This window comes from Monodelphis domestica, chromosome 1 (genome assembly GCF_027887165.1).
Source record: "Monodelphis domestica isolate mMonDom1 chromosome 1, mMonDom1.pri, whole genome shotgun sequence".
Lineage (NCBI taxonomy): Eukaryota > Metazoa > Chordata > Mammalia > Didelphimorphia > Didelphidae > Monodelphis > Monodelphis domestica.
The window spans coordinates 538,301,751-538,445,929 of NC_077227.1; the positions used below are offsets into that span (position 1 = coordinate 538,301,751).

The 144,179-nt window shown below is 37.9% G+C and overlaps 1 protein-coding gene and 1 long non-coding RNA gene across 6 annotated transcripts; one reads left to right on the plus strand and one right to left on the minus strand.

The window, feature by feature from the left end:
- Nucleotides 1-54,900: 54,900 nt before the first annotated feature.
- Nucleotides 54,901-88,134, plus strand: YWHAQ (tyrosine 3-monooxygenase/tryptophan 5-monooxygenase activation protein theta). 4 transcript variants are annotated; one of them, XM_007476151.2, is made up of 6 exons: nt 54,901-55,451; nt 56,465-56,886; nt 81,737-81,860; nt 82,482-82,645; nt 83,328-83,423; nt 87,046-88,134. In XM_007476151.2, exons 2-6 carry the CDS (start codon nt 56,593-56,595, stop codon nt 87,103-87,105), a joined length of 738 nt encoding a protein of 245 aa, XP_007476213.1. In that variant the 5' UTR covers nt 54,901-55,451; nt 56,465-56,592; the 3' UTR covers nt 87,106-88,134. The 4 variants fall into 4 exon arrangements, with proteins under 4 accessions (XP_007476213.1, XP_056669294.1, XP_056669293.1 ...); XM_056813316.1 differs by having other exon boundaries at nt 55,444-55,535; XM_056813315.1 differs by lacking the exon at nt 54,901-55,451 and adding an exon at nt 55,586-56,198.
- Nucleotides 63,735-118,736, minus strand: LOC130456514 (uncharacterized). Of its 2 annotated transcripts, XR_008915500.1 has the most exons (4): nt 118,286-118,736; nt 84,005-84,104; nt 83,450-83,571; nt 63,735-63,840 (listed from the first exon to the last, which is right to left on the minus strand). It is a non-coding gene; the product is annotated as an uncharacterized LOC130456514 (long non-coding RNA). The 2 variants fall into 2 exon arrangements; XR_008915499.1 differs by lacking the exon at nt 118,286-118,736 and having other exon boundaries at nt 84,005-84,162.
- Between the last annotated feature and the right edge of the window lie 25,443 nt (nt 118,737-144,179).

Here is a 144,179-nt window from a genome sequence, read left to right on the forward strand (position 1 = left end):
TTGTTAGAATCATTTCCATTCTCTGTTCTTGACTTCAGTTTTCTTGTTTGTAAAATGAGAGGTTAGACTAAATGATCATTAAGATACTTACCATCTCTAGATCCTATAAATTTATGTATATATCTTATCTAAGGAGCATTATTAGCTTTTTGAAGGCACAAAACATATTTTACATATCTTTGTATCAATTTCAGGGTCTATAGCATACCTGTCACTGTTTACTATTTGTTGATGGGTGAAATGTCATCTATTTATTTATATATGGAGTTATAGGAGGCATGGGAGATTGGGAGGGAAATATCTTGACTTTGGAAGAATTACCTTTTGTACTAATTCCCTGTTATGCATTGGTTTTTTTGAAATTTTTATCTTTCTCATCCAAATGGAATGAGACAAAAAACAATAGAAAATAAGCATCATGTTAATGGGGTTAATGTTTGCTCTGCTGAACCTCTACCACTACCCAGCTACTTTTGCAAGTTGGGGATGCTCTGGTGAGATGTATCCTGTTACCCTAATTTGTCTTCCTTCTTCCTCTGTAGATACACTCTGGAGTCTTAGGTTCTCTGGATTTTCTCCTATTGTACGTTCGCTTGATTTTTTACCACTCACAGACCAGATCGTATGACCATTTGTCAGTGATCCTCATGGAAAGGATTCTTGCTCAGATTTGGGTTGGACTACATACCTCTGAGTTTCCTTCCAATGCCAAGATGCTGAGATGTCCTTCATAGAGCAGACTGGGAAAATTTCCATAATACCAGACCACAAGGTAGAGTATTTAGAGACAGTGAGAGCTTGCCCAACTCTTCCTGTCTGAGACAATTTAAAAAAAGAGGCATATGCATCCTCACTGAATAAATGTTCCAGGGTCCTATGAGCTAAATCAACCCAGGATTTAGAGCTGCAAGTTACCCAAAGCACTTTATAAATGTTTGTTGACTGACATCTAGTACAGTAATCTTTTACTAATGAGGAATGTAAAGTTCAGAGAAGTTAAATGACTTTTCAAAAATCACTTGAGTAGTAAGTTATAGAGTTAGGATTCCAAGGTAGGTCTTCTGAGCCCAAATCCTATCTCTTTCCAATATATTGGTTCCATTATCTTTGACCTGTTCAAAAATAATAAATGTGAAACCATTTATAGCAAAGCTGTTTTTGACTTCAAAGATTTCTGTGGAAAAACACAGAGAAGGATAACCAGCTGTTTTTCCTTCTCTGCTGATGAAAAGACAAGAAGGAAATGGGTTTGAGTTATAGCAGAAGGGATGGAGTGTGGAGATATAAGAAACAACTCCCTGAGAGTCAAGAGTTGTGAAACAGTGAAAGGAGCTGTCATGAGAGGCTGTAGAATCTCTCACCCAGCGTCATTAAAGGTTTTCCAGATGTTCTGAAGATCATCCACCTGGTAAGATTTAATTCAGGTCTGTGCTACATTTGGGGTCTTACAAGTCGGGCAACCTTGGGCAAATTACTTTCCCTCCCTGAATCTCCATTCCCACCACTGTAAAATGAAGGGGGTTAAACTGGATGATATTGAAGGTCCTGTGCATAAAATCTGAGATTTAATTATTCAGTACAGGTATAAGGTGATCCTTCCTGAACCAGTCCTTTTCTTTGATACTGAAAAGTCTTACCTTACTCAAGATAAATTATTGGAACTTTATTTCAATATTATTGGAACCTTATTTCTCAGGAACTGCAACTCATTAATATAAAATTTTAATTCACAAATTCTTAAAATATCACTACCACTTCTTGATATAGTATTCCCTTTTGACCCTCTCTTGTAATAAGTATTATGTGTAGTTAGCAATGAAAAATGGAGTTCAGAAAAAAACTAGGGGAAGATAGAGACAGACAGATATTATATATGATATAGATACTATATTATATATACTATCTAAATATGTTTACATATAACCTGTATAGATATAATAATTAAACATTTAGGAGCTAATGAGATAACTAAGAGAGATAATAGAGAGAAAAGAGAAAAGGATCCAGAACAGAGCTTTAGGGGACACCCACAATAATTGGATGTGACATGAAGATCCAGCAAAAAGGACTAAAAAGGAGCAGACAGACAGGGAGGAGGAAAATCAAAATGGAAGTATCATTAAAACCCAGACAGGAGAGAGTGTTCCAAAGGAGATGATCAATAGGATCAAATGCTGCAGAAAGATAAAGAAAATAAGGGCTAATAAAAGGGCATTTGATTAGGCAATTGTGAGAATCCTCAATTCCATTCAAATTTTGTCACTAGAGATATATCCAGTATAGGGACGTTATTCTAGGATAGTGTTTCTAAGTCTGGGTGCCTAGACTACAACTTCAAGCTACTTGGGAGACTCCCCCCCATTACCCCAGAGAATGGGGGGGGGTGTTCCCTTTGGGCAGCTGGACAGAAGGTAGGTCATGCAAAAAAAGGTCCTCCTACACAGGGAAGCAGGGGAATGGAGCAACTCCCCAAGTGCCAGCTCTACACAGGTGCCACCAATGCTGCTCTAGGATAACAACATGAGGGTAGGGATGGGGAGAGGCTACTTCTACTCCTATGGTACAGGGTAATAATATTCCAAAGATAGATTAGGTGTCCTCTGCCTAGCAATCCCTTCATGTAGGATCTGCAGAAGGGCTTCTGGGAGGAAACTTCTTCATCCCCAGAATGTCAGAACCCTGTTGAGAAGAGCCTAGTGTCCCAAAGTTCCAGTCATCATCATGTCCTTCCAATCCACCTTTCTCTACTAGTAAGACTAAATAGACTGTGGAATCATGCCCATACTCAATCTGGCCTGGAGAATTACCCTACAAGGACATTCAGACTCACCTACAAGAAGTCAGTGATTACTAGATCTGTATCCCAAAGAGATCAAAGGAAAAGAAACTATATGTATCAAAATATTTATAACTGCTCTTTTTGCAGTGGCAAAGAGTTGGAAATTGAGGGGATGCCCATCAATTGAGGAATGGCTGAACAAGTTATGGTATATGATGGCAATGGAATATGGTTGTGCCATAAGAAATGGTACACCGGATGGTTACAGAAAAAACCTGGAAAGATTTATTTATAATATACTGATACAAAGTGAAGTGAACAGAACCAGGAGAATATTGTACACAGTCAGAGCAATTCCATACAATGGTCAGTTATGAATGACATCTATTCTCAGCCATACAATGATCCAAGGCAATTCCAAAAGACTTATAATGAAAAACACTATCCACTTCCAGAGAAAGAACTGATATAGTCTAAATACAGATCAAAACTTACATTTTTAAAACTTTCTTTCTTTTTCTTCGTTTTTTTTTTGGCCTGTGTTTTTTTCTGAAACATGACTAATATGGAAATATGTTTTGCATGATTGTACATGTATAATCTATTTCTAACTACTTACTTTCTCAAGGAGGTGGGAAGGAAAAGTGGGAAAGAACTTGGAACTCAAAAAATATTTTAAATTAATGTTAAAAATATTCTTAAATTAATGTTTAAAATTGTTTTCCCAGGTACACACAACTGAATTTTTCCCAGATACCAGAATGCCCAATAATGGCACAATTTGTCACTGCCTTGCTATATGACTTGGTAATAAAGCACTTTCTTTCTCTGTGCTTCAATTTCCTCCTCAGGAAAATAAGGAGTTTAATTAGATGATCTCCAAAATACCTGCCTTCCTGCTCAGATAGTCTATGACTCCATGAGTTCTATTTCTCTGGCTTCATGTACAGCAAAGTATTCTGGTGAGAACTAATGAGATAATAAGCAAGATGTAAAAGGTGACTATTGAAGGAGAGGTACAAGGTGAACACTAAATACAAGTGTAAAGTTAAGTTCATACTTCCTCAAATATGTCGTTAAAGGAGGCTTTCATCCATGGACTAAAACACACTTTTATATGAGGCTTTTCCTAACACTGCCCTCCCCTACGAAACTCCTGCCAGTTGCTAGCACCACCCTCTTCCAAACTACTATGCATTTATTTGGTATGTGTGTGTGTGTGTATATATATATATGTGTGTGTGTGCGTATATATGTGCCTATATCTCTCTACATGTAGATATAATTGCATATGTACATGTATATATGATGTACACAGTCAAATCTCATTTTTCTCAACCAATATGTTCCAAGACCTTTCTGTAAGTTGAAAATTGTAAATCATTTATTTATTTATTTAATTTGTTATTTTTAAATTTAAATTTTATTTAATAAAAAAGTAAATCTAATAATTGTGTTTAATAAGTATTTCTTATTTGAACATTTTATGACTTTTCTTGGGCTTTATCCAACCTACCAAGCATCACTGCTCTTATAGTTTGGGGCCATTATTAATAACTAAATAATGTTAATGAAACAAAGGGAAACATTGTTCTGGTGTGGATATGACTTGTTAAAAATGAGAACTCAGGACAAAGACTGATGTGGGAGTTAATAATGACTCACACTAATGCTCTTCAGAGTAAGAGTGAGAATGATTGGGAGAACAATTGAGAGTCTGCCTAGCTTGGGGAAATTAGCACAGATTTAGTGTATAATTAAAAATGTTTATTTTACGTCCTTTTCTGCCTTTATTTTTCCAATTGCCAATCCCAAAAACCTGATTTTGCATGTGTTGACTTTGTGTGAAACAAGGTCCTACTGCATATTAATGTGTATATAGAGCATTTAATAAACATACAAACACATCCATCTTCCCAGAGAGAATCTAAACTCCTTGAGATCAGGAAGTATTTCTTTTTTATCTTGGTTCTCCACCCATCCCCCCAGTATCCATCATAATGTCTGGCACATAGTCAGTGCTTCTCCAATATTTATTCATTGGTCAATGATCCATGAATATCAATGAAACAAGAAGAGCTGAATTATGATGCCCATGCGAGTGGGGTCTGAACACACGTGACAAAACTTTGAAATTCCCAGAGTTTCTTTTTCACCCTCTTATCTCTTCTACTCCAACCTTTCCAAACAGATTTTTCTCTCTCCCTTCAGAAATTCATTCTTCTGCTCTCTCTTTATTAAACTCCCTACTTCCCCTGACATCAAGGGATACATATACCTACTCTCATAGGATCACCAAATTTTAAAATTGGAAACAACATTAGAGATCATTCCCCTTTTGGCAGTTGAGAAAACTGAGGCCCAGAGATGAAGTAAATTGTTTCAATCCAAACATCTAATAAGTAGAAGAGCCAATATTCAAATCCCAGTCTTATTATTTCATTATTCCCCACTGCCAAAATGAAATGCTTATCATAAAGAGGGTGATGTGGCACAATGGAAAGCCCCCATCATCTGGAATCAGAAAACCTACGTTCAAATCCTGGTTCTGACACTTTCTAGCTGTGTGAACTTGGGAAATAATTTCATCGCCCTGGGCCTCAGTGACCTCACCTGTAAAAAGAGAGGGCAATACTCAATGATTTCTAAGACTCCTTCCAACTCTCTCCGTGGTCCTATGACTCTGTGTTACAAGCTCCAAATTCTAACCCACTGAGCTAACATCACTAGGAAGTGCTTTGTAAGCTCTAAAGTGTTTTATAAAAGTGTAAGCTTTTAAAAAATACATTATTTAACTGACTTGTAAAATTCCCTGGAGCAAGAGAAGGATTAAAAAGAAAAAGGTATGCATTTTAACAGGGTTTAAAACCAAGTCATAAGGGAGGGAGGGAGGAGGGGAGGGAAAGAACATGAATCATGTAACCATGGAAAAATATTCTAAACTAATTAATTAAATTTTTAATTTCATTTCATTTTTAAAAAACCAAGTCATAGGATAATCACAGATTTAGAGTGGGAAAGAACTTCATTAGTCCAATGCCTCATTTTACCAAGAAAGAAACTAAAGTCTAGAGAAGGAAAAGACTTATCCAGTAACTCATCATTTTTCCCCTTTGGAAATCAGACTTCTTAAAGGTCTATATTAAGCCAGTTTCCACATTTATCATTTTCCTGTTTCTATATTATCTCATAAATATTAGCGAGTAACCAGAGCTTCTTCTTGTGTTAAGAACTATGGAAAGTATAGAAGTTGTATTCAATATGGCACCAGGCATCAAGGAGTTCTTGAGGAAACAAGATATACACGCAGAAAAGTAGTAAAAGACTTTACATGATTGCATGTTGAAATGTATAGGTCATCCTGTCAATGTTATGGGGGAGAAAACTAGAGTAGTCAGGAAAGACTTCATGAAAGAAGAAGGACTTTTCCTGGGCTTTCAAGGGTCTATTTAATTTGGCAACGTAAAAGGCAAAAGGAGAGCAGCTAGGTGAATAGAGTATTAGTATATAAAAGTCTCCTCCTTTGAGTTCAAATATGGCCTTAAACACTTACTAGCTGTGTGACCCTGGGCAAGTCACATAGCCCTGTGTGCCTCAGGTTCTTCACCTGTAAAATGAATGGAAGAAGGAAAGGAAAAAACAACACTCCACTATCTTTGCCAAAAAAAACCCAAACAAACCCAAATGGGATCATGAAGAGTCAGACACAACTGAAACGACTGAACAGCAATAAGGCAAAGAGACTCTAGAATACTCAGAAAATGGTTAATAATGTAGGCAATGGGCCTATTTTTTAATATTCACTCTCCTGCTTGATAGTAATGTGATCTTCAATTATTTCCCTTTTCTATTTCAGTTTTCTCTTCTGTAAAACAAAGAATTTGAACTAGATCATCTTTAAAATTCTTTCTAGCTCTAGATCCTGTGAGTCTTCAGCTAAAGGGATAAAAATTCCAATGGTGCAATTTTAGGCTTCAAGTAGCAGATGGGGAATAACTGAGGAAATTTGCCCAATATCACTGTATTAACAGCATCGAAGGGTCAGCTACCAACTCCTCCTCTGGATAAGACTAGCCCCAGGGGTCTGCCTGGATTTCCCTTGTGCTCCTCTCTTCCCTTTTTCCATTTTGAGGTGATGAGCCTCATCAACAACTATCCTGCTGAGCAAGACACACCTCTGATGAGCTTCTGTTTTTGAGTTTTTAAATGTTTGGCCACATGTAGAATTCTAAAAGAAAAATAAAACACCTCCCAGACATGACTCACACATCAAGACTGACAAAGTAAAATTGGCCACTGATGAGGAAGAATAATCCCAGAGCTACTTCCTAGGGCAAGGCCAAGATTCTAGGACATTCTTGACAACCAACACTGGGATGTAGACTACTTCAGTATATTAACAGGTTTGCAAAAGCTTTATAGATAAGTGTATGCAAGACAGGCTAATAGAAGAAGATTCACCTGCTTTTTAAAAAATTCAGCATACAAATTTAAAAGTTATGGTGGGGGGGCAGCTGCGTGGCTCAGTGGATTGAGAGTGAGTCCCAGAGATGGGGGGTTCTGGGTTCAAATTTGGCTTCAGACACTTCCGAGCTGTGTGACCCTGGGCAAGTCACTTAACCCCCATTGCCTAGCCCTTACCACTCTTCTGCCTTGGAACCAATACAAGTATTGATTCCAAGACAAAAAGTAAGGGTTTTTTAAAAAAACAAATAAATAAATAAATAAAAGTTACGGTAGAAGTAGGGCATAATGGAAAGTGCTTTGGATTTGGAATCAGAATACTTGGGTTCAAAACCTAACTTTACTATATGCTACCTGGGTGATTTAGGGCAAATCCCTAAATCTCATTTGGCCCTCCAGTGTTATGTCTATGATTGTATGGTAGGTCTCTCACCATTAGAAATCAGTGTTATACATAGTACCTCACCACTGCCTTTACCTTTCTCAGCAGAATACTGGACAGGGTTAGAACATTAGCCTGATACAGAGAAACATTTCTGATATTCTTAGAAATTTATGAACAATTCACATTTCTTCACTACTTTTGAGATATACTCAATACTTTTACACAAAAAAAAAAGATCAGTAGTGATAGTAGGATTATGCCCATTTTGCAGAGAAGGCATCTAAAAGTAAGAGATGGGAAGTGACTTGCACAAGGTCACACAGTGTAAAATTTAAAATTAAATCTCAAATAATAAAAATACTATATTTTATGAGGTTTATTGAAGATCATTAGAAATCAAGGAATAAAGAGGATACAAAATAAAAATTAAAACCATGTGCCCAGGGCTGGTTAGCCATTTTCAAATTTACCACCTTACCACCATCACCACTGATTGCTGCATCATGCCCAAAGAGGAGGAACAGGACTGCCCCCTGGATATTTATTCCCTGTCTACAGGAAATATGTAATGACAGGAAGTTAGTGGGCTCTCAGGAAATGTAGTTCTTTTTTAGGGTAACAGATTTTCATTTATACATTAGCAAATAAAAGTCTGAGTTGAGATGGGAAATCAGCTCCCACCTGACTCCAAGTCAACTATTCTTTTCATGATGCTTCTTCTAACTAATCAATCAAAAAGGAGTTATTGAATATCCACCACATGCATGACTTAAGGGGCCTTACAGAAGATCTAGTCCAACTCCACAAATGAAGCAACTGAGGCCCAGAAATATGAAACCAACAATGTGACATGGCAACAAAAAAGCCACAACACCATTTCAGGCTGCTTTAAGAGATATATGGTGTTCAGAACATGGGAGATTATAGTATATTTGTACCCTGCATTGGCCATACTGTTATTGGAGCACTGTGTTTTGTTCTGGGCATTTGTATTTTACTTATGTAATAATTAAAATGATGAGGCTGGCTTAATAACTTTATTAAATCAAAGTAATAGGAGTAGTAAAGAGAGGGAAAGGTAGGAGAGAGGTAGAGAGATACTTAGCTTTCTAATCTATTGGCCGCCATGATGGGCCTATGGCTAACCCCGGACAAGGGTTCCTTTTGCTCTCTATGATCCAGCCAGAAGACCCCAAAGACCATCTGGTCTCCCCTTATAAGCTCTTTTCTCTACCTACTAGCTCTCCCACATCACCTCTCAGGAACCAACCATACCCTCTTAATTTGCCTGGGCCACCCAAGGGGCAGTGCCTATGGGATCCCTTTCCTGTCTCCTTGGCTCCTTGGTTCTTTAACTTCCTTTCTCTAAGGGCTTATCTATACCTGAATTTACTCAGTGGTCTTTGACCTCCAGGTCCCTGGGAGATGACATTAAACAAAGGAGACACAATGGAGAGAGACATTTGCTTCTGACACTTTAGGACATCAACAAACTAGAGTATAATGAGGATGTCACATCAAAAGCCATAAGCCAACTTTTGGTGCAATTGGTAGAGCCAAGAGTCAAGAAGATTTATTTGAATCCTGCCTCAGATACTTACCTGCTGTGTGATCTTGGCTGAGTCACTTAACCTCAGTCTGACTCAGTTTCCTCAACTGTAAAATAAGGATAATAATAACACCTACCTCAGGCAATCAATAAATATTTGTTAAGTGCCCATTATGTGCCAGGATATAACTCTATCTACTCTGTCTACTGGGGATACAAAAAGAGTCAAAAGGCAGTCTCTGCCCTCAAGGTACTTACACTATAAGAAGGTTGTGAGAATCAAATGGGATATTTGTAAAGTGCTTGGTGTCATTCCTGGCACATAGAGGGTGCTACATAAATGCTTATTCCTTCCCTCTCTTCCCTCCACAGTAGGCCCCTGGTCTATTAGGTGGACTCCCTATGGAAGACAGAGATGAGAATCACACAGGATTAAGAAAGTATGAAATAACTGGGATCTGAACTACATCAAGGGACCCCCATCAGGAAGGGTATAAACCAGAGGATCATGGATGTAAAACTAGAAAGCACCTTATAGACTGATCATCTGTCCAAACCCTCATTTTACAAGTGAGGAAATTCAGGTCCAGAGAAGAGGAGAGGGGAAGAGTTGCAGGGGATATTAAAGTAGAAGGCGGTTGCAATATACACCAGAGACGGGAGTACCCACCTCAGAGAGATCAGAGGTCATAAGTTCATATCTTTAGAACTAGAAAAGACCTTAGAAATCATCTGGGTAAATCCCCCATTTTACAGATGAGGAAACTTGAGCCCAGGCAAGAGAGATGGCATAAACAGAGTCATATAAGTGGTAAGTAGCAGAGGTAGGATTTGAACCTGGGTCCTCTGACTCCAAAGCCAGGTCTCTCTTCACCCCTACTTTGAAGCAAGTGAGTATGAAAGTAAAGAACCACTTGCTGACAATTAGAGTATGTAATCATCAAATCATAGAGTTACAGAATCTGAGAGCAAAGGAATCTGAGATTACTTAATCCCAGAATTTTAGAGTTTAAAAGAATATTGAAAATTAATCCTTTAAAATCTTTAAAATGAATCCCCAAATCTATGAGAAAGAACACTGTTCACATTCAGAGGAAAAACTGTGGGAGTAGAAACACAGAAGAAAAACAACTGCTTGCTACATGATTGGGGATGGAGACTCTAAATGAACATCCGAGTGCAAACATCAACAACATGGAAATGGGTTCTGATCAAGGACACATGTAATACCCCATGGAATTGTATGTTGGCTATGAGAGGGGGGTCAGAGGAGGGTTAGCGAAAGAATATGATTCTTGTAACCAAGGAATAATGCTCTAAATTGACTAAATAAAATAAAAAAACAAAAACAAAAACAAAAATAAAAATAAAATGAATCCTCACAACAATCTCCCTGACAAATGATCATCCAGCCTCCATTTAAAGAAAGAACTACAGGGAAAAGGAGCCTACCATTTCCTAAGGCAGCCCATTCCATGTGGGGACCACTCTGAGTCTTAACAAGTTTTTTTTTATTCTTATATTAAACAAAAATTTGCCTTTATATACTCTGAGATTCCAAATTAACTGCTCTTTCCATAAAGCCTCCACACCAGCTACATGATTTAGGCAAGCCTCTGTGGAGCTTCAGCTTTCTCAGCTGCAAATGAAGATCACAATATCTACCTCAGAGGGTAGTTCTAAACAAAATGCTCTGCAAATTCTAAAGCATTATACAAACACAAGCTAGTATTTGTAAAGTCATCCTAGCTCATCTTGAGATTTCCTTGGGTTGTATAACACCTAGTACACTGGGGTCAGACCTGTGGTTCACTTTTATAGCTGGAAACCATTAGGAAACAGTTTTCTCTGGGCATAGGTTTTATCAAAATAGCAAAGATTGTGGGAAGTCTTATTTCTGAAATTAAAAAAAAAACTTGATCTGTAACATCAAGTTATTATTGGTTAAAGGGAAAGCTAAGAATCATAGAATTTTAAAACACAGACAGAAAAGAATAAAATATGAGAGCTGGACAGACCTCAGACCTCAGAAGGTAGAACATAGACTATCAAGAAGAGCCATTTAAACACAGACCATAAAATGACAGGCCTGGAATGATAACATGTATTTATATGTTATATATATTATATACACATATATATACTATATATGCCTTTCTGAGGGAGTTGCTATGATTTATCTCCAATTTAAAGATGAGAAAACTGAGGCTGAAAGAAATGTCTTTTCCAAGGCCATGAAGCAGGATTTGAATTCAGGTCTGCCCAACTCCAAATTCAACCCTTTCTATGTTGCACCATGGAACAAGAAGAAAATTTATTATGAAAATCTTTATTAAAGTTGATTGGTGATCATTTTTATAGATCCCCATGCTATATATAGTTCCTTTATTCAGTATAATCTTTTATTCATTCATTCATTTATTTATTGCACAAAAAAATTATGGACTTTAATATAATTTTTAAAGAATTATATACAGGTTCAACAAAGCAATAACAAATGTCTTTCTTTCTTTTAATATTTTTTTTCATATTCATAATTCATGTTGTCTCCTTTCCTCTTCCTTACCCCCTCCTGGGACTGACAAGCAATTCCACTGGGTTATACATATATTATCACTCGATACCTATTTCTATATTATTCATTTTTGTAACAGAGTAATCTTTTAAAATCAAAACCCCAAATCATATACATGCCATATAAACAAGTGATAAATCAAATGCTTTCTTCTGCATTTCTACTCCCACATTCTTTCTCTAAATGTAAATAGCATTCTTTCTCATAAGTCTCTAATTGTCCTGGATCACCACATTGCTATTAGTAGCAAAGTCCGTTACATTCGATCATTCCACAATGTTTCAGTTACTGTGTACAATGTTCTGGTTCTGCTTATTTCACTCTGCATCAGTTCAGGTAGTTCTTTCCAGTTCACATAGAAATCAAGCAGTTCATCATTCCTTATAGCACAATAGTATTCCATCACCATCAGATACCACAATTTGTTCAGGCATTCCCCAATCGAGGGACAACCCCTCATTGTCCAATTTTTTGCCACCACAAAAAAGTACAGCTATAAATATTTCTTTACAAACAGGACCTTTCCCATTTTTATAATCTTTTACTTTTAATTCAAACTTTTATTAAAATGGGCTGGTATTGAATTCCATTCTTGTGTAATATCTATCCCTTTACTCCTACCATCAACATTCCCAACATATCTTTGATAAATTGTATTCTAAGTGATGTCATAGGCAAGACTGTTTAAATTTAATTATCCATCCTCTTCAGACTGTGACACTGCTATGTAAATGTCTGTGTTCCTTTGGTGTGTATGAACTAGGACAGTGGGAATGTTTGGTTCTCTTGTCTTCTCTAGAGAAATTCTTATGCTTTATCTTGCCTTTTCATATATATTTTTATATTTATCTGAAAAGATGGATTTAGAATTTTTTAGATTAAGGATTGTGGAGCACATTTCCATCATTTTAGGATTGAGGTGGGTCAGATCAATAATGGAAGCAATGGTATAGCTCCAAGTGTTCCGTCACAGATGAAACTAGTAGTATTGACACCTCATCTAGAAGGTAGTGCTTAGAACTTAAATATTTACATCTACCATGAGACACCAGCAAACATTTTATATTTTAGTCACCTTGAGTTACAATTACTTGACTCTTTAAAACCTTAGTAATTGTGGCAATAATTATGCTATTCATTTATAGCAACTTTGACTCATTTTGCTCCTCCTTTTATTTGTTTTATTAGGGACTAATGTGGGAAGGACCAACTGATTTGTCACTATGCTTAGTTAGTTATAACTGTTCACATAACCTGCTGGTGGTATTCATGTGGGTACAGGATATCTTAATTCCAAACAGAGTATCAATACTGCCAAATCTGCATGTCCTCTGTGTGACTGATACAGCATTGATATTTCATTTTTAAGCATCAAAATGAAAGCAAAATATAGAACTTCAAAATACTGGTGTAGACAACCTAGTTGGGAACAACACTTAAAGTCTCCCCTCAACCACCCCCAGATGCATTTTACAACAGGGAATTTATTTTAATTTACAAATTAAAATGCAGATGAGAGCACATTTTAGTTTAGAACTAGGTGGGGAGCTATAGCAATAAACTTTTTCAACTATTTATCTTTTTGCAACAACAAAACTTGTAATACACTGTGCAGTAACAAATGTTGGCATCATTGTTTGCCTACAAATTAAAAAATTATTCTTCTAATTAGTCTCCATGATAATTAAATTTCTAAGATGTATCTGAACATCACCATTCAAAAGCTTGTTTGGGGGAATCGATAGTTATAGATGTAAATCTGTTAAACTGACAACAGACATAACTCATCATTCCCCAGAAACCCTTTTTTTATTTGAATATCTAACATTTTGCCTCCTCCTTTTTGTTTTTTTCTGTATATAAAAGTCTGGATCTGAGAGGGCTCACTGAATCCCAGTCCTTAGAGTTGGAACATTGGATTCAAATAGTAATGTGAAAAGGATAGGGAGGGTGAATTACAAAGATTCATAGAGCAGGATCAGATTACCAGGAACATAGGAATGGATTTCTGCCTCAACCAAACAGGATTCATATGGATATCAACTTAATTGGCTATTCCAGAGATGTTTTTCCTTATTTTTGATGACTGGAACCCTTAAGATACACAATGAAATTGTGTTTTGCATTTTTGGTGAAAGGGGCAAAGCATGAAAAATGTTCTAAACCCCTCCTGATTAGAGAAATTAAAATTAAAACAACTCTGAGGTACCACCTCACACCTAGCAGATTCACCAATATGACAGCAAAGGAAAGTGGGATGTGGCAAAATAGAGACGCTAATACACTGCTGGTGGAGTTGTGAATTGGTCCAACCATTCTGGAGGGCAATTTGGAATTACGCCCAAAGGGCTTTAAATGCCCTCTGATCCAGCCATACCACTGCTGGATTTGTACCCCAAAGAAATCATAAGGAAAAAGACTTGTATAAAAATATGTATAGCCACCTTCTTTGTGGTGGCAAAAAAATTGGAAATGGAAGGGGGGGGGTGTCCATTGATTGGGAAATGGCTGAATAAATTGTGGTATATGTTTGTGATGGAATACTATTGTGCTGAAAGAAATAATGAACTGGAGGAATTCCATGTGAACTAGAAAGACCTCCAGGAATTAATGCAGAGTGAGAGGAGCAGAACCAGGAGAACATTATTCATAGAGACTGATACATTATGGCACAATCGAATGTAATGGCCTTTTCTACTAGCAGCAATGCAATGATCCAGGATGATCCAGAGGAACTTATGAGAAAGAAAACTATGCACATCCAGAGAAAGAACTGTGGAACTAGAAATGTACCTCAATCACTTGGTACAATAGGGATATGATTTAGGGTTTTGATGTTAAAAGATCACGCTACTACAAATAAGAATAATATCAAAATATGTTTTGAACAATGATACATGTATAACCCAGTGGAACTGCTTGTCAGCTTTGGGAGGGGGGAGGAGAGAACGGGAAGGGGAGGATTATGAAATATGTAACCATGGAAAAATATTCTAAAATTTTTTTAATTAAAAAAAAAGAAAAAAGAAAAATTTTTTTAAAAGGACAACCTGGAGAAGTAACCGGGAACAGTCTCTTTGGAAGGATTCAGCATGGGCAGATGGTAAATATATATAAAAATAAGGGAAAAGGAGGGGTTTGTTTAAAGTAAAATAGTAAATCAGTAAGTCATTTTCTTAAATGAAAAAAAATCAGAGTTGAAGAATAAGTAGGTTTCTAATTGAATACTATCATTTTTCTTTGAATAATAAAGCATTCTAAAAAAAATATTAGAGCTAGAAAGGTCCTTAGTTATCATCTAGTCCAGCTCCCTACATTTTATGGAAGAGTACTGAATTTGCATAATATGTTTCATATGGGAACCTGATACCTGTGGCCAATGGTATATTGAGGCACTCTGGAACACTCCCTGGCACAAAGAGTTTGAGGATATTTTCTCAAAATCTATAATGAGGCCAAGACAGCTAGGTAACTCAGTGGCCAGGCCTGAACATGGAAGTTCCTAGGTTCAAATCTGATCTCAGACATTTCCCAGCTATGTCACCCTAGACAAGTCACTTAACCCCAAATTCCTAGCCCTTATCACTCTCCTGCCTTGGAAGTGATACTTAAAATCAATTATAAGACAAAAGGTAAGAGCTTTTTTTTAGATTATAGGGCTGGAAGACAAAGCCAAGATGGTGGATTAGGGACAATGACTCAAATGAACTCTCCTAACATTCCTTTTCAAACAATTTTAAAATAATGCTTCAAAGTCAGGATGAGGGAAAAAGACCTATTTCTACAAAAATATTTTTATCAGCTTTATTTGTAGTAACAAACATTGGAAATTGAGGGGATATCCATCAATTGGGAAATGGCTTAACAAGTTGTATAAGTTGGGTATATGGTTGTAATGAACTAGTATTGTGCTATAAAAAATGATGAGCAGAATGATTTCAGAAAAATCTGGAAAAATTTACATGAACTGATATAAAGTGAATCATTTTGAATGTCAAATTTTCTACTCAACTCTGATCTTTTTTCTAAGGAATGCTAGAAAGTTCTCTATTTCATTAAATATTCACTTTCCCACTGAAGGATTACACTTGATTTTGCTGGGTAGGTTATTCATGGTTATAAACCTAGCTCCTTCACCTTCTAGTATAACAAATTCTAAGCCCTCTGTTCCTTTAATGTGAAAGTCATTAAATCTTATGTTATCCCAACTATGGCTCCATTATATTTGAATTGTTTCTTTCTGAGTGCATGAAGAATTTTCTCTTTAACCTGGGAACTATGGAATTTGACTATAACATTCCGGGGAACTATCATTTTGGAATCTTGTTCAGGAGGTGATCAATGATTCTTTATATTCTATTTTACCCACTGGAACTAAGATATCAGAGTAGTTTTCCTTGATAATTTTTAAAAATATAATATTTAGGCTCTTTCTTTGATCATGGTTTTATGTAGTTTGATAACTCTTAAATTATTTCTCCTTCATCTATTTTCTAGGTTGATTGTTTTTCTGATAAGATATTAAACATGTTTTTCATGTTTAGTCTTGGCCTCAAAAAAAGGGTTCTTTCTTGAACTCTCTGGCCCTTTACATTCTTAAGCCATAATTGGATAAAAATCATTTGAAGTTTAGGTTTGCCTTGTAGCTAAGGTCTTCAAAAGGGAGAAAAAGAAATACTTAACACAAAAGACTCACCCTCTTTTGTTTTCAGTCAGTTCTAACTGAAAGACTTAGGTTGTCCTATTCTTTTTAATTCATAAGGCTTCTTCCAAGGCTAGACATGTCTCAAAATCACTGTTCTGTTTAGTCAATTGTTTAGGGAAGGAACACAAAACAGAAGAGGCTGTTAGAATCTTTTATTTTTTATTTTATTTTATTTATTTATTATATATATTATATATTTATTTTATTATTATCTTACCAAGTTCTATAAAGAAGCCTTTTGACAATTTGATTGGTATAGAATTAAAAGTGGAAATTAACTTTGGTAGAATTATCATTTTTACTAAATTGGCACCACCCAGAAATGAGCACTGAATATTCCTCCAACTATTTTAGTTGATCTTTATTTTATTTAAGGAGCACTTTGTCATTAAATCTATACAAATCTTTTGTGTTCTTTAGTAGATTGTTCCCCAGATACTCTATGAATTTTATGGTTATTTAGAATGGAATTTCCATTATTGCTCCTTGGATTTTGTTACTTTTACATAGAAATGCTATTGGTTTTTTGAAGATTTATCCTACAACCTGCAACTTTGCTGAAACTAGTGTCTCAATTAGTATTTTTGCTGATTTTTTTATTCTCCAAATAAAACATTATATTATCTGCAAACAAAGATGTTTATTACTTCTTTACCTATCTTTACAACTTTAATTTCTTTCTCTTATCTTAATGCTTTGGCTAACATTTCCAAAACTATATCCAAAAATAGTCAGGAGAATGAACATCCTGGCTTTACTCTTGTATTTCTTGGGAAAGTTCTAGTGTACTCTGTGAACTTTAGATTACTCCACCCTACTTAGCCTAACAAAATCAGGAATGTCTACACCCATACTTAAGGATTAAGTATCTAGGAGGATGGCCTGTGATAGACATGTGCTACCAAATGACAAATCAGAAACAGCTGACAGACCCCTGGGCTGTCCTAAGTCAAGCTTAAGTTACCATTGGTACAGGTGAGATGCAGGAAAGTTATGTAAAACTGTCTATATATTTTGCGTCACTTCCTCTCTCTGGCCTCTTTGGCAGCAGAGAGGTGGCTGGTGGCATCTGGCTGAGTGTCTTGGCATTTTGGCATGGCGGTAGCTATTGTCTGGTTTAACGGTGAGTTCCCCTTGATACCATACTGGAGGATGCCTAGTAAACTAGTTCAGGTGAGGCGTCTTCTCTGAGCTCTCCTGGAGTTTAGGCTGATTTTTCCTCCTTTACCTTCCAAACACTGTCCACTTAGAAGCCTCTAATCTTGTTCAGAAACCTTGTGGCAGAGGACTTTGAACTCCCCCTGGCACAGGCCAGGTAAGTGAAATCCTATACCCTTTCCCTCTCTCTTCTCCTTGATTTCTTCCCTCTATATTGATTAAACCACCATAGATTTCCAAATTGACTTGGGTATTTCATTTGGGATATCCCCTGGTGACCAAAAATCAAACTTAGATTAGGTCACAACCCTAAATTATCCTTACAACTCCTATTGTATATGATCCTTGCTTTTGTTTTTACATACTTTTTATGATGTTAAAAAGAAAAAGTTCCTTAGTTCTTTGTAGGGTTGGGTTTGGAGTTTGGGGTTTTTTTATCTGAAAAATATTCCACTCTGATTTAAATTTTTCTAATTAAAAATTAAAATATATATATATATATAACCAGTCACCAGCCCAAGACCACCAATCAAACTAGATCCAGAATAGATAACTAGATTCATGCATCACATAAACACATACATATAGATTTTAACATATACATATCTCTGTATATATGTGTGTGTTTGCATATGCATATGCATCTACATGTAACCCAAGCCCTGAAGCCCATTGGTATGGGGATCTCTCCTCATTACTGGAGATCAATGCTTTGTAACTGATTGAAGGAAAGGGTAGATTTGGCAAGATAGAAGGGAAATCTGTCAGATTCTTCAGGGCTCTTCAGTCTCTTTAGAGTCTTCTGGCTTCCATCTTTAAGACAGTTGACGGACATTAGCAACCTCACTGCAGATTGCCAAAGGGGGGGAAAAACAACTCTAAGAAGCCAACATGAGAGTATATATTCTCCATTATATGCCTATGTTCAGTTTGTTACACTGGAGACTTTGGGGTATTTCTCTTTGAGTGAGACCAGGAACTCTTCCTTTTGGTTGAGCTAAATTGCCTTGTTCTCAATGGGAAAGCTCTTTCAAGCTACATTACATTGTCTCACATACATCCACATTCTCATATATATACTTTCTCTAATTTCTGTTTTACTATTGACATGGATAAATTAATTTATTTACTATTTGCTATGTGTGATTATTGTGGAACTGGTATTTGGTGGGGAGTCAAGGCAAAAACAAAAGCCTCCCTTAGAGAATGGTGGAAGGAGGAGATGCTAGAGATGTATCTATGCTGGTCTTCCTACAAGCTACATATGATAACCCTCATGCTACAGGTGGGGGACATTAATATTGCCGCTATATGTTTGTATGCACACATAAAAACAAGAAACTGCAATTAGGAATTTAGCTTAAACCTAATAGTTGCATTCTTTAGACTAATAATATTTAAGGGAGCAGATAGACATAATTTTAACACGGTATCCCTTCTCTCTAAGGAGAGCAGAGGGGCCAGCTTTTGGCTTCAATCGCCTGCTTCCCTTCCTGCCAAAAACAAAAGCCTCCCTTGGAGAATGGTGGAGGAGGAGATGCTAGAGATGTATCTATGCTGGTCTTCCTACAAGCTACATGGGATACCCCTCATGCTACATGTGGGGGACATCGATGTTGCCTGTATATGTTTGCATGCACATATATATATAATACATTATATATAATGTGGTACCATGTATATGTAGAAATATATATATGTGGTATTTGTCCACATATATGCCATCTTATTGCAGATGTGCAAAATGAAATATTTGTGCAGTTTTATTTCTATTGGCATTTTATTTATGAACATATCCACTAGAGATTCAGCTCTTCACTGGCAGGGGCTATATCTTGACATCTTTGTATCTCTAGTAGCATTTAGTCCTCTCTAATGTCCTTGGTTTCCACCACCACCACGTTACCCCCAGCTTCCTGTTGTTATCATCAAGACAGTTTCCCTGCCAAACAGAGGAAGGCCCTGTGAAACAACATACTAAAAGACACAGAGGCCACAGAAGAAGAGTCAACGCCAAACAGTCCTTCCGATAAGGTTTCTGCTGCTGCATCTGAAAGAACACAGACCACCAGGTGTCTTGGGCTGTGTTGGGCAGCAGCCTTCTCTAAAAAAGAGCATGGGGCCACAGGAGCCAGCAGAGCAAAGAAAAGGAGGGGAACGAGAAGGACGGGCCTTTGCTGCCTCACCCACAATTGCTCAAAAGACTCTAGACCTTAACTTCTTGCCTTCAGCCGTTCCTTATGTTGTCATCATTTTTCTTCCCTACTCCTGACCCCCCCACATTATCTCAGAATCACAGGGGTTTAGAGCCGGAAGGAACCTTAGAGATCATCTAATCCAATCCCCTTGTTTTATACACAGGGAAACTGAGGGCCAGAGAGGAGAAGGTATATTTTCAATGTCACAAAGACATTAAATAAGTGTTCTTCAGAAACAACAATAACAACCGCCGAAAACTCATAGGAGAAGCCACAAATGAGCATAAGTGAATACACTGATTAAGCAAAGACCCAGATGTTTGACTGACTACAATGCTACAAACTCCTCTGGGATTACTCATTTTTTAAAAAAATGCTTTGCAAAACATGTTTTCAAGGCATGCCACTGTGTGCATGCAAATTTGAAACACATTATGTTATTCTACTCTAAATATAAATCAGAAACCCACTCGTCTTCCTAAAGGGTTAGGTTAATGTCTCAGAGGCATTTCCACTGTCTCTTATTTATTATACGTGTGATGTAAGAGTGGTTGGGGAAGCCACCCCTGCCTTAAGAGAGCTATGAAATTCCACCATTATAAATTCAATCCTTTGACTTTCAAAGACTTTTGGTTTTCAAGAATCCACTTTTAAAGATACAGGTGCTCCTGGGAGGAGAATTTTTCAGTTGTGTCCAACCTTTGTGATGCTTTTTGGGGTTTATTTGGCAAAGATACTGGAGTGGTTTACCATTTCTTTCTCCAGTTCATTTTACAAAAAGGGAAACTGAGTAAAACAGGGTTAAGGACTTGCTCACATTTACACAACTAATAAGTGTCCAGAAGTGATACTCCTCCATGAACACACCATATACTACTTATACTACATCCTCTATACTTACCATTTATACACATGTTACTTATATATGGTTTTTTCCAGTGCAAATATTCTGGTGTTTAATAAGTAATGAATTGTACTTGAAGCATTTACCACAGATGTCACATTTATGGGGTGTCCCTACTATGGAGTCTCCCTGACTTATCATAAAGCTTGAACTTGGACTAAAGCTTCCCCCAATTGTATTTTAAATGTATGTATGTATGTATCACACATATAATATATACATATATGTACATATACGCATTAGTATATATATATACAAGACATATATATATATAAAACTTGGTACTTGTTATTCATTCCAGAAAGCAGGTAAAGTGCCAAATGATAACATAAGGAACAGCTGAAGGCAAGAAGTTAGGGTTGAAAGTCTCTTGAGCAATTGTGGCTAAGACACTCTCTCCTTCTCTTCTTTGTTTGGCTCCTGTGGTCCAATGTTCTTTTTTAGAGAAAACTGCTACCCAACCAAATAAATTAAATTAATTTGGTCCAGATACCCAGAAAACTCGGAGTTTTTAAGGCATTATATGAATTAGTGGAGTTATAGTTTACCAAATAAAGATTAATAATGCATAGACATAAGTAAAAAATAATAATTAGATTAAAATAATTTTAATTTAGCTTTACCTGTATTGAGAGGGATTAAAGGCCTAAGGGGACGATGGGGAGGAGAAATGTCATTGTCTGGTAGAGGAATCTCTTTCCATAAAATCTTAGAGCAGTGATTGTGAACCATGGGTACCAAAGATGGCACGCAGCATACTCTCTGTGGGCATACTCACTGCCTGTTATTAGAAAGGCAGAGCTGCTTCCCTCCCCCCTCCACCATGCCTGATGACATTTTTCCACAACCCCCACCCCTCTGCCCTGCAGCCCAATGAGAATGCCCATGGGGTAAGATGGGCCTCTTACTGGAGGAGAGCAGAACATTCAGGCCACTCCCTCCCCTTCTTTACACTCCCTGAGGACATTCCTCACTTCACCCACCTCTCCTCCCAACAGCCCAGTGGGAGAGTTTCCTCCCTCCCCTGTGTGTGTATGGGGGTGGGGGATAGGGGGCAGGGCTTGCCCAGTACTCATGGGGAAGGCAGACATGGCATTCAGTCTGGGGGGATCAGGGCCTGGCACTCTATCTCTAAAAGGTTCACCATCACTGTCACTGTCTTAAAGCAACTGCCCTTCTAGAATTCTTTCTCTTTCTCTCTTCTGCCCCTTCTCACCAGTGAACCCTACCTGAGATTCACCAGGTATAAGCTTCACAAGGAACTTATCAAATGATATTTGTTTTTGTCAGCCTTTCAAAATTCTCTAAGGTGGTAAATGTCCTGATCATTTAACAAATTTACAATTCTGCTTATTAAAGTTTATCAGGGTGATATTTTTCAACAAAGTTTTGCACTTCCACCCATTTTGCACACATTTCTTTGTTTAATGAAGTGGGGACATCTTCCCTTCCTCACCTGAAGAAAACTCCCTGGCCAGGAGCTGTTGCTGCTCCCTTTGAAGTTCCTGCAACAGCTCCAGGTTGAGCTCTTCTTAATGCTCCTGAACTAATACATGATCCTTTGTTTTGGTTGCAGTGGGAATATTCTTCCCAAGATTGCATCACCAATAAGTTCTAGCAAGCGCATCGATTACCAAGCAAACATCAAATACCAGACAATTTTTTCTCCTCAAAATGTGTCAAAAACAAATTCAACAAGTTCAAGAACTATCAAATACTAAGGTTTGACTCTATCATCTATTTATCATCTGTCTATCTATCCATCCATCCATCTATATGTGTCTGTCTGTCTAATTGCCTATCTATCTATCTATCTGTCTGTCTGACTGACTGTCTATCTATCTATCTATCTATCTACACACATTCCTTATTAAATCTTTAGCTCCCTGTGAACAAGAACCATATCTTATCCAGTGCTACCACAAGGCCTGAAATGTAACCGGCTACCCTTCTCTGCCTATCCAGATTTTTCCATGCTAGCTAGTGTTGTAAAGGAGAAAGAAAATTCCTTGCACTTGGAGAACCTGGATTCGAATGATGGCTTTGCTAAGTTAGTTTAAGCTAGTTACTAGCTAAGTAATAACAATTGACCTTATACAGGGCTTTAAGCCTTGTAAAGAACATTTCATTTGATCTTACAACAGATCTGTGAGATAGGTGGTCATTCTTATCCTGAGTTTACAGATGTGGTAACTGAAGTTTAGAGAGGTTTAGTGATTTTCCCAGAGGCACTGGTAACTGAGGTAGAATTCAAACTCAGATCTCCCTGAAGTCAAGTCTAGTATTCTCTCCACTATATGACAATATTGCCCCTCGATTTTCTTTATACGGTTATCCTTTCCACATCACATCTTTCTCCATCAGGGTTTCAATATTTTGGGTCAACATTAAAAATTAAATGGGAATTTGGGCAGAGTTTAGCAGAAGCCATAAATGACACATGAAGGCCAGCAGAAGACACAGAAAAACTTAGAATTTAGAAACTCAGAAATGCTTGCTTAAATTATATGAAAGCACTGATATAACCTAAGTGAAACTATTTACCATGAGGGAAGAGAGGAGGGAGAGAATCTGAATTGTAAAATGTCAGAAAACAGTGGTCAAGAATTGTCTACGCGTAATTTAAAAAAATTCAATAAAAATACTTTTTAATTAAAAACTAAAAAAATTTAGTTAAAAATGAAAGAAATGCATAATTAACCCAAATTTTACAATAAGGTACTATAAACATCCTAGGGAAAGTAAAATTCAGACTTCTCTGATAGGGAGGGCCAAAAATGTTTATGCTGAATTTCCAAATCTTGGGGAGAGGGTGGATATACCCCTAAACCCTGGATAGAGTAGAAAGAAGAAAAGGGTCAATATCTTTCTTATCCTCAATCTCTACTCTTTCTCTATTGGGGGGGGGGGGTGGTGTCATTTTCCCTAGCTTTGTTGGTGGGAGCAAAATGTGGAAAGTCTGACCGGTGGTGAGGTGGGTAGACTTCTGAAAAGAAAATGCTGCTAACTTGTCCATCATAGCCTCTGCTTGGGGCTTCTCTAGGGTATAGGCTAGTCACCACACTTACAACTTGAAGCACAGAATAACCCTGCTTTCCTGAAACATATTCCAAAACCTCCAAACAAAATGGCAGCATGAAAGAAAGGACTCTGGTCTTATAGACTAAGGAGGTAGGCTTGAGTGCCAGGATGAGCATGTCCCTTCCCTGGGCCTCCATTTCTTCCTCTATAAAATAAAAGGACTGAGCTTGAGGATTTTTAGCAGCTGATCAGATGGGCCTTCAAGTTTCTCAAAGTAGTTCCTGCCCTCCTCCCAGAAGATCTCTTCTTTCTGTCTTGGTTTCCAAGCCTGGCATATTTGTCTGAAAATCACAAGCAAAATATGGGTGAGGCAGTAACAGGGGAGTGGAAGAGATTGTTAAATAAGTAATCCAGTAAATCATAGTAAATTGAATAAGCGCTCAACTGTTGCCCAAGAGTTCTCTCTTGTAACTCCAATATATACAGTTCACTTAGAGACTGCTGAGCCAGGTAGAGGAAGCTGGGTGGAGTAAGAAGAAAAGGTTTCCCTAAGGTACAGAGGTGTAGTAGGGAAAGGTGATACCCTCTCTCTCTCTCCTGGCATTTCCAGATCTGAAGCAGATGCTTCAGAGAATATGATAGAAAGAAAAATCCATTTGGAGTCAAGAAATCTTTGATCCTGGCTCCCCTACTTATTCTAGGTGTGACTTTGGTCAAGTCTCTTAAGCTTTCTGGGGTGCAGGGTTCTCAGCTCTAAAATAGGTAGGTGGTACACAAAATGATGCAAGGTGAGGTGAGCACAGCCAGAAGAACATTGTACATAATAACAGTAATATTTCTTGATGAACAACTATGACTAACCTAGTTATTCTCATCAGTGCAGTGATCTAAGACAATCCCAGAGACTCATGATGAAAAATGCCATCTGACCTTCAAGAAAGAATTGATGGGGTCTCAATGCCAACTAAAACATACTAACTTTTATTTTCCTTCTTTTTTTATTTGACATTTCTTCCACAAAATAATTAATATAGAATAAATGTTTTGTATGATTATATATGTAAACTTTATATCAAGGGGACAACTAGGTGGCTCAATGGAAGAGAACCTGGTCTAGAAATGGGAGGTCTTAGAATCAAATCTGACTTCAGAATCTTCCTAGCTATGTGGCACTGGATAAGTCACTTAACCATATTAAATTAAGCCTAGCCTTTACTGCTTTTCTGTCGTGGAACCAATACATAGTATTAATTCTTTTTTTTTTTAACTCTTACCTTCCTTCTTGGAGCCAATACACATTGGCTCCAAGGCAGAAGAGTGGTAAGGGCTAGGCAATGGGGGTCAAGTGACTTGCCCAGGGTCACACAGCTGGGAAGTGTCTGAGGCCAGATTTGAACCTAGGACCTCCCATCTTCAGGCCTGGCTCTCAATCCACTGAGCTACCCAGCTGCCCCCTTGTGTAACTCTTCTGCCAATACTTAGTATCAATTCCAAAAAAGAAGGAAAGGATAAAAAAAAAAGCTAATAAATGAGATCTGAATCAAGACCTTCTAGTTCTAAATCCAGGGCTCTTTTCACCACACCATATTTCTGGCATTCCATGAAAAAAGGTTTAGGCAGAAGGAGTAAATCAAGAAAGATTAAGGGGACCTGAAGAAAAGGATTCAAGAAGAATAACTCAAGAAGAAAGAAAAGAAGATAGCTGACTAAGAAAGGTCAGTAAAATAAATAAATAAAAAGCTAAATGAAACAAATTGGTGGGTAAAGCAAATTAGCAGATGGAATTAGTGGGTGGGGCAAGTAGGTGAAACCACTGAGGTCTGTGTGAGTAGTAAAAGGGGGGGGGAGTAAATTGTGGAATTATTATGACTAAGAAATGAAAGTTGGGTGTGGCTGTCAAGTTAATAAAAGGTTGCAGGTTGTAAAGACCTTAAGGAGATACTTGAGAGAGATATAAAAACCTACCAATTGTTTGTTTTTAAAGAACTAAAAAGTATGGAATGGGAATTTTGCAGCAACTTGCATTGTGTTGCATTTACATTTCTGCCACAACCAAGGGGATGCTGTCAACCTTAAAAACAAACAAACAAACAAAAAAACTACCAAAGCTGTTATAATAAAAGGGCTTTAATCATGATCAGAAAGATTGCAATCTAGGTTCCCCCACAGCCATTTGCACCACTGTATTGGGTTCCTCAATGATACAGAGCAGGGGATTAAATAGTGTTGGTAAAAGGGAGACAGCAGCTAATTTACTAGGGTTCCCCAAGGTTTAGGAGAGGCACAATAGCCAGAGGCTAATGTGGGTGGGAGTGAGCCTTCTTTTTTTCAAATTCTATTATCCTCTTATAAATTCAGTCCTCCAGGTAAGCAAGACCAATTCATAGTCAATTCAGTCATTATCCATCATCTTTTGAGTTCCTACTTCAGTTCCTCCATCCCCAGAAATCCATTCTAGGAAAATCAATAAAGGGATTATCGGATTATCTGAAAATGATGTCTTCAATGCCACCTAGATTCCAAGTGCAGGCTGATACACATTCCAGGAAAGATAGGTAAAAGGACTCAGAAAAAGCTTCTTTATAAATCTGGGGCAATTAGACTTTTTAAAAACCCTTATCTTGTCTCAGAAACAATACTGTTTATTGGTTCCAAGGCAGAAGAGCTGTAAGGGGTAGGTAATAGGGGTTAAGTGACTTGCCCCAGGGCACACAGCTAGGAAGCATCTGAGCTCAAATTTGAACCCAGGATATCCTGTCTCAGAGCCTGGCTCTCAATCCACTGAGCTATCTAGCTGACCCCTAGACTTTCTTTTAAAAAATAGAAATAGGATTCAGTGGGGGAGGGGAAAGAGGCTATGATGTAAAGGAGGGGAAATAACACGGTAGAGAAAGTTGAAAGGTAAAAAAGATCCCATATAATTATATATAAATAAATTGTATAAATATACATAAATAAATTAAATAAATAAAAAACAAATGAGAGGCTCTTCCTGAAGGAGAGTTAGATGCTCCCAAGGAGGAAACAGCTATTTGTCTTCCTAGAATGATCCATTAGATCCACAGAGATGTCCACAGAAGGGGCAAGATCATTGTGAGATTTAAAATGGTTGAGGTCTTAAACTGTAGTGATTAAAATAGTGGAAGATATAAATTGTGATAGATATAAGAGAGGGTGAGCAAATTTGACCGCAGAAATATGTTTCACTACAGTGTCTTGGGTTTTAAAATCAAATATACAGTGGTCGCCAGGGAAATATTCCCAATTATTCAAATACCCAAATCAATTGGGTTTTATAGAGATTTTTAATTAACAATACAATGAGTAATCAAAGAAGGAGAGAGAGAGTAAGAAAAGAATCAGTATGAAGGGCCTCAAAGCCAATATGGCCTAGACCTGAGTCTTAAAAGAGAAACCAGTCAGTTTTTTATAACTCACCATAAGATCTGTCTAAGTAAGGATTTCTAATGACACCAGGCCAGCAGCATCTCAGCTGCTTTCACCAGCTCCCTCCTCCATCTGAATGTTTCAGAATCAGTCTCCTCAGAATGAGTCTCTCCAGTCTGAATGTTTCAGAATGACTTTTCAGCTCTTCCCTGAGCTCTTGTTTTTAAGGGCAAAATCTTCTCTGTCACCTCCCCTAAGTCCTTACATCTACCAATCACTGTAGATGTTTCTAAAGGACCGCCCATTTTGAATTCACAGCTGAGTAGTTTTAATCTCTTTAGTAAGTCAGGAAAAAATGCTGCTGTGTCAACAAATTTCATTAAGAAAAAACCTCTGAATAAGTTATCACCCTTTTAGGTTTAAGTAGTTTACAAGTTGCCCCACCTTTATAGGTATTTAGTATTCCATTGTATCAATTCTAAAATAGTCATGACTCAAAGAACTTCCTGTCCTTTCCATAAGCATGGGTCAAAGTACTTTCATTGTTCAGCAAGGAGCCCTCTGTCCCAAAGCAGTCTTAAGTAGGGTGGAGTAGGGATATTTCCAAGGCAGGGAGCCTTCACATTCAAGTAGAATTCTCACTATCTGCTAGGGAATTCTTCCAAGTAGAAGATTCCCCAATGGGGAAATTTCCAACATTCATAAGTCTGAGAAATTTTGAGGTTTACATCATGCAGCAAGGATGAAAATAAGGGAAGAGTAGTGATAGTTGATGATTCCTTTTTCAGGTATACCAAGTCAGCGTTTTGTCAACCTGATAGCAACAGAGAGATCTGTTGATTTTCCTGGAGAGTATCAAAACATAACAGATAACTTCCAGACACTTATCAAGATAAATGACTATTACCCACTTCTCGTGAATCATGTGGACATAAGTGGTGTTACTAGAAGTTTTCAAAGATTGCAAAGTCTTAGAAAGGAAATTGGAGTCTATGATGCCAAGTGAAGGCAAGGAATAAAGAAGAGAGAAAATGATTTGGGATATAAGAGGGTAGATAATGGATGAGAATGGCATTTGGATGTCTAGATCATAGGTTAAAATATAGGAATGCTAGACTCCCAGTATATAAAGTATACCTAACAAATCCTGGGAAGAAAGTTTTTTGCCAAGTCAAAATAACTAAGGTTTTACCTCACCCTTGTGTTAACTGGAAAAAACACAGAACTATTAAATAGTGAAAATCACTCTTTAATCAAGGGCAAAAGGGGTTCAGCACTAGTAGGCCTCAGCAACAGAGCGTCGCACAGAGTCCGAGGATTGAACTTTGGCCACTCTGGTCACTGACCCCTGAGAAACTGCCAAAAGTAGGAAAATGACAATTCTGAAGATCCATCAAAGTTGGGGAGCTTAAATACCTTTCTAGATGACCTGGGGGCCTTAGGGTGAGAGGGACAGTTGATTGACTTTACAATGGTAAGTAAGAAAGGAAAATGAGGAGTTCCAGACAGGAATAACAGTGAGGGGCTGATGCCCTACAATGGACACAAAAGGGAAAGATGCAGCCCAGGGCTGGGCTGCCCAGATAATGGACCTTACCCTAGTGGGAGAAACCATTGGCTATTCCCACCTAAACTACCAGGAGGTTTATTGTCTGGTGAAGTGGACCTTCCCTCATGGGGAAAACTCTCCTGTGACAAGGTCAAAACCTGGGGTCTCTACCTCCCAACTAAATAAACTGGGGACTTCTAGATTTCCACGTTGACACTTGAAAAATTGGCAAAGATAGCAAAAGATCTGAATAGTTCATTTTGGAGAAGTCATGGGAAAATGGGAACATCAATGTATGGGTTGGTCCAGAAATTCTGGAAAACAATTTAGAATTATGCACAGGAAAATGCCTTAAAACCTTTGTTCCCCTTTGACTCAAAGATCCCAAAGATTTACCTCTAGGAGACCAATGATAAAAAGAATTCACATTTATTAAGTATTTGTTGTGTATTTTTCACTCTCCTGGCTGCAGAGGATACAAAGAAATGTCTACTAGGAATTTACATTCTCTTGGAGACAATTTAAATAGGTAAACACCAGGCATATGCAAATCGCAACAAAGAACTAGAAACAAAATACTCATTAACTAGCTATTTGAATAGAGGAAATTCAAACTTTTAGGAGGGGTTGGATTAATTGTTTTTGGAAACATCCCCTCTAAAATTATGAAATTCTTCCTCTAGTTACTGCCTTCACTGGGCCTTAATTTCCTTACCAGGAAGATAAGGGATTCCAGTAGGTGATCTTCTGCTCTGACGTCCTATGTTCAACAATCACTTCAATTCTGGCATTTCATAAGAAATGCCAATCCTGCCCCGCCTACCTCCACTTCCTTCCTTTATCTCTCTTAAGTATAAGCAGTCTGACTAGAGATGGAATGGCCCTAGGTTCAAATGTGGCCTCAGGCATTTCCTAGCTGTGTGACCCTAAGCAAGTCACTTAACCCACATTGCCTAGCCCTTACCACTCTTCTGCTGGGAACTGTTGACTGGAAAAAACCACAGAACTATTAAATAATGAAAAATCACTCTTTAATCAAGGGCAAAGGGGGTTCAGCGCTGCGTGCCACACACGCCTGCAGAGTCTGAACTCTGGCCGCCCTGATCACTGACCCCTGGGAATGCCAGCACGCTAGATGGACTCCAGGGAACAAAAGAACTTGGGGAACCTATATACCGTTTGGGGAGTCCAGGGGCAGGGAAAGATGATTGACATCACTATAGCTACAAAGGAAATGGGAGTGTTCAAACTACACTGACTGCATACAATCAAGCTTGGGAAAGAAATCGTAGCTAGAGGCTAGGGTGTAAGAGAAGGGGCTACAATGGATACTAAAGGATCTTCTAGGGAAAGGGTCCGATATAATAGGGGAGACTACCTAAAACAAAGAGGGTCCTTAGCATATGCTTATCTCACCCAACTAGGATTGTCATTCCCCTGAAGGTCTCTCATCTAAAACTGCCAGCCTGGGGAAAAGGAAACAAGGACACCTTTGGGGTCTCCAACCTAGAAGCTAGTCCTGAAACTTGGGGTTCACCAGATCCCACTAGGCCATGAGTTTGGGGTTCCTAGATTCCATGTTGACAGAACCAAAGCATAGAATTGATTCTAAGGTGGAAGATTAAAAAAAAGAATTAGCAGTCAGAGATCATCCTTAGGGAGAGCTCTAACCACAGCTGCAGCTCTTTTGATTTGGCCACATATTCAGGCCCAGAGCTCTGAAAATCTAGGCCCAGTTTTGTTTTGTTTTTTAATAGAGAATGGGGAGAAAGATATTGTTTTCTCGGTTAGTACTGAAAAACACCTGAGGCTCAAACACATATGTACCCATGACTCACCAATACCACTTCCACTCAGACACAAGGGACTGCCCTCCCCTAACAAGGCTGAGCTTTGGGAACTAGAAAGCAGCAATTGTCCTGGTAATGCTAATCAGGACACCTCTAGCTCTCCCACTCTGAGGCAGATGAAAGCAGGGAGACAGAAAAGGTCCTAAAGAGCCTTTAGGTTGTAGCTACAGACTTGATTATACTGACAGGAAGGAGTACAAAACAACTGAGTGAGACCTGATAGACTAGAATCACCAAATGTAAGACCTAGAAAGAGGTATACATTTTCCAAGGGGAGGAAAAGAAGCCTAGAAAGATCAAGTGATTTGTCTATAATCAATAGATAGTAGGTATCACAGCCAAGGTTTGGGCTGCAGTCTTTTGATTCCAAGTGAGAAGAGAAGGAAGGGCAGGACAGAGAAGGAGAGTACCTGAGAGGGAGAAAGGAAGGGCAGTGTAATTCCAGGTTTCTGGTGTTTCTGAGTGGCTTTCCATGTCTATCTGCATATGTGTTCCTAAGTAGTATAGGTGTGTTTCTGTGCATCCTTGATGATATGTAGTCAGTTAGGGAAGCCCTTCAGATCTGTCGATGTTGCAAGCTGCCCGAGATCTTAGATGCCGATGGAAAACACTGAAGGGCTGGGGGAGGATGACTGTCACCATAGTCAGATCTTTAACTGTTTTCTGTTGAACTTTTCTTTGAGAGATGGCCCAACCATGGAGCTGCACCTCTAGAGGAAGTGCCAGAGCTATTGCAAAGGATCCTTAAGTCCAAATGTGTGGCAGCTATCGTCATTTTGGCTCTTGCTCCAATAAAACCCACTAGGAGAACAAATTCAGTTCCAGGGAACACATTCCTTTCATTCTTCTCGAAAGACAGGTGGTAGATTGTAGATGCAGAGCATCACATTCAATACCTTATATGGTTGTTCTGTTGGTTAGTGTTGCTTGACTATTTTTCTTTGCTTTAAGGGAGAGTTAATTGGGGAAAGAGTATATTGGGTGTCATTAAAAATTTTTTTTACGTAAAGGAATCAATAAAACTTAAATATTCAGTGTAACAGCATGATAACAAAATGTGTTCTGTAGTGTGTGAATAAGCAGTGCTTCACATAGATCACTACCATTTTTGAGGTATATGTAAACACTGTTGTGATGAATAAAATACAAATTTATTTTAAAACGTCATTGAATTCATAGTAGCTTCTGTGTTATCACATGTTTCAGGCAATAGATACTAATAATACAATTACTATCACTTAAGGATCCAAGAAATTTTCTAACATTGAGAAAAGGTGCTCATACTCCAAAAGGCTGGTAACCATTGTCTGTGGGTGTGTCAATGGCAGAGGTCTCAGGACCCTGATAGCACTGTTCAAGATATGTTTCCCCCTTCAAGGCTGCCCTGGAAACTCATTTTAGCCTGATTTGACTTGGATACAAATGTGTATGTGGGAGGGGGTGGAGAGTCAGGGAGGGAAGGGACACATTGTGATTTGCTCCCCTAAGGACCACCCTGTGCATGCTACATTTGAGAAGCTTGGAGCAAGCTCCATCCTATCTTCCATCTAGTCAGGGATGTCTCCAGAACTCACTTCCAGGAGCCCTCCCCCTTTAATGGAAGTATAGTAAGTCAGGAAGCTGTTTCCAGAGCCTTGCTATCTGCCATTACTGAGGCAATTTACTAGTCAGTGTAGCATCACAGGATTTCCAAGCTGGAAGGGATCCTAGGACTCATCAATCAATCTAGTCAAACTGCCTCTTCCTTAGAGATAATAGGACCAAGCCAGAAAGGCTGAGTGACTTGCCCCACAACTGGTGACTGTGACTTGAACCCATATCTCCTGACTCCAAACTCTGTGTTCTTTCCAAATATATTCTGCTGAAGAGAAGAAGAAAAGTAGGTGTCTTGGAATTTCCCATCATTCATCTTGGGGAAAGCCAGTTAGCAGAATATTAGGCAGAATTCTAATCTCAAGCCTAAAATTTTTCAAAGTCTGAGCAAGAATATTTGGGAGGGGGGAGGAGGGGGGAGGAGGAGGAATCCAAATTCAACCCTATATCTCTATTTTTTTAAACCATTGCATTGGATGCCTTATCCCAGAGCAACAACATGAGGCAAGTAGCAATAACTGGAGACTACCACTCACAAATGGCCAAGGCAGACTTTGAAAATGGTCAAGAAAGTCAGTGAAAGTAGGAAACCCTTTCCTGGAGATTTGGTTGACATGAGGAAAGGAAGGGAGTTAATCCTGACAGTTTTGATCCAAGAATCAAGATTTATTATTATTATTAATAGGAATCAAGATTTAAATATATAGCCTACATCTAGAGCTAGAAGGGACCCTTAAAGCCAACTATTCCAACTCCTTCATTTTGCATATTAAAAAAAAAAAACTAACACTTGAGGAGGTTCAATGACTTGCCCAGGGTCACACAATAGAGAGTAGAAGAAGAATCTGAACTCTTTCCTCTTTACTACACCAGCAGTCTTTTCTAATGACAAAGAATGTCTCCAACAACTGATATCACTCCATTAGAAGGGAGATTTTTGACATTTCTCCTTGGACTTTGATTGGGAGCTGATTACCTCTGAAGAAAGATGAAAACAGTTCCTTCTTCTGGGTTTCCACCAGGATGCTGGGAGCATTGGAGTTGCTGATTTACATTTTCTTAAAATGACTCACAGTTCTCAGCAAGTAGTTTCTTCCCAAAGATCCATAGTTACCTAGGTCAGGGTGCCCCAGCTTTTTTGAAAAGAGTTGATTTTCACTTCCTCAAAGCCTTAAGATTAAGGAGCAGACCCCAGATTTGGAGTCAGAGGACTTGGGTTTGAATCCCAGCCCTGTCACATCCCCTTGTGTCACTTTGGGCTAGGTGCCTGCCCGCTCTGGGCCTCAGTTTTCTTATCTGTAAAATAACTGTCCCACACAAATGTTATGTGGATCAAATAAAATAATTTACATAATGTGTTTTGCAAGCATTCAGCTATTCCTAGAATAATTTCCTAACTAGTCTGCATTGAGTCTCTCTTTTAATATACCTGTCATTTGGTTTCTAGATTATCTTCCTGAAACACAAATCTGACTACAATACTTCTTTGTTCCAAAACTCTTAGTGGCTCCCCACTTCTTATAATGTAAACAAATATCTCTGGTACTAGCTTATCTCCCCAGATTTTTTCTCCCTACTCCCCTTCAAACATTCCATCCCCTAGCCAAATTGGACTAGTGTTGTTTTGCCCATCTTCTACTTGATACATTCTCAACTCAAAGGACATCCCACATTCCCTCCTTTCACATTCTCTCCTTTCAGAATTCTTTCATTCCTTAGGAGCCTAAATTGATAACCTAGAAGGGTTCATTTTACCCTTACAGGAAATTGAAGCTCAAAAACCTTACCTAAAGTCACAGTTTATTGAAAGGTAAAGGTATATAAGTAAGCAATATGAGGAATATGCATAAGTGAAAGACAAGGACACAGTGGGGTAAATACAAATATTGACACAGTAAATTCAAAACAACATATAAGGCAGATTGTGGGTAGAGAATGGAAAGGGCCCCAGAAAAAGCAGATGACCTAGAGAGCTTAAAGACAAGAGTCCTTGAAATGTAAAGAGGAAGGCATATAGGTACAACCTTCATTAGATTTTAAGTTCTTTGAAGATAGGGGCAGTTATTTTCATCTATGTACTTCCAGAATTGCATATTGGATCTTGTCCTATTGAGTACATATGTTGATATCCTGTCTATTTTCATTGGCAGCTCAGTGCTTGTATTATAATCTCAGTTAAAAGAATGAGTGGGTGTGTGACCCTGGGCAAGTCACTTGACCCCCAGTGCCTAGTCCTTACCACTCTTCTGCCTTGGAGCCAATACACAGTATTGACTCCAAGACAAAAGGTAAGGGTTAAAAAAAAAAAAGAATGAGTGGTATCACCCAAGAGGTATTAGTTTGTGAAACAAACATATCAGGTAGTATGATGGAATAAAGGCATAATGGCAAAGGAGAAGAAGTGTGTAGGAAGATAAGTGATGGTTCATGGGTCAAAATGGAGGCAGAATTAATTGATCCTCTTTGGTTTCTTCCCAATCCAAGATTCTGTGATTCTCGGAAAAGGAAAAAGAGAAAAAAGGAAAGAAAGTCTTTTGGGAAGAGGAAAGCATTCTCTTTTTTGATTTTCTGTTTTAATCAATGTTTTCTGATTTAGTTGTAAGAGACAGCCCAAGTATATATGTGTGTGTGTGTATATATATATATATATATATATATATATATATATATATATATGTTGCAGCCAAGAGGCTCACTCAGAAAATTCTAGGGGAGAAAATTCTAAAAGAGAAAATTATTTACAAGTTCAAATGAAATTATTGGAATAGAAAGTGTATCTGCGATGTTAGCTTGACATTGGTGCTATAATCCAGGTTATGCCTAGAACTTTGAAGAGAATAGTAGACAATTGACCCTCTCTGGTGCTTAGCAGTGTGAGTGTGAATACAGGTGAAGGAAGTAGCCTCAAAAAATGGGGTGCTACAATTATAATAGAAAGAATAACAGAAAAAAATAAAACAACCTTAGAAACTGCATGCTGGGTTACTCTAATGGCCAAGTTTGGACCTGAAGAAAAGACAGAAGAATCTATGTCCCTTCCTTCTTTGTAGGGGTGGAGACTATAGACATAAAACATTACATACTACGTTGTATTAAGACAGATCTGGTTAGGATATTGATTAGTTTTGTCAAACTGCTTTTTTATCTTTAGTTTTTATTCTTTTTTTTTCTAAGGAATAGTTATCTCTCTGGAATAAAGGAGGGAACAGAGGTGATGCAAAAACAAAAAAAATCAATAAAAATTATTTTAAGAACCATAGCAGCAGGAAAGTAGTTGAGAAAGGATATTTCTGATAAATGTCAACCTAAGACAGTGCCTTGCACTTAGTTGATAAGTCTGTTAATATCTGGAAAGAACAATTAGCAAATTCTTGAATTATCCTCTGCAAACAGACTATTATATCTAACAGTTTCTTTTTTTTAAAAGCCTTATCTTCCATCTTAGAATCAATACTGTATATTATTTCCAAGGCAGAAGAGCAATAAAGGCTAGGTATTGAGGGGTTAAGTGACTTGCCCAGTTATACAGCTAGCAAGTGTCAGAGATCAAATTTTAACCCAGAATGTCCTATCTCTAAGCCTGGCTCTCAATCCACTGAGGTACCACAGTTTATTTCTTCATTTCAGACTATTACTAGTCATTAATTAAAACTAAATGTCTTTGTATTTCACAAGTCAAAATTCCTGAATTACCCAAAGTCATTCCATAAAATTAGAAAAAGTCCAATGACCCCAAAAATACCTTTGAAGGAAAAAAAAATATGTTGTTGAGAAGAAAAAGCACTGAGATTGGAGTCTCTGACAAATCACTTCACTCTGGGCCTTTGTTTCCTCATATATAAAATGGTCCAAATGGATTGGACTAAATGATTTCTAAAGACCTCTTCAGCTATGAAATCCCAAGATACTAATATCTTTCCTTCCTCCCACCCCCCTTATTAATAAATTCCTCCATTAAAGTCTTCCTCTGATGTCTCACTTTGGAATGGAGTTAACCATTCTGAAATGGTTAACTCCATTCCAAATGGCTCTGAAAGAGTGTTTAGAGGATAAGAGCAACCAGGATGATAATGAGCCTTGAACTCATGTCATATGAGTATCAGTTGAAGGACTAGAGACATTTAGTATGAAGAAGACTGAGGGGACATGATAACTGTCTTTTAAGAATACGAAATATGAAAGGCTGTCATGGGGAAGAAGGATTTGATTTGTTCTTTTTATCCCCCAACGACAGAATTAGGGACAATGAGTGAGAATTGAAAAGAGTCAAATTTAAACTTGATATAAGGAAAAACTTGCTAATAATTAGAGCTGTCCCAAAGTTGAATGAGTTGCCTTAGGTGGGCTCCTCTTTCTCTGAGGTCTTCAGGAAGAGATGGGGATAACCACGTGTTTGCTACAGAATAGTGGGCATTCACTACCAGAATAGGTTAGACCAAAATGGTCCCTTCTAGTTCTCAAATTCTATGACTGTTTGAATGGAAAGTTCTACAGCACTCAAAAAGTTTCAGAAATTAATCTAGTACTAAACTATCTGTTTTCAGGCACAGCCTAAGTTCAGAAAGACTCTCCATTAAGTTACTTGCCAAGAGTAATGAATTTTGTCAGAGTAGCTCTCCTTGCATCTGTGTCAGTAAAGAGTAGCCACACCAGTGAAATTATAGATTCTTGAAATATTCCTGAGGAAGAGGGGAAGAGAAACCTGTGATTTGGTCAGTGGAAGAGTTAAGGAATTCTAAATGTGGAAACTCCCTCCACAGAGACAGACTGATAATTTTCCCATAACTTATGCTTTCATGGAGCTGAAAGGTTAAGTGATTTGACTCTGGTCATACAGAATATGCCAGAGAGGAGATTGAATCAAAGTTTTTTCAACTCCAAGACTAACCTTCTATCCACTGTGCCAGGTATTCTCTCTAGGGTATTCCTACAATCCTAAAGAGAAGAGTAGACAACGGACTCCCTGATGGCTCCAATAGTATAAGTGTGAATGTGAGTGTTGAGAATGCAAGTTAAAGAAGTAGTCTCAGATCAAGAATAATTATAGCCCTTCTCTGGACCTTAGTTTACAACTCTATTAAATGAAAGTCATAGGCTAGATGAGTTTCAAGGTCCTTTCCTACTTTTAATCCAATAACCCCCTCTCTGAGGCATATCATTCACTTTTGCTAGTCAATATATGGGATTTTATCATTTCTATAATTTTTCAAGACTTTCATTTCACACTAGGAAGCCTAAGCATGGTGCATAACTTAAACAAATAGACCCAGAGCCCTTGCTAATGCATTATAATAAGTTTATGAACTATCCTTCTTTTCAATTATTCTTTCCTAGGCAATCAGGCAGAGGGGAGAATAGCAGTCAGGGTAAAGCAATCTCCATGGCAAGCAAAGGGAAGAGGACTCAAAGACTGGGTTCAGGGATTCCTCTTATGGTCAGCAATTTTGTCATCATGATCTGGCCCAAACCAAAATATGCCAGGTTTGCTCCAAGTCCTTTGTCTCTCCACTAGGCTACGTTCCCTTTCCCCATTTTCTCTCCCATCTCAGATGGCTCTTTGAAGATTTCTCTATTCTCTTTTCTCAAAATGTGTTCTTAAGAAAAGATCACTAAACTCTTTCTACAAAGAACCATGAATTTTGAATTTGCAGACATAGGATTGAATTCTGAATCCATTACTTATTGTCATTTGTAAGAGGAACTACACTCATCTTGCTTGGCCCAAGAAGTAAGAACTAGAAATAATGTGTGGAAGGTACAAAGAGTTAGATTTAGACTTTGATGAAAAGAATAATTTCTTAATAATTAGTTATCCCAAAGGGAAAAGTTTCCTCAGTCTTCCTCTTCCTTTTCGCTTTGAGGGAGAAGATAAATGGGTTCAGTTTTGGCCATGTTGAGTTTGAGATATGTCTGGAACATCAAGGTTGAACTATTCAATAGGCATTGGTGGTGCTGGACTGAAGTTTGGGCTAAAGCCTAGGGCTTGCATAGAGAAATGGCAGCTATAAATATTTTTGTACAAGTAGGTCCTTTCCCCTAGTGAAAACTGTCTTTTTTTTTATTTAATTGATTAATTAAGAACATTTTTCCATGGTTATGTGGTTCATTTTCTTTCCCTCTCCTCCTCCCACTCCCTCCTATAGCCAAGGTGCAATTCCACTGGGTTTTACATGTGTCACTGATCAAGACCTATTTCCACATTATTGATATTTGCACTAGAGTGATCATTTAGAGTCTACATCCTCAATCATATCCCTAGTGAAAACCTTCTGAAAGATGAGGGAGACATGAGAATATTTGAAGACAGTAGGGAAGGAACCACTCAATAGGGAGAAATTGAGGATTTGGGGTAATGGATGGTAATTAAGATTATAATCTGTTGCAGAAGGTGGGAGTGGATAAAATCAAACTCACATAAAGAACAGTTGTCCTTGACAAGAAGGACTACCTCTGTCAGAAACTAAAGAAAAAGAGAAAAGAGTGGGAGATTATGCCTAGAGTCAGAAAGACTCCTCTTCCTGAATTGAATCTAGCCTCAGGCATGTACTAACTATATGACCTTGGGCAAGTCTCTTGACACCATTTGCCTCAGTTTACCCATCTGTAAAATGAGCTGGAGAAGGAAATGGCAAACCATTCCAGTATCTTTGCCTAGGAAACCCCAAATAGAGTACAAAGAATCAGACATGATTGAAAAACAATTCAACAACAAGACTTATTTATGTATAATTTGTAATCCACAAGTAGACTCTATGCTTATTAAGGGCAAGTATTATTTTGTTTTGAGCCTCATATTCCCAATTAGCCCAGTTTCTTACATGTAGTAGGTTAATAGCTGCTTATTGAAATGAATTGAATTGTGATCTTATGATAATTTGGTGGCCTCTGTGGTATAATACATAGAGGGCTGGGCCTGAAGTTAAGAACTCATCTTTCTGAATTCAAATCTGGCCTCAGATACTTACCAACTGTGTGATTTGGGGAAAATCATTTAACTCTGTTCGCCTCAGTTTCCTCATCTATAAAATGAGCTGGAGAAGTAAACAGCAAACCATTCTAGTATCTTTGCCAAGAAAAACCCAAATGGGGTCATGAAGGGTCCAACAGGACTGAAACAACTCAATGACAACAAAAGCTAAGAGAAGGAAGAGTGTTGCCCAAAAGGGGTGTGGGTTTGGGAGGGACCCTTCATAACTTCCACACTATTCCAGAGTGGTCCAATGGAAAGAGTGCTGGATTTGGAGTTAGAGGACCTGGGTTCAAATCTCTGTGACCCTGGGCAAATCACTTCACCACTAGATCATGATTTTTAAGGTTAGGTCTAACCCTCTGATCGCTTTGTAACCACAGAAACCTTAGACACCAGCTGGTGTCCTGAAATAGGCCTGTGGGATGGGTAAGAGTGGCATGATTTTAGAGAAGCTGCAAAGGTTCCCCTTCCCTCCCAATAAAATTTCCTCAACATCTGAAATTTTACCATTTTAGAGTCATTCTTTTAACTTGAGATTTTGTGGCCCTTTCAAATTGATCCCAACCTTACCTTCCCAAATTAGACTTAACATTTATTATCCGGCATGTGTATAGCATTGTGAGTTATCCTAGGATTACATTTAGCTAGATTCCTCATCTGTAAAATGGGAGTATGGCTCCAATCATACCCAAGAACCCTTTTATCTCTAATGACCTAGAAGTCTATAACTCACTTCCCACATCTGAAAAAGGAGAGAATTGTAACTAGAGTCTCTGCCAGGGCAACTAGGTGGCTCAGTGGATAGAGAGTCAGGCCTAGAGTTCAAATCCAGTCTCAGATACTGCCTAGCTGTGTGACCCTGGGAAAATCATTTAACCTCAATTGCCTACCCCTCACTGATCTTCTGCCTTGGAACTAATACTTAGTATTAATTCTAAAGCAGAAGGCAAGGATTTTATTTTATTTTTTTCTTAAACCCTTACCTTCCATCTTAGGATCAATACTGTGTATTGGTCCAAGGCAGAAGACTGGACAGGGCTAGGCAATGGGGGTCAAGTGACTTGCCCAGGGTCACACAGCTAGGAAGTGTCTGAGGCCATTTTGAACCCAGGACCTCTTATCTTCAGGCTGGGTTCTCTCTCCACTGAGCCACCCAGCTACCCCTAGGTAAGGATTTTAAAAACAACAACAACCTGTGACTATGCATCATTATATCAAAGAGAGGAAGGACCTGATCCCAAGAGAGTGCTAGCTGTTGTGGAGCTGCAGGGTGAGAAGGCAGCAGCTGTAGCCAATAGCCCCAAGGTGTGCACCAGCTTCTGCCCCATCCTGTAGGCAGAAGCCAGAAGAATTGGGATTTTCACTGCTGATGTTTAGAAACCAGCCCTTACCACACTGCCTCTGCAGAACTCTACAGGCTTCTACTAGGACGGAGAAGGAGACAGGTGGAACCTGATTGCAGCAGAGCAGTGCCAATGGAATCATCACATATTCCTGGGTGTCTTTCCTTTTGTTTCTATGGGAATGTTTGCCTTATGCTGTGAATAGTTCCCTGGAAGGCTGCCAAACTGCCCAAGGTCTTGGGCATAGAGCACGACAAAGGGATTTGGCTCTGGTGAATATGTGTAACAAGGTCAGCAAAACTGTATCCTTGACCGCACTTTCAGAGCCATTCCTTCCTTGTCCCTTTGGGCGGATCTGTACCAGAGCTTGAGGGATTCAGGCCATCCGTGGGATCCTGACGGAGTATCACTTGGGTGAATTATTATTCTCCCTAGATAGTATTCATAGCATTATTGTGTCTGAATATGTAAACTCATATTTCCCCAAAATAAAATGGGCAAGATGTATGTCCACGTTTCTGAAATAAAGCATTTTGAAGACCTGCTTCAATCCATCTCCATTTTTAGCTCTCCTTAAAAAAGCCCAACAGTTAATAGTCACTGATCAACCCACTTATCAGACACTACATGCATGTGCAGTTGATACAAATTAATTAAATGCATAGAATGCAAAGCAAATCGATGGCATTAACAGGGCCAGTGGAAATGCACGGGGGCGACTCCTGTGGAACCACGCACAGAAAATGTAATGCTGTGGTGCACATCTGGGAAGTAATCTGGACTCTTCAAAGTGTTATTTTCAAAGCTGGAATAAATAACTATCAAACCACTGACATCCTAACAAGCACAGGTTTCTATGGGAACACTTATAAATGCATCAGGTCTTAAAAGTGCCAGGTTTTTTTTTCCCCCCCAAACGGAATTAGGTTTGTGCATGTGTAATAAAGGTCTGATCCAGTAATCACAGGTTCTATTGATTTTCTGAATCTTAAAAGACAGCCTTGATTTCTTTGCCCTGTGAAGTACTTCCAGGCCTGCTTCACCTTCTAATGGGTAGGAAGTAAATTGCAGAGGGTTGTTGGGAAGCAAGTAATCTTTAAAGTACCCTAAGAATGTGAGCTGTTATAAGCAGTTGCATTCATAAAAGCATTCTTCATGGAGACAATATACAGCCCTTGCCTTCAGCACTGCCCCCCCCAACATTTGCCCCCCCCATATTCTAACCTAATTTCAGGGTATTTTGGGAGTGGGGGTCAGCATACATTCCATGTCATAAGCCTCTACCAATGTGTTTCTTTTACCTGGTAGCCAGAAAATATATTCGTTTAAAGCAAAATACATTTAATCAAACAGTATAACTAGATAAATGATGAGTAGATTATTCGTACAACCAGAATATACTTTCCCACCTATTATGAAACCACCTATGGAGCATTCATGGAGGAATACATGCATAGGAAACACGTGTTGATGAGTATAATGGGCCAGGGCTGGCTCAAATGGAACTGTTGGTCCAGGTTTGAAATTAGGATAAAATGAAGCAATAGTAGGCCATTCAATAGTTAATAAATAAAAGGGGGTTTACTTAGCCATAGCATAAAACAGATACCCAACAAAGATAGAGCACTTGTCTCAGATAGACAAGAAGCCTCTCATCTCTCCCATCTGATCAGCAGAGTAGGGAATGGTGATTTATGCAGCCATAGGACATCCTCTAAGTCTGAAAGACTCAGATTTGACATAGGGAAGCCTCTTTTATGACCTTAAGCAAAGATAATATTATATCAGTGTATCAACTCATTACCAGATCTCTGGGACAGCCTCTTTATTTTTTTAGGGTAAAAAAAAAAACACTAGCCCAACATATAGCAGGAGTCCCTGGTATTTATTCTCATATCTTATATCATGGTATATATTATGGTATCATAGCAAAAGGGCAACTCACACCTTCAACTTTACAGAACCAACAATGTCTTCTGATGGTTTCATCAAGAAAGTTGCTTTTTCCACCAAATTATTTCGTTTCCCCTGGACTGCTTTTTTCCTCTGGGTGTCTTCTTCATAATGCTATTCACTGGAGAGGATTTCTGCTGATGCCACAGTTATATATCATTACATTTTGGGCATGTGTTAACTGTGTATTTTCCCTACAATAAGCTTAATAGCCCCAGAAGTCATTTTCACCACTTTTGTGATGCGAGTCCTATCCAGCAATGCCCAGCCAGCTAAACAGAAAGGCCCTCATGTTTACAGGTATGGAACATTACATACCTTTTCAGATTCATTTGATGCATTGATTGATTTTGTTGGATTTTTTTCTCTTCATTTTTTAATTTATTTTTTCTTGAAAAAATATTAATTTCTTATTTAGATAACTTTCTAGAGGAAAATTGGAGGAGAAATACTGAGAGAAATTCTGGTGATTTTTAAAAAATATCCTTTGGTATTTAAAAATCTTTCTTTTGAATTTTGATCCTGCTGCTGTTCAGGCTTTCACAGTTTAAATTTTTATTTGAGTTAAGGCCTAAAATTCCTTTAAATCATACCTAGGTCTGGTATGAATTATTCTCAAATCATTTCTGAAACGTCACTTAAAATAAATTTTTAAAGAACTGGGTAGAATTGGCTGATGAGCTTCCTCTCAATAATTCCCAGTCCAATAATACCTCTGGTTGGTGATTTTTACCCTATTTCACTCCAACAACCAAAATTACTGTTCTTGTTACAAATAATACCTGTATTTTTTTTTAAACGCTTACCTACCACCTTAAAAACAATATTGTGTATTAGTTCTAAGACAGAAAACTGGTAAGGGCTAGGCAATGAGGGTTAAGTGACTTGCCCAGGGTCATACAGCTAGGAAGTGTTACGAGTTCATATTTGAACCCAGGACCTCCCATCTGAGTCTGGCTCTTAATCCACTGAGCTGACTAATGCTTCCCCCTCCCCCAGATAATACCTGTATTAACAAAGAAGATATATTTTTGAATTATCAGAACCTTCTTTTTTTTTTATTCAGTATATATATATATATATATTTTTTTTTTTAAACCCTTACCTTCCGTCTTGGAGTCAATACTGTGTATTGGCTTCAAGGCAGAAGAGTGGTAAGGGCTAGGCAATGGGGGTCAAGTGACTTGCCCAGGGTCACACAGCTGGGAAGTGTCTGAGGTCAGATTTGAACCTAGGACCTCCCATCTCTAGGCCTGGCTCTCAATACACTGAGCTACCCAGCTGCCCCCTCAGTATATATTTATTGAGCATCTAGTAAGCACAAGGGCCCAAGGTAGGTTACCAGAGAGCAAATAAATATATGAGGCATAGAGATTGGTTCCAGGATGTGAATTTTCTCTCCTTCATCCCCAAATCTCACTATTTTGAAAAATTCTTTTCCTGTAATATCCTGATTTCCTCCCTCTTCTCTAGGGGAGACTGCTTTAATTTTAAACCCTTTAAAGAGAACACTTTTGCCTCTCATTAGACATACCACCTCTTGAGATAAGTATACAAATAATTATGGCATAAGGAGGCTGAGATTCAGCAAACTGCTACTAGAAATGTGAAGACGGAGAAGTCAGTCTGTAAGGTGAGAGTTCAGGGAATATGGTGGCATTTGGGCTGGGTACTGAAGAAAAGGAGGAATTTATTTCAACAGACAGAAATGGGGAGTGGAAGGGGAAAGTCCAATCCCGACAAGAGAGGTGGTATAAATACAAGTGCAAAAATGGGGAAGGACAAGAACAAAAGCATCAAAATTAGCCCAGTTTGGCTGTGTAAAGGGAATAAGTATGAGATAAAGTTGACTGTATAGGCAGGATACATATTATAGACAGTCTTGATTGTCAAGGCCAGGAACTGATCATTTATTCAATTGATGATGGGAAAATGAAGAGAGGTGTGATGTGTTCTTAATGTTTGCATTAGGGAGATTACTCAAACAGGGTTTTGAAAGTTGGATTGAAGAAATATTATGACCAATTTGGGGGTTAATGAGAGGTGGTGGTGAGAGCTCGAACTAAAGAGCAAAAGCAACAAGGTGGTGCTGGATACAAGAGATATTGTGGAGGCAGAAACTATAGGAGTTGGCAGCTGATTGTATGTGGGTGGTAAAGGAGAAGAAAGAATCTCAGATGAATCTCAGGTTATGAGCCTGGGTGACTGGAAGGACAGTAGTGTCATCAGTCAACCAAAAAAAATGGAAAAGTCAAAAGGAGGTGCTCATAATCTTGGGAGTATGATAGAAGAGAATTTGTGGAATCTTTCTCTAAAGGACTTTTAAAATAAGATATTTTAAGGATAAGTAACATGAAAACAAAATATAGCAATAAAATTTTACATAAAAACAAAAAGAATATATAGTTTTTTGACTGAAATATTAAATAGTGACAGAGAACTAGGTAGGATATAATCTCAGTGTTTATTCTATTCCTATTTTTTTCCTATAAAAGCACAATAGATGTATCTGCTGCTTTTTGCCTTTGTGATTTCTTCTCAGAATATGCAATGAGCTAGAAGAAATCTTAAAAATCATCAGGTCCAAGCCTATTAGTGTGAACATGAGGAAACTGAGACCCAGAGAAATAAAGTCATTTGCCATGGTCACAAGGTAAAGAATTTATAAAAATAAAAATAGCACCTCATAGATATCAGTTTTAGACTTTAATAGAGCTACAAGGGAATGAAAAATGATAGCTCCACTGCTGAGGAAAGGAGAAAGGGACTAGGAAAGGCCTTGGAGAGTGAAAGGAGAACTTTCATGTCTCTTGTGAATCCTTTGCCTAAGATTGTCAGCTCTGATTTTTCTTGTAGGAGTGTAAGGGGCCTAATATTATAAAAGCCTCAATGAAAATCTTTTCATGCAAACCAAAAAAAAAAAGAAGAAATTAAAAAAAGAGACAGGCTCACTATTTGTCAAATTCTGTCAACAACTGGCAAGAGCACAGAGGCTTGTCCAGCTAGCATGGCCATGATGTTCCAATAACTTTACCTAATACAGAAACTGCTTTGAAGATCTCAGTAAAATCTTTGAGTTCTCCCAGTCATGAACACAAACTGCTCTGAGCAAATGGTCTTTTTTTTTTTAATGAAGCTGATCAAAAGCTAGTAATGAACAAGAATGACCCCAAGCTGAATCCCAGATCTTACTTTAATCATCACTAAAGCAGGGAGACCTGGCAGTCTTCATTACAAAGTCACTACTAAAAAGAGCGGTGAGCCAAGATGCTCATAGAGTATTGTTTAATAGTTATTTTTATATTTAGGTGAATTTTCTCTGTCCTCAGCATGGGAATTCAGAATGGCAAAAAAAAAAATGCAATGACAAGGTCAGACTAGATGACATTCTGTGTCCTATATTCCTGTGAGCCTCTCCGGAGGTTTCACTTTTTGTTATTTATCAATCAATCAATCAACTATTTATGAAACACTGAATGTCAGGCAAAAAGATCCAGCAGAATAGATGAATGTGAACAATTTGTTCCAATGGGCCATGAAGGCATGGGGAGCAGGTCCCGAGGAGTGCCCAGAGCTTAGTCAGACATTGAAGACCCTGGGGAGACAGGTAGGAGAATGTAGAAGTTATCTTGGGATATCAGAGGAGGCTCAGATGTCATCAAAATAGCATCATCACTTCTCAGTAGTGCCATCTTTTATCCAGAGGCTCCACAATGACTTCCACCATTTCATATGGCTGGACAGAATGAAAACATTGTGTCCAGGTTGGTGCCAAATTAGTTTGAGTTTTCATCATCATCATCCTCACTTCCGTCTTCCTGAATCTCTCCTTTCTAATCATAGATAAATGGAATATGAGGCACCAGCTGAACACAGGTGGCCACTCACTTTTCCGTCACAGACCTGGCAATAATCTTGGTGATTTGCACCGGAGCAAGCGGCAAAGACGATAGAGATGGAACAGGTGACCCGGTCCGAGCCAGTGGGGTCTGAGGCATCGGTTGGCATGACTGGAACAGGCTGAGGGCAGAGGGCAGCTGTTAACAGGAAGTACGGGAAGAGCAGCACTGGAATCCACCAGGGACAGAGCAGCCTCTGATGACCACAGGATGATAAGGGGCTGCATCCGTGGCCGTTGCCTGTTGTCTTGACTTTTATCTTGTCACCGGATCTCAATGACTCTGGAAAAGAATGAGGTTGCTGCCTCGGGACAATTCTGCCTCACTTATTCACTCAAGAGTCAAGCTATCTCCCCTCCAAAACAAAGGGTACACAGCTTCCATAAACATTATACCGATGCATAATAAAGAGATGGAAAATTATTTGGAAACTAGTCTACTGAACTATCCTGACTTCAGGCAGATTTGTCATGTATATATGTCTGGACTAATTCAGACTATAGTCAACAAATTTTTTGTAAACCCTTTCTTTCTGTCCTAGTGACAACTCTTAAGACAAAAGAAGGGTTAGGCAAAAGAGGTTAAGTGACTTGCCCAGGGTTTATCCAGCTAGGAAGAGTCTGAGGCCAGATTTGAACCCAGATCCTCCCCTACTCTAGGTGCTCTATCCACCTAGCTGCCCCCTAGAGTGAACAATTTGATTTAGTTGAAAAAGCATTGTATGTGCAATTAAAACACTAATAAATGGGAGCAGATGGGTAGCTCAGTGGATTGAGAGCCAGGCCTAGAGACGAGAAGTCCTAGGTTCAAATCTAGCCTCAGACACTTCCCAGCTGTGTGACCCTGGGCAAGTCACTTGACCCCCATTGCCTAGCCCTTACCACTCTTCTGCCTTGGAGCCAATACACAGTATTGACTCCAAGACGGAAGGCAAGGGTTTAAAAAAACAAAACAAAACTCTAATAAACAAGTTTCATCTTTGCCACTTAATGCTCTGGGAAAGTCATTTAACCTTTTAAGTCCTTACTTTCCTCTTGATCTAGAAAATGAATTGGTCAAGAAGCTCTCTAACGTTTCTCCCAGGATTGATTGCTATGATTCATAAGAGAGAGGGAAACAATAAGCAGTGGCAATATAATACTTTGGGAAGAACAATGTGTTGGATCAGATGACTTAGGTTCACGTTAATGCCTTGTATTTATGTAGCATTTATAGTTTAGGAAACACGATCATAAGCATTCTCATCCGATCCTCACAAGGAGGCCAGAAGACTAGGCATCATCCTCCCAATCTGGAGATAAACAGTTTAAAGGAAGTATTCTTCTGTCTCTATGTTTATTGGTGCTTACGCTACCCCATGATGTCCCAGCTCTGCCACTAACTAGCTACATGGCCTTGAGCAAGTCATTGGCTTTGGGCTTCAGCTTCCTCATTTAGAGAATAAGAGAACTGGACTAGAGGATGCTTTCCAGGTCTAATACCCTATGATTAGAAGGTGCTTACCCTGAGGCGTGTCAGCTGCTAAGTCCTCCTCCAGGACTTTGTCTAGCCAAGAGCAGGGACAACTTTCCCTGTAGATTTTATGAGATCCTCCCAACAACTCCGAGAGGTAAAGACTGTTATTATCTCCACAGAGGGCAAGCGTCTAGTCCAGCAGGGTCACACAGCTAAGAAGTGTCTGAGGCCAGAACTGAAAGCATCTCCCCGACTTCAGGCCCAGCGCTCTATCCACTATGCCACCCAGCTGCCTAATGAATGTGATAATCCTTGTAAAGCATTTGGCACATGGTTAGTGCTTAATAAATTTTTCTTAAGATAATAATTGTAAAATGCTTAGTACAATGCCTGGTATATAGTGGGGGATATGTAAATGCTAGCAATGATTAATGATGGTGATCCATTTTTTTTTCCTTTTCTAAGGCTTACCTTCTATCTTATCATCAATACTATGTATTGGTTCCAAGGCAGAAGAGTGGTAAAGGCTAGGCAATGGGGGTAAAGTGACTTGCCCAGGGTCACACAGCTGGGAAGTGTCTGAGGCCAGATAGTCCCTTTATTCTTAATCTAAAGCACTATTCCCCAGCAGCCATACCTAATCTTGACTCTAGATCCCTTGATTATATTTCCACACTGCAGACTTGTGTATCTACCAGTTTACCTTTGTTCTGTGATGTATATTGGTGAGTGTGTGTGTGTTTGTATTTAACTCTTTGAGAGCAATAAATTTTAATCATAAGAAATGATCAAAAAAAGATGTTGGTGATAAATATAGTAGGATTCTGAATGACCCCTCTATTCAGATGTCTGTGAATTAAATATATGCCATATGTGAGGAGAAAGAATGTTCTCTAGCTTGATCCCCATTTTGGAAAATGAATACTGTATAAGAATGTGTGCCAGTAATCTCCCAATGAGCAGAACTCCTTTTCTGCATATAGATTTAATGTAGCTACTCTGCTGATTGTGAGCTCCATCAAGTCTAATAACAAGGATTCCTGGGGCAGCCGTTATCTCTCACCCACATTTTCACACACCACGCCTTTATGTTACTGCTAAGGAGTCCAGGGTAGGAGGGAACACAAAAAGATAGAACAAGCAGACTGGGAGGGATTAGAAAACTTCTGTCCTTTCTTTGTTACATGCATCTAGTCGTCTTTCTCCAAATTATGACTGTGGACTTGGAACATGCTCATGGTCAGTATTATAGTACTGGCCTGCATGCTCCTTAAAGGCAAGAATGATGTCATTACTTTTCATGTCTCCCTTAGAGGGTGGCCCTGGTATGAAATAAGGGAATAATAAGTATTTACAGATTAATCAGTTATGTGGCATTAAAGACATTAATCTTTGGATCTTAGTTTTTTCATCTATGAAACGGAGGGTTGGATTATACAATTTAGAAGATAATTTATAACTCTAAATTTATGGTTCTATGATTTTTCTTTCTCTTTATTTCAACAAAGTTGTCCTAAGGCAATGATGGTGAACATTTTAGAGATGGAGTGCTGGGCCCCACCCCTGCCACACCCCCAGACTGATACCTTGCTCACCCTCTCACCCCTTACCCCCCCAGGTGAAGTGAGGAATGTCTTCAGCAAATGTAGAGAGGGGGAGGGGAGTGGCCTGAGTGCTCAGCTCCTCTCCAACTCTGCAGCTTGAGAGCTGCCCCTTTTACCCACTGTGTGCTCCCATTGGGCTTCTGGGCAAGGCATGGTGGAGAGGGGGAGGGGGAGCAGCTCTGCCCAAGATCCTCTACCTTTCTAGTAACAAACTGGGGTGGGGGAAGGAGGGGTGGCACATGTGCCCACAGAGAGTACTCTTTGGCACACATGCCATAGGTTCATCATCACTATCCTAGAGTAGTCTGAAATTTCTGGAGTCAAAGACTATTGGACCTAACAGAGTATTTTGTTTTTCATTTCTGTATGACAGGAGCTCCCAGAGTCTGTGAATTTATTTGGTTAAAAAAATATTTTTTATAACTCTTTTAACACAACTGGTTTACTTTGTAATCCTACGTATTTTATTTCATGCATTCAAAAATAAGAAAGTGTGTACAGATTACAACAGGCTACCAAAAAAGTCCATGACCTCCCCAAAAGTTTAGCTTGTTCATCACCTTTGACTTCTTGTGACCTGGGTAAATGAAGCAGTTATGATGTCCATTTTACAGATAAGAAAATTGAAACGGAGGTTAGTTAATTGGTAATATAGATCTGACCATCTAATGAGATGTTTGTAAAGTGCTTAGCATAATGTCTGGCACATAGTAGGTATTAAATAAATGTGTGTCCCTTTTCCTTTTCCTTGTCATTCCCACCACCTCCAATAATTTTTAGTGACTCCCTATTCCCTACAAGCTAAACTTTTAAATCTCTTTGGCCCCTCACAAGCTAGCCTTTTCCTTCCTTTCCAGGCTCCTGTACTTTAGCCCCCTCCACATATTCTGTGATCTAGTTATACTGATCTTCCTATTCTTTGCATGTAACATGCCATCTTCTGACTCAATTCTTTTTCATTGACTGTCCCCAGTGTTAGGAACCCTCTCTTTCTTCCCTTCTGCCTTTCAGTTTTTCTCAAGACTCAGCTCAGATTCTACCTTCTACCAGAGGCCCAATTGACCAATTTCTCAACCCCTCAACTCCTTCAGTGCCTTCTGTCTGAAATCATCTCTCACTGGCACTGTATATATACCCATATATGTAGACATGCATGTGTGTGTTTTAGCAAGTCACTTAATCTCCCTCTGCCTCAATTCTCTCATTTGTAAAGTATGGCTAATAATAGCACCTGCCTCCCAGGGTCTTTATGAGGATCAAATGAAATAATATTTGTAAAGCACTTAGCACAATATCTGGTACAGAGGAAATATATAAATGTTAGCTAACAGATAGTACACATCCATACCTATGCACCCATCTATATATGTGCATATCAGATACAGAATGTGTGTATGTAGTAGCAGTCTCTTGGTAACAGAAGAAGATGACGATTGTCTTTGTGCGTTTTCATCTATGATAGATGAGTGTGCACAAAGATACTTGTGCATGAAGGAGATTTAAGTGGAAAAGTCAATGCACAGAGACAGTCCCACTCTCTTGGCGTTGGAAGCCTGGGTCCAGTGGCACAAAAAGTCGTTACACCTGGAGACTTCCTCAGCTGCATTGGATGGCCGTGTTGTCTTTTGTGCTCCAACACGCCCTAAGCACTCCACAGTGCCTTGCTGCATCGCCATCTCAGCCATTGAACCTTCTTATTGTTTTCTTCTGTCTGTTTGGCCAAAGCAGTCTTCACATGCTGGGTGAGCAAAGCCCTGGTTCACCAGGGGTCAATGACCCGATGGCTACCCTCACAAGGTTTAGCCGGCCTGTCTGTATATATTCAATATAGGTATATATTTTGCATATATTTATATACACACATACTCTGACTATATATATATATGTGATAGCATATTTATATATATATATACTATCTATATATGTATATACAGGATAGATAGTATATGTATAGAGAGATTTTAAATGTGTTTATTTATTTAAATAATTTATAATATTTTCCCATGGTTACATGATGCATATTCTTCCCCCCCATAGCTGACATGGAATTCTACTGGGTTTTACATGTGTCATTGATCAAGACCCATTTTCATATTACTGATATTTGCACCAAAGTGATCGCTTGGAGTGTTCATTCCCAATCATATCCCCATCAACCCATGTCATCAAACAGTTGTTTTTCTTCTGCATTTCTACTTCCACAGTTCTTTCTCTTATATATATGTATATATATTTAGAGAATGAGAACATTATACACATATACACACACCCTATCTGTATATATATATAAGGTTGATCGTATACCCACTCACATAGCCATCTATATGTATATATAGGATAGTTAGTGTATGTATGTATATATATTTATAAGGAGAGTGAGCATATATATATACATATATCCTATATATAAGATTGATAGTATACCCACACACATAACCCATCTATATATGTATATATAGGATATATAGTATGTATATATACAAATATAGAAAGAGAGAGCATATATATACCTTATCTATCTATCAGGTTGATAGATAGTATACACACACATACACACAAACACACACATATATATAAGATAGACAAAACCTATATTTACAAGTTGTTTGCTTGTTGTCTTCCCCCATTAAAATGTGAACTACTCAATGGCAAAGAACACATTTTTGCCTTCCTTTTGATATCCAGAGCCTGGCATATAAGATATATTGATGATGATATATGGGGATTCTGAAGGAAAAATATTACTCAGATATTTGTGAATATCTTTTAAAAAACTAACTCTTTAGGCTTAAATCAGAATCCAAACTGCATAATTATGTGATGGATCCAGGCTTTCTGACACCAAATCCTCTGTTCTCTCCACTTTACATTCTCACTTTTCATAGAATAGAAACCAAGCCTCCTAACCTCCAGCCTTATGCCCTTTCCACTACAATACACTGCCTCCCTATGCTTTAAGCAGCAAGCCCTGCATCATGTATATACCTCTAGAGTCCTTTCAGGTTCTAAATTGGAGATCCTGTGGAGCCAGCACATCTACCATGACTGCCTCTGATACAGGTCCTAACACTTTAACAACCTCAGACACAAACCCAGTCTTTCAACATTTTTACTAATCCATTCTGGTTCTCATGTTTGCTTTGTTGAAATGTACTGGTTACACTAAAAGCATTTTATCTGACCTATCATGTCCCCTTCCACATACAAATTCTTTCCACTGGTCCTGTTATTCCCTTGTCCATACAACCATAAACACTTGTGTCTGAAGCCCTGCCCAAGGGATTCCAGGAATAACACCAGATCCTTATGCTAGGAAGGTCAGGACACTTTTACACAAAGATGTGCACTATCTCTCTCCAAATTCGGTCTCTGTTGCTTATCAAAATATCACACAATCTTTCCTAAATTAAATTCCTGCAACATTTCAGAGCACTTATTATAAGGATCAGTGTACCTTTAAAAGGGTCAGGGAGGGAGTGCTATGATTATTTCTGGAAAGGCTTTTCAACACATTCCCATCCCTTCCTGGATTCAGTTCTTCCATTCTAGAGATTCTCCAAATATGTTACATTCTGAATTGGCAATTTAAAGTTCCTTCCCATTCCTTGCCTTTCACTAACCCACTCATTAGGGAATTTCAGCTATCTAACAAAGGCATTTTCCAGTCCCTGCAACTAAAGCCACCTTGCTATGGAATGTTCCTCACATAGGAAGTGAAGGAAATATACAATTTTGTGTCTCCCCCCATTACATTGTGAGCTCCTTGTGGGCAGAGGGGCCCCTTTTTAATATTTGTGTTGTCAACATGGAAATCTACAAGTCCCCAGTTTATTTAGTAGGGAGGTAGAAACCCCAGGTTTTGACCTTGTCACAGGAGAGTTTTCCCCCTGAGGGAAGGTCCCACTTCACCAGACAATAAACATCCACTTCAGCTTTGGCTCAGTAGGTAACACATCAGTCTTGCAAGCTGAAGGTCCTGAGTTCAATCCTCAGAAGGAGGGTGTGATATATTGGGAAAGGCTTCTGAAGACAAAAGAGTTACTTGACTTTGGATGGGGTCCACCTCCCCCCTGAAGTGGGAGTGGATGTCTATTGTCTGGTGAAGTGGGACCTTCCCTCAGGGGGAAAACTCTCCTGTGACAAGGTCAAAACCTGGGGTTTCTACCTCCCAACTAAATAAACTGGGGATCTCTAGATTTCCACATTGACAGTGTCCTCAGCACACTTCTTAGCATAGTATCTGGCACAAGTAGACACTTAATAGATGTTTACTGGACTGAATTAGAAGAGTAAAGTAACCCTGACAGCCTCCACGGTCCTTCTAGGAGTGGGGGGTGCTGTGGGTGCTGTGAGATGGAGAAAGAGGTATGTCAATGTGATGAGGACAAAACTGGAAGGAACCTTAAACGTTAGCCATTCCAACCTTCTCATTTTAGACAGATAAACACACTGTGGTTTAGAGGGAGAAAGACTTGTTCGAGGTTACCTGTAGGTGGGTAATAGTAGAGTGAGAATTTAAATCTAAATTCTCTAATTCCTAGTCTAGTGCTCTTTCCACTACCCATAGGAGGTGATCAGAGGTGGTAACACAGAGAAGGCAGAGAGAGAAGGGGTGGGGCAGAAATGGAGGTGTAGCCTCTAGACTTCTATCTCAAAAATACTAACTGGAGAATAAAATACTGTATATAACCTGAGTTATAGTCTTGGTTATTTCTCTGAGTGTCAGTTTAACTTCTCTGCAAAACTAAGGAGAAGGGGTGGTGGAGGGGAAGGGGTTAGATGAAATACTCTCTAAAATCCTTTCCAATTCAAAATTCTCTGATTTGCAAGGTCCTGCTCAGGTGTGCTGGCAGAATTTAGAGGAGAGAAGACCTTCCACTTGATCTCCAACTTAGTGCCCTTTCAAACAACCAGTATTTATTTTCTTTATGCTGGCAAATGTTCTTGTTTCCCTATTAGAATGTAAAAACCTTGAGAGTAGAGATTGCTTCATTCTTTGTATCCCTGATGCCTATCAAGTGCCTGTATAGTTGCCGAGAAATAGATGCTTATTGATTGAAGGGACTTTAGGGAATCAGCTGTTCCAAACTCCCTCATTTTATGTGTGAAGAAACCAAGGCTTAAGCAGATTAGTGACCGGCCAAAGGTCACATAGAAAAAATCTATGATTTTTATTATTCTATCTTTTGAGATGAGACTGTCTGAAGGACCAAAGACAGATTCTTCTTTATCTGGGAGAGGGAGGGTTGAACTTTTCAAAGCTAGAGTTTATCCTATAAAACCTTATTTTAAGCCATTTCACTCAGGTTTTCCGTTAACTAATTGCCCTTCTAATAGGGATGCGATTATTTCTAATTCGCAGTCCTAATCGCTTTCTTAGGAGGGGCAACCGGAGCGAGGGCTGGGGAGCGGATTTAGCAGTTTTGAGCTCGGATAGCCTTTGTCAAGATTAAGGAAGGGTTGGCGGAAAGGAGCTTTGGCTACAAAGCCACCGATTATGTCATCTCATCCCAAAGCTGCGCAGTATAAGTCAAGCAGCAACTGCCCCAGGGCTAGCTAAAGCTGCAATAGGGCCAACACGACCCAATGCAGCAATTGCAATAGCAGCAGAAGCACACGCTACTCGCCCCGGGTAGAAGTCCCGAGAGACCTACTCTGTCTCGTGCCGCACCCAGGCAGGCTCAGAGAAAGGAGGGGATGGGGGTGGGGGTTGTAACGGCATCGCCATGGCAACAGTGACGTGATTTTACCCTGGATCTAATTGGAGGAAACCCCGTGGCCGAAGCCGCAGCCTACCGGCCAACCGAACTTGCAGGGCCTGACCCACCCTCATTCCCTCTACTCCTTCCCCACCCCACCCCATCCCGCCCACTCCCCCTATCACCACCACCACCCTCCTTCCGCGCGCTCCAGCCCCATTGGTCAGCAGCTTGAAGGGAGGTGGAACGGGCAGGCGGATGGCCTCGCCGCATTGGGCCGCCGCGGGCAGTGGGCTTGCCTCCGCAGCCGCCCGCCTCTCAGCGCTTGGGGGTAGGGTGAGACGGGGAGGCTCCTTCGCCAAAGCCTAAAGCGGATCAAAGTAGGGGCGATCGGAGGCGGTGAAGGTGAAGGTGAGAGCTCTGGTACTGGAGTGGCTGTCCAGGGCTGAGACTCTCAGCCAGGTTTTCCTCTGTGGGGATGAGTGGCTGAAACCGGTGTGGAGATCAGGGAGCACTCTCTGGGCCCCCTCCGGAGGGGAGGGGTGGGGGTGGGGTGCGGCACTAACCGCCACCGCATCCATTTTGTGCTTCCTGGAAGGAAGCCGAGGTTGAGGCGAGATCGGGGCCGGAACCGGGAACCCCGAGCCTACGGCGTGACCGGCCCTTTCCCGCCTCCCTGCGGGCGGGGCGGGGCGGCCCACCGGGCTCCGGTGTCAGGGAGGGTGGCCGCCGCCCCGGGCCCGTCCCCGTCTTCCCTCTCGTTCGCCCGCGCGTCCTCCCCCGCCTCCTCCCTCGGCCCGCCCTTTCCTCCTCCCGTTGCCGCCTTCTCCCCCCTTCCCCCTCCCCGCGTCTTCAATTCTGCTCCTCTAGCATTTGTTCGGGCCCCAGGCTTGGATACAAAGGCGGTCCTGCTCTCGTGAAGCTTCCCTTCTTCCCATCCGACGCTTCCCTCCCTCCCCCCCAGCTACGTTCTCTTTTTCCCCGCATTTGCTTTTCGAGGGAGGGGGCAGCCAGTCTGGTAGGTCCCGGGAGATTACGAAAGATAAAGGCGGGGCCTAGGATGTCGGGGGTTTCCCCGACTGGGCCCCCCTGAAGTCCTGGAGCTGTCTGGATGACCCCCGCCCCCATCACTCCCTTCCTCCAGCCGCTCCTCCCTAGGTGTTTGAGCTGTGGGTGTGGGCGGGGTGGGCTGGGAAGGGCGGTGCTTGGGTTACCGGCCTGGGAAGGGGGCTGGGAAAGCGCTTTGGAGACAAAAGGCGGCCCGACCGCCCCTGGTTTGGTGCCGGTGGTGTTGGGTGGGGTGGAGGACGTCTGGTCTGACTTGGTCGCCTCATTTTCATCCTCCACCCCCGCTCACCCTTGGCGTTGGTTTTCTCTTATATTTCAATCCTCTTTTCTTTTCCCTTCTCCCCCCCACCATTTAGACTTTCGAGGACTCTTAACTGATCTGAGTTTATTGTCTCCTGCCCCCACCTTTGGAGCTGCTTCTCCCTCTCCCCGAAGCCCTGCTGCTGCCGCCACCACCCCCACTCCTACCCGCAACCTGTCCACTATGGAGAAGACCGAGATGATCCAGAAGGCCAAGCTGGCTGAGCAGGCCGAGCGCTATGATGACATGGCCACCTGCATGAAGGCGGTGACCGAGCAGGGGGCCGAGCTCTCCAACGAGGAGCGCAACCTGCTCTCGGTGGCCTACAAGAACGTAGTCGGGGGGCGAAGGTCAGCTTGGAGGGTCATTTCCAGCATTGAGCAGAAAACCGACACCAGTGACAAGAAGATGCAGCTGGTCAAGGACTACCGGGAGAAAGTGGAGTGTGAACTAAGATCCATCTGCACCACTGTTCTGGTGAGTCCTGACTCCCTTACTTGATGGGGGAGGGGAGCTATGGTTAGAAGCTAGGTCTGATCTAAACGCCTGATTTCCCAGTCGCTGGAATGACAAAATATAGGTACCACCTTATAAAGGGAAGATGTAAACTACATTATTTGATGCTAAATAAAATTTTTTTGTTCGTGGATTTGGAATTTTTGCTAAGTGGCTTATATTTGTGGTTCCCTAACATATTTCAGTACTTTAGACTCAAATCGTTTTTTAACGAGCAAATCTTTTTATAGTATACTTTGTCATTGGTATGCATTACCGCTTGGTTTTTTATTTGAAATGAAATTTAATGTTTTAATATTAAAGTATTTCTTTGGAAAAGACTTAAATCATCTGGAGGAATTCCTTTTTGTGTCTTAAGGAATGCCCTGGTTTGGTAGAATCAAAGCCAAAAACATAATAAAAAATATAAGCAGAATTTGTTATTATTACAGGAACTATCAATAAAAACCCCACCACCCAAATAATAATAATTATTGGTTTACTAATGTAATGTAAAAGTCTAAAATTGGGCTTGAAGATAATCTTCAGAGGTAGAGGCCTTTCAAATATAGAAGTTTCTGGATTCTAGCTTGTTTTAGGATGCAAACAGATTTTTTTGATGGGGGAGAAGTTGGCTGTTATGTCCCATAAAAATGAGGTAATTGTGATGTAGAGTTTTTTATTTAACTATAGTAAGAATTGGCACAACTTTGAATTTTCAGATTGTTTACACTTTATTAAAGGAATTGATCTAAAATTTTGCTAATACATTTTTAAGAAGATTTTTTTAAGTTTTATAAAACTTAGATTTGAGTTTAACACACCTGGAAAAGACATTTAATGGCATGTAAACAAAGCAACTAATATATTTCATTTTGGACAGTTGAGTTCTAGAGTTTACTAACATTTTCCTCCTGTTGGCTTAGTTTGACTGTGATCTGCTAAAATGGAATCATTTCTGGCAAGCAGTAGGTAAGGGAAGCTTTCCAAGCTTTTAAAACTGTTCTGCCTTAGTAAGGGTGGATATGTGGGGTGGAGTGGGTGACTACCGTGATTCAGCCTTGTTACTGACAGATAACATTTTAGCTTTGTCATTGCATATATAGAATTTGACTCCTGATCAGTAAGGTATATTTTAAAGTTAAGACTTTGAAAAATAGAGAACATCTTTTCCCCTAAGATGTCTGCTAATTTGTGAGGCTAACTGATAAGCTATTTATCTTTTTGCACATTTGTTTTTGTGTTTCATTAATTTTGGTTTACATTTTTATTAACTTAAATATGATATATGTATATCTGCATACATATATGTTTGTGTGTATATATGTGAATATGCATTTTCTAAGCAATATTTGGGATGTACCTCGAGTGCATCCACTAGTGGATGTTTAAAAAATAGGTTTGGGCATCACCTGAGTACTTAAAGAAATGCTTTGATGTATAGCAATGGATTTGGAGTTGGAGAATATTGGGGTTCACATTTTAGCTGTCTTTTACTAGCTGTGTGACTTTAATCAAATCATTTCACCTTGGTTGGGCCTCCATCCTAAACTATAAAATGAAAGCATTGAACTAGATGGTTAATCTCTGACACTTAGGCATTTTAAATAATTGTTGATTGAGATTCCTTCTGGTTCTAAATCTATGAACGACTCTTTGAAGAGAGAGCACATTTCTACCACTTTCTTACAATGACCTCAGCTCACACAGAATGTTGGGGCTGTGTTCTTGAGGAAATTTTCCGAGATAGGTTAATGTTCTGTGTAGCTCTTGAAATTTGATACTTAGAGTTGTGGGTAAATGGCTGAGCAAAAAAACTGGACTTGGAGTCAAAAACCTTGGGCTTTGATTGGCAGCTAAGAGTTACTCTTGACTTTAGACAAATCATTTTGCCTTTGTGAGTCCGGGTCTCTTCATTTGTAAATTGAGGGTGATATGCATGATGTGTCACTGGAGTTTTTTGAGAAAAACTTTGATTAGCGCTAATTTTTTTTTTTTTTGAGGAATTGTGATTCATCAAGAATAGAATCAGGTTGTGCTTATATTCCTTAATTATGCTTGTTAGATTACTATGATTTGAGGTGACCTTTAAAGGAGAGGCAAGTGTCTTAAATTAGCTTTGTAGGGTAATACAACTGTATGGACCCAGTTCTGGAGAGAAGGCCTGGAGTTCAAAGGTAGAGTATTATATAACCAGGGGGTCTGGAGAAGTTTTAAGCTGAGACAAGAAAACCCATAATGAGTTATAATATCTAGACTTTTGAGGTTGTTGGTGTCATTAATTGTGAGCTGGTAAAGACCTTCATTTATCCATTCATTCATCCATTCATTCATTCATTTATTCATTTATTTATGGGCCCTTACCTTCCTTCTATTGACTCCAAGAAGGAAGGTAAGGGCCTATAAATAAATAAATAAATGAATGAATGAATGAATGAATCAATACTATGTATTGGCTCCAAGGCAGAAGAGTGGTAAGGACTAGGCAATGGGGGTCAAATGACTTGCCCAGGGTCACACAACTGGGAAGTGTCTGAGGCCACATTTGAACCTAGGACCTCCCGTCTCTATGCCTAGCTCTCAATCCACTGAGCTACCCACCTGCACCCTGGTAAAGACTTTTATGAGGAAATATGGATATGCTTCAAGCATGAGTTTAGAAGTAACTTTATTAAATGTATATGTGAGCCAGTTGAAGAGAAGTAGACCAGTAAAGTATATATAGGCTAGTGATCCAGATGTTATTGATGTGGCTGGGAGAGGATTAAATCAAGGATGTGGGAGAAATGACATTAAAGTCACTCCAAGATCCTGTGCATGAGAGGTGAAATGAAGGATCCTTTGAATATAATTTGAATATTGATCATAGTGTTTATTATAGTATGAGGGAAGTCTTATGAAACTTATCAGTATTTATAAAATGAGAAGGCTGAATGGAGTCATGTGATTTAGAATTGAAAGGACCTTAAAGATACCTATTGGAGACCTTAGTTGCATCATCTGAAAAATGAAGGACTAAGCTAGTTAATCTAAATCTGAGTCCTCTTGGGGTTTTTGTTTGTTTGTTTGTTTTTTTGGTTCTAGTAGTAGTCCAAACATTGCATAGTCCAAATTAAGGTGGAATAGAAATAAGCAAAATGAAGACAGTGAAATATCTAAGAATTGACGTGAGGTCATTGAAAGGCTTGGTAAAAAATGAATTGTAGTTAGGTGAAGTAGTTGGATAGTAGATGGATAGATTTAGAAAAGATTGGGATGAAATCAGTTGGTGAAATGGCATATATAATTTCAGGAATTAAAGGAGTTCATTGGGAATGAAGAAGTAATGAAAAGGCCTTGCTTGGGTTTGGTCTTTTGCTTTTGGTGCTGGAAGAAATCACAATCAAGCTGTCTGTGTCCTTTTACAAATTTTCAATCTAGCCTCAATGAAACCTTCCTCTCTAGGCCTCCTTGATCTACTTTTATCTCATTTCTTGAATCCAGCTGTTCCAAACCTTTTCTCCTCAAACCTATAACCATCCTTTCCCTCTCTGCCAAAAACTTCCATTCATACTTTATGGAGAAAATAGACTATTCCCTTTCAGTTCTTTTAATCCTATACTGCATTTTAGAACTCCTTGACATTAATTTATTCCAGTCTTTGAATAGGTGTTTCTTCTAACCAAGACATCCCCTCCTTCAGCTTAATTCTTCCCTTTGTGTTAGCCATTTTGTTTCAGGAACGTATTCCTCTCTCTCCTCTCTCCCTTAGAATCCCTAGCTTCCTTCAAAGATCTGCTCGAGTTACACCTTTTAACACAAAGTCTTTCTGAATCCCCTCCTCCTCAAGGTGTCTGCCACCTAAAATTAGCTTGTGTCTATCTTGAATATGTTTTGCATATACCTCTATAAACTGTTTGTACTTGTTTTCTCACCTGGTTTGATTGTAAGTTCCTCCAGGGCAACAACTTATACTTTTTGTCTTTGTCTTAGCACCTAGCACCATGCCCAGCCAGGTCTCCTTTTTTTTTTTAAACCCTTACCTTCTTGGAGTCAATACTGTGTATTGGCTCCAAGGCAGAAGAGTGGTAAGGGCTAGGCAATGGGGGTCAAGTGATTTGCCCAGGGTCACACAGCTAGGAAGTGGCTGAGGCCAAATTTGAATCTAGGACCTCCTGTCTCTAGGCCTGACTCTCAATCCACTGAGCTACCCAGCTACCCCCGCCAGGTCTCCTTTTTAAATCACATCTTAAGCTATCATCCTATATCTTGCTTCCCTTTGACTAGCCAAACTCCCAGAGAAAGCTATCTACTCTCATTGTCCCTACTTCTCCTTTCACTCCTTGCATTATAGTTTCTAACTTCACCCAAATGAAATTACTTTTTCCAAGATTAATAATGATTCCTTGATTGCCAGATCCAACCCTTCTTGACTTTTCTCTTGACCATAGTAATTACCCTCTTTCCTTTTAGATCACTCTTTCCAGGATAGTCTTCTGTTGTCTTAGCTGCATTAGCAGCATCTTGGCCCCCTGGCTGTGAGTAGATCCTGAGGCTCTGTCCTAGGTCCTCATCTTTCTGTATCCCTCACTATCTCATTTGTTCCCTGGGTTTAATTATTTCTATTGAACTCTCTTCCTAAATTGCTAACTCTGTTGAATGTATTTCCAAAACAGAACTGATTCTCTTTCCCTTAAACTCACTCTTCCTAACTTTCCTCATATCCATTCCCTTTTATCTCAACTTACCTGTCCATCATCACCCTTCACAAGCCCTTCACAGTCTGGCTCCTGCCTATCTTTCTAGGTTTATATCAGCTGTGGTCCATCTATACTTGCTGTTTTTCACACTTGATATTCTTATCCCTGCTTCTCAGGAGGTAGCTTCTTTGAAAACTACGCAAGTATTACCTCCTACTTTAGACCTTTCCTGATCCCACCTCCTTTCCCCCACTTACTTTGTATTTATTTTGTGTTTACATATATGTGTGTTATTTTCCCTATTGAATACAAACTCTTTGAAGGCTGCAGCTGACTAAAATGTAGATAGTGACTTAGAACCAGAGCACCTAGAGCCTTTTTGTCTTCTAAAATATGCCTGTCTGTACTTTTATTTTGAGTAGTCTTAATTCATTGCAATTAGAAATCATTTTAATTTTCAGTATATTCAGTGCATTATATTTTAATGAAAAATCAGTAGGTATGATAAACTGTTTTCATACAGTTCATCTTGCCAAGTTCAACAAGCAATTTGTGCAAACATTAAAATACACCCACATAATACAGTTTAAAGGTTATATACTAAGCTTGATAACTAACTGATTTTTTAAAATCTGATCATGTTGACTTAAAATAGCTTTAGTTTAATAGGATAGTTGAAGAAAGTTAAATTTAGTTCAGTCTGAATCCCCAATTTGTCATTATTGAGGATTGGTGAATTTCAATATTATCTATTGGCTATATGCCTTAAAAGTAGATTTCATGAAAGATAATACACTGGCTTAATTAATAGAGTGTCTTACCTCTAGAAACTTTGGAGAAAAGATTGATTGGTGGGATAGATTACAGTAATCAATAATGCCGTACTTCCCATTATGTACCAAATACAACAATAATAGATAGCGGCCATTTGACCATTTGTTAGATTTTTATGCTTCTTGGAACTAGGTTTCATTCTTTGACATTCTAATATAGATCAATATATAGATCCCTTTATAGGCATGCAAAGTGTCAGTTGATTCTTGTAATCAAAGTGGACAGCATTCAGTTATACTGTGCTGTTTTCGTGATGTCTGCTGGATCTTTGCTGGCATCTTAGTTTTTGTGTTATTAGCAGAATTTTTTACATCAGTGTTTGTGTTCTATCATTTATCCCTGCTGTACAATTTTTAAGAAAAACAACACATTTCAGCATAGATTCAAACACTGCCTTTGTCATGTTTTTTTTTGTTACTCTTTTTATTTTGTTTGTTTTTTAAACAGAAAGTCACAAGTTTATCAAAAGCACTACTAAATGGACCAGGAGTCTTGTCTGACTAGAAATTAACAGTTTAAATTTGTTGACTGTCAAGAAAAATTATGAAGATACAAAAGAATACAAATAATCAGAGTATTGAAAAATTATAGCTATATTGGAATCAATTCCATTATGTGTAATTCTACATACATCTGTTTTAGTATTTATCCCAAATAAAGAAGTTTAGCTGTAGAGATTAGAAAAACCTCTTCGTTGTGTGGCTTCACCCGGAAGATTGTACTAGAACATGGATCTCCTCCTATTGAAGGTGTTATAAATTATCTGTGTACTTGTGACTAACTGTGACTTGTACTTCTGTTGTGAAAACTATTTAGTCAGGATATATATTTGGTCAGATTAATTCTTCTTTAAAATTGCCATAAAAACCAGTGGGACATAATGGATCAGAGGTGGACCTTAGGAGTCAGTAAAAACTAAAATCAGGTCCTGCCTCTGATACCAGGTTTTGTCCAGTTTCATCCTGCCAAATCTTTTATTTCTTAATCTCATAATCTTCATAATTAACCTGAAGCTGGAAGACAATGAGTAATAGATGAGATTTTTATCAGGTGCACTCCCTTTCCAGCTTTCACAGCCCATCAAGCCCCCCTTTCCCCCCCCAAAAAGGATAGTTTTTCAAGAGAGCAGAATTCTTTTTTTTTTTAATTGAGATTTAATTTTAATTTTTACATTCGTGGCAACCACTAGCTGGAGAAGAACCTCTCAAATTTTTAAGATAGCCTAGATAAAAAAATTTTAAGCCACATTTCTCTTGCCAAGGCTTTTTGCCCACCCCACCCACCCTCGCAAACTCCAATTCTCTTTGGAGCTGCTGCATTTTTCTTTTACTATTTTTTGCCCGGTTGATTGCTAAGAGAGCAGAATTCTTGAGTCTCCCCTGCTGAATCTGTGGTTGTGCAACATTCTTTCTTGACTGTGGATCTAAGGGAGGGAGTAGATAGATTTGAGGACAAAACAAAATTTTCCCAATTTTAATATGGATTTCCTTAGCTAAATTCAATACTAACAGTTTTTACTAAATGCTTTTAAAAAGTCAGGCTATAAGGTTTCTTGGTTCCTCTTTTGCTATATGAAAATGACCCTAAGTTTTCAAAGGGTATATTATTAGAGCTCAACATCTTGACAGAAACCAGACATCTTTTGAAGGTCAACCTTGGCAAGTTTTAGAGGGCCTTATCACCTAAAAGGTTATTCTGAACTTCTAGGCTCTACCTTCATCTGAGAACTCAGTTTCCCAGTCCTGGGACCCTGGGCTTTGATTGAAAAGCATTAACCTTATTTTGACCATACCCAAACCCACTACCACCCTTTCTGAAATACTCCTTTGCTACCACTTTTTTAGAGTTTAAGGGGTGAGTATAGCACTTTTTAAGGATGGAGATTCTCTTGCTTGCTTATATTTCCTATCCCTAGGACTTGATTATACTGCCTCTCACAAATGTACTTAATGTCAACATGCATTGTAATCTATGATGTTACATTAATTATCAGATTTGAAGCATGACTTTGAACATCAATTGGTGTGGAAGTGTCTTAGGAGAATGCACATATTTATACCACCATAATCGATAATCATAAACTACTGCAAGTACTCTGGAGAAAATGTAGCAAGAACTAATGGTTGTCCAAGCTTAAAGTCATTACATGAAAACCTGATGTGGGGCAGCTAGGTGGTATGGGTAGAGCACCAGTCCTGGAGTAGTGAATAGGTCCTAGGGTCTAGTCTGGCCTCAGACACTTCCCTGAGACCAACTATTGAGACCCTGGGCAAGTCTCTTAATCCTGTTTGCTTAGCCCTTGCCCTTCTGTCTTAGGTTTCTTTTAAAAAAACAAACCAAAAAAAACCCTGATGGGAAGTTCTTGGTACCATCTAAGGTCACAGGCCACATTGAAGGCATTGACCAGAACTTATTCTTTTCCAGTATTGTCATTGTAGGTACAGTGTGTTAAGTCACTTCTGTCAACAATCACACTCTAGTGGTCCTATCTTAGGTGCTACCTTCCTAACAAGCACAAAGCAGTTTTCTTCCTGTGTAGATACTATTCTGTATTAAAGAAGAAATTTCCTTTTGTTTCTTATTAATCTAAGAGTAAAGGTTGGGGGACAGAGATTATAACGATATGACTGAGGAATGGGGAAAGGTTGACCAAAGAAGAGCATGGGTAAGTGAGAGTCCTGCTAAGTCTCTTTTTCAGAGAACTGGCAAGGGCAAAAAACAATTTTGTTTTTATATTCCCTTTCTACTCCCCAAAACAGTGAACTCTACATTATTTTAATGACATGGATGAAAAATGTATATGTGGTCTTTTAATGCTGATGGACTGATAGGTAAGAGAAATTGTTAGTTTGAGTCTAGTCAGCATTGATCAAAGTAAGACAAATGTGTCAAACTCAAATAAAAATGGATCCCTGCAGGATGCATACTTACTTAGAATGACATACACATAATCATTGTCTATGTTGTATTGTATTTGTATTTTGTTAAACGTTTCCTATTACATTTTTATCTGGGATGCCCAGAGTTTGACATCTGGTGTGAGGGGGCTTTTCTTGTCATCTTTACAGATAAAATCTCTTCAGTTTGGACACAGACATGTCTATTTTTTATATCCAAATGAGTAGTCCTATGTTCTGTTACCTGCACTGTTCCTGTTGTCAGATTTATTCAAGACATGTAAAAACAATCGTCTCTCAAGGAGCTTACTTTTACTGGAGGAGACAGATCACAAATTTAGTCAAATCTGATTTCAGCAGCAAGAGAGGCTTTTTATTTTTCATGCTAGCTTTCCAAATAACCTTCCAATAACTTTTCTGTATGTCTCACTTAGCATCTAAAAAAGGGAACTAATACTGCAAGCAATGGAACCATTCCATTGAGTATTTTCTACAGTTTGATTTAATATTTAATATAATTTTATTCTAATGGCTTTAGGGTATTTTTAAACAGCAGTCTCTTTTCTTTAATCTAGAAAATTGTTTCTTGGTATCACCTAGAAATGGTGACCTGATTCACTTTCCCTTTCTACTGTTTTCAGGCAGTTGTCCTTTCTACTTAAGAGGGCCAAAATGATATCACAGTGTGATGCCTTTTGGCTATGCATAAATTAGATTTCAGTGAGGCAGAGTTGCACAAAGTTGTACTTTTCTCAAGTAGATTTATAGGTGATGGGGTTTTTGTTTATGTGGATTTTTGGATGTTTTTGTTTTTACCAAAGCAGTTTAGGAAGACAATCATCCACTTGGATTATGCTGACCTGCATCAGGGCAGGGAATGCCCATAATGATAGCACAGGTCCTTGAAGGCTGAAACATATTACTTAACAAAGTCAGTAGACTGTCTCCTTCACTCCCTCCCTCCCTCTCTCCCTCCCTCCCTCCCTCCCTCCCTCCCTCCCTCTCTCTCTCTCTCTCACACACACACACACACACACACACACACACACACACACACACACACACAGTCTTAGTAAAGGAGTAACTTTGCTGCAGATTTAGGACTGAAAGGAACTTAGAAGTTATCTAGTCCAACTGCTTCTTTATAGTGATGGAAACTGAGGACAGATGAAGTGATTTGACCCCATGTCCCCTCAATGTGAATCCCATGTTCTTTCCATTGTTTAACACAGCCTTGTAGTTAATGCCAATTATAATTCATTTACCAGATGTTCTAAAGTATTGGCATAGTACTGCTCCCACATTTTTCTGTGGGAACATATTTTTCATATACTTTTCATTTGTAATGTCTTTTGAATCTGGTTGGCTAGTGTTGGAGACATTCTGCTAATTATCTCTGACCTGCTTCTCTTGACTACTTGAGGACAAGCTGAAGAAACTATTCTTAGTTACCTGCTCTACAGTCATGATTAAGAGACCTGAAATGTTCATAAACTTTGTACCTGTCAACAATGCCAAGAAAGAATTTATTCAAGTAAATGTTAGAGAGAAGAATTCTAGGGTTAGATCTTTTCAGAGACAACTTTAAAGCAGATTACAGTACAAATATGAAATTTACAAAGGATTATAGAGAGAGAAATATTACTGGGCTTATAGCAGTTATTAAAAAATGTCTTCTGGAGTGTGGTCTTGACAGATTTGGGGAGGAAAAAAGAGGGAAACAGAGTTAGCAGTGTATTTTTTAAAACTATTGACCAGTGGAATAGTGGTTTGTCTATTTAAGGCTGAGCAAAATATTTTTAGAAATTTACTGCCCTGTGTACACAGAACAGATTTCAGAGTTGGGGAAGGTGGTATGAAAAGTAGATGGTGATGTTTAGTAATGGTAATATTTATCACAGATGGATCTCAAAAAGGAAACTTGGTTTATGGTAAATAGTTGATTTAGCAGCTGGTAGAATGCTTTTATTTTTGACTGATGAAGACATTTGATTCTTAGTATTGAATTAACTATCTCAATCTAATACAATTTGTGCATTATGAAGATGAAGCATGGTAGTTTTTTTTGAAAGTTTAAATAATTCATAGGACATGGTAGTAAGGAGTAAATAGGTCTTGTTTGCTTGCTTTTTGTGGTACCTGAATTTCTATGACTAAAAGTTGTCTTAATCTAAACACCCCAACTCCTAGTCCTTCTTCCTTTATCTTTCTAGGAAGTGGGAAGGTTATCAAAATGTGTACAAGAACAGGCCTGAAAGAAAAGCTTGTTCCAGTCATCAGAGTTGCTTCCTCTTGCCCAGTCAGTATATCTTAAGCCTAATAATAAACTGCAAATTTAATAATGTTATATAATATTTTGGCACCTACTAAAATTTAAGCATATACAACCAATTGAATACTTTCCATGTGGTGGTATTTTCTTTTCTAGTCTATTGTAAACCAACAAGTTAATCTCCTACTATTTTCCTACATGTATTTTGTTGCTAAAGTCACTACTTAGAATTCTCACCCTTCTGTAGTCTCTACCTGTCAACCCATTTACTTAAAGACTCAGTTTTAAATGGCAGTTTTTTTTCTCCTAATAGGTAACTGCCTATTTATCTCCTAATCTCTATCCAATGATTCCTGAAAACCTGCCTATCATGTAACATTCATATTCTGTCTGTTATGACTGTATCTTATACCCTTCATAATAATTAATTGGTAATAAGTTAAACATTAGGAAGGCCTCTGGCATTGAATAGTGTTTCTATTCCTAAGCAATCCATGTAACCTATTCATTCCCTTTTTATAAACATAGGCATTCCCTGCTGTCTACCTTTTTTGGTCTAAAAAACTATTGATAACATTAAAAAAGTATTATCATAGATACTAATAAGACCTGAGTTATAATATTTTATAGTATAATAAAGAACTTAAAAGATGTATACAGTTAATACAAGTTGAAATGAGAAAATGCCAATAAATACTGGATGCTATGTCAATTCAAAAGAAGGAAAGAAGGATTTTCTCTTTTTTGGATTGCAAGCTTGATTCCAGAGATTCTTATTCATTTTTCCCTCCTCCATAGTGCCTTGAAGATCACAGGCATTCAAGTATTTGTTAAATTAGTAAGATAATATAGTACTTAATAGAAGATAAATGTATGTCCATACATAAAAATTTCCAGATACTGTGGGGAGCACTTTCCCGTCTATTCATTTCTAAAGTTAAATAAGAAAATATTTGGTACCATTGGCATATTTTAATAAAGTGACTTTATTAACTTAAGTTGCTATGGCTTATTTTTTGTCTTTTAGGAATTGGTTTATTAAACTTGTGATTATAGAAACAAATTGAAGAATAGTTTAAGAGAAATTTTTTTGAGAAAAATAGAGCAAAGTTTAAATTTTGGAATTTTTTTGCCTTCAATCTTAGAGTTACCACCTTTAGAAGATACAAGTTATTTTAGTCAAATCATAATTATCTACAGTTAGTTTTTTCATTCCTTTTTAGTTAATAGAAACCTTAAGGATCTCTGATTTCATTATTTAGCTTTTCATGTATTATGCAGATTGAAATACTTCTATAACTTCATATATGGGTCTTCAGAAGTTGCGAGACCAAAATATTTCCTCACTCCCCAAGTAACCTAGTGATGAATACTTTTGGATTTTAGGTAGACTGGTTCTCTGACAGAAAACATGCAAATTGTTGCAAGGCCAGTACCCAAAGCCATTCAAACTTGGTAGCACCTGCCAGAATTTGTATTTGACTGGTATTATTTTTGAGAACCTTGGGCCATGTCTACACCATGATGATGCATTCATTGGAGGAGGATTTTATTTCTTTGAATTCATAAGCAATGCTTAATTAGTACTCTACTCATCCAGAGTAATGATGTAGTCATTTTTCAGTTCCCCATGACAGTTATGGAAGAAGCTTAACAGAAATAGGACTTTTAAAATCCTATAATTATTTAAAAAAAAATTTTTTTTTTTGAGAAAAGGAGAAACTGGAATGAGTATACCAATTAGGAGTAAAACGTTATTTAATATAACCCATAACCAGAATTCTAATTCAATTTGTATTTTTCCACTCTTGATTATACCTTTTTTTTTTAATTGATGTTCTAAAGTATTGGCATAGTACTGCTCTCACATTTTTCTGTGGGAACATGCTTTGGTATAGGAAGGTAGTTTCCTGGCCTGCAAATTAAAATCCTATTGAGTTGCCTTGGGCACTGAGTTTTAAGTGAGTTGCCTCTGTTCACACAGTCAGAATGTCAGGTAGAATTTGTATCAAGGCCTTGCTGACTTTGTCCATTAGGCCATATTGCCTCTACTGATGGGACTTTGTTGATAAGAACTAAAAAAAAAAATATCCCAATAACCAGTCTATGTGACCCTGGCACCCCAGGGAGCTCTCTTTAGATTACATTTTGCAGAATGGCCTGGTTTCCTCCCTAGGAGTTCCCTATATCAATCACAATACAGACCAATACACCGAAATGAAACCTATATTTCAGTTACAAGTGCATACTTAAACTTGACTATCAATGGCAATTGATAATGTCATTTAACTGTCCTCAATGTTTTGAGGGAACTGGGGCCATGAATTTAATCTGGAAGAAGTGTGGATACTAGAGGAAAGAAGGGGTGAAAAATCTGTTGACCAGTCTTTGCTGCTGTTCCATATGGATTAACCTCATATATGAGACTTCACAAATTTGACAAGTCCTCAAATGCTCTATAGTTGTTTTTGTTTCAATCTTTCTCTATAATAGTATTTCTGTTTTTCTTCTATCCTTAGTTATCTGGATAGAACAAATATAGATTCTTAAGCATGTCATTTTGTTGCGAATACAATAGTAAACTTCCTTAAACAATTATCTGAAATAATCACACCCTAATAATTAGATCTTAATTGCAATGCTTCTTTAGACTTAACAAAAAGGTAATTGTGTTATACACTTTAAGGACGTGTTCTTAGCTTGTAAGTATAGGACCATTGCCTTTCCAGACATCTATATCTTAAGAGTCCTTAGCCTCAGTATCATCTTCTCCAGAAAAAGGCTTTGCTGATTCTCCACAATTATTTTGTATTTACCTTCATTAGATTTATATTAATCTGTGTTCACATCTCCTCAATAGACTGTAAACAATTTGAGATCAGGAATGTTCTCATTTTTGTCTGTTTTTCCAGTGCTGGGTATATAATAGTTGCTTAATAAATATTTATAAATTATTTTTAGTCATTTTGGACAATACTTCATGTTGGACCCATATGTACAAGGGCTAGCAAAGCAATATTGACCTATTTTTAATCTTATAACATCCTTACTATGACTTCAGGATGCCTGTCCAATTTAAGATTACTCATGACTAAACCAAGATTGTGACTTCCTGTGCAGTTTTTTTTTCCTTTTAAGGAAAATAAATGCTTTTACTTCCTCAACAGTTTTTTCTCCTTTGCAATAACTAGGCACTCATTTCAGAATTCTTGAATAATTGAAAAAAACTTCTGGATACCTGTGTATTAATGATAAACTAGTTCATTATTTGGACCTTTTTTTAGCAGACAATTTTGAAGTGTCAAATTAATTTTAATGTACATCAATAAGTTTTGAATGATGGTGTTTATTAGCTATCTTCTGCATCATACAGTTGGTTAGATCAGGAGTTTGTCGTTGTGTGTGTGTGTGTGTGTGTGTGTGTGTGTGTGTGTGTGTGTGTGTGTGTGTGTGTGTTGCACTCAGGTGACTAGAAGAAGCCTGTGAACCCTTTCTCATGTTTTAAAATGTGTAAAATAAAATGCATAAGGTTACATAGGAAACTAATTGTAATGCACCTAAGCAAATGTGTGTATGTATATGTATAAAAAGTTCACCTCCCAAGTTAAAAACTCTTGTTATATAATAACATAACTGATATAACTTTCATTGCTCTGCACATAGTATCACTTAACTGTTAGAACCAGAAGACTCCCTAGATCATCTTGTTCAGCCCTCCCTATTTTACATTTATGGAAATTGAGACCTGGAAAAGAGAAGTGACCTACCCCAGGGTTATTCAGGTAGTAAATTTCATTACCTCAAAAAATATAACAGATCATCATTAATTTAAAACTATTTAAATTTGCTTTGAGTTTGGAGATCAGACCACCAAATTTGTAAGAATTGGACATAAAGTAAGTGCATAAATATTCTTGAGGCAGCACTCTATAAGTAAAGAATGAACTTATAGTATCTTTTTTGTCTACTCAGAAGCTTCTTTGTTACATATCAATGAGGTTTCTGGGTATCTGGATCCAACATTCAAAATGTTACTAAATTACACATTCCAGGTATCTTCCATCATTATTTATTTTTCATGGCTTTAGCATTTTTGGAATTTTCCATCTTTGTCATTACTAACAGTAATGAAGTGGTACATTTTAGCCTCTTTTACCAAGACTTCCCTCCTGTCCTGGTAGCCCTGTTCGATTTATGCCTGTGGTCTATTTCCTTAAGGTTTGGTTACTGAGCTTTCTTTCAGCTCACTTTTTTTCCATTTTCTGAAGATGATGATTTTTAGCAGAGCTAACAACTATAGGTTCAACAAATATCTTTTAAAAGAGTTCTTTGTGTATATGTGTACTTCTTTAACACAATCATGACAGAATCCTAGTAGTAAAAAAGGAATGTTCAAGACCAGTACTCTTTCAACTTAGTGATTGTATAATCTTTTCCAAGTCATTGCTGAGCCAGTTTTCTCATCTGCATTATGAACTTGAATATTATGAGAAAGTATGTTTTGTAAAGAGCATTAGAATAGGTTTTGCTAATATAAATATGTTGTCGAATAGCCTTTTTTTTTCCTAAATAGCTGTCAGTTCTGTATTCCTCAGTATACATGATTAAGAAGCTATATAATTTAATTCAGGGTTAGCAAACTAATAGCTGAGTTATTAAAGCAGGTAATAGTTTAAATTGATAGTCTTCAGAGAACAAAGTGGCTGTAGTGATTGAAGTTGTGAGCTTTACAGAGTGCTTTCTTCACAACTTATTGAGATAAAAAGTATGAGTATTATCCTAATTTGGGAGCCCAAATAAAATTGATTGTAATCTTTGACCCTAATAATCCTGGTTGATATTGGAAGCCAGCTCCTACCCTTGACATTTATACTGTAACATTTATAAAAGAAAAAATTGTGTAATTGATCTATTTGAAAGACCTTTAAATCTGGACCACAATGAGATCATCATCATGAAGTACTTATTAAGTTCCTAATTGTTTTAGCCAGAGTAAGAATTCTTTGAACAACTTGCTTCCTAATCTTCATTCCAGACATGGATCCGTTTGTGACAGAAAATTAACCATTTGTTTATTTTCTACAAACCCTTACCTTCCATCTTAGAATCAATACTGTAATATTGAATCCAAAGCAGAAGAGTGGTATAAGATCTAGGCAGTGGGGAGATTAGGTGACTTAACAGGGTTTTATAGATAGGAACTGTCTGAGGCCAAATTTGAATCCAAGATCTCTCATCACAATTCACTTGAGCCACCAAGCTGCACCCATTAATTTTATTTGAGGCAGTAAATTACAACCCTTTGAAGAAACACAACTCTTCACTTGAAATAGAATGCAAGAAAAGTGCTTTGAAATTCAATGTCTTAAGTTTTTTAAATAACTTTCTGAAAGTATCATGTAATGACTGATTTTTTCTTAAAGTAATATTTTATTTTTGAGTTTTGAATTCTTAAAAAAGAAGTCATTATAGAGATGAAGAACTTGAGTCTCAGGATCATTTGCCAAAGGTCATACAGTTTAATAATAACTTTTTATTTAGGGCTTTATGGTTTGCCCAGTGACGTCTATGTGTTATCTTGTTTGTTCTTACAGTAATACTTTTAGGTGTAGGTTCTTTTAATATTCCCATTTTAGAGATGAAGAAACTTAGGGAGAAAGTAAGCAAATGATTTGCCCAGGGTTACATAGCTAATAAGCTTCCAAAGAAGAATTTAGACACAGATCCAAGTTCAGAGCACTATCCAAGAGTGGTAATAATAGCTAGCATTTATAAGTGCTTCACAATATTTTATCCTCTATAACAAAGGGAAGGGTAGGTGCTATATTTATTCCCATTTTATATATAAATAAACTGAGGCACAGAGAGGTAAGTGACTTGCCTCAGTCACAGCTAGTAATGTCTCAGATCAAATTTGAATTCAGGACTTCCTAATTCCTAATTAGAAGATGGGAAAATTCAATATTTCTAAGACTGTTAGGAAGTAGGCATGCTTGTCATGGTCCAGCCATTTTTGAAGACACTTTAGGGAGAGTGAAATAAACAAACCAGAACATTATCCACAATGACTCTAACAAAGTATTTTAAAAGGAAGGTGAAATCTGAATAAATGAAAAACCAATGGTAGTCCTGGAGAATAGATAATGAAAACATTTCATTTCATATGCCTAAGTGGTGAAGGGTTTGTATGATCATAATGTATACATTATCCAAATGTGTTTTTGCTTAATTGTTTTCCTTTATTACTAGGAAATTCAATCTGGAGAAGAAAAAAATTTTTCCTACAAGAGAACAACTGGTGTCATTATCATTATAAAAGGCCTCAATTCAAAAAGTTGTATTTATGTAAGGAAAGATTATAAAGATCCAAGATGATCCAAGGCATTTTACTTGAATGAAATAGTTCTCTTCTTTAATTTGAATGGATCCATCTCTTTGATTGTATGATAAATGTTTTCAGGAAATTCCAGTTTGGAGTTCCCTAGTTTTAATTTCCTATTTTGATTACCTCTAAGAGATTTGGAACTTAGAAGATTAAGGAATCCCAAACAAACAATCCCTTACCTCTGTGTTCCAGTAGAGGCAGTCCAGATTCTTGCTTTAAGTACTAAGTGAAATATCATGAATTTGCTCAGGCCTGTAGCCAACCAGGAATTAAAATATTTTTACCATTTGTAAGATTAAAAATTAATGTCCAATACTCCAAGTATTATTTTTATAAGATTTATTAATAATCACTTGAAAGTAGAGGAAAGAAAAAGACCTACAGTAATGCAGAAGAGAAAGAGGACTGGGAAAACACCCCAACTATATACAAAATATGAATTCTGGGGAACATAGTCCTGGGGTACAAAATTCTTAACTACACACATTCTAACCAGTTTCATTCAGCATTCTACCAAACTCTACTTTGAAAAAAGAAACTTTTTGACACCATCTTAATGTTGCCATAATGGAATTAGAACAGAAAAGAATCTAGTCATAACAATGTTTACCCTATAGAACTCGTGCTGCTCTGAAACAGGTAATGGATTCCTTATGATAGATGACTTTGACCAACCTCCAATCCCAATTTGATATGTATGTATGTATGTATGTATGTATGTATGCAGCAAATATTTGCTCTTTAAAACATTTTATCAGTCAGCAAGTAGTATATCCCTTTTATACGTTGTAAGCTTTCATTTAACAAGATTTAGATGGTAGTAAACAATTTTGTGTCTTCATAAATTTTTAAATAGAATTCTGCATACATGAGTGAGAATGTCAGTTTTTTCCTTTCTTGATAGGAAAAGGGAAGATAACTTTTCAAAATTGAGTGCTACTGACAGAGAAATAAATAAATTAGGCATATAAAATAAAAAAGTAAGTTTTCATTTAAAAATATATATAAGATGTTGAATTTGTTGTGATAACCAAGATAATTTACTTTTATTAACCTGGATATTGTATGTTCGGGGATTAAAGCTGTTAATAGTCAAAAGTGGTTTTCTAAATTCTTATCTGTTAATGTGGTACATCGACATGGTTACTTGAAATAGTTAACTTCATTTTTATTGGCTCTTCATCCCCCACTTAGAGAGCTTTCCTTAATTTTTAAATCCTTAACCATGTATCTTAGAATTGATACTGTTATAATTTCTAAGGCAGAAGAATGGTTACTTGCTAGGTAGTTGGGGTTAAGTGACTTTTCCAGATTCACACAACTAGGAAGTGTTCGAGCTCACATTGAACCCAGGATTTCCCCCTGCAGGCCTTCCCCTCTATCCAGTGAGCCACTTCACTGCCTCAGAGCTATCCCTTATAACAAAAAAAAAAATTTTTAAGAGGAAGGAAAAACATTTTCAGCAAAATCAGTCAACACATAAATGTCTCTTCAACATGTACAGGTGTTACAACTACTCCTAACCTCCAGACAAGCAATGGAAAGTGTCTTTATAGCTTATTTGAAATTCAGCATGGTCTTTAATTTTGCAGCATTTAGTTTCTTGGTGTTTTTTTTTTTTGATGTCTATTATTTTCATTTAAATTGATGTAGTTTATATTGTTTGGCTCTCTTTACTTCATTTATTAATCACCACCTCTTGTCTGTAAATCAGTGGATACAGTGGACAGAGGCAGGTTTCAAACTTGGCCTTCCCTATTTTAAATCTAATGCTCTTTTCACTATACTGAACTCTTATTCTTTGAAGGGAGTCTCTTACTCTCATCTCTATGAGCAAAATCTAAATGTAGCCTTTAGAAAATGGGGAGATGGAATTTGCCCTTAGACCAGGTAGCTTCTTCAAGGTAGAGCTTGTTAAAACAAAGAACAAACAAACCCAATAGCTTTGATTGAATACTTCTCAGAAACTTAAGTTGCCATAAGGAATTAGTTAAAACAAACAGTTCTCTAGTTAGAATTAATAGTGCATTTTTTGCTTTCTGATATACAAAGGCTTTAGGTATGGGGGGGAGGGCTATCATCAAAATTATGCTGCTACATTTGTTTTGAAAGGAAAGTAGTGATTTAGAATAAAATGTATATTAAGTTGTAGATATTTATTAGTCTTAGCATTATACATGTTTATAAGGTTTTGAATTTGTCATATATAAGTTGGTATATCATAACATTCCAAGAAATGTGATTTTTTTAATTGACCTATGTCTTATATCAACTATGTAATTTGCTATATATTTTCTTCCTATAGGAGCTCTAATGATAAAATGTTCCTTGTAGAATTTTTTTTAATAGTGACTTTGAAGGAGGGTTCTTTCTCCTCACATATGATCTCTTGTTTGAAGTGGTCTGTTAACATCTTATACAACCAAAAGAAATTATTTAAGTAGATGTTGGGGAACATTAGTCGTAAGGAATGTATTGGCTAAGGAAGTTTTCAAGGAGGAGCTACTGTAGATAATTCATAAGAGCATAATATATTGAAAACATAAGATGGATCCATATGCTAAAATTTCAAATAAAATTAGGGAAGGCCTATGGCAAATAAAAATGCTAAATCATACTCTGTACAGACTTTCAATTTGCTTTCTTATTAAAAGGTTTTTCTTACGGAGTTACTTGCCCATTTTATATATATATAACTTAATTTTCAAAGCATAAATCTGAGGTTATATATCTGATGTTCTTATTTTCTGTGTAATTAATGTTATTTGCTACCATGTTTTGATAACATTGGTGAGCCACTAAGTAGAACCCATAGTTGTTTTTGTTTTTTTGTTTTTATTTGGGCTAGTATGTATTTATTTGGGCTCTTGCTATTGATAGCATATAGAGAGACAGAAGAATTATTCTGTACCTGTTGTTTCCTTCACAGAGAGCTAGTGGCATCTGACAAAGAACCTTGATACCTGGCTGAAACTCCAGGATGGAAGTAATGCACAAGTCACTTTATAAAAGCCCAACACTGTAAATCGTACGTAACAGCTATATGCAAACTAGTAGTGAAAGCTAATATTTTTAGAAAGAAAATCTTTTTATTTGGCACTTTGTGGCCTAGTAGTTACTAATGAAGTAGCTTTTTCACATACCATTAGAACCTACAGAAGGTAGAGAAGTACGCAATAGCCCAGATCCCAAAGAAGTATAAAATTATTGATGGGGGAGGAGGGAGAAAAATAGTTACAAATACTATTTTCTTTTTTCTTTATTAATTTAGGATATTATTTATTATCTTTTAAACCCCACAAACACCACCTCTCCCCAACATGGTACCTGAAAAGTATAAAAAGTTCCTGATCAAAATTTAAAATTTTAAAATATATATGTATTTATTCATATGTGTGTGTATGTCTGTATTTTAGTGGTGAGCATGTTTCCATGGAAGTTTTTTGATAGAATCTTATTCTAGCTATCATTTATTTTGGCTAGTAAAGATATGAAAGAAAAGTTCAGAAACATATAATAAAAAAAACTTATAAAATGTTAATTTCTTAACTCTGAATTGTTATCACTTAGTGAAAAAACTACAGAAGAGAAAAAATTAAAAATTCAATTTGTGAAAAGAATTTGAATTATGGGAAAGATAAATTATTCTCCAGGTAACTAAAGAGTAGTATGTTGATAATATGCAGTTAGAAATTTTGTATTAATACTTTTGTTTAGTGAACATTTGATAATTTTATGATGGAATTGACATGGGGATTATAAGAATTCTAATACTATATTGTGTGGTTATGATTAAATGACAGCTCTGAAGTTGCTTACACTACCCCCTGGTGGCTGAGTAGCTTTTCATGGTCTTTCATATCATCTAATTCTACCTACCCAATTAATTTTTGTTGAATTGGTATTTCATCTTAATTTATTAACCAGGTTCTAGCTGATAGAAACTTGTAGCATCAGCTGATGCCTCATCATGTTCTTTTACTTAAATATTTGTATCTGAAATTTTTTTTCATGGAGTTTTAAAAATAAGTGTATATAGTTCTAATACTTTTTTCCTAGTTAACTTGAATGCTCTTTTTGAAGAAGCCCAAAAAGGACAATGGTATCAACTAACTGATAAAATGTTTTTTAAAAACTTAAAACTTAACACTGAATATTGTTTTGATTATTTAACTGTTTAATGATTCTTTGCATGAATACTAAAAATTAACAGTAAAATCCAAAGTGCTTAATTTATTACATCTGGCATAATTTTAGTGGTGTATTTTTTTCCAGATGGCAGATAATATGAGAAATTCAATGTTCAGGCCACGTTTGTGTGTTTTTTAATGTAGTAATGCAAAGCCAAATGCAATCAACTTTACTATTTTTATTTTATTTTAATTTTATTTACACCAAAGAAATTCATTAATCAGTTCTTGTCAAATCTGTGAGAACTAATGTTTAATTGACTAAATTATTCTCAATGTAATGAAGATTCGGGCCTTCACTTCTGAATCTAACTCTAGATTTATATCTTTGATGATTGCTCTTGTTTTTGTTTTTGTTGTTGTTGTTGTTGTTGTTTTCTTAACCCTTACCTTTCATCTTAGAATTAATACTGTGTATTGGTTCCAAGGCAGAAGTATGGTAAGAACTAGGCCAGTGATGGCAAACCTATGACATGGGTGCCAAAGATAATATACAGAGTGCTCTCTGTGGACACTTGGGTAGAGCTGCTCCTCTCCCCCCTCCTGATGCACCTGACATTTTTTCACATCACCCAGCCTTCTTCCTAGCAGCCCAGTGGGAGCACTTCCTCCCCTCTGGATTAAAGGGGGGAGGGTGCACAAACATGGCACTGGGAGGGGGTGGGGCCAGAGGTTAGCACTCCATCTCTAAAAGGTTTGCCATCACTGGACTAGGCAAGGGGGGGGGGGGGGGTTAAGTGACTTGCCCACAGTTACACATCTAAGAAGTGTCTTGAGTTCAGATTTGAACTTAGGACCCCTCCAGTCTCCAAACCTGGCTCTCAATCTACTCAGCCAACTAGCTGCCTCCACATTGCTCTCACAAATTTTCTGCATTTGCATGAAAAGAATATACTTTTTATTTATAGCCAATTGGGTTGAAACATAACCAGAAATTTCCTAAAGGCCATATTGGTCATCTTGTTCATGCATGCTAGCTAATTTAGATGCGTTTAAAACTGCTTTGGCTAGGAAATATCAGGATATACAGATTTCTTTAGATATATGTCTCATAATAAATTTGACTTTAGATTATGGTATGCTTAGTGTTTGATAAGTACATCATTGTAATTTCTCATTAAAACAGCAACATAAGTTTCTGCTTTAGTGATTTCCAACAAGTAAATCTACTAAAGTTTATTTATTGTGAGAATACACAAAGCTTTATCACTAATTTGTAAGTTGGTAAAAGTATCTCCAGGGAACCAGGGTAACCTGAGGTTTATAAAGCTCTTGATAAGACTATAGAAATAAGCTTTTCAGTTTTCAGTTAGAAAGATTAGGATTCAGGAGATTAGTATCTGGCCCTACTTTTTCTGTGAGCTTGCTGCCAGACTTTTTGGCAAATCATTTAACCCATAGCCTCTGTCAATCTCATTTTTTAAAAAATTTCATTGTATTGACTGCCTTATTATTAGCACATTGGTTGATCAGAAATTCCCTCTACCAATTCAAAGCACTTAAGAAAAAAAAATTTTAAACCTTTATATTCCATTTTAGAATCAATACTGTGTATTAATGCCAAGGCAGAAGAATGGTAATGGGGGTTAAGAGACTTGTCCAGGGTCACACAACTAGGAAGTATCTGAGGCCAGATGTGAACCTGAGACCTGGCTCTCAACTCACTGTCCCCTCAAATCACTCCTATTTGTGATTTAGTAGATCTAGTCTCTTAAGTCTGTAGGACTTCCTTCAAGAGATCCATGAAATTGAGGGCTCTTCAAGAATGTAAAGAGATCCCAGAAGGTTTGACAGGTTTGACAATGGCCAATTTAGTAGATCAATCGATCTGAATTGCTTGATGCATATGAAAGTTAAGTGACTTACCAGAATCACCAAGCTATTTAGCATCTAAGGTAGAATTTGAACCCAAGTCTTTTTGACTCAAAGGAAGACATTCTGCTTTTCAATCTGTGACTTGTTTTTTTATGAGATACAAGTGATATAATTTCTATAGCTTTATATTTTTAGCTATTACAAATTTATGGTGTTAAATTTGTGTTATTAAGAAGTGTCATTAGAAGTCATTAATATGGACATTTCTTGCTTACTAAGGATTCCTTACAATTAGCATGTGATTTCTCTAGTTCTTGAATGTTTAAAACTACTTTTAAGTACTTTCCTTTTTATTGTCTTTCATAATATGCCTTCTTTGAATGTATAAAACTCTTCTATGAGCAAATTCCAAATTAATGGAAGTGGATTAATGGGGTTTTTACTGTATTCTTAAATGTAAATATGAGTTATTATCTGTAAATGTCTGCTATATTTTTGCCTACTGTATGTTGAATTCTATCATGAGTTCCCTGGAGCTGTTTTATTTTATGTTTCTCAAAAAAAAATTGATAATAACTTGAGCTTTGAAATTTTATGGACAGACTTTATTTTCATAAAGTTTATCATAATAGACATTGTCCTATTCACTATTTCTAGAATTTGCAACTTGATGATTATGTTCCAGTTGCATATTTCTGGAACTTGTTAAAACAAACCTTGTTTCTGTTTTATTTGGACATTAGTGACTGACCTAAATATTGAAGACATCTAGAAGAGTGGAGTGTAGAAATCTATAAATACATAGATCCACATTTCTAGAGTTAACAAACAGGCAGGGGAGGGATGGAACAGGGGTTGTAAAAGAAAGTGGATAGTAGTGCAGGTCTAGCAATCTAGTATCATGTAATTTATAAAACAGCTCTGCTTTTAAAACTGCCATAATCTTAAATACAGTAGAAAAGCTTACCCAAAGCCCCTCTGGTATTTGAATACTGTCTTAATTATCATATGAAACACCTAGAAAGTAATTCTAAATTCTGTCATTCTGTCTAGAAATCTTGTCAGCCTGAATCAAAATATAAACTGGACCTTTTATTCCTAGTTTAAGCCCAGAGTAGCGGTTTTCTCTCAATTGGGCAGCAAGTTTGTTTTCTCAGCAAAATTCTTCCAGATAAGAGTGTAGGCCAACATACTTGAATAGCAACTTTGTATCAGTTTTTGATCTGGTTAGCCTATGCAGACTCTAACCCTGTTAAAACATACTATTTCTACATATCTTTTGCCTTAAAGCATTATTCAACTTCAGGTGTTTTTGAATTTAAGGATGATTAATTTTTTTAAAGGCTTTATCTGGAGGCTTTAAAGTTTTATATATATAAACATAAACCAACCCTTCTCTTCCCCCTCCTCCCCAAAAGAGGGGCATCTGTTGCTATTATCTATTTGTTAAAATTTAGGTGTGTTCTCCCATCCTCTGTTCTGGATCCATCAGGCAGATTTTGAACTAAATATCTCTTAATTCCCAGATAGTATAGTATTATTATAGCTTTGGAACCAGAAGATGCTTGCCATGGGCAAATTAGTACAAAGATTGTCTAAAGGTTAAAGTAAAAGTAAACTGAGCCCTGCTTTCTAAAGTGATATGACTGGTGGTGTATCACTGTTTAGTTAATAAGCAAAATGTACGTGTGTATTATAAATTATTGCATACAATTAAATAACTTATGTCTAGCTGTATCGGTATCCTGTTTTTCTTTCAGGAATTGTTGGACAAGTTTTTAATAGCCAATGCGACCAATCCAGAGAGCAAAGTCTTCTATCTGAAAATGAAGGGAGACTACTTCCGGTACCTTGCTGAAGTTGCCTGTGGTGATGACCGAAAACGTAAGTATGCTTGGTTTGAGATGTTCCTGATAAGCTATTAAAACAACTTGCAGTTAGCTAGAGCTGGCACTTGTAAGGAATATTCAGGCAAAGATCTAGATTTTACAGTGACGCAAATAATGGGGAAGGGAAGGGTGATGGGGCACAAAAGTTGGATTATGGAGTCTGTGATTTAAAAAAATAATGACTTTACTGCAAGTTAAAGGTTGAATTTGATTTTATAAGTTATAGATATTCTTTCCACCATGAAGATTGTAGGGTTTGTTACAGAGAATTGCAGTGTGTGAAAGAATGCATCCTCTATAGCCAATGTGGTGATGAACCACCATGATGTTGTCCCTTCCTAAAATTAAGGAATTGTAAGACCCAAGAGAATCAAATGTATTTAAATCTTAATATGTGTTTTTCTATTTTTCCTTAAACTAAACCAAACATAGGACTAAGCTGACCTTTTAGAGCCATTGATAATTGGATTCGTTTTTATTATTTCTTCCATATTGTTGAATCAAAATTAGCATTGAATGAAAAGTAGAATAGTGTATCTATAAAGTGAAGGGTCCTCACCACCAAAACAACCTCAGTAAGAATTTTCAACCTTATATTTTTTTTCCCCCTTCACAGAAACAATAGATAATTCCCAAGGAGCTTATCAAGAAGCATTTGACATCAGCAAGAAAGAGATGCAACCTACACATCCAATTCGCCTGGGGCTAGCTCTTAACTTTTCTGTATTTTATTATGAGATCCTTAATAACCCGGAGCTCGCCTGCACACTGGCTAAAACGGTAAGGTGTTTGTTTAGAACATTTTCTCTTAATGTTGACCTTTTGAAATGTTCATAAAAGTCAATTTCAGATGTTTCATAGAAATGTTTTAATGCATTTGAATGTTTTCCATTTTCACTTTCCCTTCTCTCCTTTGCGCCAATTCCCCTTTGCCCCCCCCAAAGCCATTCCCCAAATACAACTCATTAATTTTTTTCACAGTTTCTTTCCTGTTCCCATCCATACCTTTTCTTTTGATCATAAGCATCAGGGTATTTCTAAAGGGCTTGGTCCAGGTAGTTGATAATGAGTTAACTCATCTGATCAAGCACTCAGAAGCTCTGAATGAAATTGTTTTGCAGAATTTTCATTTTGATTTTCAAATCCTGAAGTAATTTCTCTAATACTCTGTCTCTCTACCATGTGTCACTAAGATGTCTCCTGAGTAAGAGGAGGTAATTCATTAACTAGTGAATGAAATAGTTCATAGTGGTCACAAATGTGCTGATATGGTGTTGAGATTGCAAACTCGATGAGTTCAGTTCTGGCAATAGTCTCAGAGAATTATCTTAACTTTTATGTACATTGGCAGTATTTAATATGATTTGGATGTTCTTGTTCTAAACACATCTGTGGAATTTGTAGCTAAAAGGATCTTTGTAAGTACAATTATTTACTGACTTGAATACATCTTTCTTACTAGGCTTTTGATGAGGCCATTGCAGAACTTGATACACTGAATGAAGACTCATACAAAGACAGTACCCTTATCATGCAGTTGCTTAGAGACAACCTAACAGTAAGTTGTCTTTTTAAATAGCTTACCTTTCATTATTTTCAGAATCAAAGTATTTTTTAAAATGTGATCCTTCTCATAGTTTTTGGAGGAATTAGGTTGACTTGGGTAGGCTTTTGAGAAGAAATGGTAGAACTAATGCAGCAATTAACTAGGAGGGAATGAATCAAATATTGAGTATTACACATTGTACTTGAGGGGTAAACAGCAATAAAGTATCATTTAAGAGCAAAGAATAAAGAAGTAATTATTAGATTTTCCTCATCTTCCCCTCCCCCCATATTATAGGGTAAGATTATTAAAATTCTTCAGTGACATCTTTGGGTTGGTGTTAAAACTACTAATAAACTTAATAAATAGTATCTAATTCCTTATTTTAGGTTTGTTTCTGTAAAGTTTGCTCTAAGGGACTATATTCTCTAATGGTATTAAGCACTTGAGAGGCAGTGTGGTATAGTACATAGAGGGCTGGGACTTTGTTTCATAAGTTCTGTCTCTGGGACATATTGACTGGACAAGTTGGCTAACTTCAACACCCCATAAAACATAATAGACCATAAGTTACAAAGAATATGCTGACTCACATAAGTAGAGGGGAGGCTGTTGTTTGAGAGCTCCTTATATCTGAGACCATAAGTCCAGTCCTTATCCCCATATAATTTTATCTACATTCTTCTAGGCTGACTGAAACAAGAAAAGAGAGTTGGAACTTGTTAGCAAGATAGAAACTTATTTAGATATTTGGGAGGTTTAGCAGAGTGGAATGTAAATTGAATCTAAGGGATTTTTATAGTTAAGGGTATAGTTTTATATATCAAAGTCATTCTGGATCAAAGTAAAAATAATAAATTATAGGATATTGTTTTGTGGATTTGAGGGAGTAATTAATAAAATTTATCTTCCAGCTTTAATGAAATTGATTAGATAGTTATACTTTGACTAAGTAAAAATATGCATTTGTGGTATAAACTAAAAACATAGCTACTAAATTTTTCTATTCCTTTTCCCACTTAAACTGAAGCCTCCACTTGCCTGTCTGTCACTTTTCAAATCCATCCTTATTTATAGGCAAAATATCAAAGTGGTGAAAGTTTGAAACAAAAGTATCTTGTTGGGGGCAGCTGGGTAGCTCAGTGAATTGAAAGCCAGGTCTAGAGATAGGAGGTCCTGGGTTCAAATGTGGCCTCAGACACTTCCTAGCTGTGTGACCCTGGGCAGGTCACTTGACCCCCATTGCCTAGCCCTTACCCCTCTTCTGCCTTAGAACCAATACATAGTTTTGATTCTAAGGTGGAAGGTAAGGGTTCTAATAAAATGAAAAGTGTCTTGTCCTCTTACAGATTTAAAATAATAATGCTTAAAAATATTTGACATACCATCTCAAACTAGTGAACTTAAGCAGTGGAAGATTCTTTTACTGGTATCTTAAAACTTAAAATTAACTTGATAATGTAATATTTTAAACCTACAGAATAACATAGATAAAAAGTTTAGGAAGAGTTTGTTTTGTGTGACCCAAAGCCTAAGATTGGAGGAATTTTTTCAGTCTCTAATTAATCATTTAAGTAATGGTACTTGAGTAAAATGTCATTTGTCAAACTTCATCAGTAAGCCTGTTTTTTTTTGTTTGTTTGTTTTTTTAAACCCTTACCTTCCGTCTTGGCTCCAAGGCAGAAGAGTGATAAGACCTAGGCAATGGGGGTCAAGTGACTTGCCCAGGGTCACACAGCTGGGAAGTGTCTGAGGCCAGATTTGAACCTAGGACCTCCCGTCTCTAGGCCTGGCTCTCAATCCACTGAACTACCCAGCTGCCCCCAGTAAGCCTGTTTTATTTGATAAAGTGAGGAGGATAAGCAGAGAAATTGGACGTGTAGGCAGTATTCTCCATATATGAGATCATGCTACTATAAAAGTGAATTTAGTGAAGATCATTCCTACCAAACATAGCTACTACATTCTTCATGTGCCCTGGATCGAAATAGAAGTCCTTTTGTCAAGTTGAAACATCAATGAACATTTTCATAAACAAAAAGCAAAGAAAATTATGTTAAAAAATTATGACCCTAAAAGTATAAATTTAACAGTTAAATTCATGAGTTACCCTGCTTGTCCCTTTTTTAACTTTATGCTTTCTTCTGATTCTTTAAAAAAAATGCTTTTCATTGATGCTCTTTTCTTTTTTCTTTTGCTAGTTCTCATCTCCAGTCTCTGTGGCCTTTCCCCTGTTTCCCCCCCCCCCCCCCAAAAAAAAAAGTCCTTCCTTGTAACAAATAAGTATTATCAAGCAAAACATTAACATGTTTTGGCTGTGTCAAAAATGCATGTCTCATTCTGTGCCTCTTGTCTTTCACTTCCCTGCCAAAAGGTGGTGGGAAAAACATGATTCATCAATCTTGAGTCTTTTTTTTTTTTAACCTTAGTATCTGTTCAAAGATACAAGAGTTAAACAATATGTCCAGGGTCACATGGTCTTTTTCCTGTAAGAAAAAGGAATAATTAACTGCTGGCTGCCTATTTTTTTCTTGTTATTTCATTTTGTTTGGCATAGGGCTTTATAAATATTTATTGAATTGAATGGTCTTCTATTCTATAACAGTTATTTGGTGACAAATGATTAACTCTTTAAGTGTTTTCCCTAATGTTAGATGTTGTGGCCAGTACAGGGGTAAGTATAAGACTTGAGAAAGGAAAACTGTGATAGTATATCCCTGTAAATGTTTTAAAGATGGATCCTACTTGTGTATGTTTTGAAGGTAGGAGGGTAGAAACAAGCAGAGTTTGGGGAAGTTTGCTGTGCAGAAAAATATAATTGAATGTCAGTGAGAATTACCTTTACAGGTGAGCTAGTCCATTTTTCTTCACATAATCATCTTGATATAATTGGTCATTCATTAAGGTTTTACTTGGATCATTTCATGTAAAGACAACATTTTTTCTTCATTGTGCTCCCAACATCTACAGCTGATTTTTGTTTTCTTTGGCACTACATAAAGCAAGAGTCCACCATCTCCTATAATACAAAAGCCTTTCAACCTTTTTGAACATAGCCATAACACTAGTGGTTGTTTTTTTAAAATGTTCTATCTGGCTTAATTAAATTTTATTCAAATAAAATTGTTTTTTAATCCTTACCTTCTATACTAAGTATTGGTTCCAAGGTAGAAGGGCTTAGTGAGGGCTAGACAATTAGGTTTAAGTGACTTGCTTAGGGTGTCATGGACAAGAAGTATCTGAGGTGAGATTTGAACCCAGGACCTCCCATCTCCAGGTCTGATTCTCTTTCCACTAAGCCATCCCCAAGTACCTCCCAAATAATTATTTTTAAAGCAAAATTATTTTAAAGCAAAAGGATCAAGTTGATTAGCTGGATAATAAAATTACATTTCAAAGAAGTATACTATATTAGATTGATCAATGCTTAATAGTGGAGCATAAGTTTTAAGCCAAAAGGTTGATATTTTTGAGATGTTGCTTACAGTACCATACAAGGAAGTCTATAAAAAGTTATGAACTAAAATGTTTAGCAAGATAACTTTATCACTACATCTGTAATTTTTTTTAAGGTTTGCCATGATAAATGAATATATTCAGAAATAACCTTCCATTGTGATTCTTTTCTTTCTAGTTATGGACATCAGACAGTGCAGGAGAAGAATGTGATGCTGCAGAAGGTGCAGAAAATTAAAATTCATACAGGGTGTCATCTTCCTTTCTCTCAAGAAACCTTTTTACACGTCTCCATTCCTTATAGCTCCACTTGGATTTCCTATAGCAAAAGAGAACCCATCCGTGTGTATGGAAATCAATCGTTTATAGTCTTTTCACACTGCAGCTTTGGGAAAACTCCATTCCTTGATTTGTGTTTGTCCTGGCCTTCCTGGTGTGCGGTTACTGCTGTAGAAAAGTATTAATAGCTTCATTTCATATAAACATAAGTAACTTCCAAACACTTATGTAGAGGACAAAAGTGTATCTGGTATTTAAAAATCTGAACCAGTTCTGCAAGTGACTGTGTTTTGTATTACAGTGAAGATATGAAAATGTAGTTAAATGCAACTCAAGTGTTTTACATAGCTTCTCTCCCCCATATTCCTACCATATTTTTTAAGGTTTTCCTTTCAGCAAACAACTTTCACATGCTCTTCTTATTATATATTCCTTTAAAGAGGAATCTGGAAGTATTGGGTCAAATGGAAACGGGTTTGGCATTTTAGGGTTAGGGATCATGAACTGAAATCTGCCTACTGTAAAATAAGTTATGGAGTCCACAGTATGTCTGTGACAGCAGGAGATTTTCTTACTCTTCAGTTGCTGCTGTTTCGTTTGACAATTTCCCTCTCAATAAAAGTTCACTCACACTCCTGCCTTTATAGTTCTGGTGTCCACTTTACTATGTAATAGAAGTAGCATGTAACTACCAGAATACAAATGTTACTTTTTGGCAAATTAAAGTGCATGTCATTTCTTAATACACTAGAATGGGGGAAACCATTGGAAATACACGAGTCCAGGCCTAACATTTTTAGTACTTTTCCATGCAGATTTGTGCACATGTGAGAGGGTGTCACGTTTGTCCAGTGATCGTTACTTAGAAAGTTTGGACCACTATTGTGTGTTGCTAATCATTGATTGTAGTCCCAAAAAAGCCTTGTGAAAATGTTATGCCCTATGTAACAGCAAAGTAACATAAAATAAAATTACATTTTATAAACCACTTACTGTTGCTTTGTAAGAATTATATACCATTATTATTTTAAAGGCCAAATGAAGAAAAGCACTGGCAGAGTACTTTTATCTCTAAAGGTCATTGACCTCAGAATATTGCTTTGTGTACACAAATGGCACCCTCATACATATCTGTATTTGGTGACACTTGCCCTGTGGAGAATTGTCTGTTATTGTGGAACTGATAAAAGTTAATGACTTTCGAATTCTACAACATAGAATTTTGTAGGATATGGGGTTTTGTTCCTCTCCTTTCCCCCTGCTTTCATTGTATCCCCAATGCTTAGCACAGTGCCTGGCACAGAGTAAGTTCTCAATGAATACTTGTTGCCTTTTTCTGGGAAAACTATATTGATCTTAGAGACCAAATTTTCCTCCTGTATATAAGACTCATAAAGAATAAAGTATGGATATCTTAATAGAAAATCTTAACATGACCCTACATCCTTAGATTACAGATTAATTATTAAATAAAATAGTTTAACTTTAAAATATATTCCTTTATAATTGCTTAGATTCACCAAAACTTCACTTTGGTCTTTTTGGAACTCAACTAATTTTGCTTTTGTAACTGGCTCATTTGTTGACCTTTCATAATGACCTTAAGGCTATTCCCCACCCCAGCACACCCTCTTCTTCATTACACTTAAGCCACTCTAACATTTACTTTATACAGTTGTATATCACCTACTTATTAAACATTAATAATGCCTGTGCTGAAATATTCCTAAAGAGGAAAACCCATTTTCTTTCAAAATTCAGAGGGTTTCAGAATTAATCCCAAATGACTTCTAAAAGCATGAGTGACTCATGCAACAGAAGGCTATCATGCTGTCATGTGTTTCTTCTTCCCTGTCCTTTCCCTCCAATTTTGTATTTTCTAGGCTATCCCATTCTTTCAATTGACCCTCTGAGTATGATTTTGAGGCTCTTCAACGGACGCCTGGAAATGAAGAAAGTAGTCTAAATATGGTCTGGATTTTTTTTTTTATAGGAACCTTTGTTCAGTGGGCCCTCGTTTTGGGGGTGGGAGAGAATAAAGATAATTCACTCAATAGTTCTTAAGCCTAAGAATGTTACCCAGTTCTGGGGGCATGGGGGAAGTATATGTTTAAGGAGTGACTGGACCACTTCTTAGGTAGATTACACTAGGGAATCCTTTCTTTTGTACATTGGAACTGGATGATCTCTGAGGTCTCCAGTTTAAAATTCTGTGATTCAGTAAATAGAACTGTTGGAGTTAAGTTCTAATTTCCCAAGACTTAACCTAATGTTTTTGAGTAATTTCAAATTTGCAGTCAGTCTCACATCTAATCAGTTGTATTTGTTTTATATTAATTTTGGGGACCCAGAATTCATTATTTGTAGTAAACAGTAATTTGGGGGTAATTTTATTACTGGATACTGCCAAAAACAAAAATATAGGGATTTTCATATTTCTTTTGTCATCGCATCTATTTCACCATTCTAAATACTTGTTACTATAGATTTTTATTTCAAACTATTGAAGATTGTTATGGATCATTTAAAAAAGCTATTGTCTGTTTTACATTATGAATCTAGTGTGACTTCTGTCTACGTCCTTTCAGAAATCATCCAGAAACATCAACCCAATATTTTTAAGACCTGCCTTTAAATCTCTTGACACTGAGCAGAATGTATGGAATTCTCATATAACTGAGCCTCCTTTTCTGGTAGTGGAGCTCTCATTCTTTACTCCTTTTCTCCCAATATAATTTTGTTGGTAACATGTGCTCACTCCTCTGCAATATGCTATTTGTATAACATACCACTTCTTGGGATGCTGTGGCATTAAAAGATAAAGGCCTTTGTTTTGGTGAGAAACTTATGGTCAAGGTCGTTAAAAGCACTATAACAATCGTAGAAGCAATTGCCTGTGCTCCAATTCTGGCTCCATCCATTTCTGTCAAATATCTTTAATGATGAACTTAAATAGCTCTTTAAATTATCCCTAGGAATGTTTTTAAATAGTCTGGATAACAGACTTTTTATCTCTTGTTTTTTCCTGTGTGGATAATTAATGCAACTCTATGCAAGCAAATGTAGATCTCATTAAGAGACCATGATGTCCTAGGACCTGACAAGAGTCTGCAGTGTCATCTGCAACCTGGAACATTTTCACTGTAGGGAATCCCATTTCTATTTGGACTCTTGCCAGTTAGCCTTTGTGATAGGAAATAGCCTTAGCCAGCATATCTCCTGATTTTATGCCTTTCTTGATCATAAGGTCACTCAAGAGATAACTTATTCCTATTTAAGTCTTTCAAGTTTGGTTGGATTCCTAAGTTTTAGTCAACTGAAATAGAGCACTGCTCTTTAGGAAATTGGGCTTCTTTCTTGAACTAAATATGTATTGAAATGGTAGTTCAATGTGATTTCTTCTAAAGATGTTAGAAACTTCTTTAGGAAATTACAGAGTTTAGAATTTCATCCATCTGTTTGGTTGGCTTATAGCCAGCTGTCTGGCTAGATTTGTTGTTAATGGTTCTTTGCCCTGTTGGGCCATTTAAAATTATGCTCTCAAGATTGTTAGTGGTTTATACTAAAGAGTTGCCAGTGTTCACCAGTGTCGAGTGACTTGCAAGTTTATTTTCCAATGGCAGCATAAACTCCAAGGGAACTTCTGTGAATGGCACTGTCAAAAACTTTTAAAAATGTAAAAGCTTTTTAAAGGGCTAGTTGAAATTTAGCTCCGTTTACTGCAGTAGGCTAGCCTGCTTACTTCCCCAAGAATTTTAAATGGCCAGATATTTGAGTTCCTCTCAAAGCAGGCTTTGTACCACCCATATCAGAGGGGCAGCCCCTGCCTTTCTCCACTTTCAGCCTGGCTCCCCCTTTCCCTGCTGGTTGGAAGCTGCTACAGGCCTGGCAAACTCTCAAAACTACCAATTGGGGAAGACAGCATTGGAGTTAGGGCTCTGGAGTCAAGAGCCTGTGTTCCCATCCCAGCTCTGCCATTTAACTACATGTGGCTTTTTAACAGGTTATTTCCGAACATCTGCAAAATGAGGGTAATGATGACATCTCCCATGGTCGAGGATTAAATGAGAATTGTAAAGTATTGGTATATGCCTGGCATATAATCAGCACTAAATAAATGCTATTTGTTATTAATCCTTCATTCTCTTGTAGCAAGAAGGTTTGGAACCCTTACATTTTCCCACTAAGGCAAGACAGCATTAATCTAGCAGCAGAGTAGCATTTTCCCATGATTTGGCCAGGGAGCTCATGTCACATCATCTACCCCATAGCCAATAATTAACATGTACATCATACCTTAAAGTTCTCGTTGCTTTACATTTCTTGTCTCATTTAGTCCTTAAAACAACCATGCGATGAGGCACAAATTATTTGTTCCCATTTTGTAGATCAGGAAGCCAAGGCAGAGGCTAGCCGACTTGTCAAGTCACAGTAAATGCTTGAGGAAACCTTCAAATTCAGATCCTGTCACCAAGGCCAGCATTCTATCCACTGTACCAGCTAAGGGAGTTTTGTAGCTGACTGCTAGTTGAGGAAATGTTGAGTGGATCCTTTTTCTTTTAGATTTCCCAGTCATGCTGATTTGGCTTTAGAACTACTTGTTCTGCATTCAGATTGAGCATCTCTTCTGGAAGCCCAACTTCCAGAGGAAGATGTCGGCTTGATGCCAGGTGATGAGAGGGAGGGACGGTCTTCACAGCCGCCCCAGAGTAGCCTGTTGTGCTTTAGGAGGCGGTAGGTAGCTCGGAACAGAAGGACATTGAGATGCCATTTAGTTCTAGCTGCACAAGAATCCTTTACACAATCTGAAGCAACTCAATGGTCAGCCTTTACTCAGTTTCCAGGGAGGGAATGCACCTTAGCTTTCCAAAGAAACCCATTCCACTTCTAAATAACACGTTAGAGGTTTTTCTTCTCAAGCCTAAACTTCATTCTCTTAATCATGTAGCCATTTATTTGCTCCTAGGCATGTCTGACACAGCCGGGTGATGTTCGTCATTCTATATACCGGCCCCCATTTATTTTTTTTTCTCAAGCCTAAAATTTCACCCCATTAAAAAGAATTCTAAGTGTTGTCGAACAAAACATTCCACAGTGGCCATGTCCCAAAATGTAGGCTCCGTCCTCCATCTTCAGTCTCTCGGCCCTCTGTCCAGAGGTGCTTCATCCCTGGTCCCTGAATCTTCGCAGGTCATTGACTGACCAAGTCTTTCCAGATGGTTTTTCTTAGGTATCAATTGTTCTGCTGGTTTGGCTCACTTCATTCCACATCTGTTCGTGCAATAAGTGTCATTGATAACAGGGATCTCAACGGCAAGACGCTCAAGTGAGACAAATTGAATTCAGACCAATTTCATTCTGACAAAGTTACTTCAGGGACGTCTTTTTCTTCCTAATGATGACGAGCAGGGACAGCTCCATCTGAGCCAACTGTTCAAAGCCGGCACTGGGCATTTTGAGAGCTTCTGAGAAGCAAACTGAAATGTAGAGTTTATACACTGACCCTTTTCTGAGCAGCTGTTCCTGGATTGTGCCAACCAGGGAACATCTGAAGGGCTGAGCGGCCCTTCCGTGGGCTCCGTTTGAGACAGCATTCAAAACACCAAAGCAAAATGTAGCCAGGATTCAAAAGGCCCGTCTGGCTTAGAGAGCTGCCTCATTCCAGGCAAGTGTTGCAAAATCCAAGCATTCCCAAGCAATGAATCAATAAATTGGGCTTTCTGGGGCTTATGCCAGGGAATCTTCCTGATTGGGTGATGGGTGGGGCTGGTTTTTAAAGGCATTGAAATACTAATAATAAATATAGAACCTCTTTTCAGAGGTGAAGAGATTGTCACATTCTGTTGATCTGATTTTGCTGAACTACTTTTTTTTCTTTATTATTTGTTACCAAAAATGACCTCCTGGGTAGGGAAGGGGGAGTGTTAAATCCTGGAGTGAAGGTGATATAAACCCAAAAAATGTCAATAAATTTTTAAAGGCAGAGATTTGTATAGAACACATCAGAGATGTCTGATATTAACAAAAATCACAACACTCTCATTGGCTCAAGCTGCCAGCCACCTCCATACCTTGGACATCCAATAGATCAACACCAACTACTTTTGAAAGCACAATTCTCACAATGTATCAGGGGAGAAAAGTCCATACTCTACAGATCTGTGATTCATTCAAAGGGCAGTCTCATAGGAGAGGAATTATTAGACTTGTCTTATTTGGCCACAAAGGGAAGAACTATCAGCAACTGGGGGAAGGTGCCTCTCTGGAGGCAGTAAGCAAAAGCTGCATGACTGGGGAGCAACTGGAGTTGGCTCAGTGAATTCAGAGAAAGGAGGTCCTGGGTTCAAATTTGGTCTCAGACACTTCCCAGCTGTGTGACCCTGGGCAAGTCACTTGCCTTTGATAACCAGCCCTTACCATTCTTCTGCCTTGGAACCAATACATAGTATTGACTCCAAAACAGAAGATTAAAAAAACAAAAAGGCTGGTTGCTGATACATTGTAGAAAGGCTTTTGATTTGGGTATAAGAAGGCTAGAAGGCTTTTGAGGTCTTGCCCAACTCTTCGAGTTTCTGACCCTCCTGCCATTTTGTCTTCTCAGCCAGTCAGGACACTCAATGCCTCTGGTGCCCTGGCTGTCAGGTTCTCACTGATGTCGCCATTGGCCAAGTCTTCCAGAAGAAGTCATAATTCCAGCTATACCAGATCAGGGATTCCTTATCTCCATTTCAGGCTCAGCCCCTCTTTTTATAGAAGTGCAAGCAGGAACAGGATCATTGTGTCTCTTCAAGCTTTCCTTTTGGAAACCGATGCCCTGGGATCCAGGTTAGTGGTCAGCTTGGCATATATTTGTAAGTTAGATGAGGAATAAAGCCTGAGAAGTGCACTTCCTACACCTCAACATGAGGGTTTCCTCTCTCCTTGTTTAGGGGTTCTCATTACTCCCCAATTGGCCCTCTATTTACTCTCAGCCAGCAAGCCAAATCCCCTGGAGCTCTCAGTATATCCAGTTCCACCCCTATCTGAGGGCTGTGCATGGTGCTTTCCCTACAACAACTCTTTAAAACAGGTAGAAAAAATATTATTTTATGGATGAAGAAACAGGCTCAAAAAATAGAAGTAAGGAAAATAACATTGAAACTGCAAATCAGGAGGCCTGGGCTTGAATTTTTCTGTTACTTATTGCCTATATGACTTTGGGAATTTTTTTTTAATCTTTCTGGGCCTCAAATTTCTTTCTCTGTTAAATGAGAGACTTAGACTAGATGATCTCTAAAATCTCTTCCAGTTGCAAAATTCTTTGATCCTCTTGAAATTGTGAGAAAAATTTGAATAGGTTTTAATTTTATAAATATACTTTAGTTCAAAACTGAAAAATTCCAACACAAGGCATTGCCAAGGGGCTAGGACTGTAGTAAAGATAAAAAATGTTACAGCTGAGGGTGAGTGGTTTGGATGGGTGGGTTGGTGAGTTCGTGAGCTCAGCTAGCCCATTGTATCTAGGCCCCAGAACTCATTTCACATTCCACCTCACTGTCCTGGCCATCTTTCCATCTCATCCTATAACTCCTGCACCCTTTTCTATTTTATTCTGAACTCTAAGCAAATCAAAACTAGTGAACTATCCTTGTCTTTGGCAAGGGAGTGTCATTGGACTGCATTCTGGATCAATTCACCAACCCTCTGATTCTCGAGCCACCTTTCCCTAGGAGAATGTAAATTCATTGCACGTGATATCAGATTATTTCAGTGGGTTGACTGCAACATCAGCCTTTCATTTCCCTTTTCAGAGTCACATTAGATTTACTTTCTCAGTACTCTCTCCATCAGTTTGTACTCTGGAAACAAGTTATGCAGTCGTTCCAGAAATAGAAAAAGCTCCATTTTTTCACATCAGGAGGCACTGAGGAGGTACAAAGTGTATTCTGAGCTGGAGGAACAGGATGACTTGACTCTTGAGAGAGAACTACCTGTGTAACCTCTCTGGGTCCAAGTTCCTTATCTGTAAAATGAGGATTGGTTAACCTCTAAGGTCCTAACCAACTCTAAATCTCATTTTATCATATAATCCTAAGTGAAAAAGATTCTTGCTTGCTTAAAGGACTCCCAGGAAGAAGCAGAGACTCCATTTTTTCTAAAGTTGGACATTGAAGGGGTGAAATTCCAGAGCAAGAGATGCAAGATAGATTCAAATTTAAAGCCCTGCTCTTCTTCTTAGGAAATAGTACATGTATTCTTTAGCTCCATTAAGTGGCTAAGAGGTCTCTGGTAGGCATGAGAGCACTTCATATATTGACCACTGCTAAAATAAATATTTAACTAATTTAAAAGAACTCAACTTAGTTGTCCTACAATTGGGGGCAAAGAGCCGCCTTTGACTCTTTTTCTTTGCCTCGTGCCTGTTGTGAAGACAGGAGTCGAGTCCAAACTTTTGTGCCTGGATGACTAGAAAGAGGGTGATAACTTTAATAGAAATGGAGAAGTTTAGGGGAAGGATGAATTTAGCTGGCAAAATATTGAGTTCAGTTTTGGATCTATTGTTCTTGAAGTGCAATATAAGATATCTAACAGAGGCAAAGCAAGTTTCTCTAGGTTAAGCCAATTCTTGATTATTTAGAGGGTCTAAATTATCCAGATCTTTTCTTTCTTTTCAGTCTTTTGCTGCTTATCCATACATGTGTCCATCTCCTAAATAGACCATGAAAGTAGGGATTATCTTGTTTTACATTGTTGTATCCCCACCCAATAAATCCCAGTGCCTTGTTTATTGAACTGAAATGAAATTAATTTCTAATTGGTTAGTTGCTTAAGTCTGGAATGAGTATAGGAGCAAGGAAACCAAAATCCTTCTCTTTAGCTATTTGTTAGCAGCCCTAAAAAGGAATTATTTGTGGGAGAAGGTTGAACTATTGGAATAAAGCAAGTTTTGGGAACTACCTGTGAATTTCATTTATGCACACTATCCATTTTCCCCCTAAGCAAGGGTCAGCTGGATTAGGGCAAAGGCAAATAGTAGATCAACAACAGAAGGCTTTAACTTGCAGTCTTTTTTTTCCCCCCACCTTGGACAAGTTTATTAAATAGCCTATAACACACTTCACTTGATTAAAAAAAAATGTGGCATGGGGCTGGATGCCTTAGTTCAATGATTTACTTCAATAGTTGCCATGTTCAATATGCCTTAGTTCAATAGTTATTCCCTAATAGAGAGTTGTAAAAAAAGAAAATGAAAAATAGTTCTCAAAAGAAAAATTTCAAAGTATTTATAATCACATGAAAAAATGCTCCAAATCACTGATAATAAGAGAAATGAAAATAAGAACAATTCTGAGGTTTCATCTCATACCCTATAAATTGGCAAAGATGACAGAAAATGGCAATAGCCAAGGTTGAAAGGGTTGTGGAAAGATAAGCACATTATTTAATACATTGTTGGTGGAGCTGTGAGATGATACAACCATTTGGGAAAGCAATTGGAACTATGCAAAGAGAATGTTTAAAATATCCATACTCTTTGAACCAGAGACTCCAGTACTGGATTTATATACCAAAGGAGCCATCAATAAGAAGTCACCCTCAGAATATTTATAGCAGCCCTTTTTATGATCGCAGAGAATGGCAAGCAAAGTAGGTACCTACTACTTTAGGTAAATGGCTAAACAAATTGTGCTACATGAATGTAATGGAATATTACTGTGCTAAAAGAAATGATATGTAAGATGAATACAGACAAGCATAGAAAGCTCACATGAACTAATGATACAGAATGAAATAAGTGCTAAGTGCTGGGGATAAAAAAAAAGTCAAAAGACTGTCCCCTTCCTCAAGGATCTTATCCAAGGGATCTTGGACTTAAACATCCAAGAACTAAAGAGAACCACAGTGTTGAGGCTCTCATCTTGAAGAAGAGATCTTAGTCAGCCACTTGGAGTAAAAGGACCACAAGGAACTGTCACTCTGATGCTAGCAAAATAACAGGCTAAGAGTATACAAAGCCACTATAATCCTGCCAGAAATTTTCAAAGCCTAGCCCAAATAAAAAGTCCCAATCTGAGGCATAATGCTGAAAAAATGAATAAACAAACAAACAAACAAAAAAGAGATGAAGAGCTATTTTGATGTCAGGGATGCCCAAGATAACCTATGGGAGAAGAATAACTCCAAAATACCTAGCCAGCAAAACTTCAAAGAAAAACACAGCTTGACTATAAGATTGATAAGAATATCTAGAAAAAATTAAAAGTTTAAAACATTTTAATGATATTATAAATGAAATTAAAGTGCTAGCAGAAATACTTAGAAAAGAGATGAGACCTGTGGTGTAAAGGATTGGAAAGATAACTAATACCTTAGTACAAGAGATAGAAAACCTTATCCAAATAACATACTATCTGAAAATTAGAATGGTCCAAATAGGAGTTTTTCTCCATGAAACAACAATTGTTTTTAAAACAAAATCAAGAGTTTTAAGAAATATAAGAATATGTAAGGAGTCTTATATAAAAATAATTGCCCTGGAAAGCAGATCAGGGATGGATAATTTAAGAATTGTTAGATTTCTGTGGGTACCACAAGATAGGAAGAGCGAGAGAAGAATTCTAAGATGAGAGGGAGTTTTTTAACAATAGAGTAGAAGTTCCATAAGGTATAATATAAGGAGAGAGGAAAGTAAAATAAGGACTGTGGATGGATAGGTCTGGAGTGGATAAACCTAAGCATATGGGTGAGAAGTAGCAGGAGAAAAAGATTTTCAGCTTGGCATATGACTAAATTTTAGAGATAAGTGAAGCAAGAGATTTTCCAGATATAGGATGAAAGAACCCATTGATCAGGGATGATGAGAGAAAAATATTTAAAGCTGAAAAGAATATTTGAGGTCATCTTGTCCAACTCCTTCATTTTACAAATGAAAAAACTGAGGTCCAGGGGGGTTAAATGATTGTCCAAAGGACACTTATAATATAATATAATATAATATAATATAATATAATATAATATAATATAATATAATATAATATAATATAATATAATATAATAATATTTTTGTATTATTATGTTATATTATATATACAACTTTTCATTATTCTCACCAACTCCTATGTGAGTTAAAGAAGAGAATGGAATTAAATCAAATAAGTCTTTCCTTTAAAATTTTGCTCTCTGGTCAGGGTTTGGAGAATTTCTTTTGGGGAAGAAAAGCTGGAGTTGGGATCACTGAACTACTTGTTATTATTTGTCATCTTCCAGAAATAGCCACCATTAGCTCAACTGATACACTAGATTGTGAAAGGGAATTCTTTATTTTCTTTGTTTTGAGTTAACACTTGTGAAAGGGAACTCTTTATTCTCTTTGTCTATTTTGAGTTAACACTTGGTTAACACTAACTTAAGTACCCCTACTTAGTGCCTCACCAGACACTAAATAAGAATGTTTGAAAGTCATTTGCTAAAGTGGGTAACAACTCAATCAATCAGGAAATTGTAAATCCTTTTGAAAAGAGTTTATACCTCTGGAGGATGAGAAGTGGATCCTATAAGACACTGCTCCACCCTGGTCAATGCTAGACAATTTGAAAGCTGTGTTCAGCCCCTGTGAAGGGGGGAAGGGACAAGAAATCACTACAAAAGTCCTGAATCTCTGGGACTAAAGGTAAGACAGGTCATTGTCTTCAGCTCAAACTAACTCTTGGAGGAAACTTGGGTGAGTGAATATCTGGCTTTCCTTTCCTGACTTCTGGAGAGAGATTAAGTCCAATTGAGGGTCAAGAAGTCATGTTGGGCTGAGTCAAGCACCAGAGCAATATTTAGTGTGATAGGCTAACTATCTTCTCTACCCTCTTTTTGTATTTCTCAACTTTCAATCTCTCCACCTATTTTGTAAATAAAAACTATTGAAAGTCATTTTGACTTGAGCTATAACATTTTAAATTGGCAACCACCATATTATTTATAATTTCCATGTATTTTAGTCAAACCCTTAATTTTTAATTCCTTACAATATGTATCATAACATTAGATTTGGCTAAAAGAAAAAATATTGACTTTATTGGTTAGATTTTGTGAATTTTAGATTTACTACACCTTTCTTAGTCTAACAAAACAGGAATGCCTATACCCCTACTTAAGGATTAAGTGTTGAGAAGGATGGCCTATGACAGACTTGTGAAGATAAAAACTAAATCTAGCCCACCTCCTTCTATTCCTCAATATCCCCTCTCAAAAGAGGCAATTGACTCATTAATTGATCAGGGAATAACTCATTAATTGATCAGGGAATAATAATCCCTTGTAAATCTGAATACAATTCGCCCATCCTGTCCATTAAAAAACTGAAAATAGGGCCCGATGGCAAGCACCTCTATAGAATCGTATAGGATTTGAGGGCTGTGAACAATCACGTTATAAAGAGACACTCTGTAGTTTCCAATATACAAAAGATTATTTCTTCTATTCCTAGCACAGCTACATACTTTACAGTAGTGGACTTGTGCTCAGCCTTCTTTTCCATATCCATACACGAGAACTCATGGCATATCTTTGCTTTTTATTTGCACAAATTTTGAGCCAAGACACAGATAATATAACATTTAAAAGCAGTAAATTAATCAAATACATAGATGATCTACTCTTGGCTTCAACAGATGCAGAAGCATGTCAGGAAGATAGTAAATACCTTCTTTTAGAACCTCACAAAAGAGAGCATAAAATCTCAAAGAATAAAATACAGTGGTGTCTCCCTAAAGTAGTATATTTGGGGTTCATCCTGACTCTGGGTGCCCGCTCTGTTTCTCCCAAACAAATTGAAAATATTCAAAATTTAAGAGCTCCTACCACTAAGAAACAGTTGAAAGCAATTTTAGGAGCAACAGGGTTTTGTAGACAATGGATTCCTTGCTATGGGGAAATTACTAAACCCCTTATAGTACTAACAAGGGATTCGGTCCCTGAAGCCCTAAAATTAGAGCCAGAACACCTGTAAGTTCTATCAGATCTAAAACAGGCTATTCTGTCTGCCCTGCTGTAGGCATCCCAGATTACAACAAGCCATTTACTTTGTATGTACATGAGCAAAGAGGGGTAGCTTCAGGTGTTAACTCAGACTTTGGGACCTTCTCAGCACCCAATTGCTTATTATTCAGCCCAACTGGACCCAGTAGCATCAGGAGCACCACCATGTCTTAGAGGAGTAGCTGCTACAGCCTTACTAGTCACAAAAACTGTTGATCTAGTATTGGCATGCCCATTAACAATTATATACCCCCATGAGGTAGAAGCATTGTTGCTAAGGCATAGAACACAGGCATTCTCTGATCAGCAAATTAAAAGTTATGAAATAAGCTTGTTAAACAATGAAAACATTACCTTGAAATGCTGTTCAACCCTTAACTCTTCCACCTTGCTTCCAGATTTACCAACTTCAGGAGAACCATTACATAGTTGTGAAACACTAGTGTCCGTGGCAGAAAAGCCTTGAGATAATCTCTTGGACACTCCCTTAGACAATGTAGATCTGGTCTTATTTACTGATAGTTCTTCTTTTATGAGGGATGGCATACGCTACACTGGAGCTGCTGTAGTCACAGAATTTGTCACTGAGTGGTCAGCTTCACTGCCCTCTAATATTAGCACTCAAGGTGCAGAACTCATAGCTCTGAAACATGCCTGTATAATTGACAAGGGTAAAAAGGCAACAATTTATATGGATTCTAAATATGCTTTTGGCATTTGACACTCAGTTGGGATGCTATGGTTCCAGAGAGGATTTTTAACCTCAGCTGGAAAATCTATAGCTAATGCAGAAATTATTAATATAGTTCTTTCTGCTCTCCAGCTGCCTGAAGCCCTAGCTGTAGTTCATTATTCTGCCCATACAGGTGCCCCTGACCTTTTCTCTAGGGAAAATGATCAAGCAGATGCCGCTGCAGATGCTCCCTTTGGCCCTATTTTATCTTAGAAGTAGGCCTAGAGGAGACCTACACATCTCACCATTTGAGATGCTTTTTAGACATCCACCTATACAGGCTAAGCCTTTCTCCCCGGCATACACATCACTATTAGGGGGAGATACTACTATTGCTTCTTATATACAGGACTTACAGTATAAACTGCATGAACTCCATGAATCCAGAGCTGCAGTACAAGCTGGACCGCTAGACTTTTCACTTCATGACCTGAACCCAGGAGGCAAGGTGTATATAAAGAATTTCCAGTGTACAACTCAGCCTTCCTGGGAAGGGCCATTCCAAATATTGTTAACTACTCCAACATCTATAAAGATTGAAGAGAAGGACTCTTGGATTCATTGCTCACATGTAAAGAGAGCATCTTCTGTTGAGACTGATTGACTGTATCCTTTCACATGCATTAGAGATAATAATCCATTGACAAGTGGATGCTGTTTTTCGAGAAAACATTGAATTCCTGAATTTTCCCTTTATTTTTATTATTGCTTTTCTTTTATTTTGATGAGAATATTTTCTTTTTTTTATTTTTTATACTAAACATACATACATTTAATATTATTTTTTCTGCAGTAATACAAGTTCAAAAAAATATATATATATATACTTGCTACAATATTAATGCATACTCCAATGCTTTAAACTGTGGGAACCTACAATTTATTGATAAAATGTTATGGGACTGTGATTAACATTTGTGTCTGATTCTAGGAAATGGGATAAAAACAAGAAGCACAGACTTAACCTGAATAGTGCCAAAAAGAGCACACAGGTCAAAAAGAAAGAAACCAATCCAGGTAGGATTGATGCACTTCTAAACCATTACAAAAGGACTTGAACCTAGTGTGACACTTGAGGTTGCGACGCTTGACATATGTTAAGTCGTAGGACTTCCTTGTATCTATACTCTTTGTGAAATACCCACAGACAAGTACCAAAGTTTGGCTATCATCCTGGCTCCCATATCCCTGAGAATGACAAAAAAAATCAGACCAGGGAATGACACTTCCCTATCAAAATAAAAATCTAGTACTTTTTCTTTCTTATAGTATGGCAACTTCCTGTAGTCTTGACTGCAAATGGGTAAGTGAAATATTACTGCATTCTGTCCTACAGAATTGTGGGATTATAAATTCCTTTAATTGGATCCTAATATAAGAGCCTATTATGAATTTGTTCTTGTTTACTCAAAATTTTATATACATAGATTTTGATATTTTGATTCTGATTTTGAATTTTTTTCTTCCTCCAAAAGTTTAACTTTCTGCCATTTTTTTCTTTATGTTTTCGCCTTTGTTTTCTCTTCTTTTGATAATTGACTCATACAACCCCATAACTCAACCATGCATCGTGAGCTGAACTGGATGTTTCTTAAAACCCACTTCAGGGGGGGATTGTATTTTAACAAAAATTCAAGATTTTAAAAGACCTTCAAGGGAAAGAAGCTTACTAACTCCTAAATCCAGAGAATGAACTTTTGCAGAAGGATGTCAGAAAACCTATACTACATCAAGAAGATCCAAAATGGACTTTGGGTGTGGTTGATTGAACTGAAGTTTGATTTAACATTTATTTGAATATATACTCTTATGCCAAAATGGGACTGCCCCCTAATTGATTTTTGTCAGTGCACCCAGCAAACATTGGTTTTGCTGTCTGCCTTTATTCTGTTTCCCTCTTCTATCTAACTATTGTAGTTTCCTCTTAGAAGGTGAAATTATGTATGCACCTACAGTTAGAAAATTTGGAGGTACAGGATGATTATGTTTAGTGATCAATTGGGGAGACTAGTCTCCCAATCATCATCAAGGGAGTTTGTGGATTTTAGATTTACTCTACCCTGCTTAGTCTAACAAGACAGGAATGCCTATACCCCTACTTAAGGATTGAGAAGGATGGCCTATGACAGACATGTGCTAGCAAATGACAAATCAGAAACAACTGATAGACCCCCTGGGCTGTCCTAAGTCAAGCTTAAGCTATCATTGGTACATGTGAGACCCAAGCAGTGATGTAAAAAACAGTCTATATATTTCGTGTCACTTCCTCTCTCCTGGCTCTTTTTCACGGAGAGGTGTTTCTGGCTTTTGCAGCGGAGAGGTGGCTGGTGGCAGCGTGCTGAGCATATTGGTATCTTGGCATGGCTGCAGATATTGTCTGGTTTTGGCAGTGAGCTTCCTTGATACAATACTGGGAGAGCTTAGTAGCCTAGTTCAGGTGAGGCATCTTCACTGAGCTCTCTCAGAGTTTAGGCTAATTCCTTTTCCTTTAGATTCCTAAAAATGCCATCCTCCTCGGAGGTTCCTCATCTCAGAGGAAGCCTCATGACTGGAAGGTCTTTGGACTTCCCTTTGCTCAGGCTAGGCCAGAGAAATCCTATACCCTTTTCCTTCTCTCTTCTTCTTAATTCCTTCCCTCTATATTAATTAAACCACCATAAAATTTCCAAACTGACTTGAGTATTTTATTTGGGATTTGAATTAATCCCTGGTGACCAATTACATTTATTTTTTTTATTTTATAATATTTTATTTGATCATTTCCAAGCATTATTCATTAAAGACAAAGATCATTTTCTTTTCCTCCCCTCCACCCCCCATAGCCGACGCGTGTTTCCAGTGGGTATCACATGTATTCTTGATTTGAACCCATTGCCATGTTGTTAATATTTGCATTAGAGTGTTTGTTTAGAGTCTCTCCTCTATCATGTCCCCTCAACCGCTGTAGTCAGGCAGTTGCTTTTCCTCGGTGTTTCTACTCCCACAGTTTATCCTCTGCTTATGAATAGTGTTTTTTCTCCTAGATCCCTGCAGATTGTTCAGGGACATTACACCACCACTAATGGAGAAGTCCATTACATTCAATTATACCACAGTGTATTAGTCTCTGTGTACAATGTTCTCCTGGTTCTGCTCCTCTCGCTCTGCATCACTTCCTGGAGGTTGTTCCAGTCTCCATGGAACTCCTCCACTTTATTATTCCTTTTTGCACAATAGTATTCCATCACCAACAGATACCACAATTTGTTCAGCCATTCCCCAATTGATGGGCATCCCCTCGTTTTCCAATTTTTGGCCACCACAAAAAGCGCAGCTATGAATATTCTTGTACAAGTCTTTTTCTCCATTATCTCTTTGGGGTACAGATCCAGCAGTGCTATAGCTGGATCAAAGGGTAGACATTCTTTTGTCAGACCAATTACATTTATATTCAGTCTCAACCCTAAAATTTACCCTTACAGTCTAGTACTAACATGCACAAACAACTTATATTTATTTATTTTGAAGATAAGTAGAAATCCCAACAATAAAATTTAGTTCACAGAGATTAACAGCTATTAAAGTATTTCATTGCAAACTGGGTATCAGCCCATAGTGTAAGTGTCCCTATTTCAGTCAATTGAATCAGCTTTTGGGAATTAGAAGCTTTCACAAAACAGGCAGAGCAACCAGTGAGGCTAAGGATTTATTATACATATATTTTACTTCATGTGAAGGAAGAAAGAAAGGACAAAATGAGAGACTTGGGGGGACAGATAGGCAAAGGAAGGGGATTCCAGGTGAAGGATCTCACTCACCAGAAAGGAAAAGATAAAATAATATTTCAGTGAGCTGGGGAAACTGACAGGGCTCGGGTGCAATGATCGTGTATGTGACAGTCCTCTAGCCCTGACACCCACATTATGCTAAGCTCCTCATTCTAAATGTGAATATTGAAGTCTTTTTTTTCTCTATAGGATCAGAACATTTCAATGATAGGTGCAAAAGCCATGGGTTAATGGGGAGGGCCAATGTTTCTAGCAATCCCATCTGATTGGTTTTCTGCCTCTGTCAGAGACCAGAAGATGTAAAGAATTGGCTTGGAAACTTGATTGAGTTGAACATGAGGACAGTAGTTACCAGCATAGAAGATTCTGGCCTCCAAGAATCCAGAACAACAAAGGGCTCTTATGTAAGAGTCAGAAGATAGGAGTTCTGTTCCTAGTTCTGCTACTATCTGACTTTGTGACCTTGAGCAAGTTATTTCATTTCTATTGAACTGGTAGGAGGACTGGAGTTAAGCCAAATAAAATTAAAGTTTTAAAAGTGATTATGCTCCCAAGCCTTCCCTTCAACCTGTTACTATTGTTGCTTTTAGAACTAAACCAAACCAATGGACTTCTATAAAAGTGGTAGGTTGGACTAGATCTGTAAGTCCACTTCTTGCTCCAGCCTTCCATAATTTTATATAATATCTGGCACAATGTCTTACACATAGTAGATATTCAATGACATCTGGAAGCTAAAAACTCACTGAATTCTAGCTCATTTTCTAGCTATTACTTGCTGAAAACAGCAAGTAATTATGATATTATTTGATTGCAATATTCAGTGATTCTATGTTGTAATAATATATATTAATGGGAATAATTTAAACATAAAATGACACTATATAATACATCAGAATCCAGATTAAAATGAACAAAAAAGAAATCCCAAGGCAATCAGAAAACATACTTTGAATTAATGGAGAGTTGGACAGGAAGAGGAGTGACAGAATAATACTGAATGGGTTATTTCCCCTCTCTGGACTCTAGTTTGCTCATCCTGAAAATGAGGTTAGTCTTTATATCCTATAGTTATATAAAATTATTTCAATTCAGTTTTTGTTGTTCAGTCATTTCAGTCATATCCAATTCTTTGTAACCACCCCTTTTGGGGTTTCCTTGGCAAAGATAGTGCAGTGGTTTGCTATTTCCTTCTCCAGATCATTTTACAGATGAGGAAACTGAAGCAAACAGGGTTAAGTGACTTGTCCAAGGTCACATAGCTAGTAAGCGGCTGAGGTTGGATTTGAACTCAGGAAGATAAATGGCACAGTGGGTAGTTCAGATCCAGCCTCAGACACTTGCTGGCTGTGTGTTCCTGGGCAAATTACTTCACTTGGTAAAATGGACTGGAGAGGAAAATAAGAAACTACTCCAATATCTTTGCCAAGAAATCCCCCAAAGGGGTCATGAAGAGTCAGACACAACTGAAACAAATGAGCAACAACAATGGTCTTGGATCAGAATATACTGATGACATCTGTCCCATTCTATAGGCATCCATCTCAGCTGTCCTCAATTCAATTTAATAAACATATTTTAAGTTTCTATATGTTAGGTGCTATGGTTGCAAAAGAGAAAAACAAAACAATCCCTTTCCTCAAAGAGTTTTTCCTACTGTAGGGACCCAAGCCTACACAGATAAGTAAAATACAAGGTAATTTAAGAAAAGAAAGAACATTAACACCTGGATGACTCAAGACACACTTCAAGGAGGTTATTGAACTTGAGCTGAGTCTCAAAGGAAGATAAGGATTTTGAGAGGAGAAGCAGAAGTGCATTCTAGCTAGGAGGGAGGGCTTGTACAAATGGAGAGTGAGAAATGAATGTCTAACTCTGGGAACAGCTTGTAGTTCATTTTGGCTGGAACACGGAGTGCATGAAGGGGAAGAAAGTGAAATAAGTCTGGAAAGGTAGGTGGAAGGCTTTAAATGCCAGTTGAAGATTTTGTGTTTTATCCAAGAGCAAAAACAAAGTCACTTAAGATTTTTTGATCAGGAGAGTGATATGGTCAATCTTGAGAAAATTATTTTGGTAGTTCTGTTGAGGATGGCTTGGAAAAGAGAAAAAACTAAAGAGGGACTCAATGGCTGTTTTTTTTTTTTCAAGAGTTCAAGGGGTAAGTGAAGGTTTATGGTAATAACCAAGTGGATGGACTGAAATAGAGGTGAAGGCTAGAGATGTTGAGGCATCAACAGTAGGCAATTGTTTATTTTTTAGAGCTGGAGAGAGGGAATAATTAAGGATAATTTTGTGATTACAAGTCTGAGTGCTTTTGAAGGTGGCAGTGGCCTTAACAGAAATAGGGAGATTTTGAGAAGGGAAGTAATTAAGGGCAATGACAATAAGTTCCACCTGGAGTGTGTTGATTTTAAGATGCTGATGTGACATTGAGGCAGGACTGGCTAGTAAAGATTTGACAAGGTGAGACTAACATTTTGGAGAAAGTTTGGAACTAGCAAAGTACCTTAAGGATGGGCATAAGTATGGGGCATAAAATAATTTTTTTAAATTAATTAATTTATTTGTTACATTAAAATTCCCAGATTTCTCCTACCCTCTCTTCCCTCTCCACATAAGAGAAGGAATCATTTAACAAAAAAGATATATAGCCAGCCACAAAGGGAGCAAGACAGATAGATAAATTCATGTAAACTTATATCTTGCCTCTTTCTATTTATCAGTTCTTTCTTTGGAGGTGAACATACCCAAGGCATTCTTCAAACAATATTTCTGTTGCTATATAGAATATTCTTTTGATTCTACTCATTTCACTCTTCATAATTTCATGTAAGTCTTTCCATGCTTTTCTAAAATTAACCTGCTTTTCATTTCTGATTGAGCAGTTAAATCAAATGCCAGAACTGGTTCAACCATTCTCCAAATGATGGGCATCCCCTATTTTCCAGTTTCCTCTTCCAAAAAAACCCATCTATTCATATCTTTTGACCATTTATCAATTAGGGAATGGCTCATATTCTTATATATTTTATAAATTCTCTACATATTTTAAATATGAAACCTCTATCCAAGAAACTGTCTTAAAAATTGCCCCCCCCAATTTTGTTTTCCTTCTAATCTGACTCTATTAACTTTATTTGAACAAAACCTTTTCAATTTAATGTATTCAAAATTATCCATTTTACAGTTCATAGTGCTTTTATCTCTTGTTTATAAATTCTACTATCCATAAATCTGATAGGTAATATGTTCCTTATTCTTCTAATTTGTGTATAACTCCTTTTATGCCTAGGTAATGCACCTATTTTGATCTTATCTTGGTAAATGGTATAAGACAATGGTTTAGATCTAGTTTTCACCAGTCTGTCTTCTACTTTTCCCAATAATTTTTATCAGATAGTTAATTTTATCCCCAAAGCTTGGCTCTTTACATTTGTGAAAAACAAGGGTAGTATAATTTTTTTACTGTTTGTTATATGTTATTTTCCACTTATTTACTTGCCTATTTCTGAGCCAGTACTAGTTTTGATAATTAACTGCTTCATAATGCAGTTTAAAACCTGATACTGCTAGACCTCCTTTCTTTATATTTTTTCATTAATATCTTTAATATTCTTGACCTTTTATTCTTCTAAATGAATTTATTATTTTTTCTAGTTCAATAAAATACTTTTTGGGCAATTTAATTGGGATGGCATTGAATAAATAGATTAATTTAGTTAGAATTGTCATTTTAATTATATTGGATCTGCCTAGTAATGAACAATTAATATTCCTCCAATTATTTAAATATTATTTTATTTCTATAAAAAGTGCTTTATAATTATGTTCATGTAGTTCCTGGGTTTTGGCAGTTATGTTACTAGGTATTTTATTCTTTATAGTTATTTTAAATAGGTTATCTCCTACTATCTCTTCTTGTAGGATATTTTGTTGGTGATATGTAGAAATACTGATGATTTATGTGAGTTTATTTTATATTCAGCGATTTTCCTAAAATATTGATCATTTCAACTAATTTCTAGTTAAATCTCTAGGATTTTCCATATATACTGTCATATTACCATCAAAAAGAGATAGTTTTGTTACCTCTTTGTCCATTCTGGTTTCTTTAATTCCTTTTTCTTCCCTTATTTCTAATACAATATTAACTAATATTGGTAATAATGGGCATCCTTGTTTCACTCCTCGTCTCCTAGGGAAGGCATCTAATTTATCCCCATTACTGAAAATATTTGCAGATAATTCTTATTCCAAGGAAAAATCCATTTACACTTATAAAAAAGAATTCTTTAATTTCTTTAATTTAACAGGGGATCTGGAGGTCCTCTTACCATAGAGATTTGTAAGGATTAACCAGCCCACAATAACAGGAAGTCGGAACTGGGGAGCCCCCTGCTGAGCCAGCATCAGTTGTCAGCTGGCAGTTGCTGACAATTGGTCAGGAGAATTGCTGACAGTTAGGGCTGGCAATTGCAGGGAAGGTGACTGCTGGTCATGAGTTGGGTTGGTGGTTGGTGTTTAGTTGCTGGAATATAAAGGCGGGCCTGAGGTTACTGAAAGGGTTTTGGGCTTTAGTCTTTAAAGGACTTTTTGCCTCTGGGATCTCAAGAGAGCAGGAGGTTTGTCTCATAGGCAAGGATCTGCTATTATTTGGCTACTGACAGTTGGGCTGCTATAGAAAACTGATTGAAGGAGTGAGTGAGGGGTAGCTATCCCTTATTTTAGGGAGTTAAGTAGTTAGTGAAAAATTTATAGATAGAGTAGGTTAGATTAGGCTTGAGTTGTATCAGGCAGAGGAAATTGTCCTCAGAAGACAGAGGTAGTATTAGGAATTTTACATATATTTATGGGGTATAAAATTAGTAATTTTGCTTTCCTCATTTCTTTTTTTTAATTGTATTTAGTCAATTTAGAACATTATTCCTTGGTTACAAGAATCATATTCTTTCCCTCCCTCTCCTCCCCTGACCCTTTCCTTAGCCAACATGCAATTCCACTGGGTTTTACATGTGTCCTTGATCAGAACCTATTTAATGTTGTTGATGTTTGCACTAGAATGATCATTTAGAGTATATATCCCCAGTCATATCCCCTCAACCCATGAAATCAAGCAGTTGTTTTACTTCTGTGTTTCTACGCCCACAGTTTTTCCTCTAAATGTGGATAGTGTTCTTTCTCGTAAATCCCTCTGAGTTGTTCAGGATCACTGCATTGCCACTAATGTCCATTACATTTGATTGTACCACAGTGTATCAGTCTCTATGTACAATGTTTTCCTGGTTCTTCTCCTTTCACTGTGACAGAGGCTATAAATGTTATGAATTATTATATTGGAATTAGCATTATATAAAGCATAGGATAGTTCAATTTTACTTAATATTTAAATTTTATATTGATTGCAATAGGAATGACTTTTCTATTAAGAAATTATTATATATGAAAAAATTTTGTTGGAACATAATCCTAACCCTCTTCACACAACTCAGTCTTAGCATAAGATAGGAACTTAGATTAGCAAATAGACAGATTAGGATAAGATTTATTATTTTTTTGGGGGGAGGTTAGATGGGAACAATAAGTAACATAGATAGATTAGAATAACATAGAAGGTAAGTAACTGGTGTGGGCCAGGGTAGCAGCACGTGGACAACAGGAAATGGAGGATTTGTGACAGAGGCTGGCACTAGAGAAAAAGTGCCAAGCTGAAGAGTATGTGAAATTGATCACCTCAACAGGGGAGGGGCCCCAGGTGTGGAATCCAGAGGAGGAGGAGATTCTGGCTTGGAGAACAGCGAGGGTCTCTCGGTCTTGAGAAACCAAAGAGAGAAGTTGAGAAAAAAGACTTTATCCTGAGAGTTACCCATTTTTCCTGCTGGTGATTGGAAATCTTTCCCCCCAACACTTCCCAATTGAAGGGAATTCTGAAAAGAAACCTGAGCAGACTTTACCTCAGCTCCTATTGCCCAGGTGTGAGTCAACCTGACTTTCTCTCAGGGGGTTCAGAGAGCCAATGCCTGAGTTCCCCCCAAACTCGAGGAGGGAAGGGAAAGGGTTTAGATAGAGACAGGGACCCCCTTTTCCTACATTCCTTTTACCATTCTTCACTGCCCATTGTTCCTTTTGTATTATCTGATTGAGTAACATTAAAAGTTATTTGTTCTGGGTGAATGACTTGAACATAAAGAAGGAAACTATAAGTAAATTAGGTGAACATAGAATAGTATACATGTCAGACCTTTGGGAAGGGAAAGATTTTAAAACCAAGCAAGACTTAGAGTCACAAAATGTAAAATAAATAATTTTGACTACATCAAATTAAAAAGGTTTTGTACAAACAAAACCAATGTAACTAAAATCAGAAGGGTAGCAACAAATTGGGAAACAATCTTCATAAAAACCTCTGACAAAGGTTTAATTACTCAAATTTACAAAGAGCTAAATCAATTGTACAAAAAATCAAGCCATTCTCCAATTGATAAATGGGCAAGGGACATGAATAGGCAGTTCTCAGCCAAAGAAATCAAAACTATTAATAAGCACATGAAAAAGTGCTCTACATCTCTTATAATCAGAGAGATGCAAATCAAAACTCTGAGGTATCACCTCACACCTAGCAGATTGGCTAACATGACAGCAAAGGAAAGTATTGAATACTGGAGGGGATGTGGCAAAGTAGGGACATTAATTCATTGCTGGTAGAGTTGTGAATTGATCCAACGATTCTGGAGGGCAATTTGGGACTATGCCCAAAGGGTGATAAAAGACTGTCTGCCCTTTGATCCAGCCATAGCACTGCTGGGTTTGTACCCCAAAGAGATAGTAAGGAAAAAGACTTGTACAAGAATATTCATAGCTGCACTCTTTGTGGTGGACAAAATTGGAAAATGAGGGGATGCCCTTCAATTGGGGAATGGCTGAACAAATTGTGGTATCTGTTGGTGATGGAATACTATTGTGCTGAAAGGAATAATAAAGTGAAGGAATTCCATGGAGACTGGAACAACCTCCAGGAAGTGATGCAGAGCGAAAGGAGCAGAACCAGGAAAACATTGTACACAGAGATTGATACATTGTGGTACAATTGAAGGTAATGGACTTCTCCATTAGTGGCAATGCAAAGCCCCTGAACAATCTGCAGAGATCTAAAAAACACTATCCACAAGCAGAAGATAAACTGTGGGAGTAAAAACACTGATGAAAAGCGCTTGACTACAGGGGTTGAGGGGATATGACTGAGGAGAGACTCTGAATGAACACTCTAATGCAAATACCAACAACATGGAAATGGGTTTGAATCAAGAACACATGTGATACCCAGTGGAATCACACATGGGCTATGGGAGAGGTGGTGGGAGGGTGGGGAGGGAAGAAAAGAAAATGATCTTTGTTTCCAATGAATAATGTTTGGAAATGACCAAATAAAAATTTAAAAAATAAAAAAATAAAAGTTATCTGTTCCCCAAGCTGAGTGTGAGTGAATGGATCAAGGGGAGACCTTTTGGTCTTGAGTAGTGGACAGGGTAAAAGAGGGACAAGATCAAATTGGGGAGAGCAGATTTAGCGAAGGAGGGAAGGCAGAAGGGGGAAAATCTTCAAACCCCCTCTCCTCTCTCTGAGCCAACCCATTACATCTGCTGTCTCCCTTGAACCCTGCTTTGAGAAGGGGGTTCTCCTCTCTTTCCCCCTCTCCATATCGAAAGTCCAAGCTTCCCTCAGGGTATAAAATTTCCATTTTTTATTTTTTTTAAGACATCACTCTGTATCAATTCCTGGAGGTCATTCCAGTTCACATGGAATTCCACCAGTTCATTATTCCTTTGAGCACAATAGTATTCCATCACCAACATATACCACAATTTCTTCCACCATTCCCCAATTGAAGGCATCCCCTCATTTTCCAATTTTTTGCAACCACAAAGAGTGCGGCTATGAATAGTCTTGTACAGGTCTTTTTCCTTGTTATCTCTTTGGGGCATAAACCAAGCAGTGCTATGGCTGGATCAAAGGGCACACAGTCCTTTAGAGTCCTTTGGGTATAGTTCCAAATTGCCCTCCAGAATGGTTGGATCAATTCACAACTCCACCAGCAATGCATTAATATCCCAACTTTGCTACATCCCCTACAGCATTCATTACTTTCCTTTGCTGTCATGTTAGCCAATCTGCTAGGTGTGAGGTGATACCTCAGAGTTATTTTGATTTGCATCTCTCTGATTATAAGAGATTTAGAACAATTTTCATATGCTTACTAATAGTTTTGATTTCTTTATCTGAAAATTGCCTATTCATGTCCCTTGCTCATTTATCCATTGGAGAATGGATTGATTTTTTGTGCAATTGATTCAGCTCTTTATAAATTTGAGTAATTAGACCTTTGTCAGAGGTTTTTGATAAGATTTTTTTCCCCCAGTTTGTCGCTTCCCTTCTAATTTTGGTTGCACTGGTTTTGTTTGTACAAAAACTTTTTAATTTGATGTAATCAAAACTATTTATTTTACATTTTGTGATTTTTTCTAACTCTTGCTTGGTCTTAAAACCTTTCCTTTCCCAGAGATCTGACATGAATACTATTCTATGTTCACCTAATTTACTTATAGTTTCCTTCTTTATATTCAGGTCATTCACCCATTCTGAGTTAATCTTAGTGTAGGGTATGAAATGTTGTTCCAAACCTAATGTCTCCCATACTGTCTTCCAATTTTCCTAGAAGTTTTTATCAAAAAGTGGATTTTGGTCCTAAAAACTGGGATCTTTGGGCTTATCATAGACTGTCTTGCTGAGGTCATTTAGCCCAAGTTTATTCCACTGATCCTCCTTTCTGTCTCTTAGCCAGTATCAAATTGTTTTGATGACCACTGCTTTATAGTATATTTGAGATCTCGGACTGCAAGGCCACCATCCTTTACATTTTCTTTTATTATTTCCCTGGATATCCTTGATCTTTTGTTCTTCCAAGTGAACTTTATTATGTTTTTTTCTAATTCAGTAAAAAAGTTTTTTGATAGTTCTGTGGGTATGGCACTAAATAAGTAAATTAATTTGCGTAGGATTGTCATTTTTATTATGTCAGCTCATCCTACCCATGAGCAATCAATGTCTTTCCAATTGTTTAGATCTAGTTTTAATTGTGTGGAGAGTGTTTTATAGTTGTGTTCAGATAGTTCCTGTGTTTGTCTCAGCAGATAGATTCCTAAGTATTTTATATTGTCTAGGGTGATTTTAAATGGAATTTCTCTTTCTAATTCTTGCTGTTGAGATGTGTTGGAGATACATAGAAATGCTGATGACTTATGTGGGTTTATTTTGTATCCTGCAACTTTGCTAAAGTTGTTGATTATTGTTACTAGCTTTTTAGTTGATTCTCTAGGATTTTTAAAGTAGAGCATCATATCATCTGCAAAGAGTGATAGCTTGGTCTCCTCATTACCTATTTTAATGCCTTCAATTTCTTTTTCTTCTCTAATTGCTATTGCTAGTGTTTCTAGTACAATGTTAAGTAATAGAGGCAATAATGGGTATCCTTGTTTCATTCCTAATCTTATTGGGAAGGCTTCTAGTTTATCGCCATTACAGATGATGTTTGCTGATGGTTTTAGATATATGCCATTTGTTATTTTTAGGAAAGGCCCTTCTATTCCTGGTTTTTCTAGTGTTTTCAGTAGGAATGAGTGTTGTATTTTGTTAAAGGCTTTTTCTGCATCTATTGAAATAATCATGTATTTTTGTCAGTTTGCTTGTTAATATGGTCAATTATGTGGATGGTTTTCCTAATATTGAACCATCCTTGCATTCCTGGTATGAATACTACCTGGTCATAATGAATAACCCTTGTGATCACTTGCTGAAGTCTTTTTGCTAGTATCCTATTTAAGATTTTTGCATCTATGTTCATTAAGGAGATTGGTCTGTAGTTTTTTTTCTCTCTCTTTTTGACCTGCATGGCTTTGGAATCAGTACCATATTTGTGTCATAAAAGGAATTTGATAGAATTCCTTCTTTGCTTATTCTATCAAATAGTTTCTATAATATTGGGATTGGTTGTTCTTTGAATGTTTGATAGAATTAATTTCTGAATCTACCTGGTCCTGGGGATTTTTTCTTAGGCAGTTCTTTGATGGCTTGTTCAATTTCTTTTTCTGATATGGAGTTTTTAGGTATTTTATTTCTTCTTTTTTTAATCTAGGCAATTTATATTTTTGTAGATATTCATCCATATAATTTGGTCATAATAATTTTTAATGATTGCTTTAATTTCCTCTTCATTAGAGGTGAGGTCTCCTTTATCATCTTGGATACTGTCAATTTTGTTTTCTTCTTTCCTTTTTTAAATTAGATTGATCAGTACTTTGTCTATTTTATTTGTTTTTTCAATGTACTAGCTTCTAGTTTTATTTATTAAAACAATAGTTTTTTGACTCTCAATTTTATTAATTTCTCCTTTGATTTTTTAGGATCTCTAATTTAGTTTTCATCTGAGAACTTTTAATTTGTTCACTTTCTAGTTTTTTTATTTTGTATGCCCCATTAATTGACCTCTGCCCTCCCTAATGTGTTAATATATGAACTCAAAGATATAAATTTCCTCCTGAGTATTTCTTTGACTGCATCCCATAAATTTTGAAAGGATGTCTCATTATTGTCATTTTCTTCAATGAAATTATTGTTTCTATGATTTGCTCTTTAACTAACTGATTTTGGAGAATTGTATTATTTAATTTCCAATTAATTTTTATTTGCCTCTCCATGTTGTAAAAATTAATTTAGTTTCTCTACTAAAAGTATTATATTTTATAAGGTTTATTAAGGATTATTAGAATTAAGAATACAAAGTAGAAAACCACGTGCCCATGACTGTTTACCCAATTCAGAATCCCTGCGCTTAGCATACTCACTACATCTTGCAATCTCCAAGTACAGGAGGCCGAAGTAGGCATTGCAGCCAGTTTAAATACAAATTGTGTTCTAGCCCAGGTGGGGACTCAGGTGAGATTATAGGGAATTCTGGGAAGTAACAAGGACTTCTGGGGATTGAAGTCCATGGTTCAAATCTCTATTTTATAATGTACCCTTATTAATTATTATTTTCATTGCGTCGTGATCTGATAAGATTGCATTTATTATTTCTGCTCTTTTGCACTTGCTAGCAATATTTTAATGCCCTAATACATGGTCAATCTTTATGAATGTACCATGTGCTGCTGAAAACAAGGTGTATTCCTTTTTGTCCCTATTTAGTTTTCTCCACATAACTACTAACTCTAATTTTTCTAAGATTTTTTTCCCCTTCTCTTACCTCTTTCTTTTTTTTTTTTGGTTTGATTTATCTAGTTCAGATAGAGGATGGTTCAGGTCTCCCACTAGTATATTCTTTCTATCTATTTCATATTTGTGCTCCACTAGTTTCTCCTTTAGAAATTTAGATGCTATGCCATTTGGTGCATAAAGTTTGAGTACTGATATTACCTCATTGTCTATACTGCCTTTTATCAGGATGTAATTTCCTTCCCTATCTGTTTTGACTAAATCTGTTTTTACTTTGGCTTTGTTAGATATCATGATTGCAACACCTGCCTTCTTTTTCTCAGTTGATGCCCAATGGATTTGGCTCCATTCATTTACCTTTACCCTATGTATGTCTACCTTCCTTATGTGTTTTTCTTGTAGACAGCATATGGTAGGATTTTGGTTTCTAATCCATTCTGTTATTTGCTTGCATTTTATGGGTGAGTTCATTCCATTCACATTCAGAGTTATGATTACCAGCTGTTTATTTCCCAGCTTTTTGATTTCCACTCCTAGTTCTGCCCTTTCTTCTTTCACTATTTCCTTCTACACCTGTGTTTTGTTTTTAATCAGCCTCCCTAATTCCCACCCTTATTTTACTTCCCTTTCTCCCTCCTTCTCATTCTCCCTTTTTTTCTTTACAGTCTTTTTAAACTACCCCCACCCACCCTCTCCCTCCCTTGTATTGTTTCCCTCCCCACCAGTCTATTTTTTACTCTTATACTTCTCTGTAGGGCGCAAATTAATTCTCTGCCCCAATGGATTTGACTGTTCTTTCCTCTTTGAGTCAATTTTAATGCACGTAAGAATTGAGTATTTCCTATCTCCAACCTCTTTACCCTTCCAGTGTATTAATGTTCTCTCCCACTCCCACCATGTACTTCTTTGTGACTTATAAATTTACCCCATTTTGTTTCTTTTCTCATTTATCTAAGTATTAACTTCTTTTTTTAACTCGTTATATATACATATAGATATACATATATATTTATGCATACATATATATACATATATATACATATATATATACATATTTATGTCTTGGTATTTCATCCTATATAGTTTGTTACTGTTCCCTCTAAGTATAATTCTTCTAGCTACCCAGGTGATAATAACAATTTTTAAGAGTTACCAATATCCTCTCTTCTTGTAGGAATACATATCATTTTAACTTATTGGGTCCCTTAAAAAAAGTTTGTTTTTTTTTGTTTTGTTTTTTATTCCCCCCCCCCTCTTTTTTAATTACCTTTTGATGATTCTCTTGAGTTCTGTGTTTGGGCATCAAATTTTCTATTTAGGTTTGGTCTTTTCTTTATGAATGTTTGGAAGTCTATTTTATTAAATGACCATACTTTCCTCTGTAAAAATATAGTCAGTTTTGCTGGGTAGTTGATTCTTGGTTGTAGACCTAGTTCCCTTGCTTTCTGGAATATCATATTCCATGCCTTTTGGTCCTTCAGTGTAGATGCAGCCAGATCCTGTGTTATCCTCACTGTAGTTTCATGGCATCTGAATGACTTCTTAGCAGCTTGTAATATTTTTAACTTGGTCTGGTAGCTCTTGAATTTGGCTATAACATTTCTGAGTGTTGTCAGTTGGGGATTAAGTATAGATGGTGATCTGTGGATTCTTTCAATATCCACTTTTCTCTTTTGCTCTAGAATGTTGAGTCAGTTTTCTTGGCTAATTTCCTTTAGGAATTTCCTTCCAGGCTTTTTCTTTTGTCATGGTCTTCTGGTAGACCAATGATTCTTAAGTTGTCTCTCCTGGAACGATTTCTTCAATCTGTTTTGTGAATTAGGTGTTTCATATTTTCCTTAACTTTTTCATTCTTTTGATTTTGTTTTATAGTTTCCTTCTGCCTTGTGAAGTCACTTGCTTCTAATTGTTGTATTCTAGTTTTTAAAGACTGAATTTCATCCCTGGATTTTTGGTCATCCTTCTCCTTCTGGTCTGATTTTCTTTGGAGGTCATCTTTCATCTCCTTTGCCTCACTTTCAAGCTAATTAATTTTGGCTTTCTAGACACTGTTTTCTCATTTTACTTCAAGTGCCTCTAATTCCAGATGGCTTATCTGTTACAGATAAAGGAGTGGTTGCCTTAAACTGTGACTGAGAAAATATGGTTTCAAGACAGTGTCTTGAGTTAAATCAAAATAAAGTGATCCCCATGGGGAAAATTCCCAAATATGAAATACCCAAGTCAGCTGGTTTTTTATGGAGGTTTTAATTAATACAAATTAAGGAATTAATGAAAGGAGAGTAAGAGGAAATAATGAGAAAAGGGCTATACCAGCCTAGGCTTAAGCCTTAAGAGAGAGATCAGTCAGTCTTTTATCAACTCACCACAAGGTCCTTCCAAGCAAAACTCTAGTGTTCAGAGATACCCTCCAGTATAGCTCAGGAAGCTCCATTTCAGCTTCCAAGGCTGAATTCCCTTTCAGCCACCAAGACAGAGACCAGCCTTCTATTCAGCTCCATAGCTGAATTACCTCAGAGGCCTTTATGACCTCCTTTTAAAGAGAATTTTCTCCTATGTCACCTCCCCTAAGTTTTCACATCTATCAATCACAGTAGACATTTTCATAGGACTGACCATTCTTAATTCACACCTGAGTAGACTAAACTTTTGAGTAATTCACACCTGAGTAGACTAAAACCTCAAACCTCTTGCTAAGCTTGCTTGAACTTATAGTGATTAATTTGACTTTCATAGGTACTTAGCACCTTTTTGTATTAGATCTAAAAATAGACCCAGCTTAGGGTTTTAGCTTTACTTTAAGTATGGGTTAAGTACTTTTCATTGTTCAGTAAGGAGTTTTACTTTATCTTACCCTAAAGTATGCCTAAGTATGGGTGGAGTAATGTAAAGTTCTCACATACATTCCTGACTAAGTACCTCCATTGTTTAAAATGGGGAATAGCCTTAACCAAATGTTCCAAGGTAGAGTCTGAGAAGTTTTAAGATTCACAATCTGAGAAATTTTAAGATTCACATATCTTGCTTTTTAAGCTCTTTCCCCAGTTGTCTTCAGCTTCTCTTAATTGTGTTTAAATTGTATTTTGGATTCTTCCAAAGCCTGTGTCCAATTCACTGGAATTCCTGTGCTTTTGCTTTGTGTTCTTGATCCTCCTCTGTTACATTTGCTCTTTGTTCATTGTCTGGATAGAAGCTGTCAATTGTAATTTCTTTTTTCTTTTTCTCTTGTTTGCTCATATTTTCCTCCTTCTTTCCCTCCTGTAGTTGCCTGTAGTCTTGTTCCTCTCATTATTGCTGGATCTGTGGGTTTGGGCTTTTCTATCAGCCTTCACCCTTGGAGCTTAGTCAGCAAGGCTCTCAGAGAAGTCTGTGGGGGAAGGGTTTTGGAGCTTGAGCTTCCCTGCCCTCTGAAGGCTTGATAAGATTAAGCCAGGGTAGAGTTGATCTTGCAGAGCTGGATGTTCCCTGAGGCCAAAACCTTGGGAAGGAGTGCAATATGGAGTGTCTCAGCTGCAATTGGACTGCCTTCTCTTATGTTCTCCTCCAGCTGCCTCCCCGCTGCCTGTGTTCAAAGCCTTGAGCCTGGCCCAGCTTTGCCTGATAGATACTTCCTCCAGATTAGCACCCTTGCTCTCCCAGAGATTCCAGCCACTGCTGGAGGCTCAGTACTGTAGGTGGGGAAGGGGTCCTGGGACCTTCCTTCTTCCTTCCCCTTAAACACAAGTGCTCTTGAATTCAGGCTTTTTGGGGGGGTATCTTTTAAGTTGAGCTCAGCAGGAGGGTTCCTTAGCTCTGTCCTGTTGTTAGATTTGGTTTTCAGTTCCCTAGGAGAATTTTGTTTTGAATTGGTGAGGAAGAGTTTTCAGAGGTCTGAACTTTCTCTGCTTCTATGCCACCATCTTGATTATGCCTCCTCACTTTCCTCTTTTCTATCTTTCCCTCCTTTACTATATTCTTTTACTATCTCTATTTTAAGTAAACTAAATTGTTAATTGTTAAAAGCTGCTAGAAGCTTTCTTTTATCTGGCTTAAAGGGATAATATTAATTTACAACTCTACTATATGATATGAGGGGTAGAAATAAGAGGGTTTTAAAATAAAAGGTTGGACTGGGTTATTTAAAAATAGGGTCATCAGGACTTTAATTAATTCCAAAGAGATTTATTTTAACAATTTATTTATAAGATAGAGAAAAAGTAAAAGTAAGAAAATCAGAGAGAGAAGACAGTAAGATATCTAGCCTAAGCACTAAGTGTTTTGTTCCTACCTCTGGTTCAACCCAGGCAGGGTTAATTAGTCCTAAGCCAGTGGGGCCTCAGCCTTGAGCCAAGGACCTGGAGATGCAAAAAGCCTCTCTCAAGAGGGTAGGTCTCTCCTAAGACTAGCCACTTCAGAAAATCCAGGAAAGAAGTCAACCTTTTTCACTCACCACACGTGGTAGTTTTAGGGAAAGTAGAAGCAGTCTGAGAACCTCAGAGCTCCTCCAAAGTCAAGTTGAAGATGAAAGACCAAAGAGCCTCTTCATAGGAAGTTCTTGGCATTTTTAAAGATCATTCCTTTTCATCACTTCCTGTGACTTTCCTCCACTTTATGTGTACCAATTGCAGCTAACACTTTGCTTAGGACTGCCCAGGGGGCAGTCAGTCAATTCTGGTTCATCCCCCACTATCACACACGTGAGTCATAGACCTTCCTCACTCAAATGTAATTGGGATGTTTATGCTTTTAGTGATTAAATCTAAAAATGGGCAGGGGAGAGTTAATTTAATCTTCACAGGCAGTGGAGAGTTAATTTAATCTTCACAATCAGGGGAGTGTTAATTTCATTTTCGCAATCCTCTTTAAAACTTAAATTATTAAAAGCTGCTCTCTTAAGTGTTTTTAATATGAATGAATATTGTATTTTGTTAAAAGCTTTTTATGCATCTATTAATATAATTGCATGATTTTTGCTACTTTTTTGTTTATGCAATAAATTACATTAACAATTTTCCTTATGTTAAACCATCCCTGCATATCTAGTATAAATCCTGTTGGGTCATAATGTATAATCTTTGTGATAATTTAAGTAAAGCATTTTGTAAACTTTAAAGAAAATTGCTTTTTAGTTGTGTCTGACTTGTTATGATGCCATGGATGATGGCACACTGGGTGCTTTTATCCTCCACTATCTCTCAAAGTTGTTCGAAGTTCATGTTTGTTGTTTTCATGACACCATCCATCTCATACTCTGCCATCCCCTTTTACTTTTGCCTTCAGTCTTTCTCAGTTTTTATTTACTTTTTCAGGGTCTTTTATTTACGTATTTTTCATCTCTAACTTCTGACTTAGTATCAATACTATTTTTTTAATTTAAAAAACTTTTTAAAATATTTTTCCATGGTTCCACTAGTACATGTTCTCTCCCTCTCCTCTTCCCTCCCTGCTCCTAGAGTTGAGAAGCAATTCCACTGGGTTATACATGTGTTATCATTCAATACCTATTTCCTTTGTATTCATTTTTGTGATAGAGTAATCTTTTAAAACCAATAACACAAGTCATCTTATTATCAATTCTAGCACAGAAGTGTGGCAAAGCTGAGGCAGTCAGGGTTAAGTGACTTGTCCAGGATCATATAACTAGGAAGGGCCTGAGACCATATTTGAACCCATGTCCTCCAGACCTAGCACTATCTCTACTCTGCTACCTAACTGTCCTTTTCCAAAGTATCTTGTGATCTCATTATGCGGCCAAAGTATTTAAGCTGTAAAAATGGAGATTTGAACCCTAGACTTCAATTCCCAGAAGTCCTTGGTATTTCCCAGAATTCCCTATAATTTCACCTGAGTCCCCACCTGGCCAAGATCACAATGAGTATTTAACTGTCTCTCTGACTCAGATGTTCTCTCTTCCATTGAAGTGATGTAGTGGGTAAGCTAAGCGTGGGGGTTTTGAATGGGCTAATCAGCCCTATGCACGTGTTTTTCTATTTTGTATTTCTTTATTCTTTGATTTCTAATAATCCTTAATAAACCTCAAATATAATACTTTTATTACTAGAGACTAAAAATTAATTTTATAAAGCTTCAGCTTCAGTATTTGACCTTCCAGTGAAGAGTCTTTAAGTGTTTTTTTAAGTATTGACTTGTGGATCTCCTTGTTGTCTGAGAGTCAGAGAATAGGGCATTAGAACTGCCATGTGGTTTGTCTAGGTCCCCCAGAAAGGAACCCTAAGGTGGTACCTTCTCTGCAACTGAAGGCCTAGAGAATTGCCTAGCAGTGGTGTCTGACTCAAATGGAAAAAGATGGGGAGAAGCACTAATCCACACAGAGGGACCCTGGCACACCAGATTGAATTAGTAATAGAATCTCTGTTTTACTGAGTGTTTGTTTATTAAGTATTTCCCCAATACATTTTAATCTTGTTCTGAAGGCAGTAAGAAGTGCTGTGGGCCCCACATGGCTGCCAAACAGTTGAGAATTCTGGCCTTAGAGCATTGAGGGGCTAGGATGTTCAGGGCCCAAAGTTGGGATGTTTCAGAGGGAGGACTTGGACTTGAACTGAAGTCTTTTTGACCTCAAGTAATCTTGAAGTATCTGCCAAGCCATGTTGCCACATACAAAAGTTGAAGGGATTATATAATCATATATAAATAAGTAAATAAACTGCATAAATAAACTATATAAATATCCATTAATATAATTGTGGAAAACAAATGATAGGCCCCTGGATGAGTCAATGGATAGAGAGCCAGGCCTAGAGATGGGAGATCCTGGGTTCAAATCTGACCGCAGAAACTTCCTGGCTGGGTGACTCTGGACAAATCATTTAACCCCATTGCCTATTCTTATTGCTTTTCTGCCTTAGAACTGTGAATCTTCAAAACTACTCAGACTATACTTTAGAAGATTTTATTTAGCTATTCCCTTATTGTAGCAATGGAGATACTTGGTCTAACAAGAATCAGTAATGTATTGGGAACTTTTAAAATTACTCCACCCTAATTAGACATGCTTTAGGGGAAGATAAAGTTGTAAACTCCTGATTGAACAATGAAGGTACTTAATTCATACCTTATAGTGAAGCTAGAACCTTAAATGAAGTCTATTTTTAGATCTAATACAAAAAGGTGTTAAGTACCTGTAAAGGTTAAAATAATCACAAAAAGGTCAAGTAACTCACAAAAGGCAAAGCTTAACAAAGAAGTGTAAAGTACTCAGAAGATATAATCTAACCAGAGAGAGTGAGAACTAAAGAGTGGTGAGAACTAAGAATGGGCAGTCCTGGAAAACAGCGTCTACTGTGATTGATAGATGTGAAAATTTAGGGGAGGTGACATAAGAGAAAATTTCTTTAAAAGGAAGGGGTAAAAAGTCAGTTGAGGCAATTCAGTTTGGAGTGGAGATTCTGAACTGAGTTCAGGAGATTGAGTTCTGTGGAGGACTGGAACCCTGCTTGGAGATGGTCTCATGGTGAGTGATAAGACTTACTCCCTTACTCTTGGGCTCAGGGAGGCCACTTTGGCCAAGGCCTTTAACTATTTCCTGGCTCAGCCTGAGCCAGAGCAGTTTAAATTAATTCTCTCTCTCTCTCTCTCTCTCTCTCTCTCTCTCTCTCTCTCTCTCTCTCTCTCTCTCTCTCTCTCTCTCTCTCCCCTTTACTTAATTCCTTCTCTCTATATTAGTTAAAATCTCCATAATTTCCAGATTGACTTGGGAATTTTATTTGGAGACCATTTAAATCTAGATTTCAAGTCACAACACTAAAATTATCTTTATAGAACCAATACATAGTATTGATTCTAAGACAGAAGGTAAGGGTTTTGTTTTGTTTTTTTTTTTTAAGAGAGAAATATGTGATTGATAGAAAATTCTTCAGTTGTATATCAGTAGTGTGTAAAGTGAAATTTGGGGGAGCTTGAACCCCCCAAATTACTCTATTGAGCAGACAGGAGACTTGATGCTGGCAGAGTTCACATGGCTTTATTCAGAGGTGGGGTGGGGCATAGAGTGAAGGACACTGTCTGGGCCTTAGACAGCATCCTCAGAAGTGGGGAGAGGGCTACCTGGGCATAGGTAACAAGCTCACAAGGTGGGGAGGTGTAGGGTGAGGGCATCCTTGACCAGGCATGGCCAGCATCCCTCACAAGGGGTAGGGGTGGGGCAAGAGAAAGAGACAGACAGACAGAGACAAAGACAGAGACAGAGACAGAGAATGGCTCCACAGTCTGAGGTCCCAGAAACAGAGGACATCGATGCCTAGCTTTGCTCAGATTTTATAGGGATTCAACAAAATGCTATCTCTACTTTCCCATCATCTGTATCTTATTCTACCCTCCTTCCTCTATCTTCCTCAATCCTTTCCGAGCGCTTCTGACATTTCTAAGTGTATGGGAATATTCCTTAGCTTTGCAATTTTTAGTTGAGTCAGGATTTTAGGCCTTTCCAAGGATTTATCAGATTGCAACAATTCAAGCTGAAAACACTCTTTGAAACATTTCTCAGGCTCCAGCATTGCAACATTGGGCTATAGTATTCAGGCTGAGTCAAGATTATAACTTATAAATTTTGAGATTTCTCTCCTAGGAATTAGGTCACCCCTAAACTTCTTCCCATGGGAATAGAAGAAAAGGGGCAGGAGGCATTCTCCTAGCCACATTTGAAAAAGAGTATATTCAAGGCCTATATTCATATATATGTATAAAGCTGCTTGGGGAGGGGGTTTCTTCTACTCTTCACAAGGAAGGATTGTAATCTCCTAGTGGAGGGTACCTAACTTGGCTATTTTTCTATAGGAAGTTGCCAATCTATAATTAGTAATATTAATCAATGTATATTGGGGAATAATGCACAGATTTTATCCCATACAATCCACCCAATTTTCATTTCAAAGTTTGCATTATCCCCCCCCTCCCCCAAGGGCCTTCTCTCCCATAGAGCCAAAGCATTGCAGCTGCTTCGATACCTTTCTCATCTTTTCCATTTTTTCCTTTCTTAAAATCATCATTCTAGGAGCCTTCTGGTCAGGATGAGGTTTTTGAACTACAGTATGCATATTCTACAGTTCTCTGAATAATAGGGTACCAAACAAAGTATAAGAATAAAGACAATAATGATCATGGCTGGAACAACATGTGTCCTTAGTCCATGGAACAGTATTTGCCTCTGAGTTAATGGCTCCAATACACATTCTTGTTTATAGTTACCCATCAGAAAAGAGATTCCACATTGACAACTATCTCCTTTCTAGCCTTGGTTTTACCGGGGACTTCTCTGGGTACCCCAATCATTTTTAAGTGTACTGAGGAATGAGTTGAGCCCTGAGGGGTATTTCTCTTGAGCCTTGTTTTGCCTTCATCCTGGCTTTGATTCAGATACACTACAGTAAGGGGAATGGCCAGTTTCACTAGAGCATCTTACCAGTCCAATTTACCAAGACCTTTCTCAGCATAGGTTCTCCATAGGCCAGAGATCTGCCCTGGGTCTCAAGTTCAAAAAATTCAGGTATATTGATCAAATCCCAAATATGTCAACACCCCGGCTGTCACGGGCCAGAGTCGCCCCCTTCACTTTCCCCATCCATGTCTGAGTGTTCCTGGTCACCTTGCCTCGCTGAGAGCTTCCTCTTAGAATAGGGAGGATAGTGTCTGGCAATGCTCTGGGGGCAGCTCCCTGAAGAACTTAACCATGCATTTGAATTCGGTCTCAAACCTATCTAGCCCCATCAGAAATGGGACAATACGCGCTGTAGGCTTTGCGCTTGCACAGATGGGACAGTTTGATTTCCCCAAGTTACTAGCAGTATATCTGACCCATTCCCACCAGGTATTCATGTCAGGATATCCTGTTTCTCTCTCAATGACTCATCTTAAACTCTCAGCACTTGATTTATTAGTTTAACACAAAGATCTCCTGGAAAAGCCAGAGGCTGCATATTTTCTTATGCTTTCATTTTGCTGCTCCCATTATGGGGGTATTCAGAAATTTACCAAAAATAGTCATGTCCATATCTTTGAATTCATACCAGCCTGCCCCCGCCCCCTTTTCTCTTTTTTAAACCCTATCCTTCCGTCTTGGAATCAATACTATGTATTGGCTCCAAGGCAGAAGAGTGGTAAGGACTAGGCAATAGGGGTTAAGGGACTTGTCCAGGGTCACACAGCTGGGAAGTGTCTGAGACCAGATTTTTTTTTTTTAATTTTAAACATTAGTTTATTTGGTCATTTCCAAACATTATTCACTGGAAACAAAGATTATTTTCTTTTCCTCCCCGCCCCCCTCCCACCACCTTTCCCTCTCCCATAGCCGACGCACGATTCCACTGGTTATCACATGTGTTCTTGACTCGAACCCATTTCCCTGTTGTTGGTATTTGCATTAGAGTGTTCATTTAGAGTCTTTCCTCAGTCATATCCCCTCAACCCCTGTAGTCAAGCAGTTGTTTTTCCTCGGTGTTTTTACTCCCACAGTTTATCTTCTGCTTGTGGATAGTGTTTTTTAGATCCCTGCAGATTGTTCAGGGACACTGCATTGCCACTAATGGAGAAGTCCATTACCTTCAATTGTACCACAGTGTATCAGTCTCTGTGTACAATGTTTTCCTGGTTCTGCTCCTTTCGCTCTGTATCACTTCCTGGAGGTCGTTCCAGTCTCCATGGAATTCCTCCACTTTATTATTCCTTTTAGCACAATAGTATTCCATCACCAACAGATACCACAATTTGTTCAGCCATTCCCCAATTGAAGGGCATCCCCTCGTTTTCCAATTTTTGGCCACCACAAAGAGTGCAGCTATGAATATTCTTGTACAAGTCTTTTTCCTTATTATCTCTTTGGGGTACAAACCCAGTAGTGCTATGGCTGGATCAAAGGGCAGATAGTCTTATATCACCCTTTGGGCATAGTCCCAAATTGCCCTCCAGAATGGTTGGATCAATTCACAACTCCACCAGCAATGAATTAGTGTCCCCACTTTGCCACATTCCCTCCAGCATTCATTACTTTCCATAGCTGTCATGTTAGCCAATCTGCTAGGTGTGAGGTGATACCTCAGAGTTGTTTTGATTTGCATCTCTCTGATTATAAGAGATGTAGAGCACTTTTTCATGTGCTTATTAATAGTTTTGATTTCTTTGGCTGAGAACTGCCTGTTCACGTCCCTTGCCCATTTATCAATTGGAGAATGGCTTGATTTTTTGTACAATTGATTTAGTTCTTTGTAAATTTGAGTAATTAAACCTTTGTCAGAGGTTTTTATGAAGATTGTTTCCCAATTTGTTGCTACCCTTCTGATTTTGGTTACATTGGTTTTGTTTGTACAAAACCTTTTTAATTTGATGTATTCCAGATTATTTATTTTGCATTTTGTAACTCTTTCTAATTCTTGCTTGGTTTTGAAGTCTTTGCCTTCCCAAAGGTCTGACATGTATGCTATTCTGTGTTCGCCTAATTTTCTTATAGTTTCCTTCTTTATGTTCAAGTCATTCACCCATTTTGAATTTATCTTGGTGTAGGGTGTGAGGTGTTGATCTATTCCTAGTCTCTCCCACACTGTCCTCCAATTTTCCCAGCAGTTTTTATGAAATAGTGGATTTTTGTCCCAAAAGCTGGAATCTTTGGGTTTGTCATATACTGTCTTGCTGAGGTTGCTTGCCCCCAGTCTATTCCACTGATCCTCCTTTCTGTCTCTTAGCCAGTACCAAATTGTTTTGATGACCACTGCTTTATAATATAGTCTGAGATCTGGGACTGCAAGACCCCTTCCTTTGTATTTTTTTTTCATGATTTCCCTGGATATCCTTGATCTTTTGTTCTTCCAAATGAACTTTGTTATGGTTTTTTCTAAATCAGTAAAAAATTTTTTTGGAAGTTCCATGGGTATGGCACTAAATAGATAGATGAGTTTGGGTAGGATGGTCATTTTTATTATATTGGCTCGTCCTACCCATGAGCAGTTAATGTTCTTCCAATTGTTCAAGTCTAGTTTTAGTTGTGTGGAAAGTGTTTTGTAGTTGTGTTCATATAGTTCCTGTGTTTGTCTTGGGAGATAGATTCCTAAGTATTTTATTTTGTCTAAGGTGATTTTGAATGGGATTTCTCTTTCTAGTTCTTGCTGCTGAGCTGTGTTGGAGATATATAGAAAAGCTGATGATTTATGTGGGTTTATTTTGTATCCTGCAACTTTGCTAAAGTTGTTGATTATTTCGATTAGCTTTTTGGTTGAATCTCTAGGATTCTTTAAGTAGACCATCATGTCATCTGCAAAGAGTGATAATTTGGTCTCCTCCTTGCCTATTTTAATGCCTTCGATTTCTTTTTCTTCTCTAATTGCTACTGCTAGTGTTTCTAATACAATGTCAAATAATAGAGGTGATAATGGGCATCCTTGTTTCACTCCTGATCTTAATGGGAATGGATTTAGTTTATCCCCATTGCAGATGATATTAGTTGATGGTTTTAGATATATACTGTTTATTATTTTTAGGAATGACCCTTCTATTCCTATGCTTTCTAGTGTTTTTAGTAGGAATGGGTGTTGTATTTTATCAAAGGCTTTTTCTGCATCTATTGAGATAATCATGTGGTTCTTGTTGGTTTGCTTGTTGATGTGGTCAATTATGTGGATAGTTTTCCTAATATTGAACCAGCCCTGCATCCCTGGTATAAATCCTACTTGATCATGGTGGATGACCCTTCTGATCACTTGCTGGAGTCTTTTTGCTAGTATCCTATTTAAGATTTTTGCATCTATATTCATTAGGGAGATTGGCCTATAGTTTTCTTTCTCTGTTTTTGGCTTGCCTGGCTTTGGAATGAATACCATGTTTGTGTCATAAAAGGAGTTTGGTAGAACTCCCTCTTTGCTTATTATGTCAAATAGTTTGTATAGTATTGGAGTTAGCTGTTCTTTGAATGTTTGATAGAATTCACTGGTGAATCCCTCAGGCCCTGGGGAATTTTTCTTAGGAAGTTCTTTGATGGCCTGTTGGTGAGAACAGATTTGAACCATCTCTAGGTCTGGCTCTCCATCCACTGAGCTACCCAGCTGCTCCCCCAGCCTGCCCCTTCTTAAAGTTTGTAATAGTTAGGAATGGGCTGGCAGATGGTAAAAACATTCTTGGCTTTTCACAACGGTGCCTGTCACAATAGTAAAAATTCCAGCAACAACCACAATCTTACCCCTATTCTCAATAGGTCCAACAACAACCACAATTCTTTGTGCCATCCCCATTCTCAAAATAGGGATCAAAATAGAAGTGTCTGTCCCATCCCTATTCTCAAAATGGGGAGTCAAAATATAAAACAGAAAATATTAGTATGAGAGAGAGGAGGCCCTCTCCCTCCTTACATCACAAACGACAACGGCAAAGTAAATGTCCTGAGTTCAGAGTCCTTGGCAGCCTCGGTTCAGGCAGTCAGTCTTTTCAAAGTAACAGTTCAGTGTGCTGCAGTCTTTCTCAGGTCCACTTCACAGGCTGCTCGGCAGAGGTCTCCGCTGTCCAGGTAGTGGGGGTTCAAGAACAAGGTCATGGGATTTCCACCATCTTGGTGAGTTGCTTCTTTAAATCTTGGCCATCTTCTCACCAGAGGGGGTACTTAAGCAAAATTTTAGTTACAAAATTTTCGTCGGATAAACCTCTATCCAGAATGGCAAATGATCTACTACAATGAGAAGGCATTTTGCTGTTCCAATCGGTACCATCTCAGTAAAATCTACTTGAATACTTTGAAATGGCTGAAACCCTGGGGCCCTTCTCCCATGGGGTCAGCACCAAAAAAAGTTTTTTTAGTTATGTCCAAATATGTAGAATCTCTAACTATTGTTCACTTCAAATCTCAGTGAGAACTTATAGTTCTCTCATCAAGTTCAGAATCTCTCTTATCTGCAATCTTATACGACTGATCAACAATTTTCACTTTACAGTCATTTCACGTAATTCCACAAGATACATTTCATTATCATTTGTGATTTTCCAAAATCTTATACATCAACCTTAAGAAAAATCTTAATTAAACTCCTAACAAATTATGGGATCAAAATCTCCCTTCTCTTGTTCTAATCTCCCCTTTTACCCTACCTCGGCTAACCAAAAGAGGGGGGAAAGGAAAAATATTGAACAGAACTTTTTGCTATTGTCCTCTAAAAAGTTGAGGGCAAAGTTCCTTTTTCACTTACTTAGATGATCTTAAAGTTTAAGAGGTCCATAAATTCACATTTCTTTTTGAATCTCTCAAATACATTCTCTGGTCTGTTTACTCTCCCATTTTAAGAGAAAAACAGATTTACCTCAAAATCACTTAAAAGCTTTCTTTCCCCACCCCTCCTTTTTGTGTGTACACACAACAACACAGGGTCACAAACCACAAAAACAGATGACAGTTAACATAAACCTTGAAAGCATGCTTCATCAGTGATCCCAGCGATAGGAGGCTTTAGAGCCTCGTTCAACAGTTCTCTCACAGTTGTGTCTTCAGGCATAGGAGGATGGCCTCTAGTCTCCCAAGGCTTTGTCCTTATCTTCAGTGAGGTCAAAAGAAGACTTCTGGTCCATAATAACTGAGTTTTTACTCTCGGCTTGGAATTCATATCTAAAGCACTTGCTAATCCTTGCAACATCTTGGATGTAAGACGAATCTGACTCTCAGAATCAATATCCTTGATGAATCCATATCTCGGCACAGGATGCTCAAGTAAAATTCTGGTCACTGTCTGAGCAATGGCTTGGCTGACTCCTGCCAGCTCTTCTGGCCTCAGCAAGTTCTTTAGCACTTGATTTAGTAATTCCACATAAACTAAATCTGTCCCTTTGCTAGAAATCAGGCCTCTCTCTTCTAGCATCTTCAAAGTCTGGTTGAATGCATGTAATTCACAGCTTTGGACTGACCAGGCCTCTGGCAGGTGACTTCTATCCATTAGAGCCTCTTTGTTTTCCTCAATTACTACTTATCCATTCCTTCCTTTTCCATCTAAGACTCTTCAGGATCTGTCTGTAAATGAGTTCACTTCCCCAGGTAGGGGAGACTTGCAAATTCTTCCTCTCATTAGTCTAGTAATCTATCACTTCCATCCTTGGTCCTAGAAATTGGTTAAATTGCTCTGCTAGCCCAATTGGGTCTTCCAAAAGGTCTTTCATTTCTCTCTTAAATTTCCAAACCTCAGAGGTACTGAGAGGTGTATAAATGGAGATTTTGAACCCTAGACTTCAATCCCCAGAAGTCCTTGGTATTTCCCAGCATTCCCTATAATCTCACCTGAGTCTCCACGTAGGTGAGATCACTATTTGTATTTAACTGGCAGTAACACCTCCCACACGCTCTTCTCTTCCATTACAATGATGTAATAATGTAGTAAGTAAACTAAGCACAGGGATTAGGAATGAGCTAATCAGCCATGGGCACGTGGTGTTTTTTTGTATCCTTGATTTCTAATAATCCTTAATAAACCTCATAAAATATAATTTTTTATTATTAGATATTAAATTAATTTTTACAAAGGGGTATTAGTATATCCTAGCCCCTGTTCTACTGGCACTTCACGGAATGGATACTGCTTAGCATGTTCCCCACAAGGGAAATTCATCTGGTCTTCTAGTAACCTCTTAACTTCTCTATTTACATGTTTATGGAGGTCAGACACAGGAATAGTGGCTGCCTCTGCCGCTTCTGCTCTGGGTTTTGGCACTAGGGGAGTCAATGGAGCCATAGGTGCTATAAGGGGCACTGGTACTGGCTCTGGTTCCATTTGGGGTGTCTATGCTGGCACAGGAGGCATAGGAAGAGGAGGGAGAGACTCTAATGGCTCCCAAGTCTTCTCTATCTCTTCCCATGATTCCTTTTCCTTCTCTGCTATAGTAACTGTTACAGCCAATGCTGTTTCCTTCTTCCTTTTTTCTCATCTCTAAAGTTTCTCCCTCGGCTATCTCCCTATCACCTTTACGTTCTTTCTTCTTAGCAGCTGTATTTAGGTTCTCACAGACTGCATACTCACTGCACTCAAATTTTGACCATGGGGGTATTCGGTCTGTGTGTCAAACTCCAGACCCACCTGCTGAACAGAGCAACATTCTAAAAACTGTGCATATTGAGGAGAATTTTCCCAAGCTTTTAATTTAGTCCTTAAAGAACTCTCCTTAGGCTTTGTGCTCACTTCTTTTTTGGGTGGCTCCATGTCCTCTATGGTGGACTTCCTTTTCCTCTGGGATGCTTTCTGTCCCACGTTTCTGTCTTGAAATTTCTAATCTTGCTTTCTTTTCAGGCACAGTTTAACTTGGCGATCTGCCCAAGACTGCCCTATCCATCTTTTGCCATTTCTAACACCTCGTCTCATCGTGCCCTTTCTCCCGACAAGGGTTGTTCTTCCCTTATCCCTTCTGCTTTTATCCTGCCCTTTCTCCCCCCAAGGGCTGTTCTGCCCCCCTAAGACCCTGTGTCTATACAAAGCACCCCCTTCTCCGGTGCAGCTTTAAGCTGTCTTGTACCTTTACAGGAAACTGGGAACTGCCCTTCCAAGTGACCATACACAGGCCTCTGACAAGATGTCCAGCTCAGACTTGCTGAAGCTTTCTACCTGGTATTTGAAGCAGAAGGATTCTCTCCTTTGGAAGCACAACTTATTCCCTTATCCCATGCAACTTTTCAGGGCCTTATCTCACCTAGACTTAGCATTCCATTTTCATCTCAAACTTCCCTTATTAGAAATTCCCTTTCTCACAGATTGCCTCTTTCTCTGAAGCTCCATACATACAAGTAAGCCCTTCTTCCGGCTGCTCCCCTCACGGAGATACAGAACCATGATAAATAAGGACTCCCAATCACTTTGCTCATCTTAAAAAGCCTCCTGGACTATGCCAGTCAGTCATTCAAGCCACATCCATTCACACACAAGCTTAGAAAGAGAAGACACCTTCCCCGCAGGTTTGTTGTTCTTACTCACGCAAAATGATCTCCATGTTAGAAGTGTTAGCTTTGGTATTTTTTCTCTTGCATCTGTCATTCCCTGTCTGCTCATTTGCTCGCAGGGTTTTTTAGAAGCATACAGAAGGACTCAGATTTGCCAAATGGGTAAACTGAGGCACTTATGTCATTCTAGAATCCTGGGTGTGCCCCCATCTGTGTGTGGAGTGAAATTCGGGGATGGGGCTAGTACCCCCCAAAATCACTCTTTTTTTAGGCAGAAATGTAACTTGATGCTAGCAGAGTTCATGTGACTTTATTCATAGGCATGGGGGTGGGGGCATAGAGTGAAGGACACTGTCTGGGCCTTAGACAGCTTTCTCAGAAGCAGGGAAAGGGCTACCTGGGCATAGGTAACATGCTCACAAGGTGTGTGGGGGTGTAGGGTGAGGGCATACTTGACCGGGCATGGCCAGCCTCCCTTACAAGGGGCGGGGATGGGGCAAGAGAGACAGAGAGACAGAGAGACACAGAGAGAGAGAGAGAGAGACAGAGACAGAGACAGACAGACAGAGAGAAAGAGAGACAGAGACAGAGACAGAGAGAAAGAGAGAGACAGAGAAAGAGAGAGAGACAGACAGACAGAGAGAAAGACAGAGAGAGAATGGCTCCACAGTCTGAGGTCCCACAAACAGTGGGTATCGATGCCTAGCTTTGCTCAGATTTTATAGGGATCCAACACAATGCTATCTCTACTTTCCCATCATCTGTATCTTATTCTACCCTCCTTCCTCTATCTTCCTCAATCCTTTCCGAGCACTTCTGACATTTCTAAGTGTATGGGAATATTCCTTAGCTTTGCAATTTTTAGTTGAGTCGGGATTTTAGGCCTTTCCAAGGATTTATCAGATTGCAACAATTCAAGCTGAAAACACTCTGAAACATTTCTCAGGCTCCAGCATTGCAACATTGGGCTATAGTATTCAGGCTGAGTCAAGATTATAATTTGTAAGTTTTGAGATTTCTCTCCTAGGAATTAGGTCACCCCTAAACTTCTTCCCATGGGAATAGAAGAAAAGGGGCAGGAGGCATTCTCCTAGCCACATTTGAAAAAGAGTATATTCAAGGCCTATATTCATATATATGTATAAAGCTGCTTGGGGAGGGGGTTTCTTCTACTCTTCACAAGGAAAGATTGTTATCTCCTAGTGGAGGGTACCTAACTTGGCTATTTTTTTATAGGAAGTTGCCAATCTATAATTAGTAATATTAATCAATGTATGTTGGGGAATAATGCACAGATTTTATCCCACACAGTAGTATGGACTAATTTTGAGCACAGATCTTGAAGAGAAGCTGTTCTCTTCTTATTTCCAACAAGCCATTCATCTTTATTCTGCTGAAATAGATAACAAATGCTCTAGAAAAGCACGTCATTTTCTTTCACTATAAAACAAGATTCTGTTGGCCTTTGGATGTGTCTCCCCCTTGTGGCACTCGTTTATTCTCAAGATTTGGGCACTGAGTAAGGTTATATTCTGGAGAAAAGTTTTTTGGATATTTGTTCATAAATTCATCACATTGGATATGCCTCCTCTCTCTGTAAGACCCTCTACAGTACCACTGGCCATAAAACAGAGTCTATTTCTCCTTCCTCCAGTCTGATACAACACAGGGAGAAAGATTTCTCTCTGGCACTCATTTCCCTGAGCCCGAGCCTAGTGTGGCCAGAAATGGCTGGCACACAGGGTGGTGTTTAACCCGTGCCAACCTGAACAAAGTCTTTTGTATGCCCTTGGAAGTAACCACTGTGGTTTCTGTCCTGAGGATCCAGAGTGGCAAGACTACAACGTTCTGCAGATGTCTAGGTGTGATGCCTTTCAGGCCCTGAGTATCCTGGGTTTCATCATTAGGGAAAATGGGTACCTTTGGTTAGCCTTATTTAGGTCAACCAAGTGGGCCAAAACAGCAGTTCCAGAAGAGCCCAGTGAAATGAGAAACCAGATCTCAGTTTGAATTGGTCAGGGAGTGAGTAGGTCACAGAGGGTTCAACCTCTGGGAGGTGATCTCCGGAAAGGCATCCTCGGAAAGGAAAAAATGGGGGATTATAAGCAGCAGATGAATGTATGATCAGTATACTTAAGAAAGAGAATAAGCATTTATATAATGCCCACTGTGGGAGGAACTGTACTGTGCTTTTTTAATAAATATTATCTCACTTGCTTCTCACAACAACCCTATTTTACAGTTGAAGAAACTGAGGCAAAGAGAGGTTAAGTTATATGCTCAGGGTCATATAGCTAGGAAGAATCTCAGGCCAAATTGGAGCTTAGGTCTTCCTGACTCCAAGAACAATGCTCTAGCCTAGTGATGGTGAACCTATGGCAGGGGTGCCAAAGATGGCACACAGAGCATTCCCTGTGGGCATGCGCACCACCCTCCCCACTCCTTACCCCCCAGAGTTTGTTACTAGAAAGGCAAAGGGTCTTGGGCAATGTGTGTTTTAAAATTTTTTACCCTGGGGACTTAATTTCCCAACGTTCTTTACTCTTCCCAGTGTTCCCTTGTGTCCCTGTGTTGCACCCTGGCATGGGTTTGTGCTGTGGGGCTTTTTTACTTTGGCTCAAATGCAGCAAGTATCTGGGTCTCTGTCTCTTTGCTCTGTTCACTCAGCTAAAGGAATCCCTTTCTCTTTCACTTTGTTGTTATTAAATCCTATAAATTTAAATACTTTGAGTATTCATTTTTAGTCTTACAGCAGAGATTCTCCCCTCTCCCTCTTCCCCCAGGGCTGAAGGGATTTCTCATTTCACTCACCCCTCTGCCCAGAAGCCCAATGAGATGCTTTCTCCCTCTTCTGCATGGGGTGAAGGTAGGAGGGTGGAGCCACCTGGCACGCAGGATGGGGCATGGCATGTAGTCTCTAAAAGGATCACCATCACTGCTTTAGCCATTGGACCACCAATTGCCTTTAGGTTTCATATCTGTCAGGATATGATTATATAGATCTATATATAGATTATATAGATATATATAGATTATATAGATATATAAAGATAATATAATTAAGCATCTTTAGTTTATGATGAATGTTTAATGCCTCTGTATAGCTGTATATTCTCTGCTTATAATGCTAGTAGATAACCAGTATTTGAGTGATAAATTATAATAAATAACCCCAATTATTAATTGATTGAATAATTATATATGCAGATCAGTAATCAATAATTGTGAATTCAATAACAAGTTAAAATTTCTTGAAATGCCTCACAAAAATACCTTTGCCAATGTGAAGATTGGATTTGGCTCTCCTCTGATTGTAACAATGAAGGTACTTAGCTCTTCCTTGATTGTGAAAATTAAATTGTAATCCCCTGTCTATTTTTAGATTTTAATCCCCAAAGTGTAAACACAGTACTTAAAGTTGAGTATGGAGATCTACTCATTTTGGATTTTAACCACAAAAAAACCCATTTCACACATTGAGTGGGAGGTCTGTGACCCACTTGTGAAAGAGTGGGTAGTCCTGGAGTGGAGCGTCAGCTGTGATTGGTAGATATAAAATTTAGGGGAAGTGACACAAGAGAAAAAGGTCTTTAAAAGTGGAAATAGACACACAGAGGACAGATACTTGGACTTGGAGTGAAGGGACATTTGAAGGGAGTCACTTGGAGTGAAGACACTTGGAGTGAAGACAGAAACTTGAAGAAAGACACTTGGAGTGAAGAGAGACACTCATAGTGTAAAATTGAGATTTGAACTCTGGATTCCATTCCCCAGGAGTCCTTGCTAGCTCCCAGAATGCCCTCTAATCTCACTGAATTCTCACCTGGGACGAGAACAAAATTTTATTTAAAGGGTCTTCCCCATAGGCGGGGTCTCTTTTTGGACTTCCGTTTTGGGGCAGATGTGGCTCTTTCCATAATGTAGGTGAGGTCTTGTCTAGGCCTCCCTGGCCTAGGCACGTTTTTCTTATCCTGTCTTTTCTTTAATCCTTAACTTTTAATAAACCTCTAAAAATTATAATACTCCTTGCAGAGAGAAACTAATTTCTACCTGCCTCAGTCTCCCCTAAATTTTAATCTTTACAGTAGTCAAGAGACACACTTGGAGTTTGAGGTTGATAAAAGAATCTACTGATTGAACTGACAATGAGGTGAGTGTAAAGGCTGACTTCCTTCCTTGCCCTTTCTGGAGGCGTGAGCCTCCAGGAAAGGCCCATCCTCTCGAGACTCATTTCCCCTGGATGGGGCCTTTGAATTCCTATCTGGCTCAGAGGAAGACAGAGCTAGCTCGCTCTCTCTCTCTCTCTCTCTCTCTCTCTCTCTCTCTCTCTCTCCCTCTCCCTCTCTCTCTCTCTCCCTCTCTCTCCCTCTCCCTCTCCCTCTCTCTCTCTCTCCCTCTCTCTCCCTCTCCCTCTCCCTCTCTCTCTCTCTCCCTCTCCCTCTCTCTCCCTCCCTCTCCCTCTCTTTCTCTCTGTCTCTCTGTCTCTCTCCCTCTCCCCTTTTCTCTTTTCCTTAATATTTTCCCTCTATTGTAAAAATAAACTACCATACATTCCATTTTACTTTAGTAATTCATTTTTGGGATTTAGAAATTAAATCCCTGGTGGCCAATTAAATATATTCAGTCCAACCATAAAACTAACACCAAGGAGGGCTGGAACTCTTCTTTACTATCTTGGAATATATCCTGACTCCTTAGGACTGTGGTATCTCTTTTCACTTTGAAATATGGATTAACCTTGGCCATTTCCTTATATATGGTATAGGAGGCCTACATCAATCCCCTTCCTAAGAAGATATGGAAACAATATAAATTTGTGGAAGAATCTTCTAAAAGGGGAAACTGGTTTTTCCCTTCTGAAGAAACATTCAGCTGACCACTCGACCACCACCCCCATTCCCCTTTCTGGAGAAGTTTGTGTAATTTGACTCTTTTTGTGTGTGTATAAACTAAAAAGCTTAAGCAGTTCAAATCATGGGTCTTTGATTGAGCTAGAACAGGTCTGGACCCTGATATTTTGTAACTTCTACAATAAAACATCAGTTTGAGCTTAGATTTTACTCCCCAGCAGTATTTATTTTCTATATAGAACAGATTTGAACAGATTTATTAATTTATCAAGCAATAATTTGGATGATGGGAGTCTGTCATAAAACTATGCTAATGGGGTATATTACAAATATGCTATATAATCTCAAATGGACCCTCACTTTGGCAATGCAATACTTTTATACCTTCATAATTGATTCACTCTTCCCATTCACTGAGACTTTTCTAAACCTTTTCATCCCTCCTAAGACCTTCTATAAGTTCCCTTTCCCCCACTTCTGAGCTCAGAACACTGATTCAAAATTCACTGAAAAGGTTAAGGCGACCAAGAGCTTCCCCAAGAGCTCTCTTGTCTCTCATCTTGCATCTCTCAGATACCTTCCCCTAATCTCCTTTACACTCCGCTTACATGAAGACATGAACCTTGTCCTTCTCAGACCCTTCTGTAAGTAAAGTGAGTCCATTCTATTCTATCCTCTCCAGCTTACTGATCCTAATGTCATCCTATTCTCTTATTTAACATCAATTTCTCTCTGCTTCCTTACTGCCCACAAACATGCCCATGTCTCCCCATCCTCAAAAAATCCTCACTTAAACTATCTGTCCCCACTAGCTATCATCCTATAACTTTCTGCCTCTTGTGGCTAACTCCCCTAATGCAAATACCTTGCCTTTGTTGTCTCCAATTTATCCTGTCTATATCTTGTTTGCATGTAGTTATTTGTATGTCTCCCCCAATAGACTGAGATCCTTGAGAGGAGGCACTGTCTTTTGCCTTTCATTGAATCCTCACTGATTAGCACAGTGCCTAGCACATCGAACGTTGTTTAATAAGTGGTAGTTGACTGACTGACAGTAAAAGAGACTTCTTTTACTGAGAAAGTATGGAGTTTAAATGCCTTTCTAAGGAAATTCTAGGGAACTATAAGCAATGACTTCAGACTAGAAGGCTTGCATTAAAGTAACAAATCAAGAACAGCGTCCAACAGAAAGACAATATGTCATGTCTATATTTATATGGGCAAATCGTGAAAAGTTAGTAACATATAGCCCCAAAGACAATAAGGTTTTTTTAAAGGCATTGTAAATCACTGATATGTCAAACAATAGTAGTGTGTGAACTAGTCTAACAATTTCTAGTCATAAAAGATTGTTAATATCTTTGGATATTCTATAGTATATGCTATCATTGGCATGTAGGCTGTTAACTTTGTGTAGTAACTAGTAGCTTAAAGATCTAAGAAACTCAACTCTTCAGAAAGACCTTTCTTAATTCTAACTTTCTATTGTTAGAAATTAAATTCAGGTTTTGTGCTAATATGAAAGTTCTAAAGTAATATTGTGGTTGCCAATTTAAAAATATTACAGCTCAAGTCAAAATGACTTTTAGCAGCTTTATTTACAAAAAGGTGGAAAGAGTGAAAGTGGAAAAATGTAGATAAAGAGACAGATTCTAATAAGCCTGCCAGCCCTTCTCCTGAGAAGCCAAGCTTAGCCTCAGCAGAGCTTCCCCAAGACTCTGCCTCCATGTGAATTTTACCAGTAATCCTCAACAAGAAGTCCTGGCAGTGTCTTCAGCCAGGGTTTCACCAATACAGTCTCCTCCAAAGCCAAGGCAGGAATCTCCAGAACCAATCTCTCTAAAAGTCACGAAAGGAAGGCCAGCTACTCACCTAGCAAGATGATGCAGGATCCAGGGAAAAAGTCTCCTCCTCTAGTCTGGCTCACTGATGCAAGGAGAATCCAAAGAAGAACTCCAAAGGAGAAGAAATTCAAAGGAGAAGTCACTTGGACAAGAAGTTCAGAACTTTAATTTATAGTCCTTTTTCTACATCACTTCCTGTCTCTTCCCCACTTTATGGGAACCAATCGCAGTCTTTCAATTTACCTAGCACTGCCCAGGTGTGGGGCAGTGGCCTCTGGAGTTGTCACCTACTCTAGCAAGTGACTTGTGAACTCTCATACTTAGTGACTGCTAAGGTACTAAGTAGGGGTACTTAAGTTTTGATTAGCTTGAAAGTTGCTGATTAATAGGCAAAGAGAGTTTGATTCACTCTTTACACTATTAAATTTCATACTCTAATCTTTTGTTTCTATAATGGCAAACCCTAATAGATTCAAGGAACTTGAATATGCCAAAAGGTCAGAAAATTCATGTATCTCTTTATACCTCTTATTTATTTTGTATATTTACATGTCTTGTATTCTAATTTTTTGTACATTTCTTATGCCTTTTGCTAAGCTATAAATTCCATGAAGGCAAAGCCCCAGTTTTATTCTTTGTATTTACTACAGTTCTCAGTAGGATGCTTTAGAAATGTTTGGTATTGTGATAAATCAAAGTGGAGGAATTCCTTCCAACTGCTGCTGATTACATCCCCTTCATGTCTTGGGTTCACAAAATCTGGAGCTGAAAGAGACCTTACAGATCTACTAATACAACCACCTCATTTTATAGATGACAAACCAGAGCCCCAGAAAATAATCATAACTTAAGTTCATATGGTGTTTTAAAATTTATAGAGCAATTATCCCATAACCACCTAGGGATGTAGATAATGCAAGCAGATTTGCCCCTATTTTATAGGAATAGAGAGATCAAGTGATTTGCTCAGGGTAATAGAAGCATAGGAAGGAGTAAATCTGGGATTTGCACCTGGATCCTAAAACTCCAAATCCAGTGTTCTTGCCACTAAACCATGATGCTTTTGTATCCTGTGTGATGTAACCATGAAAATGTGGTTTGCCAAGACTGTGAATTGCCAAAACCATAAAGGTTTCAGCCAAACTGTAAAGATAATTTTTAGTGTCTTGATTTAAAATCTAAAATTAAGTGGTCGCCATAGGAAAATTCCCAAATATGAAAATACCCAAGTCAGCTGGGTTTTATGGAGATTTTAATTAATACAAATGAAGGAATTAGAGAGAGAGAGAAAGAGAGAGAGAGAGAGAGAGAGAGAGAGAGAGAGAGAGAGAGAGAGAGAGAGAGAGAAAGAGAAAGAGAAAATAGTAGAAAGGGCCTAGGCCAAATGGCCTAAGCCTGATCCTAAGGGAGAGCAAGTCAGTCTTTATCACTCACCACAAGATCATCTTCAAGCAAGCTCCAAACCTCCAAACTCCAACTCCAACTAACTTCCAATCCAAAATACTCTGAACTCCAACTAAACTCAATTTTGAACTCCCCTTCCTTTTAAAAAAATTTTCTCTTATGTCACCTCCTCTAAAATTTCAAATCTACCAATCACAGTAGATGCCTTTTCCCAGGACTGCCCATTCTTAGTTCTCAACTTCTTTTGTTCTCACCTTCTCTGGTTAGATAAAATCTACTGAGTACTTCACACCTCTTTTGTTAAGCTTGCCTTTTGTAAGTTTCTTGACCTTTTAGTGATTAATTTAACCTTTATAGGTACTTAGCACCCTTTTGTATTAGATCTAAAAATAGACCTAGTTTAATGTTCTAGCTTTACTATAAGTATAAGTTAGGGACTTTTCATTGTTCAGTCAGGAGTTTACAACTTTATCTTCCCCTGAGCCACTGTCTGAGCAGGGTGGAATAATTTTAAAAGTTCTCAATACATTCCTGATCAAGAACCTCCATTGTTAAAAATGGGGAATAGCTTAATCAAGTCATCTGAAGTAGAGTCTGAGTGGTTTTTAAGATTAACAGTGATCCTTACTCATGTCTTTTATTAATTCTCTTTGGACAGTATAGCTGATACACTAATGGCTTTCTTCTAATTCTTCTAATAGTTTGGGAAGTACTTTTAAAATCTAATCTTCTTCTAGTAATGCCATATGACTATGGAATCATGGAAGAATACCACCTCAAAGAATTTCAACTGTACTATAGGGATATGTGTGGGGGTTTATAGAGAACCACTTGCATGTGAGAAATGGAGCAAAAGATACTTTACTGATAAAAAATCAAAATACTTTGATCTCTTCATTCCTTTCCATGGCACAGATTATGACAACAGCCATAATCTTCTCATCCTGTAAGACTCTAGAATAAATGAAAAATCAGTTATTAAATGCCTACTGTGTATTAAGCAATGCTAGGTACTGGGGATATAAATACAAAAAATAGTCTCTTCCCTCAAGGAGTTTTCATTCTACACAACATTTAACATACTTAGAGGAGAAGTGACCCAAATGGGGTGTTTGGGTTTTTTAAGTCTCTGGAATGTGTGATGGGCTAAATTTGAAATAACTGTGGAAACAAAGGTTCAATCTTCTGAGTATATCAATTTTATTAAGTAATGCATGGAAATTGCACAACAAATCAGGGCCAGACCTCTTCAGCTTGGCACCAAACCTTAAATACAAGGAAGACAGATTGTTATGCATTCAATAAAAGCAATTAACAAGATAGGTAATCTTATTTCTAAATGGAGGAAACATTAGGGGTTTCCAAGTTCGGAAGAGGACAGTGAACAGAGTACAATTCCCTGAAATTAGAAAAAGAGGAGTACTAATCCCCTCCAAATATATGGATTCAATTAAAGGAACAAGAAAACAATAACTGACTAGTATGGAGCCAGTTTTCAGATGACATATGACCTACTTGAAATGTATAATTGTGAGAAAACTCCTTGCCTCAATCTTCAGATTTTTCTAAGGTCTTGAGTTGTAAACCTCAAAATTTCTTAGACTTATAAATGTTGGAAATTTCACCATTGGGAAATTTCATACTTGGAAAATTTCTTAGTGATAGTCTATTGGAATGTGAACCCCATTGGCATGGGAGGTTCCTCCTCCTCCCTTCTTAAGATTACTTTAGGACAGAAACCTTTTGCTGAACAATGGAAAGGGCTTTGACCTATGCTTAAGCACAGAACAGGAATTTCTTTGAGTCATGATTGATTTTAGAATTGATACAATGGAGATACTTGGAATGACAGAACCAAGTCTTGGAAATTGCAATCTCCACCCTACTCAGTCCTAATAGGATTTAGGAAGGGCTGCAGCATAGATCAAAATTTAATTATTCCAATCTCTACCCTACTCAGGGTAACAGGATTTAGGACGGGCTGTAGCAAAAGATCAAGATTTAATTATTTGAGAATATGACCTCCAACAGACATGTGCAAAGCCACAGACCTCTGGGCGGTCCTGGGTTAAGCTAGAGCCACCATTGGCACAGGGAAAATGATGGACAGTGATTGGTAGATGTGAGAACTGAGGGGAGGGAACTTGGATGGTTTCCTTAAAAGATAGAGGGGTCTGAGGACTGAAGGGGGGGTTGGAGAGTTTTGGCTCTGAGTGGTTGGAGAGGTGCTCTGAGAAGCTTGCTCTGAAGGAAGCTGGAGGTGGAGGCCCCGGAGACTGTTTCTCCATTTTGGTCATGTGAGTAATAGGAACTGATCTCCTTTCTTTGCCCCAGCTATCTAAGGGCTTGGGCCTTTTGGCCCAGCCTAAACAGAGGGGGTATTTAAGCCCTATTCCCTTCTCTCCCCTTTCTCTCTCTCTCTCTCTCTCTCTCTCTCTCTCTCTCTCTCTCTCTCTCTCTCTCTCTAATTCTTTTCTTCCTCCTGTTTGTAATTAAACTCTATAAAAGGCTGACGGCTGACTTGAGTTTTCATTTAGGAATTACATAGCTGAATTCCTTGGTGACCTTAAATTAATATATATCAGTCTTTTAAAGTGATTTCCTTATCACAGAATTTAAGCATTAGTGATGGCCCAATTTCTCAGTCACCTAGGTTCAAACAGTGCAATAAAGTTTTCTGATAAGTCCCATAATTGAAGAAAAATTTCTCACAAGAAAGAAATTGGACCAGATCTATAATTGAATAGAATCTAGAACTGAGTCACAAAATGGAGTCAATGTGATTCTCAATTCCCTCAAATGGTGAATGGAACCACTGGGGAACAGAATGACAAAGCTTTTCCAGTAGTAATGGTTCGAATCTATTTCATGAAGTGAAGCATGGCTGGTGCTGGCTAGAGTGAGTCATGTAAGGCAGTCACATATATACATATATTTCTACACACATACAAATAAATATCTCTATATATTTTTTCATGTCATCCTATAAATCCTTCATAAGGCATCCACATGTAAAGGTAGGTACTAAGGACCTTCCTTTATATCTATTGACTTTGGATGGATGCCAGTGGAGCATACAAGATATTCATCTTTTACTACTTACAAAATGAAAAACTGGTTAAAAGAATAATTGAAACAGGAACTATATGAACACAACTACAAAACATTTGCCACACAACTAAAACTAGACTTGAACAAATGGAAAAACATTAACTGCTCATGGATAGGATGAGCCAATATAATAAAAATGACCATCCTACCCAAACTTATTTATCTATTTAGT

Excerpts from the sequence above, each read along its gene's own strand:
- YWHAQ (XM_007476151.2), top strand. The coding sequence starts at position 56,593 with ATGGAGAAGACCGAGATGATCCAGAAGGCCAAGCTGGCTGAGCAGGCC. Across the intron at positions 81,861-82,481 it reads CTGTGGTGATGACCGAAAAC|AAACAATAGATAATTCCCAA; the intron begins GTAAGTATGCTT and ends CCCCCTTCACAG. Across the intron at positions 82,646-83,327 it reads CCTGCACACTGGCTAAAACG|GCTTTTGATGAGGCCATTGC; the intron begins GTAAGGTGTTTG and ends CTTTCTTACTAG.